The sequence below is a fragment of the Neofelis nebulosa genome, chromosome 10 (assembly GCF_028018385.1).
Source record: "Neofelis nebulosa isolate mNeoNeb1 chromosome 10, mNeoNeb1.pri, whole genome shotgun sequence".
NCBI classification, from domain to species: domain Eukaryota; kingdom Metazoa; phylum Chordata; class Mammalia; order Carnivora; family Felidae; genus Neofelis; species Neofelis nebulosa.
The window spans coordinates 71,181,688-71,325,866 of record NC_080791.1 but is presented as its reverse complement, the minus strand read 5'-3'; the positions used below and the strand labels follow the sequence as shown (position 1 = coordinate 71,325,866).

Below are 144,179 nucleotides of genomic sequence, written 5' to 3'. Positions count from 1 at the left end.
AGAATCAACAGAATTATGTTTTTGCCATCTGTTCTTTTGATATAGTAAATAAAGCTGAGTATTGCAAGTAACACAAAGCAGTGATTACCAATCTTTCCAAAATATTTTTTGTTCTGTTTTTTTTTCTCCTAGTTTTTACATTAGTCCCTGAAACCTAGTGGGTTATCAATACATATTGAATGGATGAATGAATAAAAATTTCAATGGCTACTACGTGATAGTAGTGACAATATTACTTATTTAATTTAAATATTGAAGCACATATGGATTGCTGAGTTCTCTGAAACAGTACCTTGGATCCCTTGGGGTCTGAAGCTCAAAGATTAGAAATCACTGGTAGTGGGGCTCCTGGGTGACTCAGTCGGTTAAGCATCCAACTCTTTATTCCAGCTCAGGTCATGATCTCATGGTTCTTGAGATTGAGACCTGAGTTGGGCTCTTTACTGACAGCACAGAGCCTGCTTGGGATTCTCTCTCACTTCTCTCTCCCTTTCTTTCCCTCCTCCATGAGCTCTCTCTCTGTCTCTCTCTCTGTCTCTCTGGCTCTCTCTTTCTCAAAATAAATAAATAAAACTTAAAAGAAAAAAGTAAATCGCTGGTATCAAGGGTATTCTTATTCTCATATAACCTCAGGACTGGAAAGTTACCAAATGTATCTAACTATCTACTCCCATTCAGATCTAACCATTTTCAAACAACTCAAATAAATCCCATATTTTCACAATGTCTTTCCACTGGCCCCAGAAAGAATTTTCTGGATTGTCTGAAGATGGAATGTTCTAAGTGGTTGTTAAATTCTTAGTGAGACCCTAGTTGTCACGAAAGCAGAGACATCTCTCCTCATTGCTAAAACACGAGTATCTTGAGTGACATGTAGTGGGTACTCAGTGGCTATTTGTCGAATAATTGTTAAATCTCTGGATGTGTCAAGCAAATGTCACATATCTATTAGGTAGACACCTACTCTATAGAGATTTAGTCACCGAAAGCATGTTGAACTTTCAATAAAGTTTAAGGCCTTTGGAACAGTACAAAACAAATCTAACCACCCTATATCAGGCTATCATTGTCCCAGTGATCTCTTCCTCTCTAAATTAAATTCCTGGGGTGCCTGGATGGCTCAGTCGGTTAAGTGTCGGACTCCTGGTTTCAGCTGAGGTCATGATTTCATGGTTATGGGATTAAGCCCCATGCCAGGCTCTGTGTTGACAGCATGGAGCCTGCTTGGGATTCTTTCTCCTTCTCTTTCTGCTGCCCTCCATTCTCTCTTGCTCTCTCTTTTTCAAAATACATAAAGTTTAAAAATTAATTAATTAATCAAGTAAATTCCCAATTCCTTCAACATCCTTTTTTTTTAAAGTTTCTTTTTAATGTTTATGTATTTTTAAGAGAGAGAAAGACAGAGTGTGAGTGGGAGAGAAGTAGAGAGACAGAGACAGAATCTGAAGTAGGCTCCAGGCTCTGAGCTGTCAGCACAGACCCCAACTTGGGGCTCAAACTCACAACCAGTGAGATCATGACCAGAGCCAAAGTCAGTCAAAACTTACTGGACTGAGTCAGCCAGGCACCCCTCCTTCAACTTCCTCTTATATGATGTGATTTTGAATCTCTTTACCATCCAGAATTAATATAATGCTACAGTTTAGAATAAAATGTGAGTATCATTTAGCTTTTCCTATATGATGACAATATTATAAACTAAGATTGCAATTGTTCCTTTTTAAAATTTTATTTTAATGTTTATTTATTTTTGAGGGAGAGAGAGATAGAATATGAGGAGGGGAGGGGCAGAGAGAGAGGGAGACACAGAATCCAAAGCAAAGCAGGCTTCAGGCTCGGAGCTGTCAGCACAAAGCTCGATGTGGGGCATGAACTCACAAACTGGTAGATCATGACCTGCGTGGAAGTCAGAGGCTGACTGACTGAACTACCCGGGCGTCTGGCACTAGTTTCTTTGACAACAACATATAGTCTCAACTTGGGTTGCAAGTGATAGAAACTGAAATGAAATGAACTTAAGCAAAAAGAAGTTTATCGAGCAGTGTCTGGGTGGCTCAGTTGAGCATCTGACTTTGGCTCAGGCCATGACCTCATGGTTCCTGAGTTTGAGCCCCTGCAGGGGCTCCATGGTGCTTCGGATCCTCTGTCCCCCTCTCTTTCTGCCCCTCTCCACTTGCTCTCTCTTTCTCTCTCAAAATAAATAAAACATTAAAAACAATCTTTAAAAAAAAGAAATTTACTGAAAAGATGAGGGATTTTAATGAATGAAGGGGAAAGGAAAGGATTTTAAAAGAAGTCTGAACAGAGGACAAATAACTGGGATTAAAAATCTTATTTACTGGCATAGAAAGAGAAAAAAAAAGGTGAAAAACAGCTAGTACAAACACTAGCTCCTTGCAAGACTGAATCTTTCCAGGGCTCTCATCCCAGGAAAGATAGGGACTTCACAGGTACCATGTCTCATATCAATAACAGAAACCACTAAGTCTCTTCCCATAGTTCTAGGTGACAAATCCTGAAAGTGAACTGTGGCTGGCCAGTCTTTATCAGATGCCCTCGGGGCCATTGGCCTGAGGGTAATTTATTTCAGACATGACCGACATTGGTCTAACCCTATTCATTAATGTTGTTCTCAGAGGGAAGGAGGGACAGTCAGACACTCATCCTAGCTGGTATCTACTACACGGTCACATTGCCAATATATCTTAAAATCAAGAGTAATTACAACTACTAAATATTTTTCACAAATGCATCGGTAGAGCCATGTCACCCCAAACTTTTCTGCGTATATGTACAGGTAGCTTTCAGAGACCAGATTACAGTGTTATATTTTTTTGTCTTACATTAGATTTATTAGAGATAACTTCTCTTCTCTTCATGTTCATTTTCCCGAAGGCCTGATCAAGAAATGCCAGTTCTCAAAGTGCTGGTCCAGAGGAAATATATTATACTAAAATAGGAGGAAATTGTTAGGCTAGTGAAGACATGAAGGAAAGGCATTTTGTAAAAGATTTAGTATGAATATAATTATGTGGGTATACATTGTTGTGAACATTTTGCATGCTGTGTTTTATGGTAGAAATAGCATGAATTGACTCAGTGGAAAGAAACAACTTAGTAAGCATGAAAAATACATTTTGGCCAACAAGACGCCTAAAAGCAAAAGCATGAAAAACAGAAATTACACATTTACTATTTTCCTATTACAAGAGAGAGGGCATATTTGAGGGGGATTTTAAAAGACGTGTGTGCAAAGGACAGCGACTGGGATTTTAAAAAGAATTGTTATAATAGTATGTAAAATTTTAATTGATGAGAATTTCTGAGTCATGGTGCTACTTGTTGTTTCTTCCTGTGCTATGGCTATGACCAGCATGAAAAGGACGAATATTTGTGAATCCTTATTGGTTTTTTTGTGCTACCACTTAGCTTTTGTGCAGGGGAAATGCCACGAATTGTATATGATAAAACAAGCTTCCTAAATGGCTTTATGAATAACTCAGATTCCCAGAAATAAAGGACTGAAATCTCAGTAACTCATCCTACTCCTTGCTGTCATGAACAAAGGTAGAGCTCACCCAGAATGGGCTAGGAGGGGGAATACACAGAGAATAAAAATATAATACTACTTCAAGAAAATTCTTTTTTAAAAACTTCAGTATTATTAACGGGGATAGAATTTCTATTCTTGTAATAGAAATGCCTGCTATGTATATTTATGCTAAAAACTATACTTGTAATATTTTTGTTTATTTACAGTTTAAGTGTTCAGAATTGTGATTTTCTGAAACTGATTACTTGTTGAGAGAGATATTAACGATTAAAAAATTGGACAACAAAGTAAATCACTTATTCCTGGTAAAAAATCACAACGGCATGTATTTTATTTTATTTTATTTTATTTTAAAGCAAACTCATGAATGTTTAATGTTTAATAACAATTTAAAAAATTACGAACCATAACAACAATGAGGGATTGTGGTATTTGAATTAAATCTCTTGGTACTAATCATGCAGGTCAAATAATGACACTAGAAAACATATTGAAACAAGATTTTGCAAGTGACTATATTCTTTTTTTTTTTTTTTTTTGAATGGGATTTGTGCTTTATTTTTCTTTCTCCCTGGGAAACGGGCATGATGGTAGAAAGAAGAGCCATTTTGTACCACAAGATGGAAACCTAATTTTGAATGAGACACCAATAAGATAGAAGAAATATTCTTTAACATCATTAAATCGCCAACAAAGGCTTCATCTACAAACCAGCTCTTAATTAAGTATACTTGTATTTATTTTTTTTAGTTTCTTTTTTATCTTTTTTTATTTTTTATTTATTTTTTAATATATGAAATTTACTGTCAAATTGGTTTCCATACAACACCCAGTGCTCATCCCAAAAGGTGCCCTCCTCAATACCCATCACCCACCCTGCCCTCCCTCCCACCCCCCATCAACCCTCAGTTTGTTCTCAGTTTTTAACAGTCTCTTATGCTTTGGCTCTCTCCCACTCTAACCTCTTTTTTTTTTTTTTTCCTTCCCCTCCCCCATGGGTTTCTGTTACGTTTCTCAGGATCCACATAAGAGTGAAACCATATGGTATCTGTCTTTCTCTGTATGGCTTATTTCACTTAGCATCACACTCTCCAGTTCCATCCATGTTGCTACAAAGGGCCATATTTCATTCTTTCTCATTGCCACGTAGTACTCCATTGTGTATATAAACCACAATTTCTTTATCCATTCATCAGTTGATGGACATTTAGGCTCTTTCCATAATTTGGCTATTGTTGAGAGTACTGCTATAAACACTGGGGTACAAGTGCCCCTATGCATCAGTACTCCTATATCCCTTGGGTAAATTCCTAGCAGTGCTATTGCTGGGTCATAGGGTAGGTCTATTTTTAATTTTCTGAGGAACCTCCACACTGCTTTCCAGAGCGGCTGCACCAATTTGCATTCCCACCAACAGTGCAAGAGGGTTCCCATTTCTCCACATCCTCTCCAGCATCTATAGTCTCCTGATTTGTTCATTTTGGCCACTCTGACTGGCGTGAGGTGATATCTGAGTGTGGTTTTGATTTGTATTTCCCTGATAAGGAGCGACGTTGAACATCTTTTCATGTGCCTGTTGGCCATCCGGATGTCTTCTTTAGAGAAGTGTCTATTCATGTTTTCTGCCCATTTCTTCACTGGGTTATTTGTTTTTCGGGTGTGGAGTTTGATGAGCTCTTTATAGATTTTGGATACTAGCTCTTTGTCCGATATGTCATTTGTAAATATCTTTTCCCATTCCGTTGGTTGCCTTTTAGTTTTGTTGGTTGTTTCCTTTGCTGTGCAGAAGCTTTTTATCTTCATAAGGTCCCAGTAATTCACTTTTGCTTTTAATTCCCTTGCCTTTGGGGATGTGCCGAGTAAGAGATTGCTACGGCTGAGGTCAGAGAGGTCTTTTCCTGCTTTCTCCTCTAAGGTTTTGATGGTTTCCTGTCTCACATTCAGGTCCTTTATCCATTTTGAGTTTATTTTTGTGAATGGTGTGAGAAAGTGGTCTAGTTTCAACCTTCTGCATGTTGCTGTCCAATTCTCCCAGCACCATTTGTTAAAGAGACTGTCTTTTTTCCATTGGATGTTCTTTCCTGCTTTGTCAAAGATTAGTTGGCCATACGTTTGTGGGTCTAGTTCTGGGGTTTCTATTCTATTCCATTGGTCTATGTGTCTGTTTTTATGCCAATACCATGCTGTCTTGATGATTACAGCTTTGTAGTAGAGGCTAAAGTCTGGGATTGTGATGCCTCCTACAACGGCATGTATTTTAGTTGTATGGAAACTTCAGTTGACTATGTAAGGCATGTCATCCAGTTGGCTCAGAGTTAGTGGCATAGCTTACAATACATGACATTCAATGATGGAAACGTTCTGTATCTGCACTATCCAGTACAGTCGCCATTCAGCCTCATGTATCTATAGAGCACTTCAAATGTGGCTGTTGGAACTGAGAAATAGAATTTTTAATTTTACTTAATTTTTAGGAAATTAAAACTAAATAGCCACAGTGGTTGGTGGAAGATGCACACATAGTGTGTTGACATGAAGAAGGGTATTTTTGTTTTAATTTCCACTAGAGGGCACTATCTGCTTCAGGAGAAGTGGGAACAATGTGCCTTTCACCATTTTCCATCTGGTACTAGAAAGCAGAATGAACAGGCACCATATTTCCAACTATCTAGAGATGTTTTAGCCTCCTTATAAATTGGTGCTCCAAGCAACCATCCAGATGATCTAGCCCTTCACTTATGACTTCTTCTGCAACCTCATTTCATATACTAATGTAATTAGTAATGCTTTTATTTCTTCCATCTTTACTGAAGTATGATTGACAAATAAACTTGTATTTATATATAATACTTAAGTATTATATATAAATTATAATGCATTTATGTATTATATAAATTATATATTTGTAAATTATAAATTATATTATATACTGTATCTATTTATACAATATTTATATTATATAAACACTACATTTTTTAAAGTTTTATTTATTTACTTAGAGAGAGTACAAGCAGGGGAGGAGCAGAGAGAGAGGGAGAGTGAAAGAATCCCAAGCAGGATCCACACTATCAGCGCAGAGCCTGAAGCAGGACTTGAACCCACAAACTGTGAGATCATGATCCGAGCCAAAGTCAAACACTTAACTAACTGACTGAACCACCCAGGCGCCCCTAAAACTGTATTTTTATATGTAATATATTGAAAATGTACAACCTGGTAATTTGATGTATATGTACATAGTAAAATGATTAGCACAACCAAGTTAATTAAGACATCTGCCAGTTTACATAGTTACCCTTTTTTTTGGTGAGAACTGTTAAGCTCTACTCTTAACCAATTCAAGTATACAATACAGTATTATTAACTATAGTCACCATGTATACATTAGATCTTCAGAACTTATTCATCTTATAACTGAAAACGTGTACCCTTTGACCAACATCTCTCATTTCCCTCAACCCCCAGGCCCTAACAACCACCAGTCTACTTTGTTTCAACAGGTTTGGATTTTTTATATTCCACATATAAGTGAGGTCATACATTATTTTTCTTTCTCTTTCTGACTTTTTCACTTAGCATAATGGCCTTCAGATTCATCCATGTTGTCACAAATTGCAGGATTTCCTTCTTAATAGCCCATTGTGTGTGTGTGTGTGTGTGTGTGTGTACACAGGTGTATATATGAGATATTTATATCTCACATATTTTTTGTCCATTCATTCATTGATGGACACTTAGGTTGTTTCCATGTCTTGGCTATTACGAATAACGCTGCAATGAACATGACAGTGCAGATGTCTCTGAGAGAGTGATTTCATTTCCTTTGGATAGGTATGAAGGATCAGGATTGCTGGATCATATGGTAGTTCTATTTTTAATTTTTTGAGGAACGTCCATACTGTTTTCCATAATGGCTATACCAATTTGCGTTCCCACCAACAGTGTACAAAGGTTCCGTTTTCTCTGCATCCTTGCCAACATTTATCTCTTGTCTTTTTTATAATAAACATCCTAGAAGTGTAAAATGATATTTCATTGTATGCATTTCCCTGATAATAGTGATGTTGAGGATATTTTCATACACCTGTTGGTCATTTGCGTGTCTTTTTTTGAAAAATGTCCATTCAGGTCCTTTGCCTGTTTTTTAATCAGGGTATTTGTTTTTTTGCTACTGAGTTGTAAGGGTACTTTATTTATTTCGGAGATTAATCTCTTCTCAGAATTATGGTTTGCAAATATTTTCTCCCATTCCATAACTTGTTTTTCCATTTTGTTGATTGTTTCCTTTGCTGAGCAAAAACTTTTTAGTTTGATGTGTTCTCACTTGTTTAGTTTCGCTTTTGTTCCTTGTGCATTGGGTGTCAGATCCAAAAATTCATTGCCAGGATGGATGTCAGGAAGTTTTTCCCTTATGTTTTCTTCTAGGAGTTTTATGGTCATTAAAATCTTCAACCCATTTGAGTTGACATTTTGTGTATAGGGTAAAATAGAGATTCAATTTCATTATTTTGCATGTTAATATCCTGTTTTCCTGACATCATTTATTGAAGAGACTATATTTTTCTCATTCTGCATTCTTGCACCTTTGTCAAAAATTAGTTGACCATATACGGATTTATTCACGCACTCTCTATTTTGTTCCACTGATCTTTGTGTCTGTTTTTATACCAAAGCATAATATTTTGATTAGTGTAGTTTTGTAATACAGTTTGAAATCAAAAAGTGATGCCTCCATCTTTGTTCTTCTTGCTCAAGATTGCTTTAGCTATTCAGGGTCTCTTGTGTTTTCACATGAATTTTAGATTTTTTCTATTTCTGTGAAAAACATCATTGGAATTTTGAAAAGAATTGCATTGAATCTGTAAATAACTTTGGGTAATGTGGACATTTTAGCAATATTAATTTTTCTGATCCACAGACCTAAGACATCTTTCAGATTATTTGTGACTTCTTCAATTTCTTTCACCGATATTTTATTTTATAAATTCTTTCCCCTTCTATGTTAAACTTATTCCTAAGTATTTTGGGGTTTTTTGATGCTATTTTAAATTGGATTATTTTCCCAATTTCTCTAATAATTCATTGTTAGTGTGTAGAAACACAATTGACTTTTGAATATTGATTCTGTACCTTACAGCTTTACTGAATTCATTTATAAGTCTAACAGTTTTTTGGTAGAGTCTTTATGGTTTTCTACACATAGGATCATGTCATTTGAAAACAGGCAATTCTATTTCTTCCTTTGCATTTTGATACCTCTTATTTCTTTTTCTTCCCTAATTGCAATGGCTACACTTTCTAGTAATCTATTGAATAGAAGTGATAAGAGTGGGTATCCTTGTCTTGTTCCTGATTTTAGATGAAAAGCTTTTAGCTTTCACCAATGGGTATGATATCAACTGTGGGCTTGTCAATATATGGCCTTTATTATGTTGAGGTACATTCCTTCTATACCTGGTTTGTTGACAGTTTTAATCATGAAAGGATGTTTAATTTTGTCAAATACTTTTTCTGCATCTATTGAAATGACCATATGATTTTTATTTTTCATTTTTTTAATGTAGTATATACATTTATTGACTTGCAAATGTTTAACCATCTTTGCATCCAGGGTTAAATTCCATTTGAGCATGGTGTATGATTCTTTTAATGTGCTGTTAAATATGACTTATTAGTGTTTTGTTGAGGATTTTTACATCTATGTTCATCAGAAATATTGGCCTATAATTTTCCTCTCTTGTAGTGTATTTGTTTGGCCTTGGTATTGGGGTAGTGCTGGCCCTATAAAGTGTGTTAGGAAATGTCCCCCATCTCTTTAACTTTTTGGAAGAATTTGATAAGAATTGGTATTAATTCTTCATTAAATGTTTGGTATCATTTACCAGAGAAGCCATCTGGCTCTGGAAATTTCTTTCTTGGGATATTTTTGATTACTGATTAACTCTCCTTACTCATTATTGTTCTGTTCAGATCTTTTGTTTATTCATGATTCAATCTTGGTAGGCTGTATGTTTGTAGGAATTTATCCATTTCTTCTAGGTGACACTTGTTGGCATTTAACTATTTACAGTAGTCTCTTATCATCCTTTGTATTTCTATGCTTTAAGTTGTAGTGTCTCCTCTTCCATGTGTGATTGTATTTATTTGAGTCACCTTTCTTTTTTCGTAGTCTAGCTAAATGTTTGTCCTTGTTGCCTATTTTACAAAACTTTGTAGTTTAATTGATATTTTCTATTGTCTTTCTAGTCTCTATTTCATTTCTTTCTTCTATGATCTGTGTTATTCCCCTCCATCTATAAACACTGGACTTGGTTTGTTCTTTTTTTAGTTGCTTGAGGTATAAAGTTAGATTCTTTATTTGATCTTTCCTTTTTCTACTGTAGGCATTTATTGCTATGAACTGTTTTTGCTCATCCCAGAAGTTTGGTATGTTTTGTTTCCATTTTCATTTGTCCTAGGATTTTTTTTTAAGATTTTATTTTCAAGCAATCTCCATAGCCCAGGTTATGTGGGGCTTGAACCCATAACCCAGCAATCAAGAGTTGCATGCTCCACCAACTAAGCCACCCAGGCTCCTCTCAGGATATATTTTTTTAATTTCCTTTTTGATTTCTTCTTTCAGCCATTGGTTGTTCAGGAGCATGCTGCTTAATCTCCATACATTTACAAGTTTTCCAGTTTTCTTCCAAAGAAATCTTTCTTTGATTTCTAGTTTCATACGATTGTGTTTGGAAAAGATGCCGGATATTATTTCAATTTATTAAGACTAGTTTAGTGGCCTAACATATGTTGTATACTGGAGAATGCTTCTTGTGTACTTCAGAAAAATGTGTATTCTGCTGCTGGATAGAATATTCTGTATATGGCTGTTAGGTCTTTTTGGTCTAACTCATAGTTCAAGTCCAGTGTTTCTTTATTGATTTTCTGTCTAGATGATCTAACCATTGATGAAAGTGAAATACTGAAGTCCTCTATTATTATTTTATTACTGTCTATTTTCTCCTTCATATCTGTTAATATTTGCTTCATATATTTAAATGTTCTGATGTTGAGTGTATATTTATAATTGTTATATCGCCCTGATCAATTAACCTCTTGATTAATTAACCTTCTTGATTAATTGATCCCTTTATCATTATACAGTGAGTTTTGTCTCTTATTACATTTTTTACTTGAAGTTTAGTTTTTCTGATATAAGTATGTGTAACCATGCTCTTTTTTTAATTTCTATTTGAATGGAATATCTTTTTCCATACCATCCTGTTCTATATGTGTCTTTAAAGCTGAAATGTTTTGTATGTAGCATATTGATGGTTCTTGCTTTTTTATCTATTCAGCCATTCTATGTCTTTTGATTGGAGAATTTAGTCCATTTACATTTAAAATGATAAGTGAGAGATAAGGGCTTAATATTGCCATTTTGTTAATTATTTTTCTGGGTGTTTTGTAGATACTCTGTTTCTTTCTTTCTCCCTTACTGTCTTCCTTTGTGGTTTGCTATTTTCTGCTTTGATTCCCTTCTCTTTATCTTTTGTGTATGTACTATAAGTTTTTGGTTTGTAGTTACCAAAAGCCTTACAGAAAGCATCTTATAGCAGTCTATTCTAAGCTAATAACAATTCAATTGCATACAAAACCTCTGCACTTTTACTCCAACTTTGTTTTTGATGTCACAATTTACATTTTTCTATTGTGTATCAATTAACAAATTATCATAGCTATGTTTATTTTTTTTTTAATTTTTTTTTTTAACGTTTATTTATTTTTGAGACAGAGAGAGACAGAGCATGAACAGGGTAGGGGCAGAGAGAGAGGGAGACACAGAATCTGAAACAGGCTCCAGGCTCTGAGCGGTCAGCACAGAGCCCGACACGGGGCTCGAACCCACGAACCGTGAGATCATGACCTGAGCCGAAGTCGGACGCTTAACCGACCAAGCCACCCAGGCGCCCCAGCTATGTTTATTTTTAATATTTTTGTCTTTTAACATTTTTCATAGAGTTATAAGTGACTTACACACTACCATTACAGTATTAAAGCATTCTGAATTTAACTATATAGTTACCTGTACCAGTGAGTTTTATATTTTCATATGTTCACATTTCCAACTTTTATTTCAGATGGGACAACTCCCTTTAGCATTTCTTGTAAGAAGTCTTATAGTGATGAACTCCTTCAATTTTTTTGTCTGGGAATATCTTCATCTCTCCCTCAATTCTAAAGGACAACTTTGTCAAGCAGAGTATTCTTGGTTGGCAAGTTTTCTCTATCAGTATTTTAATATGTGATCCCACTGATTTCTGGCCTCCAATGGTTTTGCTGAAAATCTCACTGATAGTCTTATGAGTGTTCTCTTATATCTAACATTTTGCTTTCTCTTGCTGCTTTCAATATTCTCTCTTTGTTTTTAACTTTTGACAATTTGATTATAATATGTCTCAGTATGACAGGGGAAGTACCCACAGCTCTTCCATGATCCAGGGAGGATCTCAAACAGTTCTCACATGCAAGCAGACTAGGAGCCTAATCATTGGGCAGCAGTTCAGAAAGTATGAAGTCTAACCCCTTCCAGGGGGAAACTGAGACCTTTGCATTTTTGCCCATTGCCTCTGTACTGAACCTGGGGAGATAGCCTTGGAAAGTGGTCACATGACCTTTTAAAATCACCTCTGTTGAATGTGGTCCTCAGAAACTTGTGAATGCTGAGCCCCACTGGGTCTTAGAGCTAAAAGTTGAGGCAGTAGATGTATGATCCAAACCCTCACTCATCAGGAAGAAACTAAGATTTAGGGGTTCCCTACCTACTATAAAGATATCCTTACAAGTAAATAAAAAAGTAAAACATGGAATGTTAGATGCTATTGAATATTATGGGAAAAAATAAAGTCAGGAATGGAAATGTACTTGCAATTTAAATAGAGTGGATCAGGGAAGGTCTCACTGAAAAAGTTTCATTTCAGTGGAGACTGAAGAAGGTGATGGAGGAAGTCATGCATATATTTGGTAAAAGAACCTTCCAGGCAGAGATAAAAGTAGAAACAACTGAAATGAGAGTACATCTTTGCATGCTTGAGAAGCCTCAAGATGGCTAAACAGAGTGAGCAAGAGAGTGGGTCATGAGAGAAGTTAAAGAGATATCAGCAGTCAAACATGTAGGGCCTTCAAGATGCCCTTTTAAAGATTTTGACTTTTATTCTGAAGTATATGGAAAATCATTCAAAGATTTAAATAGAACAACATGATCTTATTTATACTTTTATAGAATCACTCTGTGTTGCAAATAGCCTATGGGATGAGGTGGGGGATATGAGTGAAATCAGGAAAGCCAATTAGAAAGCTATTGTCATTATCTCATCATGAGACAGAGGTGATTCAGACCAGGATGGTACCAGAAGATGTGAAGAGAAGTAATCCTGGATTTATTTTCTTATAGCTGTCAGAATTCCTGATTAATTACATGTAATATCTTTTGATCCCCTTCACTAGATTTCTTTCTGTTTTAGAAATTATGGATATATTTCTCTAACATAATAGAGAACAAGAAAAGAATTTATTATCTTTTTACCACTACTCAACCTTAAAAAAAAAAAAGATTAAATCTACATTTTAATATTTTCCCTTCTCCTCTCCAGTGTAAAGTTAGGTTTCCTAGAATCGGAGCCTGTGGCAGGACATGTGCGGAAATGGTTCACTGAGGGAATGCTTTCAGGAGAACAGATGTGAGGAAAGCAGGATAGGGCAAGGGAGAAAGCTAAGCTAGCATGCTGTCTCAGCTGGACACTAGCTTCAGCCTGGTCCCATAGGAGCTCTAGAGCAAGAAATATACCACAGAGTTTCTACTTTAAGTAAAGGGGGTTGGCCTCTTATACCCACTGAAAGTTGGAGAGGACACAAGGAATAACCTCCACCAAAAATACCCATCCCCCATTTTCCCCCTAGAACAACTTGTTTATATCTAGATCACTCATTTCTTACTTAACAATTATATAATAGAATAATTTCCCTTTCTCTGAACTATATACTTCTGGTGCTTTATCCAGATTCCCCTCACCAGTGGCTCTGAGTGTTGACTCTAATATCTTACAGCCACAGCCCTCTCCAGAGGATTTCTCAGCTGATGGCTGCTACCTTCCTAGGAGATGCCTTATTTACCCCTTGCCCAGAAGTGGCAGTCTTCAGCCAATGACTGATACAAAAGCCCAGGCCCTTTACCTCAAGGTAAGGAAACTGTGTGGAGCCATTTATATCGACAATGCTCCTCATGTGATCAGACTTAGACTAGACTTTAGCTAAATTCACATCTTTGACTTCCTCCCCTGTCCTATCTTGCTAGTCTAATTTTCTTACAGGCTTTTCTTGAAAGCACTTTCTCAATAAATCATATGTAGAAAAATCCCCATCTCAGGCTCTGCTTCTGAGGACCCTTACCTAAGGAATGGTCCCCTTTTATATAATTAGGTGGGAAGACACCATAGCAATGTATAATGACATCATCTATATAAAAAGTAAAACAACAGGCTCTTCTCCAAATGATCAGAAATTTTACTTGTTCTACTTCCTTTGAATTTTAACATAATGCATTACATTTTATGCCTAAAAGTCTTTTACTTGTCTATCATATTCTTCTCTGAAAAAAAAAACAGATTAATATATTTACAAGAGATAAAGAAAGGCACTATATCATAATAAAGGGGACTATCAAACAAGAGGATCTAACAATAAATATTTATGCCCCAAACATGGAGCACCCAAATATATAAAACAACTAATAAGAAAGATAAAGGAACTCATTGTTAATAATACAATAATAGTAGGGGACTTTAACACCCATTTACATCAATGGACAGACCATCTAAGCAGAAAATCAACAAGGAAACAATGGCTTTGGATGACACACTGGAACAGATGGACTTAACAGATATATTCAGAACATTTCATCCTAAAGTTGCAGAATACACATTCTTTTCAAGTGCACATGGCACACTCTCCAGAAAAAAATCACATACTAGGTCCCAAATCAGGCCTCAACAAGTAGAAAAAGATTTAGATCAGACCATGCATATTTTCTGACCACAACACTATGAAACTTGAAGTCAATCATAAGAAAAAATTGGAAAGACCACAAATACATGGAAGTTAAACAACATGCTGCTAAAGAAGAATGGGGCAACCAGGAAATCAAAGAAGAAATTTAAAAGCACATATAAAAAAATGAAAATATGATGGTCCAAAACCTTTGGGATGCAGAAAAATTGGTCCTATGAGAGAAGTATATAGCAATACAGGCTTGTATCAAGAAGCAAGAAAAATCTCAAATAAACAACCTAATTTTACACCTAAAGGAGCTAGAAAAAGAACTGCTGGCCTAAAGCCAGCAAAAGAAAAGAAATAAAAAATTAGAACAGAAGTAAATAATATAGAAACAAACAAAAAAAGGCAACAAAACAAAACAAAACAAACAAACAGTAGAACAGATCAGTGAAACCAGGAGCTGGTTGTTTGAGAAAATTAATAACATTGATAAACCCCTAGCCAGACTTACCAAAAAGAGAACAGAGTGGCACTAGGGTGGCTCAGTCATTTGAGCTTCCAACTTTGGCTCAGGTCATGATCTTGGGTTTGAGCCCCACATCAGGCTAGCTTCTGTCAGCCTGTCAGCACAGAGCTCACTTCAGATCCTTTGTCTCCCTCTCTCTGCCTCTCCCCTGCTTGCACTCTCCCAAAAATAAATAAATACTTTAAAAAAAGAAAAGAGAAAGGACCCAAATAAATAAAATCACAAATGACAGAGGAGAAATAACAACCAACTCCACAGAAAGACAATTATAAGAGAATATTATAAAAAGTTATATGCCAACAAATTGGATAACCTGGAAGAAATGAACAAATCCCTAAGAATATATAAACTACAAAAATTGAAACAGGAAGAAATAGAAAAGTTGAATAGACAGATAAGCAAATAAATTGAAACAGTAATCAAAAATCTCCCAACAAAGTTCACGGCCACGTGGCTTCACGGGTAAATTCTACTAAATATTTAAAGAACAGTTAATACCTATTCTTCTCAAACTGTTCCAAAAATTAGAAATGGAAGGAAACTTCCAAACTCACTCTACAAGGTCAGCATTACCTTGATTCCAAAACCAGACAAAGACTCTACTAAAAAAAGAGAATTACAATCCAATATCCCTGATGAACATTGATACAAAAACTCTCAACAAAATACTAGCAAACCAAGTCCAACAGTACATTAAAAGAATCACTCACCATGATCAAGTGGGATTTATTACTGGGCTGGAAATGTGGTTCAATATTCACAAATCAATCAATGTGATACACCACATTAATAAAAGAAAGGATAAAACCATATGATCCTCTCAATAAATGCAGAAAAAGCATTTGACAACATATAGCATGCATTCTTGATAAAAACCCTCAACAAAGTAGGGATGGAGGGAATATAGCTCAAAATAATAAAGGCCATCTATGAAAGACCCACAGCTAATATCATCCTCAATGGGGAAAAACTGAGAGCTTTCCCCAATGGTCAGGAACAAAACAGGGATGTCTACTCTCACCATTGTTATTTAACATAGTTCTGGAAGTCTTAGCCTCAGCAATCAGACAACAACAACAACAACAAAAGAAATAAAAGGCATCCAAATCAGCAAGGAAGAAGTCAAACTTTGGCTACCCACAGATGACATGATACTCCATGTAGAAAACCCAAGAGATTCTGCAAAAAAATTTCCTAGAACTGATACACAAATTCAGTGAGATTACAGGATACAAAATCAATGTACAGAAATGTGTTGCAATTCTACACACTAAAAATGAAGCAGCAGAAAGAGAAATCAAGGAATTGATCCCATTTACAGCTGCACCAAAAACCATAAGACACCTAGAATAAACCTAACCAAGGAGGGAAAAGATCTGTACTCTGAAAACTATAGAACACTTATGAAAGAAATTGAAGAAGACACAAAGAAATGGAAAACATTCCATGCTCATGGATCAGAAGAACAAATATCATTAAATGTCTATACTACCCAAAGCAATCTATACATTTTGTGCAATCCCTATCAAAATACCACGAACATTTTCACAGAGCTAAAACAAACAATCCTAAAATGTGTGTGGAATCACAAAATACCATGAATAGTCAAAGAAATCCTGAAAAAGAAGAGTAAAGCTGGGGACATCACAATTCTGGACTTCAAGCTATATTACAAAGCTGTAGCTATTAAGACAATATGGTACTGGCACAAAAATAGACACATAGATCAATAGAATAGAATAGAAAATTGAGAAATGGAAAAACAAACAAACAAACAAGAAACCCAACAATGAACCCACAACTATATGGTCAACTCATCTCCGACAAAGGAGGAAAGAATATCCGATGGAAAAAAGACAGTCAACAAATGGTGTTGGGAAAACTGGACAGCAACATGTAAAAGAATGAAACTGGACCACTTTGTTACACCATACACAAAAATAATTTCAAACTGGATGAAAGGCCTAAGTGTGAGACCTGAAACCATAAAATCCTAGAACACAGGCAGTAACCTCTTTGACATTGGCCATTGTAACTTCTTACTAGATATGTCTCCTGAGGCAAAGGAAACAAAAGCACAAATAAACTATTGGGATTTCATCAAGGTAATAAGCTTCTGCACAGTGAAGGAAATAACCAACAAAACTAAAAGGCAACCGACAGCATGCGAGAAGATATTTGCAAATGGCATATCTGATAAAGGGTTAGTATCCAAAATCTATAATGAACTTAAAAAACTCAACACCCAAAAAACAAATAATCCAGTTAAAAAATGAATAGACATTTTCCCAAAGAAGACATACAGAAGGCTAATAGACAAATGAAATGATATTTATCATCAGGGAACTACAAATCAAAACTACAATGAGATATCACCTCACACCTGTCAGAATGGCTAAAATTAACAACGGGTGTTGGCAAGGATGTGGAGAAAGGAGAACCCTGTTACCCTGTTGCTGGGAATAGAAACTGGTGCAGCCATTCTAGAAAACATTATGGAGGTTCCTCAAAAAGTTAAAAATATGCTTCCGATTCTGTGTCTCCCTCTTTCTCTGCCCCTCCCCCATTCATGCTCTGTCTCTCTCTGTCTCAAAAATAAATAAACATTAAAAAAAATATTAAAAAAAAAAAAAGGGGGCGCCTGGGTGGCTCAGTTGGTTGAGCGTCCGACTTCAGCTCAGGTCACGATCTCATGGTTCGTGAGTTCGAGCCCCGCGTCAGGCTCTGGGCTAATGGCTCAGAGCCTGGAGCCTGCTTCCGATTCTGTCTCCCTCTCTCTCTGCCCCTCCCCCATTCATGCTCTGTCTCTCTCTGTCTCAAAAATAAACATTAAAAAAAAATTAAAAAAAAAAAAGTTAAAAATAGAACTACCCTATGATCCAGCAATTGCACTACTAGGTATTTACCCAAACAATACAAAAATACTGATTCAAAGGAATACATTCACCCCACTGTTTATAGCAGCATTATCTACAATAGCCAAATTACAGAGAGAACGCAAATGCTCATCGACTAATGGATGGATAAGGAAGATGTGGTATTATATATACAATGGAATATTACTCAACCTTAAGAAGAATGAATTCTTGCCATTTGCAATAACACAGATGGAGTTAGAGAGTATTATGCTAAGCAAAATACTTAAATAAATAATTTTAAAAATACTTAAAAAATAAGAGAAAGACAAATACCATATGATTTCAATCACATGTGGAATTTAAGGAACAAAACAAATGAATGTAGGGGAACAAAAATGAAGCAAACTCAGAAGCAGACTCTTATTTTTTTCTAAGAAACAGACTCTTAACTATAGAGAACAAACCGACAGTTACAGAGGAGAGGTGAGTCGGGGGATGGGTTAAATAGCTGATGGGGACTAAGGAGGGCACTTGTAATGAGCATTGGGTATTGTAATGTAAGTGATGAATCACTAAATTCTGCACCTGAAACTAATATTACATTGTATGTTAACTAACTGGAATTTAAATAAAAACTTGGAGGAATAAAAGATTGATATTAGATATGAAAAAATATTTTTTTTGCATTGTTCTACTTCCTTTGAACTTTAGCATAATGCATTATGCTAATAGTCTCCTACTTGTCCATTACATCCTTTTCTGAAAAAAAAAGATGAATATCTTTTTATTTCCTGTGTCTATAATACTCTGAGTATAAAATTTTCTTCTGAAAGAAATTATAATTACAAATAATATTAATAATAGAATTGATTAAGCATTATAAATTTGTTACAGATTTTTAAAAATCAATATTAAATATAAAAAGTGAATTTTTACTGGAAATGCATTTTAACAAGATGAATAAGATATTTTTTAATCAGTTCCAGTATCTGTGGATAATTCTCACTACTAAAATGAAAAAAAATGCTCAGCAGCAATTCTATTCTTATTTTCATAGTTGTTGTTAATAAGATGTTGTGATAAGATGTAATTTTATTTTTGTGTATGGTGTTATGAAGTGATCCAGTTTCATTCTTTTACACGTTGCCGTCCAGTTTTCCCAATACCATTTGTTGAAGAGACTGTCTTTTTTCCATTAGTAAGAGCTAAGACACCTCATTCAGATAAAACAAAATGAGAATAAGACTGGAACAATCTTTTTTTACTGAAGTATAATTTACATTTGGTGTTATATTAGTTTCAGGTGTACAATATGATTTAACAATTCTATACATTTCTCAGTGTTCATCAAGGTTAAGTATACTCTTGATCCTCTTTATCAGTATCCCTCTCTGGCAACCACCCACTTGTTCTCTGTATTCAAAACTGTTCTTTTGTTTGTCTCTTTTTGTCTTTGTTTGTTCATTTGTTTTATTTCTTAAATCCACATAAATGAAACATACGTTATTTGTCTCTGACTTACTTCACTTAGCATTATACCCTCTAGGTCCATCCATGTTGTTGCAAATGGCAAGACTTCATTCTTTTTTATGGCTGAGTCATTATTCCATTGTCTATATATACTACATCTTCTTTATCCATTCATCTATCAGTGGACACTGGGTTGCTTCCATAAATTGGCTACTGTAAATAATATTTCAATAAATACAGAAGTGCATATCTTTTTTGAATTAGTGTTTTTGGTTTCTTTGGGTAGATAGCCAGTAGTGGAATTACTGGACCATAGGGTAATTCTATTTCTTAATTTTTTGAAAAAACTCCATACTGTTTTCCATAGCAGCTGTTCTAATTTACATTCCTACCAACAGTGCATCAGCAACACTTCTTATGTCTCGTCTTTTGATTCTAGCCATTCTGATAGGTGTAAGGTGATATCTCATTGTGGTTTTACTTTGCAGTTCACTGATAATGAGTGATGTTGAGCTTCTTTTCACGTGTCTGTTGGTCAGCTGTATGTCTTCTTTGGAAAAAAAAAAAGTCTATCCAGGGCCTCTGCCCATTTTTTAATTGATTATTATTTTGGTGTTGAGTTGCATAAGTTCTTTATATATTTTGGATCTTAACCCATTATCAGATATATCATTTGCAAATATCCTTTCCCATTCAGTAGGTTACTTTTTGTTTTGTTGATGCTTTCTTTTGCTATACAAAAGCTTTTTATTTTAGTGTAGCCTCAGTAGTTTAAATTTGCTTTTTTTTTTCTTTTGCCTGAGGAGACATATCTAGAAAAATGTTTCTATGGCTGATATCAAGAAATTACTGTGTATGTTTTCTTCTAGTTTTGTGGTTTCAGGTCTCAGGTCAGTTAGGTCTTTAATCCATTTTGACTTTCTTTTTGTGTATGGTGTATGAATGTGGTCCAGTTTCATTTTTCTGTATGGATCTGTCCAGTTTCCCAACACCATTTGTTGAAGAGTGAATGGAAAAAAATTTATCATAGCAATATCACAATTCTTTGAACTGCCTCTGAGTTAAATGCCAGAAAGCACCTAGAGACTTAGCTTCAATAACAAATTTTAATAATTTGTAAGATAGCATCTTGATAAGGTCCTTTTTCAATTTTGTTGAAAACAAATCATTAGAAACAACTTGACTTGCCACAGATTTTTTAATACAGTATCTAGAGATTTACTTTCTCAACACCAGCAACAAAAATTCCAAATAACTCTTTTGGCATCCCAAAGCCTTTTAGACTCTAAAAGGAATGAACCATAGTAAATAAAAGATATTCTTTGCTTCCAAAATGACTCTATCTTTCCTCAGATATGCTGGGCTTTTTTTTTACCATGAGTCAATTTGGGTAGATGGTTTTTTGAAACACTTTATCCAGGTTGGAGTCAACTTTTCCACCTAACTGAATCTTGTGTTTATATTTCAAATTCTTTTCAGTTGGCTCTAAATATAACTCTAAAGATATTTTAATGTCTTTTCCTCAACCATGTAAATTCCTCTCATGCTTTGTCTCACCATAACTCTTAAGTTGTGTTAATGACAGAGAGCACAACACAAAAAAGTAATTATATAACTACATATAGATATGTGAAAAAGATGAAGTCAGCAAGTGCAGAATTTAGAGGATTTGTATGGAACAGATTTAAAAGATAAAGTAAAATAAGTATCTATTTTTAGAGAGGACCACAAAAGGGCTTTCAATTTTTGTTTCATCCGTCATTCTTTGTCCTTTTGATCATCTTTTTTGTTTTATCAAGGTATTGAGGTGATCATGTAGTGCTTGGTAAGAGCTTTAAGAAAAGGAATCACACAAAGTAACCATGAAAATCAATAGCCTTCCAGTGACCGTTAGACATTTAATCCCAATTAGCCCCAACAAAACTATATCATCTGTGTGGTTTATAAAGCAGTTCTTTTTCTTTAAGATTATTTGAAAGTTTCCAGTAATTATTTTTTATTCACCAGGTAACCATCTAGTAGCATGACCGAAACTTCTAATGTTTTAAAAACAAAAAACTCTGATGGCAATAATAGACCTTTTGAGGAGGAATAGAAATTGTTTCAAAGCATAAGGAGATTTCTTGTTCAAATTATGGTCAAATCACACATTCCAATAAATGCTGTAAGGAAAAAGACCAGAATTCTGGGAGAAAGAATAACAGTGGAATCCTAGTTTAGCCTGGGAAATAAGAGAAGTCCTCTCTAAGTAACTAACATTTAAGTCAAGACCCAAGGGAGAAATAGGCTTCATTAAAGTGATGGAAAAAAATATGTAAATATCAAACCAAATAGAAACAATTCTCAGATAAAGTGAAAGAGACACCAAGGAGAGTTCATTCAAAGAAAACAAACAATCCAGAAAGTAAGCTGGAACTGACAAAAGAACTCAGTTTGAAAATTAACATGTGATGAGATAAAGCAAGTGCTGGGCTTTACAGAACTGTATAGAACATATTTTAGTAAACATGAATGCAATAAAAAAAGAGTTTAAAGACTAAATGAAAAATAACTTCACAGAAGTAAGAATAGAAAGAAAAGTAGAAATTTTAATGCTAAGGAAATAAAAGAAGATCCAAATATATCCTATAAATTATAAACTGCTTGGACAAGACAGATACAGCTAAAATTCAAATGAAGGCAGAAGAAAAGTTTAATGTAATAACGGTGAATGAATAGAGAAAAATATAGAGAATAAAACAAATGGTGTAATAATATAGGCATAGAAGTCACAGAAACAATCTCATATTAGAATAGTAAGATATTTAGGGGCACCAGGTGATTCAGTCTGTTAAGTCTGCCTGGGCTTCCCTCTCTCTTCCTCTCTCTCTCTCTCTCTCAAAAGAAATAAATAAACTTAAAAAAAGAGAACATCAGGATATTTAGATATCCCTGAAATAGTGAACCCTACAAGGAAAACCAAATTGATACGAATATATATATTTCTTTTTACATATTTTATATACTATGTTTATACATTATAAATATAAAATCATATTTTATATATTACCTTATTATGTATATTTATAGGTTATGTATATTTATTACATATTTAAATATATTTAAAAATAGAATACAGGAAAAATTTCTTAAAATAAATCTGAAAATAAAAATATGCACATAAAAATGGTACACCACACATCAAATAATAATTATTATATACTGGGTATAAAGGACAGATTCTGCTTATTGTTGAACTTTAAGAATAAAAACAAAATTCCTCATATATGTCAGCAAAAAATAAAAATAAAATCACTTAAAAGTTGAGCTGAGAATCAGACTGGCTTCTCACAGTAACATTCAATGCCAGAAGACAATGGAGAAAGGTCTATAAATTATAAGGGGAAAATGGGTATGACTTACAAATATTAAACCCAAGTTGTCAATCAAATAAAAAGGTTAGGAGATGTTTTCAAATGTGAAATCTCTTGACTCATAGCACCCACGAGCTCCTCAATGAAAAGCACTTCACGCTGATAAAATCAGTTACCCAAAAGCTGATTCAAAATTAAGAACCCTAACACATTCAATGGTAAGTGATGATCATCATATAAACAAAGAACTAAGACCGAACAACTAGGAAAAAATTATCCCAGAAGACAACCAAAATACTATAGTTTGTGCTCACAACCATGAGGGAGTAAATGGGTTGGAACTTACTCTTCAACCATGAACAGATATAACACTGGCCAAATATATATGAAATAAATGTTTTTGGACATTGAGGAACATCCAGTAAAGGGCTGTGAGCCTGAAAGGAAATAAATACCTAGGTCATACAATAGCCCCAGTTTTCAGACAGTAGACAAGTTCTGGGCCTTGGGTGCAGGTAGGGGAAATCTGAACAAAGTTCGAGTAGTTCTCTCTTAGTTGAAGAAACAGATATTAGAATTTAGAGCGGCCCAGGAAACTACAATTTTCAGAGTAGAAATACTACAGAGAAGGAACTCTTCAGAAAAAGGCTCCAGATATCTAAATAAGGATCCCTGTGAGTCTTTGACTGAATATTAATCTTTCTCTGCACAGCATGAAATTCATTAAGACTGCACAAAGACACGTGAAGAAAGAAAAACTGCTACAGAATGGAAGCCACATAATGTCATAGTTTATACAGGGCCAGGGCTATTCAAATTTCTCCAGCCAGAGCAGAAAGACATTGTTAAATGTACATGACATTTACAAGTGAGCCTAAAAATAGGCTCACATCTGGGGCTAAACTGGTACTACAGGAAAATCTACCCTAGACATATCCTTAAAAACCTTTCAAAAAGAAAAAAAAAGCCTAGAAAATATCAAACTGAATCAAGAGTCATTTAATTGTTTGTCAGAACAAAATCCACACCATTTAAAGAAACAATAAAATATGGCAGTTAACAATGAAATATGTACAATGTCTGGCATTCAGTTGAAAACTGCCAGGCATATAAAGAGAGGGAAAAGTGACCAAAATCGAAAACAATTTCATAGAAAGAGATGCAAAAATGATAAAGTTCATGGAATTATAACAAGAATGATAAAATAACTCTTATAAATATGTTCAATGTGCTTAAGAACTTAAAGAAAAACATGAACATAATATGGAGAGAAATGGAAGATTTTTTTTAAAAAGAATCAAATGGAAGTGTTAGAAAAGAAAAATAAAATATCTAAAGTAGAAATTACATTGCATTGTATTAATCACAGATTAGACATAAAAGGTCAGTGAACTTGGAAACAAAGCAATACAAAACATCCAAAATGAAGCACAAAGAGGAAAGATAAAAATGAATGAAACCCTAAGTAATGTGTGAAACAATAGCAAGCAGTCTAGCACACATGTAATTGGGATCTCAGAAAGAGAGAAAAAGGAGGAGAGAAAAAATGTACTTGAAGGAATAATAGTAGAGCCTTAAAATGCACAATGCTAAAACATGGTAATATTGAAAGAAAAAAAAATAGGTAAATCTAACATTATAGGGGTGCCTGGGTGGCTCAATCGGTTAAGCTTCCAACATCAGCTCAGGTCATTCCAACTCCAGCGCCCAGGTCATGATCTCACAGTTCATGAGTTCGAGCCCTGTGGCAGGCTCTATGCTGACAGCTCAGAGCCTAGAGCCTGCTTGGAATTCTGTGTTCCCCTCTCTCTCTGCCCCTCCCCTGCTCACACTCTCTTTCTCTCTCTCTCTCTCAAAAATAAAAACATTTTTATTTTTTTTTTAAAAATTCGGGGCACCTGGGTGGCTTAGTTGGTTAAGCTTCTGACTTTGGCACAGGTCATGATTTCGCGGTCAGTGAGTTGGAGCCCCGAGTTGGGCTCTGTGCTGACAGCTCAGCACAGATTCTGATTCTGTTTCTGATTCTGATTCTGATTCTGAATCTGTTTCAGATTCTGTGACTCCCTCTCTCTCTGACCGTCCCCCGTTCATGCTCTGTCTCTGTCTCAAAAATAAATAAACGTTAAAAAACATTTTTTTAATCTAACATTATAGTGGTAGATCGAAAACTCTTCTCTCAATAACTGATATAAAAAGTACAGAAATTAGTAAAGATATAGGAGACCTGAAAGAATTTGAATTGTCAGACATTTCTGGACAACTCCACCCATCAACAGCAGAATATGCATCCTTTTCAAGTACACACGGAGCATTTATCAAGACAGAATAGATGCTAGGCTATTAGCCAAGTCTCAATAAATTTCAAAAGATCAAAATCATAAGAAAATTTAATTAGAAATTCCTAACTAAAAAACATCTGGAAATACCCAAAATATTTGGGAATTAAATTACATAATTTCATAAGAACTCATATCTCAAAAAAAAATAGAGAAAATAAGAAAAAAATCTAAACTAAATCATAATTAAAATACGGTATATAAAAACTAGAGGATGCATGTAAATCATGCCTTTGGAAATTATGGCTTAAAATGCTTATACTAGGATATACTAAAAAAGAAAAAAAGTTAAAGTCAATAAAATAGAAAACTGAAATGCAACAGAGTAAAATAAATAGTACAAAAAAGCTGGTTCTTTGAAATTTTTTTAATGTTTATATTTATTTTTGAGACAGAGACAGAGCATGAGCGGGGGAGGGACAGAGAGAGAGGGAGACAGAATCCAAAGCAGATTCCAGGCTCCCAGCTGTCAGCACAGAGCCTGATGCTGGGTTTGAACTCGTCAACTGCAAGATTATGACCTGAGCCGAAGTCGGATGCTCAACTGACTGAGCCACCCAGGCGCCCCAAAAAAGCTGGTTCTTTGCAAGAAAAAAGAAATCAATGAATTTGACAAAACTTTAGGTAGAATGATCAAGAAAACAAAACACAAATTATGGATATCAAGAATAAAATAAAGAACCTCACTATAGATCCCGTGAATATTACAAGAACAGTAAGTGAATATTATAATCTGACTTAACAAGAAATAAAAAACCTGAATAACCCTAAAAATAGGATACTAAAATTTGAAGCTGAAATTTTTCCCTAAAAAAATTCAAAATCAAAATGATTTCATTAATGACTTTTCTCAAAAAATTTTAAAGGTATTATACTAATCCTACACAAGTTCTTTCAGAACATTAAAAAGAAAATCCATATCCTTACTCATTTTCTGAGGCCAACATTACCTTGATACCAAAACCAGATGAAGACATTGTAAGAAAAGGAGGCTACAGACCAATGTCATTATCTACATAGATAAAACAATTCCTTAATAATCGCAACAAATTAGATCAAGTAATATGTATAAAGAATAATATATCTTGACAAAGTGGAATTTACCCCCAGTTTGCTAAATTGGTTTTGGAATATTTGGAAATTTAATTTAACATGCTGACAAAGTTTTTAAAAATACAGAATCATCTTAATAGATGTAGAAAATGCACTTAACAGATGTTCATGATAAAAAAAAAAAAAAAACCTCTCACTTCTTATAGAACAGAAGGAATTTGATCAAAACCATTCATCAATATCCTAAAAGCTAACATCACACTTGTGAAAAAATAAATGCTTTCACCCAGATTGTGAACAAAGGAAGGGTGTCCACACCCACCACTTCAAATTTGTTCTAGGAGTCACAGCAATCCAATAAGGTAAGAAACATAAATGAAAATGATACACATTGGAAAAAGTGTGATATTGTGATTTTTAAAAGAAAGAATTTCTTATTCTTGCTCCTGTCCCTAGAACAGGGCTCTAAAAACACCTTGCAATTTCCTGTAATAAAAGCAATAAAGTTGTCTTTTGTTATGTTAAGGAGGTGACTTTAAAAGACCCTAGAGATAGTCATCAGAGGAGCCAATCATCTGATTAGAGGGATGTAAGTTTCAGTCCCACCCCCTGACCTCTGAAGAGAGGATAGTTGCTGGAGATGGGGCTGGAGTCCATCATCAATGGCAATTAGGCCTATGTATTAAAGCATCCATCAAAACCCAAAAGGAAGGGGTTTGGAGAGCTTCCTATACACATTCATGTATGGGGAGGGTGATGCATCCCAACTCTACAGGGATAGAAACTCCTGCATTCAGGATCCTCCCAGACCTCACCCTATCTATCTCTTCATTTGGATGCTCATCTGTATCCTTTATCATACCCTTTAATCAACTGGTAAACATAAGTGTTTCCCTGAGTTCTGTGAACCTCTCTAGCAAATAATCAAATCCAAGGAGAGAAGGTCATGGGAACTTCCAATTCCTAGCCAAATCGGACAAAAGTCATGGGTAACCTGGGGACCTCCTACTTGCAACTGGCATCCACATTGCTGGGAGGGGCAGTCTTGTGGGACTGAGTCCTTAACCTATAGGATCTGATGTTATTTCTAGGTAGATGGTGTCAGAATTGAGTAAAATGACAGGACACCCAGCTGGTATCATAGAGAATGTTTTGGTATGGAAAAAATCCCAAACATTTGGAGACCAGAAGTGCCAGAAGTGTTGTGAGTGTGGCAGCAGTGTAAGAGTAAAGGAGATACACAAGAGGAGAATTGGGTTTTTCCCTAACACAAAAAGTAAAATTGCTGTTTTTTATAGATTGCAGGGCAATGTATGTTGTAGAAAATCCTGAGGGATCTAAAAAAAAAAAAACAACAAAAAACCTGCGAGAACTAGTAAATGAGTTAAGCAAGGTCACAGGACACAAGGTCAGTATATAAAACATATTGTTTTGGTGGTGCCTGGGTGGCTCAGTCAGTTAAGTGTCAGACTCTTGATTTTGGTTCAGGTCATGATCTCATGGTTCCTGAGTTCGAGCCCCGCATCAGGCTCTGTGCTCACAGTGTGAAGCTTGCTTAGGAGTCTCTCTCTTCCTCTTCTCTGCCCTCCCACACTTGTGCTCATTCTCGAGTACACGCTCTCTCTCTCTCTCAAAATAAATAAATAAACTTTAAAAAATTAAAAAAAAAAAACAAATTGTTTCTATATTCAAATAATGAACAACTGAGAATTGAAATTTATAATTACATCAACAAACATAAAACACTTAGGGACAAACTTACAGTGAAAGCTACAAAGCACTTCTAAAAGGACTAAAGACCCAAATAAATGGAGAGAGATATCAAGTTCATGGATTAGAATGGTCAATATCATTAAGATTTCACTTCTCCCCAAATTGATCTATAAATTCAATGCCATGCCTATCAAACTACCAGCAGGATTCTGTTTGTCTGTAATTAACAAGTTCGTTCTATGAATTTAAATGGAGCTATGTGAGACCTAAAATAGCCAGAACCATTTTGAAGAAGACAAAATTGAGAAGACTTACACTACCTGGTTTTAAGACTTAATAGAAAGCTATAATAATCAAAATAGTATGATTATGGAGTGAGGATAAACACAAATGAATACAACCAAATAGATATTCCACAAATAAACACGTATGTGTAGTCAACTGAGAGTTTTGACAAAGTTCCGAGGCAATTCAATGGGAAAAGGATACTTTTTTCAACAAATGGTGCTAGAACACCTAGGCATCTATATGGTAAAAAACAAATATTAATCTCATACCATACCCAAATAGTAACTTGAAGTAGATCATAGTCCTACATATAAATACTAAAAATATAAAACATAGAGGAAAAAAAATCTAGAAGAAAATCTTGTAAGCTTAGTGTTGGAGTTGGTGAAGATTTCCTTAGATAAGGTAAAAAAAAAAAAAGCATGAAACATTGGACTTTAAAAAATCTCCTGCCTTTTGAAAAAAATATTCATAATACACAAATCTGACAAAGGACTAGTATCACACACACACACACACACACATACACACTATATGTATACACACTTTTGCAATTCAATGTTAGAGGACAAACAACTCAATTTAAAAATGGGCAAAAGATTTGAACAAACACTTCACAAAACAACATATACGGCCAATAAGCACATCGAAAGATGCTAATATCACTAGTCATAAAAAAAATGAAAATTAAACCACGGTCAGATATGAATACACAGCACAATGGCAAAATTTTTAAAAGCTGACAATGCCAAGTGTTTGTGAGCATGTGAAGCAAGTAGAATTCTTATACACGGTTGGTAGGAATGTGAACTGTCATAGTCACTATAGAAAATGGTTTAGCGGTGTCTTACAAAATTAAACATATGCTTACTAAATGACCTAGCAAGTACACTCTTATTTATTTATTTAATTATTTTTTTAAGTAGGCTCCATACCCCACACAGAGCCCAGCGCGGGACTTGAACTGACGAGCCTGAGATCAAGACCCAAGCTGAGCCTGATACTTAACTGACTGAGCCAACCAGGTGCTCTCCACTTTCTTTTTTCACTTCCCCCAAATTAAAACACATTTCTACACACAAAAAGAATATGTACAAGAATGTTCACAGGTTTGTTTGTTTAATGACAGACAAAAAACACAAACAGCTAAAATGTCCATCAAGTGAATGACCAAACACACAACATGGCTTATTCATACAATGAACTACTACTCAACAATTAAAAGGAACAAACTATTGTTGCACACAACATGGATAAGTCCCCAAAAGAAGCCAGAAAAAGAAGTATGTACTGTATAAGGCTACATTTATTGAACACTCTGGAAAACCAATCTATGTCACATAGCAGATCAGTGGCTATATGGGACAGGAGAGAATGATTGGCTGGGAAGGAGAGGTAGGAGGTGATGTAAATGTTTCATGCCTTGAATACGGTGGTAGTAACATGTCAAAACTCATCAAATTATATATTTAAAGTGAGTGCATTTGATTGTATGTAAGTTGGACCTCAGTAAAATTGGAAGAAAATAACAAAAAGATATATAACATCTTATTCTCAATATAATTTCTCCTAAAATAATGTGTATATTTCCTGCAAGCTTTTGTTTTGTTTCAGGAGCACCTGGGTGGCTCAGTGGGTTAAGCGTCCAACTTCTGTGTAGGTCATGCTCTTGCAGTTCGTGGGTTTGTCAATTGTGCTGACAACTCAGAGCCTGGAACCTGCTTTGGATTCCCTCTCTCCGTCTCCCTCTCTCTGTCTGCCCCTCCCCTCCCCTCAAAAATAAATAAACATAAAAAATTAAAAAAAAATAAAATATGTGTATTTCAAACTTTTTATTAACTAAATCCTGTCTTCCAATTGAAAAACATACCATACATTATATAAATAGAAAAATAATGTAACAAAAATAAGAAGGTATGAAGTATTTTTATAGTAGAGAGAAAACCCATGTTATCTAAGAAGGAAACATACACACACAAAAAGAATGAAAAGTATAGCTTTACATTTTTAGGGCAGTGAAAATACTCTGCATGATATTAAGGTCACAGATATGAAGCATTATACTTTTGTCCAAACCCATAGAATGCACAACACCAATAGTAAACCCTAAGGTAAACCATTGACTTTGGGTGATTATGATGTGTCAATGTAGGTTCAACCTTGGTGAAATAATGTACCATTCAGGAGAGTGATGTTGACAATAAGAGAAGCCAGGCATGCAGGACAGCAGGAGGTATATGTGAAACCTCTGTAACTTCCTCTCAATTTCCTATAAACCTAAAACTGTTCTAACAATTAAAGCCTTTAAAAAATTAATAGAACTCTTCATCTAAAAAGAATTAATTTTACTTTATGCAAATTATACATCAATAAAAGAAATTAATGGGGAGAAAAGCATAGCTTCAATTCATAGTAATTTTTATGATCATGTTGTTGAATAAATATCTGCAAATCCAGCAATTCCTTCAGCATATTTTTTCTAGTAAATTCAAGTATGGTAAATGTAATACATTTAAAAGGCTTGTATAGTATGATCCTAGTTTATGAGACTATTTTTATTTATCTACTTGGCCTACCACCTATGTATCCATAGTTTTGTGGATGTTCATAAAGGTACATTTGGAATTATTCTTATCAAGTGCTTGTTATCTCTGGCCAATTTGAGTAAATTGTTGTTCTCTTTGTATCTGTCTGTAGCACTTAAAGTTTCAGGTTATTGCTCAAAAGTCACTTTCTCCTTGAGGCCTTCCCTGGTCAACTTAAAACTGAATCCTCACCGCACCCACCATTCTCAGTCTCTCTTCCCTGATTTATTTTTCTCCAGTGAACTCTATCACCATCTCACATACTATTTTTTTTTATTTTAATCAACTTTATTGCAATGTAATTTACATGCAATTAAATGCACTCATTTAAGTATATGCTTGGTCTTTTTCCTGTAATGACTTTGATTTTGGTGTCAGAGTACTTCTGCCCTGAAAATGACTTAGACTCATAAAATCAGTTTGTATAAGACTGGTATTATTTTTTCCTTAAATATTGGTAGAATTCGCCAAAGAAGCCATCCAAATCTTGAGTTCTCTTTGTTAGGAAAATTTTAGTTATTTATTTAATTTTCTTGGTTGTCAGTTTGGTAACTTGTAACTCTCAAGGCATGTGTGTATTTAATTTAAATGTTTTATTTACTGACATGAATTTGGTCATGACAATATTCCTTAATATTTTTTGTAATGTTTATTTATTTTGAGAGAGAGAGAGAGCAGTAGAGCGTGAGCAGGGGAGGGGCAGAGAGAGAGAGGGAGAGAGAGAATCCCAAGCAGGCTCTCTGCTGTCAGCACAGAGCTTGTCACAGGACATTGAGATCATGAAATTAAGAGTCAGGCACTTAACTGACTGAGCCACCCAGGTGCCCTTCCTTAATATCCCTTTAATATTGAGTATCTGTAGTAATGACACACTAACATTCCTGATATTGGTAATTTGTGATTTCCCTTTTTATTGATCAGTTTCACTAGAGCTTTATCAACTTTATATATCTTTAAAAAGAACCAGTTTGCGGTTCACTGACTTTTTCTATCACTTGTTCATTTGCTATTATACTGATCTCTGCTCTTATCTCTTTAATTTCCTTCCTTTTATTTACTTTGGGCTCAATTTGCCCTCTTATTCTATCTTCTTAAGATGGAAGCTTAGCTCATTGATTTTAGAACTGCTTTGTTTTCTTTCCTTTTTCTTTCTTTCTTTCTTTCTTTCTTTCTTTCTTTCTTTCTTTCTTTTTTTTTGGAACTGCTTTCTTTTCTAACGCAAGCATGTAAGCCTATGAATTTCTCAGGAAGTAGTTCTTCAGCTCTTTTTTACAAATTGTGGTACATTTTCTTTTCATTTTAATTCAGTTCAAAATATTTTCTAATTCCCTTATGATTCTCTCTTTGACCCACAGGTTATTTAAAAATGCATTATTACCTTCAAGTATTTGGCAATCTGTCAAAATCTTTCTCGTATGGATTTGTGATTTAACTCCATTGTAGTCATAAAACTCCTTCTTTATTGTTTTCTCTTTTTTTTCCTTCTAAGTTTATTTATTTATTTTGAGAGAGACAGAGGCAGCACAAGTGGGGGAAGGGCAGACAGAGGGAGAGAGAGAGAGAATCCCAAGCGGGATCTGCACTGCCAGCACAGAGCACGATGTGGGGCTCAAACCCACAAAGCCACGAAATCATGACCTGGGCAGAAAACAAGAGTCGGACACTTACCCGACTGAGCCACTCAGGTGCCCCGTTCCAGTATTTTTTAGCCCTGCTTATTTTCTGTATACTTCTTCCATCAACTACTGAAAAGGGAGTCCTGAAACTTTGTACTATGATTATAGATTTGTCTAGTTTTCTTTCCAGTACTGTCAGGAATGGCTTCATAGATTTTCAAACTCTCATTGGGAATAAACAAATGGGATGGTTATGTTGCCTTTACTGATTAAATCTTGTTGTTATGGTAGGAATGCTTCTTTTCATCCCTGTTAATAGTTTCTGTTCTGAAATCTTTGTCTGACCTTCCAACTTTAGGGTGTTTAGAATTTGCATGGAATATCTTTCAGTCCTTTACTTTTAAGGTAACTAATTTATATACAGCCTGGCAATCTCTTGTCTTTTAATTAGAGTTCTTAGATGACTTATAGTTTATGCTATTGCTGATTCTGTTGGGTCTTAACCTACTACCTTGCTATTTGTACTATCGAACTTTGTTCTTCTTTTCCTGTTTTTTTTTTTTGAGTGTTATTATTCCATTTTATCTCTACCATTTGTTGTATTTTATTGGTTCTTCTAAGCTGTGCAATATACATGTTTAATGTATCACAGTCTGTCTTCAAATAACATACCTTTCCCCATATAACATCAAACCTTCACAACAGTATACTTCCATCGCCCAACTCCAGTTTTCCTTTCCGTGCCAGGGTGTCATGTTTTAATTCTACATATGTTATAAGCCCCATAACACACTGCTATTATTTTCGCTTTAAATGTTTAATTATCTTTTTAAGGGTTAAAAATATTATAAACATCCTTACCACCCACCCATGTTTCCCCAGCTGTCCACTGAGGGGCCCTAGGACACTATAGCAAACTCACAGGGTAACCATAAGGTATTTAAATTTTTCTAGGAAAACCTAATATTTGACATCTGCTAGACAAGGCAAGAACTACTACTAGCTTGAGATAGTTGATAGCTTCGATATTCAATTATGCTTCCTTCCTTTTGCGGATGTCATATTTTAAGAAGCTAGCAGCTTCTGTGATATACAGCAAGTATCACACAAAAAAAATCAATGTGAAAATGAAGAGAGTGGTCTCTGATCTGATTCTAAAGTTTGAAAACTGCAATACTTAACAGGTGCATACATGCAATTAGTAAGTAATTGTGGTTGTTTGATTTAAATTAAAATGCTAGATTTTCTTCCAAATTACATGTATTATTATTTCAAATGGCTACTAGGTTGTTCAGACATAAATACTTTAAGTTGTATGGCCCTAACTATTTAATAAACAAAAAGACTAAGCATTTCTTTTGGCCTATGGATGCTGTGGAGGAAAAAAATAACTGAGCCAGGAAGGATACCATGAATGGAGAAACTCTGAGAACCTTTGCCATTGAATATTATCCAGACACTAAAAATAATTAACTAGATGATTTTACAGATGACTTGGAAGAACTTCTATTAAGTATTGTCAAGGGAGAAGAGCAAGATTCAAAAAAAATTATATATATATATATTATATATATAAATTTATATATATATAAGTATATATATATAAATTATATAAAAATTATATATATATATATATATATAAGATAAGCTCATTTTTACAAAAATTAACAAAATTCTCCAATTTGGGTGGATTTGTATTTGATATGCTTGCCTCTTTCCTCTTTTCTCGTTATTTTAAGGAAATTAAGGATGGTTCACAAAAAAATGAAATAACTTAAGTTTGACTAAAGATGTGTGTTGAAACTAGAACTTGTTCTTGTATAGAATGAGAGCTTAAGTCATTTTTATTTAAATATTAAATAAAAGAATGACCCTTAGAGGCTGGAAGACTTTTAAATACCTTGGTTACATTAAAAAGAAAGAAAGAAAGAAAGAAAGAAAGAAAGAAAGAAAGAAAGAAAGAAAGAAAGAAAGAAAGAAAGAAAGAAAGAAAGAAAGAAAGAAAGAAAGAAAGAAAGAAAGAAGGGAAAGACAACAAAAACCCTCTTTATTTAAAAGAATAACCAGAATTGTGACTGACCAAAAAGGTGAAGATATGTAAGTAATCCTATCTAATCATATCTACAATGTTTGATGGCTCCAGAGGGCAAATTGTTGGACCAGGAATATTGCTCCATCTCCTTCCAAAGTATGGATATTAGAAAATAAAAAGATGAAGCCTTGTCATATTATTGAATTTTTTTTTTACTTATTTCTGTAAATTATACCTCACCAGTGAGTTCATCCCCATGAGAAATATCTCTTACTCTCTCCAATGTGGGTTTCTCAATACTTTTTTTTAATGGACAAGATATTAAACACTCTACATTCTCAGTCACATCAGGACATTGGAGTCTCCTTTTTACAATCCAAAGATATTGCCTGACCTCTGTTTATTTTAAGACATAAGCAGCCAGAAGCTTCTGATACATCAGATTTGGTGTCTGGGAAAGGGAAGAAAGAATAGAAAAAGATATTCCAATACAGGCACTAAATGATACCCATTACAAGTACTGATGAATTAATTATCCTAAAACCCCATGATCCCTCAGGGGTAAGTCCAATATACCACATCCTATCACTGTGCCTGGTACACAGTAATGTTCAATAAATCTCTTGATTGAGTGAATAAATATATTTCTCCCATAGATGGACATTATGGAATTGTCATTCCCTGTGATTTACTCCCTTTCTTTTAGGACATATGGTATATTCCCATAGTGCCTAAACATGCAAACAAAAAGAACAAAAAATCGCCCCAAACCTTGACTATTTTGGTTGAGCAACAAAAAAGTTCTAGAATCTGTAGTGTCCAAAACAGTACTGACCAGCCATGTGGCAATCTATATTTAAATTAAATAACATATAAAATTCGTTTCTTGGAGCACCTGAATGGCTCAGTTGGTTAAGCATCTGACTCTTGACTTCAGCTCATATCATGATCTCACAGTTCGTGAGTTCAAGTCCCACGTGGGGCTTTGCACTGACAGTGGGGAGCCTGCTTGGGATCCTCTGTCTCCTTCTCTCTCTGCCCCTCCCCGCCCTCTCTCAAAATAAATAAATAAATAAACTTTTAATAAAGTAAGGTTCTCAGTTGCCCTGGCTAATGTCAAATGTTCAAGAACTACATGTGGCTATTGGCTATAGCATCAGCCAAGTCAAGTACAAAACATTTACATCAACAAAAAAAATTCAAAGTTCTGTGGCATGAAAAGTTCTAGATGATTGCCTGAAATTTTTCCATTTCACCTGGATGTTCTTTTACTTTTATAAACATATCAGAGGTGCAAGACCTTTCCTAAATATATGGTAGAGTCCCTTAAGGAAAATGATTTGGGGAGTCAGGTTTTCCTGTGATTGGGGCTTGTGAGAACTACAAGATTGAGAAGGGCCTGTTAATACATGCTGAAGTAGACCTAGTATTCTCTGAGAACAGAATCCTTTTTTTGTTGTTGTTCATATCTCTGTTCCCAAAGGCCAAGAAATTGCACTTAGTAAAGGCTGCATAATGTTAAATATGTATGTATCCTAACAAATTACACACTCACATTCAAACATTTCACATATATGACACATTTAGTTCAGATGTCAGAAACGTAGTAGACACTGCTGCACAGGGCTAAAGAAAGGGCTTGCCTATCAGCAGCTTTATCGTCTTAAGGGGTCTGCCTTCCTCCTTCCAGCTCTAGCGCAGCCTATCTTTCCTTTCCTCTATAGTACTAGATCTCATCTAATGATGGCACCTCCAGAGTTCATGATGATTGACCGCATGTCCTAGACTGATGATGAAGGTACTAGTCAACAACAACATTTATTATCAGCTATGGTCTGAAATGTTTGTCCCCCACGCCATTCATATGTTGAAATCCTAATCCAATATGATGATATTAGTAGGTGGGGTCTGTGGAAGATACTTAAGTCATGAAGGTGGAGCCCTCAGGAATGGGATTAGTGCCATATAATAGAGGCTCCAAAAAGATCCCTAGTCCTTTCCACCATTTGAGGACACAGCAAGAAGACAGTCATCTGTTAACCAGGAAACAAGTCCCCACTTGGCCATGTGTAACACCTTGATCTTGGGCTTCCAGACTCCAGAAATGTGAGAAATAAATTTCTGTTGATTAAAAGCTACCTAGCCTGTGTATTTTGTTATTGCAGCCCAAATGGACTAAGACATTTTCCATACTGGTAACTTTCTGAGAGTAAAAGGGGTAGTACTAATAGTTTCACAGGGACAGTAACTTTAGTTACTTTAGGTTTTGTCACTCAAAACCTAAAGTCACTCAGCTGGCCTTATTCTTACCTTTCAGTAGATTTATGCTGCTGTAGACAGAATGTTGTGTACTCCAAAAATTCTTATGTTGAAACCTAATCCCTAATGTGTGTGTTTGTATTTGAAGGTAAAGCTTAAGGGAGGTGATTAGATTATGAGGGTTGAGCTCTCATGAATAGGATTAAGGACCATGAGAACTCCCTCACAGCCATCTACGAACCAGCAAGTGGGCTTTCACCAGATACCAAATCTGCCAGTGCCTTGATCTTAGATTTCCTAGCCTTCAGAATAGTGAGAAATATATTTCTGTTGTTTATAAGTCACCCAGTCTATGGTATTCTGTTGTAGCAGCCTGAACCAGACTAAGATACATGCCTACCTTCATCTCTAATCGCTAATAAAAAATGTCAACTTTTCTTGGGTTTGCGCATTATGGTTTCAATGAGATTCAGACATCTTGAGCAACACATTTCTACACATATAGCCAGATTTGTGAACATTCGTCATGCTCATTGAGCTCATATTATTTATGTTTATTGATTAATATAGTCCATGTTTTACTATTGTTTTGGCAGCAATTAATTACAGAGGCTTATATGATAGAGGTCTATACAATAGTGCCAAATGAGGATTTCTCACTGTCTGTCAAACTGACTGATATCCTAAGATAAAGCCTTTGGTGAGGATTTTGTTAAAAGGCCAAATAACAGCCTAGAGCAAGACCATTAGGAAGTTCCCATGAGAACATAATTCAGATTGGACCTTAGGTAAAAAGGAGGCAGCAGGAGGAGGAAGTTGGTCCAAAAAGGATGATCCTGAGGTCATCCTTGCCTGAAATCCATGTCACAAGACTCGAGTCCAGCCAGTCATCGATCAGGAGAAGATCCTCGGTCAGATCATTTTTTAATTTCACAAAAGATTGATTTCCACCCTGTAAATATCTTCCCGTTCATTTAAATTAAAGAGCATTCCTTCTTTGGCATTCTTCCCCTGGCTACATTAGCAAAGGAGAGAGCTCAGTCCATGACTCAGCCAGCCTGACTAAGAGCACTGATGTGATGCCTCCTCGCCCACCTGTACCTTCCCTTAGGGGACAGTGAGGAGGGGGTGGTTCTCACAAATCACTAAAAGTCTGTCAGAACACAGAGCCTTCCCTGTAACCATTTATCATGCTGTCTCAGTGTTCAGCAAAGAGAAATATCTCCCTGAATTTGCTCTTAGAGTGATAAAAATTGGTCAGTAATGTTTGTCTATGGATTTGAGCATAAAAAGGATGTTCAGTACAACAGGAAGCGAAGGGTTTGTTTCATGGAAGGGATCCCAGTATGCAGTGTGGAATGGGTGCCTGGAGAAATGTGAAAACCCAGTTCAGAACTTTGACATTTCTGTATGCAGAATGTCAGTACTTTCAGTAGGGAACAGTGCTGCAGTGCTCAGGTTAGAGCTTCTTTCTTGACCTTTGGGAATCGTTCCTCCAAGATTCAGCCTTAAGGGAAGCACCAGGTGAGAGTGTCTGGTGGGCTCTCTTCTAGTTCTTGGATGGCAGCAGTCCTGGCTTGGATCAAGGGTGCTCACCCCACAGAGCTTCTCCAGCACAGAGTGATGCAACCAGCACAAATCTACCTCCGTTGCTCATTCCACGATGTACACTTACAGTTGTGTTTCATCACAGTAGAGAAAAATAGGAGCCTAAGATGGAAAAACCTAGTTGATAATCTCAATAATAAAATTACACATGAGAATATATCACATTCCTGAGCAGTAATAAACTAAAAGGTAAGTAAGGGCTTTGTCCTCTATTGGAAATTCAAAACCACAAAGCTAAAAAAAAAATTGGTAGAAGATCATTTATGTGTTGAGATCTGAAGAGCCTTCCTATCACTAAGAGAAAAAATACTTTCTTTCAGTGAAGGATGAAATTCCATTATTAGAGATCCATTCCTTTCCTCTAAGCCTTACCCATGGCATGTTGGGAATATCTAGAGCACTTGGCTGTTATGATGGGAATGGTGTCAGCTACCATGGATCATTTCAACTCTCCCAGTCAGCTAGAAAACAAACAAAAAATTACTGTTTGTGCACTTTCTTTGTTTTTCCTTTGCTCCTTTGTCAAAGATGAGTTGAGTATATCTATAGGGGCTCTGTTTCTGGGCTACCTATTCTGTTCCGTTGATCTGTTTATGCTTTCACCAATGCCACAGTTTTTTGTTTACTGTAGCTTTGTAATAAGTCTTGAAGTCAGATAGCACCAATCCTCCAACTTTGTTCTTCTCCTTCAAGATTATGTTGACTATTCTGGGTCTTCTGCCTCTCCATTAAAACATCAAAGTAAGTTTGTCAATATTGATGAAATAACTTGCTGAGATTTTGATTGGGATTACTCTGAATCAACAGATCAATTTGGGAAGAATGGACATCTTGACAATATTGAGTTTTCCTATTCTTGAATATGAAATATCTGTCCATTTACTTAGTTTTTTATTTCATTCATCTGAATTTTATAGTTTTGCTCATATAGATCTTGTACATATTTTGTTAGATTTATACCTAAGTATTCATTTTTTTGGGGGGGGCTTCTAATGTAAATAGTATTATGGTTTTAATTTCAAATTCTGCTTGTTCATTGTTGGCTTATAGGAAAATAATTGACTTTTTATATTAACCTTATATCTTACAAGTTTGCTATAATCATGTATCAGTTTCAGTGGTGTTTTTTTCTTCCTTCCACTCTCTATACCTTTATTTCATTTTCTTACCTTATTGCATGATCAAAGATTTCCAGTTTGGTTTTGAAAAGGAGTGATGAAAGAAAACATCCTTGCCTTGTACTTGATCTCAGTGGGAAAGCTTCAGGTTTCTCACCTTTAACTATGATGTTACTACAGGGTTTTGCACACAGTCTTTATCAAGTTAAGGAAATTACCCTCTATTCCTACTTTACTAAGAATTTTCATTGTAAATGAGTGTTAGATTTTTTCAAATGCTTTTTCTGTATCTATTGATATGATCATGTGAATTTTTTTTTTTTTAATTTTTTTTTTCAACGTTTATTTTATTTTTGGGGACAGAGAGAGACAGAGCATGAACGGGGGAGGGACAGAGAGAGAGGGAGACACAGAATCGGAAACAGGCTCCAGGCTCTGAGCCATCAGCCCAGAGCCTGATGTGGGGCTCGAACTCACAGACCGTGAGATCGTGACCTGGCTGAAGTCGGACGCTTAACCGACTGCGCCACCCAGGCGCCCCTGAATTTTGTTCTTAAGTCTGTTGATGTGATTGACTACATTGATTTTCCCTATACTTCCTTAAAGGTAGGTCTAAATATAAATTTTTTCCAATTAAATTCCTTAAATGGAATTGAAGGCAGAGTAAAACAGTTCTATCTTTGTGCTCTGCTGTTTCCTGCTGGTGAGCAAAATAAAAAACCAGGGGTTCTACAGCAACATTCCAGGTCCCAGAATTTTGTGGGTGACAGGTAGTTGTGGCAGCTCCAGGGGTAATTTCCCAACCCCTGGATCGCAGCATCCATGGAGTTTTTTTTATGTCTATAATTCTAGCATGTTGCCTTCTCAGTCTCTACCTTTGTGACTGTGGTAAATCTAGCATCTTTCAGAACTTCAAGAATTATTTTTTTAGCATCTAATTCCTGTATGAAATTCCTTTCTGCTTAAAACACCTACAGTAGCTTCTATTTCTTTTAAAAAAAATTTTTTTTAACGTTTATTTATTTTTGAGACAGAGAGAGACAGAGCATGAACAGGGGAGGGTCAGAGAGAGAGGGAGACGCAGAATCCGAAACAGGCTTCAGGCTCTAAGCTGTCAGCACAGAGCCCGACGCGGGGCTCGAACTCACGGACCGCGAGATCATGACCTGAGCCGAAGTCAGCGGCTCAACCGACTGAGCCACCCAGGCGCCCCAGTAGCTTCTATTTCTAAAATTGAAAATTGAACACGGACTGGCATGGATGTGTATAGGCATGCCTATGGGGAAAGGGAATGAAGCAAGGTGAGGGAATAAAATTCCTCGTGAAAGCATGAGCTCTAAAATATGGGGAGACATCAAGGATCACAAGAAATCGAGTCCCGTTTCATATTTGACTGAAAGATTGCTTCCCTGAAAATGCTTCTTTGAAAAAAGTATATCAGCAGGACTTTCTTACAAAAATACAATACAGTCATCATCAGTGTCTTCCAACTAATCTCCAAGTAAATCTCATTGCTACCACAAATGTCCTTCACTTATTCTTTGTTCTTCTATATCATCTTCAACACTCACCATTTTAATAAAATAAAAGAATAAGATTAGGGGCACCTGGGTGGCTCAGTCGGTTGAGCGCCCAACTCTTAACTTCAGCTCAGGTCATGGTCTCGGAGTTTGAGACATTGAACCCCGTGTAGGGCTCTGTGCTGACAGCACAGAGACTACTTGGGATTCTCTCTCTCCCCTTCTTTCTGCCCCTCCCCTGCTTGTGTGCTCTGTCTCTGTCTTGCTCAAAATAAATAAATAAACACTTTTTTAAAAAGAATACGATTAGATTCCAGCTATTTAAGTTACATGTTGCTTTTTCTACATACAAAGAAGCGAAATCAATACAATGATTTTCTAAATATGCTCTATCTCTGATCTAATGACTACTTAATATACTCTATCTCTAATCTAATGTAACTTTTAGTCCCTAGTAGGACTGCGGAGGAAAAAAAATTAATTCCACAAGGCAATTCTAGACACTTAATGGTCAACATACAGGGCAATATAGGAATAAAGTTTCTCAATAAAGTTTCTCAATCACCTCCCCTCATCCTGCCTCATCACCTGAAAAGAACCAGAATGTCTATCTTCCCACAGAGAAAGCAGAAAGGATTTCTTAGTAGCATTTTGGCCAGTGAAAACTCCTGACCTTCCGAGGCAAAAGGAACAAGCTCTTCCCAGCTTTATCACAAGGCAAAGCAATGACAAGGAGAAACCAACCATTATCTAACCAGTGGTCCTTGCTTAACACTAGGGCTCCTTGAGGAGCTATCCTACATTATCATTTTAACTGTAGGTTTTCTGTGGATGGCACTTCTTGGGGTTGAAGAGAAGTTAGGCACTGGTTGCTTAAGTGTGTTTGACTACTGCTTAAACATGTGCTGAAGACAACTGGCCCAGGGCTGAAGGGTTTCCAAGGGCCTTTAATGTCTTCGGGGATCTTTGGCTTTGAGGCCAAAGACTGACTTTGATCAGAACATTTGAAAGCTGATCCAACTCTCACCAGCCTCAAAAACCGATTACATACTTGCCTGGAAATAACAACGATTTCTACTTGTGTCCTCGGAGCCCAATTATCCAGGGACACACCCCTCAGAGGATTACAGCCTGGATGGCTGGGCTCATCCCACATGGTGGACTTGGGTCTTCGCCATGATTGTGCCTCATGAAAGAAACTGCAAAAACACCCACTCATCAGGTGTCCCTTGCCTGCAGACCTCCCTTAAATCAGACAAAGCTGAGAAGAGACCGACAAAAGTCATCTCTGGATAACTGAAATAGCTGTCACAACAGTTCATGACTGCCACCTTGACCACAACTAAGTTCTCACTCAATGTCCAGGCTCTTAATTCACACACGCACCTCTAACCTGTTTGGCTACTTTCTGTTGTCTTCCTGAGCACAGGTTAGTTGGCTGAAGCTGTTGTTACAGCAGGACATAAAGTTTCTGACCATTATTTGTAAATTCTTACTCAGCACCTTTTTGCTCTGTGTTTATACATAATTCTGGCAAGCTCTGTTTCTGTTCTCTTCAGTACAGATTAACTGTGTCGATGTCTAAAACCCCTTTTTTTATGTTTATTTTGAGAGAAAGAGAGAAAGAGCAAATGGGGGAGGGCCAGAGTAGACAGAGAGACAGAGAGAATCCCAAGCAAGCTCCATGCTGTTACCACAGAGTCCAATGTGGGGCTTAAACCCAGGAACTGTGAGATATGACCTGAGCCAAAGTCAAGAGTTGGACACTTAACTGACTGAGCCACCCAAGCACCCCAAAAAACCCTTTTTATAGTTATTGAGTGGTATTTACAAGTTCTTATTTAATGCCTATAGGCTCTCTTTGTTCCTATAGGATTCAGCAAAGTTCATTTTTGTTATTTTGCTGTTTATTTCACTGCATACCAAGGAACATAGGAGTGAGTGGGTTTTTTAAAAGACAGTTACATTGCCATGAGCAAGAAGTGACTGTTGACAACTTAATGTGAAAAGATCAAATATAACAACCATAAAATGATGCAGATATTAAACCTCAAAAAAGAAAGACAGCATGATATCATCTAGTTTGAGGTAACTGACCCTACACATCTAATAGTCCCCGAGAGCAGACAGTTTAGTGCCCAATATATTAAGTGAAATTTTTATGATGGTGTCAATAAATCCTCAGAAAGGCTTTATATTATATTCGGCTTATTTTATTAAAGGTACAGGGGCATACAATGCATTTTATCCAATTTTCCACGGAAGTTGATATAATTTGGCACTTGAACGGGTAAGTTTTTCTTATAATGATACTAACAGCCACTGCTCTTGAGTGCCTCTCCCATGCCAGGCAATGTGCCAGGTGTTTAAGATAAATGGTCATTAATCCTGCTGGACAGTGAGCCTGCAACATTGTCAGACATGGATCTTAATGGTTTAGGAAGGTAGATTCGTTCTGTTACTGTCCTGGCAATTGATTTTCCTTTGAGTATTAAAGACTTATAGATTTTCTTTCTTTCTTTCTTTCTTTCTTTCTTTCTTTCTTTCTTTCTTTCTTTCTTTCTTTCTTTCTTTCTTTCTAACGAAAGGAGAGGAATGTGTAATGATTTTGTTCAATTTACCGTATTAAACTCACATAATTTGGAACTTGAAGGGATACACTTCTGTAATACTGCTACTCCTCCTCCTCCTATTACTAGCCACCATTCTTATGTACATACCTGCTCCATGTCAGGCAATGTGTCTGGTCATTAACATAAAATATCTTTATTCTTGCCAGGTAGTTATTACTATCCCCATTTTACATGGAGAGAAACACTGGCTCTGGGGGAGAATCATCTGCTCAAGGACAATAGGTGAGTGATAGAACCAGGACTCCAGTTGCATAAGACCCCAAAGCCAGACTCTTCCCAATCCCAGACAACTCCAGTTAGAGATGAAATCCCCTTAAATGCACTTTATAGTTCCTGAACAGTGCCCTAAGGGAATCATCTCTACAAGGAGCTTTCTGGTACAGTGGAAAGGTTCCTATTTCTATCCCTCTTCTCCATGGAACAGTGTTTTCAGCCAGGGAGAAGAGAGCCATTCTGTATCGTGTGAGTCTGAGCCAAGGGAGATTTTTAATGATCGAAGAAGAACCCGGCCAGAATAATTTCTTGACGTCACCAGCTGAGTCCATCCACCTCTCAGAGTGACCTGGTCCTCCTCCACCACACTCAGTTCTTTCCCTGGCAGCTGAGGACACCCTAAACGTGGTCTCTGGAACCTGGAAGGAACCTCCCCTGGTGCCCAGAGCAAAGAAGGTGCCTTAGGGTTGGGAGAGCAGCCCTTGGTGCAAGTTGACTCCACTCTGCAGCAAAGTCAGCTGGGTTTTCTTATTTTCCCACTGTGAGAGTCCAGGAAGGTCGCATGAACACAACATCCCATTCCTTCATTCTGCCATAAATGTCTCTCTCATTCCCTGTGTATTCTAAAATCCACTGATGTCATCTCCTTGATTTGAGGCTCTTAATGGCAGTTGATATGTCCCACTGAGGGGACAGGGAATCATACATCGAACCTCCGCAGGCCCTGATACCAGAGTGTGAATAATTATCACATTCTCTCCTGGGAGCAGGAACACATTAGAGAGCTTTGTCAACCTTGGATGGTAGAAAATCTTGAGGTTCCAGTGCACCCCACATATTTTAATACTTCCCTACTGCCTGCCCGACTTCAGTGAGGTCTCTAAATACTGAATACAGGTTTAAAAATGCATTTTTTTTTTTCTGGTGGGTTTTAATCCAGTGCTCAATTAACAGTCTTGCTGTTTGGTTATTGTCAAAACAAAAAGTCTAGCAGAGGTAAGGAAAGCATGAGGCTCAAAGTCCACGTCACAATTTATTTAATAGCATCATAATGACCTATCAAGGCCTGGAGTTGTATAATGGCAAAGCTTTCCATTTCCCACCTCTACTGGAGTTGCACCAAACTGGCACCAATTTCCTCCACAGCTCCCTTTTCTCAGCACATATGGAAGTTGCTAAGGGAAGAACATCTTATACTTGAGATTTCATGATTTCTAGACACAACCTCGCTGGGGAATGAATGCAGACAGCCATACAGGTCATATCCAGGAGGGCTCCCTTTGTAACAGAGGAGGCACAGAGGACAGCTGTGATATAAAGAGGAGTTATCTTGTCTCCTCACTCCTTGCCCCACACCCTAATAAACACACACCCTTATCAGGGACTCTGTAACTTATTTAGACACTTTCTGGCTCCAGCCCACAGCAGCTTCCTTCTCTATGCATCTAAGACTTCTAGTCCTTGCCCATCAGCCCAGTCTTCTCTTATTGTGGTAGGCAGAATAATGACCCACCCACCCTTCACACACAGATGTCCTCATCCTAATCCCTGGAAACTGAGAATATGTTACTTTATATAGCAGAAGGGACTTTGACAATGTGATTTCATTAAGGACCTTGAGATGGAGAGGTTGTCCTAGATAATATGTGGAGAAGCCAAATATTGAGTGACCTAGTATTATAAAAAGTCTTTTGAAGATGGCATAAAATTTAAAGCATATTTGTAGAATATCAGAGTTAGAAATTCCTGAATCTCTTGATCCAATATACTTGTTTCACAAATGTGGGAATAAGGGCCTCAGTGATTTTCTCAAAGTCACAGCCTTTGTATTAGGGTAGTAATTAGAACTCTATCTCCTTACTCCCAGCTTTCTTTCCATACCAGCTCCCTGATTGCACTCACTGGCAAAATGAAACACTTTACAAAGTCAACCACAATTTCAGAATAGGAGAAACAGTGAATAATGCAAAATACAAAAAGTTCAGTCATTTAAGTTTGTGTTTAAACACTGAAGCATCTTAAATTTTTATTTTATGAATGTTGTTATGAATTGATTTTGGTCTTCTTCTTTAGCCACTTACCTATCTTAAATGGCAGCACCAACATTTATTTTCCTGCTGCAAAATTGTCAACCTCCCAAATGTTCTTCCAGGAATTGTAAATGATTTATGCCTTGTCATTGAGCCAGTCGCTACAAATCACATCAGCCCTGAAGCAGACAGACATGCCCATCTGAGTCAGTGCTAGGAACTAGACCTCTTACAGGATATGGCCAGAGAGATATGCCATGTTCAGGTATCTCGGAGCCTCAGTGGCAATTGGAAAATATAATTAAGTCAAGCCAAATACTCTTACTATCACCTTGCCCATAAACAGAGATAATATCCATTCTATTAAACTTTTGAGACTATGAGAGATATTGAGTACATAGTGGCTGGTACATAGCTAGAACTCAAATGATGACAGTTGTAATGTTTATTTTTTTTTTGCTTTGTTTTATATATAGCCTTTCATACTAATTGCACAGGTACCTCTTACAGATAACTTCATATCTAGATTATTTTTTTTAATGTTTTTTAATTAATTTTGAAACAGAGAGAGTCAGAGCATGAGCAGGGCAGGGGCAGAGAGAGAGGGAGACACAGAATCCGAAGCAGGCTCCAGGCTCTGCGCTGTCAGCACAGAGCCCGACGCGGGGCTCGAACTCACAGAGCGTGAGATCATGACCTGAGCCGAAGCTGGATGCGTAACCGACTGAGCCACCCAGGCGCCCCCATATCTAGATTATTAACAAAACATTTTTGTCCCCATCCTCCAATGTTTACAGAGATCCATTTGTTTAAAGATCTAGGAAAATCCCCACCAGGGTTCACTTCCACCTCTTTGGCAACCAATTCTGCCCTCCTTTCCCTAGTAGGGGTATCAGTGACCTCTACACATGTTTTAGAAAACTGATTCATAAGCTTTGTATCTCTTCCCATATTTAGCAGTAAAATCACTCTGGTTTCTACCCTTCTTAACATAATACAATAAATTTTTAATTTTTTGGAGAAGTTTTAAATCCACAGCAAAATTGAGAGAAAGGTACAGTTTTTTTTTCCCATATTCTGTTTGTACTTACACGTTCATTAAAGGACACACCCCAGAATGGTAAGTTTGTTACAACTGATGAACCTAGGTTGACATTCACCCAAAGTTTGTATTTCACATTAGGGGTCACTTTTGCTATTGTATATGCTACAGGTTCAGACAAATATGTAATGACACGTATCCATCACTAGAGTATCATACAGTGTCTGATATTAATTTGGAGAAATTCTTAATCATCATCGTTTCAAACATTTCTTCTGTTCTTTTCTTCTCTTTGATATTCCCATTATCAGAAAGATATATTTCCCATTATATATAAACTTTTTTTGTTGTCCCACAGTGCTTGGCTATTTTGTTTTTTTAATCTGTGTTCTCTTTGCTTTTTGGTTCTGGAGGATTCCATTGAGAAACACTCAGGCCCATAGATTCTTTCCTCAGCTATGTCCATCCTACTAATATGCCCATCAAAAACATTCTTCATTTCTGTTATGGTGGTTTTGATATTTAGCATTTCTTTTTGGTTCTTTCTTAGGATTTCCATCTCTCTGTACACATTGACCATCTGTTCCTGTATGTAGTCTACTTTATCCATCAGAACCCTCAGCATATTAATCATGGTTGTTTGAAATTTCCTGTCTGATAATTCCAACATCTCTGCCATGACTGCTTCTTATGCTTGTTCTATATATGTTTTTTACTGTTTAGTATGCCTTGTAATTGTTTCTCGATAGCCAGACATGATGTACCAGGTAAAAGGATCTGCTCTAAACAAGACATTAGTAATGTGGTGGTGAGGTGGGGGGGGGGGGGGTGGAAAGGAAGCATTCTATAGTCTCTGTCTTTCAGTGAGTCTATACCTCCAGACTGTGAACTTCACCAGTGTTTCTATTTTTTCCCCCCTTAGGTGGTAGAGGTGGCTAGAGTGGGTTGAAATTGGGTATTTCCCTATGCCAGTGTGGGAGGCTAAAACTGAATATAGTCGGGGATTTCTCTTCTCCCAGGTAAGCGAGGTTCTGAATATGCCCCAGCAAATTAAGTTCTGCTTAACTAGTTTCTCCTGAGGCAGGTCTTACTAAGAAAAACAGAAGGCTCTGATGTATTTCAAAATGGTGCCTCTTCTCCTCCCACTGCTGGAAGCACCAGGGGATTTTTCTCCCATATTTTACTGTGAGAGTCTGGTCCAGCTCCTGGAGTTAAAACTCACAACCTGAAGAGAGGCGTTTATAACTGAATGCCTTGGGGTTTTTTTAATATTCAGAGTTGTTCACACTCAGCCTCCAACAATTGCTCAGTGACAGTTCAGGTTTTCCTCCCCAGCAGTGCTTCCTGGTTGAGGTCTACCCTTGTGAGTGTCTTCTCCGGTAAGTCATTTTTCCCTGTAATCACCTATATGTCTCTCCAGTCTTAGTGGCAGTCATTTGCCCTTAAGTACTCACCTCTCCTAGGGATTGTGGAAGAGTTGTTCATTTTTTTAGTTCATTCGGCCTTTTACTTGTTATTGTCTTCTGAACAACTTACATGCAGAACAGAGTACAATTAATTTTCAATTGAGATTCTCCAGGTAATTTGACAGCTCTGAATTTCTCCCCGAGAATGAATTTGTGGTGTTGTTGCTACCACTGCTACAGTTGTTACTGTGGTTTGCTTTTGTTGTTGGGTCTCTGCCATACAAACAAATTGTATAGATTAAAGGAGCACCTGTATCGGTATGGCCCTTTTAAATGCACAGAAATTCATATAACAGTTTTCAACTGGATGCAAGACTTTGCACACCCTAATAAATCATAATTTAAAAGCATTTTTAACTTTATTTAGTTTTTGAGAAAGACAGGGACAGCACAAGGATTGGGGGACACAGAGAGAGAGAGGGACACAGAGAATCCCAAGCAGGCTCCTCACTGGAGCACCGAGTCCGATGTTGGGCTCAAACCCACAAACTGTGAGATCGTGACCTGAGCCGAAACCAAGAGTCAGACACTTTAACCAACTGAGCCACACAGGCACCCCCCACCCCCCGCTAAAAATATTAAATCAAGGGGTGCCTGGAAAATTTTAAATCAAGGGGTACTTTCACTGTTCTAAAACTCCTTTGATATTTTGGCTATCTCCATAGTCTTACTGTTTCCAGAATGTCCCATCAATGGAACCACATAGTATGTGGCCTTTTCAGATTGGCTTCTTTCAATTAGGAATATGCATTTAAGTTTCTCTCATCTCTTTTCATGGCTTCATAGCTCATTTCTTTTTACCACTGAATACTATTCCGTTGTCTGGATGTACCACAGTTTATTTATCCATTCACCTTCCAAAGGACATCTTGGTTTCTTCCAAATGGTGGCAATTAGGAACAGAGGGGGAGAAGAAGCATTCTACAGTCCTACAGTGAGGGCTCAGACTTTTAGTGGGCCTGTGCTTCTCATTATAAACTTCACATGTTCTCAGTGTTTTGGTTTCGGTTGTTAGAATCAGCTAAAGTTGGAGATTTCCCTTCTACCATGTAGAAGGCTTGAGCCGACTAGACTTGCATATTTCTCTTCCTCTGGTCAGTTAGGCTCTGATAATACCCCAGCAGTTTAGGGTCTATTAATTAGTCTCTGCTGAGGACAGATCTTATTAAGAAATAAGTATATTTCAAAAGGGTTCCTTTCTCCTCCTCTACAGAATCACAAGGGGATTTTCTTTGATACTTACTGTGAGAACCTAGTGGAGCTCTTAGAGGTCAATCTCACAGAATTGTGGAACACCCCTCCACCCCACCAGGACCAGGTCCCCCTGGAATTTTTAGCTCTCACAATTGTCCAGCCATTTGTCACAACATGTTATCCCACCCCATCTCTAGTTCCTGGCACTGGTTCTTGCTAACTTGACCCCTGTGACTCTCCACTCGGGTAAGCCATTACTCCTGGTATTTGCCTCTCTGTCTCTCCAGTCTTGGGGGGCAGGGTTCTCACCTTTGTCCTCACCTCTTTTTAGGATCCTACAACAGCTGATGATTTTTCAATCTGTTCACCTTTTTATTTGTCACTATGACTTTCCAAGCTCCTTACATGTGGAACCCAGTACAATCAATTTTCAGTGGAAACAAGACAGCTAATTGGACAGCTCTGAATCTCCCCCAGGCTAAAAAGAATGGATTTATGATGTTGCTGCTCCTACAGTTGTTGTCATGGTGCTGCTGCTGTGGTTGCTGTTGAGTCTATATCATACATGAATTATATAGAAGCAACAAGGTTAACTGCTTTTTAAATTTTTTTTAAATGTTTATTTACTTTTGAGAGAGAGAGAGAGAGACAGAGACAGAGAGAGAGAGACAGCATGAGCAGAGAAGGGGCACAGAGAGAGAGGGACACAGACAATCTGATGAAGGCTCCAGGCTCCAAGCTGTCAGCACAGAGCCCGATGAGGGGCTGAAACCCACAGACTGAACCACAAGATCATGACCTGAGCTGAAGTCTGATGCTTAACCAACTGAGCCACCCAGATGCCCCTGTTTTTTGCTTTTTTTTTAACTTTTAAGATCTATTCTCTTATTAAAGAGAATCTCCAGGATAACCACAGAGAAAATAGCTATAGATAAAAAAAAGAAAATGAGAAAGGTATTTAAATATATATTACAAAAATCAACTAAAATAAACTAAAGGAAGACAGTAATCCAGGAAATAAAAGAAAAGCTATAAAGCATATAGGAAAAAACAGCAAAATGATAGATGTAAGTCTGTTCTTATTAGACTTATATATTAAATGTAAATGGACTGACTTCTCCAATCAAAACCTAAGATTAGCAGAATGGATAAAAACACATGATTGACCTATATGTTTGCTACAGGAGACTCACGTTAGATCCAAAGACACAAATGTGTTAAAAGTAAAAGGATGGAAAAAGATATTCCATGCAAATAGTAAGCAAGAGGGAGTAAGGATGGCTACACTAATAAGATAAAGTAGACTTTAAATTTAAAAAGTTATAAGACAAAGAAAAACATTATACAGTAATAAAAATCTCAATGCATTAAGAAGATATAATAATTATTTATATACATAGTAATAGATTAGCAAAATATAGAAGCAAAAACTGACAGAATTAATGGTAGAAATAGACAGTTCCATGATAATAGTTGGAAACTTCAATTCCAAACTGAAAAGAATGGATAGAAAACCAGACAAAAGACTAGAAAGGAAATAGAGGATTTAAACAGCATAAGAAGCCAGCCAGATCTAACAGACATGTACAGAATGTTCTATGCAAGAACATTCCATGCGAAAGCAGAAGCAATGGAATACACATTCTTCTCAAGTGCACATAGAATATTCCCAGGATGAGTCGTATGTTAGGCAACAGTGTAAGTCTTAACAAATGTAAGAAGATTCAAATCATATCAGCATTTTTCTTTTTATTTATTTACTTACTTATTTCCCCAATTTACAGCCAAGTTAGCCGGCATAAAGTGTGACAATGATTTCAGGAGTAGACCCCCAAATGCCCTCCACCCATTCTGCCCATCCCCCCTCCCATAACCCCTCTAGTAACCCTCTGTTTTTTCTTCATATTTAAGAGTCTCTTATGTTTTGTCCCCCTCCCTGTTTTTATATTATTTTTGCTTCCCTTCCCTTGTGTTCATCTGTTTTCTATTTTAAAGTCCTCATATGAGTGAAGTCATATGATATTTGTCTTTCTCTGACTAATTTCGCTTAGCATAATACCCTCTAGTTCAATACGCGTAGTTGCAAATGGCAAAATTTCATTCTTCTTGATTGCCGAGTAATACTCTATTATATATATATATATATATATATATATATATATATATATATATATATACACACACCACATCTTCTTTGTCTGTTCATCCATCGATGAACATTTGGGCTCTTTCCATACTTTGGCTATTGTTGATAGTGCTGCTATAAACATTGGGGTGCATGTGCCCCTTCGAAACAGCATACCTGTATCCCCTGGATAAATACCTAGTAATGTAATTCCAGGGTTGTAGGGTAGTTCTATTTTTAATTTTTTGAGGAACCTCCATCCTATTTTCCAGAGTGGCTGCACCAGTTTTCATTCCCACCAGCAGTGCAAAAGAGATCCTCTTTCTCCACATCCTTACCAACATCTGTTGATGCCTGTGTTGTTCATTTTAGCCATTCTGACAGGTGTGAGGTGGTATCTCATTGTGGTTTTGTTTTGTATTTCCCTGATGATGAGTGTTGTAGAGCATTTTTTCATGTGTCAGTTGGCCAGCTGGATGTCTTCTTTAGAGAAGTGTCTATTCATGTCTTTTGTTCATTTCTTCACTGGATTATTAGTCTTGTGGGTGTTGAGTTTGGTAAGTTTTTATTGATTTTGAATACTAACCCTTTATCTACATCAGCATCTTTTCTGAACACAATGCTATAAAATGAGAAATAAATTACCGGAGAAAAATGAAATATTCACCAACATATGGAGATTAAACAACATGCTACTGAACAACCAATGGGTCAAAGGCAAAAATCAAAAGAGAAATCATAAAATACATTAATACAAATGAATATCACACTACAACATATCAAAATGTATGGGATGCAGCAAAAACAGTTCTAAGAAGGAAGGTCATATAAAGGAAGGTCATATAGAGTCATATAAAGCAGAAGGTCATATAAAGGTCATATAAAGCAGTTCTAAGAAGGAAGGTCAAGTAAACTGTCATTATACCTAATGAAACTAGAAAAAGAACAAACAAAGCCCAAAGTTACTAGAAGGATGGACATAGCAGAGATCAGAGTAGAAATAAATGAAAGAAGGCTTAAAAAAAAAACAAGTAAAAAGATCAATAAAACTAAGAGCTGATTTTTTGAAAAGACAAGGAAAATCAACAAACTTTTAGCTAGACCCACCAAGTAAAAAAGAGACAGAACTCAAATAAAATCAGAAATGAAATTGATGATACTACACTGATAAATACAAAGGACTGTAAGAGACTACCATGAACAACTTTATACCAAAATAGGACAAACAAAATAAATGGATAAATTCCTAGAAACATACAACCTACCAAGACTGAGTCAGGAAGAAACAGAAAATCTGAACAGACTGACTTCTGAAAAGGAGATGGGATCAATAATCAAAAACCTCCCCACAAACATAAGTCCAGGACTAGACAACAACACTGGCAAATTCTACCAAACATTCCAAAGAAGAATTAATACCAATCCACCTCAAACTCTTCCAAAGAAATGAAGCTGAGGGAAGACTTCCAAACTCACTTTATAAAGGCCAGTTTTACCCAGACACCAAAACCACACAAGGGCATTACAAAAAAATAAAATGACAGGCCAATACCCTGATGAACATAGATATAAAAATCTTCAATAAAATATTAGCAAACCAAAGTCAATGATACATTAAAAGGATCATATCATGATCAAGTAGGCTTTATCGCAGATATGCAAGGATGGGTCAGCCAATCAGTCATTTTGATATACCACATTAACAAAATGAAAGATAAAGATAATATGATCAACTCAATACATGCAGAAAAAGCATTTGACAAAATTCAACATCCATTTATGATAAAAACTCTCAACAAAGTGTGTATAGAGGGAATATTTCTCAAAATGATAAAAGTCATATATGACAAGCCCATTAATTAATACTCAATGGTAGGAAGCTAAAAGCGTTTCCTTTAAAAGTAGGAACAAGCCAAGATGCCCACTATCATCACTCTTTTTCAACATAGTATTGGAAGTTCTATCTAGAGCACTCAGACAACAAAAAAGCAATAAAAAGCATCTAAATTGGAAAGAAAACCTAAAAGTGACCATCTGCAGGTGACTGGATATTATTAAATGAAGAAAATACTAACGACTCGAACAAATTATCTTTTAGAATTAATAAATAAATTCAGTAAAGTTCAAAAAGAGAAATCAAGAAAGCAACGGTTACAATTGCATCCAAAAGGATAAAACACCTAGGAACAAATTTAACCAAGGTTAAAGATCTGTTCTCTCAAAACTATAGGACACTAATGAAATAAATTAAAGAAGATACAAATAAATAGAAACATATTTCATGTCTATGGCTTGGAAGAATTAATATTGTTAAAAAATCCATATTACCCAAAGCAAGCTGCAGATTCTGTGCAACACCTATCAAAATTCTCTGCTCTGTTCCACTGATGTGTGTGCAGAGACCGACCTTTATTATTTTATTAAATTTTTATTTAATTTACTTTATAATTTACATCCAAGTTAGTTAGCATATAGTGCAACAATGATTTCAGGAGTAGATCATCCTTAATGCCCGTTACCCATTTAGCCCATACCCCATCCCACAACCCCTCTAATAACCCCTGTTTGTTCTCCATATTTAAGAGTCTCTTATGTTTTTGTCCCCCTCCTTATTTTTATACTATATTTGCTTCCCTTCCCTTATGTTCATGTTTTCTATTTTAAAGTCCTCATATAAGTGAAGTCATATGATATTTGTCTTTCTCTGACTAATTTTGCTCAGCATAATACCCTCTAGTTCCATCCACATTGTTGCAAATGACAAGATTTCATTCTTCTTGATTGCCAAATAATACTCCATTGTACATATATACCACATTTTCTTTATCCATTCATCCATCGATGCACATTTGGGCTCTTTCCATACTTTGGCTACTGTTGACAGTGCTTCTATAAACATTGGGATGCATGTGCCCCTTCAAAACAGCACACCCGTATCCTGTGGATAAACACCTAGTAGTGCAATTGCTGGGTCATAGGGTAGTTCTTTTTTTTTTTTTTTTTTTTTTTTTTTTTTTAATTTTTATTTATTTTTGGGACAGAGAGAGACAGAGCATGAACGGGGGAGGGGCAGAGAGAGAGGGAGACACAGAATCGGAAACAGGCTCCAGGCTCCGAGCCATCAGCCCAGAGCCTGACGCGGGGCTCGAACTCACGGACCGCGAGATCGTGACCTGGCTGAAGTCGGACGCTTAACCGACTGCGCCACCCAGGCGCGGTCATAGGGTAGTTCTATTTTTAGTTTCTTGAAGAACCTCCATCCTGTTTTCCAGATTGGCTGTACCACCTTGTATTTCCAACAAACATGACTTTCCACTGAACAGAACAGATTCTGTTTCAGTATTACAAATGTATTCATTCTTTTTAAATTTCATGATATGTGCCTTAATATAAAAGACCTATGCTTATGAAATTTATTTTTACTAAACATGAGTTACCTAATATCATATACAAAAACTAACTTAAAAATGGATCAAACTCATAAATGTAAGACATAGAGCAATTTATCTCCATAAGACAACAAATTCTTATAAGAAAACAAAAACTTCATGACATTGGATTTGGCCCCTATTTTTTTAATATGACACAATGGCTAGGTAAAAATTCAAAATGGCCAAGTTTAACGTGATGAAAAATTTTTTAATTTGTCCATCAATAGAAACTACCAACAGAGCAAAATGGCAAATTATAGAATGGAATAAAATATTTATAAATCATATATCTGATAAAGAATTAAATGCAGAAATTATAGAGAATTCTAAAAGAAAAAACAAAACACAAATATCCTGATTCCAATATGGTCAAAGAACTTGAAAAGACATTTCTCCAAAGAAGACAGGGTGGGTGATGGGTATTGAGGAGGGCACCTTTTGGGATGAGCACTGGGTGTTGTATGGAAACCAATTTGACAGTAAATTTCATATATTAAAAAATAAATAAATTAATTAATTAAATAAAAAAAATAAATAAACATTAGAAAACTTTTTAAATAAAAAATTTAAAAATTTAAAAAAATAAAATGTTCAAATGGCAGCCCCCCCAAAAAAAAAAAAAAAAAAAAAAAAAAAAGAAGATACACAAACAGCCAGTAAGCAAATGAAAAGATGCTCAACATAGTTAACCTCTGGGGAAATACAAATCAAAACCACAATGAGATACCACCTGTCTCTTATTAGAATGGATACTAAAAAAAAAAAAAATACATAAATAAATAATAAATGTTGGCAAGAATGTGGAGCAATTGGAACTCTTGTGGACTTTTTGTGCATGACATGGACTGTAAATGACTGCATAGCCATTATATATCCAGAATGTAAAAAGGTATAGCCATTGTGGAAAATAATGTGATAGTTCCTCAAGAAATTTAGAAATAGAATTACCACATGATCCAGCAATTCTGCTTCTGGGTATATACCCCAAAAAACTAAACACAGGGTCTAAAAGAGATATTTACATTCATACATATAGTAGTAGTATTCATAATAGATTAAAAAAAATGGATACAACTCAAGTGTCCACTGATTAATGAAAGAAGCAAAATGTTGTATATCCATATAGTGAAACATTATTCGGCCTTAAAAAGGAAGGAAACTGACACGTGCTACAACATGGATGAAACTTGAAGACATTATGCTAAGTGAAAGGAGCCAGTAAAAAAAACCACAAATACTGTATGATTCTATTTAGATGAGGTGCTAAAAATACTACCAGAAATAGAGACAGAAAGTAGAATGGTAGTTGCTAGGACTGGGGGGAAGGGCTCACGGAGAGTTATTCTTTCATAGGTACAGAGTTTCAATTATACAGGATGAAAAGGAGTTATGGAGATGGATGGGGGTGATGGTAGCACAATATCATGAATGTATTCACCACCAACCTGTACACTTCAAAATGGTTAATGTGGTAAATTTTATTTTATGTGTGTTTTACCACACCCACACACACCCACACACCCACACACACACACACACACACAGAATTGTGGGAAGAAAACACCTGCCAAAATGTGAGAAAAAAAAACCAAAACATGACTTTCTGACCATGATTTCTTAAGTGCTTACTCAGCATCTCTTTGCTCTGTATTTACACATAATTCCAACAAGTTTTGTTTCTGTTCTCTTGAGTACAGATTGAGTAGTTGACCACAAAGACCCCTTTTATAGTTCTTGACCGGGATTTCCAGGGTTTCAGTTAATGCCTATTGGCTGTTTGTTTCTATACCATTATACCAAGCTTGGCTTTTATAGTTTCAGTTTTGTTGTTTGTTTCACCACATACCCAATGAAAAGACAAGTGGAGAGAATGTTGTTAAAGACAGTTACAATGACATCAGCTAGGAGAGATCCTTGACAACCCGATGGGAAGAAATAAAATAAAATAAACATAAAAGTATATAGTTGTTAGACATCAAAAAGAACCAACAGCATGATATCTAGTTGGGGTTATCAGCCCTACATGTGTTACTCCCTTGAGGACAGCACTGTATTCAGGTCAACACATTAAGTGACGTTTTTTATGATGGTATCGATGAATCCTCAAGAAAGGATTTCAATTACGTTCCCTTTACTGTATTTAAGAAGGGAGAGGAGTGTGCAATGCATTTTACCTAGTTTTCGATTCAAGTTGGTACAATTTGTCACTTCCAACGGTAAGTTTTTATTATAATGATAATAACAGCCCCTACTCTTGACTGCCTCTCCCATGCCAGGCAATGTGCCAGGTGTTTAAGGTAAATGGTCATTAATCCTGCTGGACAGTGAGCCTGCAACATGGCCAGGCATGCATCTGACAGGTTTCCGGAAAGCAGATTCCTTCTACTGTGGCTTTGGCAGTTGGTTTTATTTTGAGAATTAAAGATACAGTGACTTCCTCTTAAGAAGGCAGAGTATGTACTGATTTCCTTTAATTTAACATATTGAGCTGATGCAGTTAGATAAGCTTTAGCAACAACAACAACAACAAAACAGCAATGGCCACCACTTTTAAGTATCTGCTCTGTGCCAAGCAACGTGCCTGGTCTTTAACATTTATCTTTATCTTTATCTTTACTCCTGCTAGGTACTTATTACATATTCCCATTTTATGTGGTGAGAAACACTGGTTCCAGGGGAGTATCATCTGCTCAAGGACAACAGGGAGTGACAGAGCCAAGACCCAACCCCAGTTGCAATAAGATTCCAAAGCCATGCTCTTACCAACCCCAGACAACTCTGGTTAGAAAGGAAATTCACTTAACTGCACCTTATGGTTCCTGAACAGTGCCCTAAAGGAGTCACCTCTGCAAGGAGCTTTCTGGTACAGTGGAAAGGTTCCTATTTCTATCCCTCTTCTCCATGGAACAGTGTTTTCAGCCAGGGAGAGGAGAGCCATTCTGTATCGTGTGAGTCTGAGCCAAGGGAGAATTTTAATGATCGAAGAAGAACCCGGCCAGCTGACGTCACCAGCTGGGTCCATCCACCTCTCAGAGTGACCTGGTCCTCCTCCACCACACTCAGTTCTTTCCCTGGCAGCTGAGGACACCCTAAACGTGGTCTCTGGAACCTGGAAGGAACCTCCCCTGGTGCCCAGAGCAAAGAAGGTGCCTTAGGGTTGGGAGAGCAGCCCTTGGTGCAAGTTGACTCCACTCTGCAGCAAAGTCAGCTGGGTTTTCTTATTTTCCCACTGTGAGAGTCCAGGAAGGTCGCATGAACACAACATCCCATTCCTTCATTCTGCCATAAATGTCTCTCTCATTCCCTGTGTATTCTAAAATCCACTGATGTCATCCCTTTGGTTCTAGGCTCTTCTGGCTGTTGGAAGGCTAGCGCTGATTAGAGCTGGGTATTTCCCTTCCCCCTGGTCAGTTAGGGATGATAACATTTCAGCACATTAGTCTCTGGTTAACTGGTTTCTCCTGAGGGCAGGCCTTCTGAAGAAGCAGCTCTGGTATATTAAAAAAGTGGTTGGTTCCTTTCCCCTCCCTCTCTAGGAACAACACTAGGTGATTTTTCTGTTATTCATTTTGAGAACTGGGTACAGCTCCAGGAGGTAAATCCCACCAGTGGATTTTTCTCTCACATGTACTGTTGAGAACCTGGTCAAGTTCCTAGGGGTAAAATGCACATTTGTGGGAGTTTCCTATGAGTGAGTGTCTGTCCCTGGAGTTTTTAACTCTCAGAGTTGCCCACACTGAGCCTCCAGCAGCTTGCTGGTGACCTACCCCAGCACTAGCTCCAAGCACTGAGATTTGCCCTTGTTGAGCATATGCTCTGGTAAGACACTACTCCCTGCATTCATCTGCTTCTCCAATCTTGAGGGCAAAGGTTTGCTATGTGTTCAGCTCTCTTAAGGACCCTGCAGGGGTTGTTCTTTTCCCCTCAGTCTCTTCAGCTTTTCACTTATTTTTAGGACAGAGTGGCAACTTCCATGCTCCCTCCTTGGAGAACCCAGTGCAATCCATTTTCAGTGGAGATTCTCCAGGAAATTTGACAGCTCTGACTTTTCCCCAGGTCAAAGAGAATGAATTTGCGGTGTTGTTGCTACTGCTCCTGCAGTTGTTGTTGTGGTTTTGGTGTCATTGCTGAGTCTGTATCATACCCAAGCTGTGTAGAATTAAAGGAGCAACCCATTAGGTATAATCCTTTTAAATGCATAAAAACTCACATAAGAATTTTCAACCAGGTACAAGACTCTGGCACACCCTGATAAATCATCTTTTAAAACACTTTAAATAAGAAAGTGCAGGAATCTGATTCAGAAGAATGGAAATAAATGTTACAGGTAGAGTTTATCAGCTTGCTGTAAAATTGTTTTTCCTAACTAGATTGTTTCTAATGTACCCTGATTTCCAGGTATAAAGCTATGAGATAAGATCATGATATCAAAGGTCAAATGGACAAATGGCTATTTTATTTTATTTTATTTTATTTTATTTTATTTTAAACCAACTGTATTATTTTTTAAATTCTAGTATAATTAACATACAGTTTACATATTACATATTAGTTTCAGGGATATACATATACATATCTATATCTATCTATATATATAGTGATTCAACAACTCTATTCATTACTCATCACAGTAAGAACCTATTCACTCATCTCTCCACCCACCTCCCCTCTGGCAAGCACCAGTTTGTTCTCTATATTTTAGAGTCTATGTTTTGGTTTGTCCCTTTTTCTTTGTTTGCTTTGATTCTTAAATTACACACATGAGTGAAAGTGTATGGTATTTATCTTTCTCTGAAGGATTTTTTCCACTTAGCATTATACCATCTAGATCCATTCATGTTGTAAATGGCAAGATTTCATTCTTTTTTATGGCTGAGTCATATTCCATTGTATCTATATACCACATCTTCTTTTTTTTTAAACATTTTTAACATTTATTTATTTTTGAGAGACTGAGAAAGAAAAAACATGAGCAGGGGAGGGGCAGAGAGAGAGGGAGACACAGAATCTGAGGCAGGCTCCAGGCTCTGAGCTGTCAGCACACAGCCCAATGCGGGGCTCGAACCCATGAACTGCGAGATCATGACCTGAGCCAAAGTCAGACGTTCAACCAACTGAGCCACCCAGGTGCCCCTATGCCACATCTTCTTTATCCATTCATCTATCAGTGGACACTGGGTTGCCTCTATATTTGGCTATTTGCCTCTATATATTGGGTAATAATGCTGCAATAAACAGGGGTGAACTTGTCTTTTCAAATTAATGCTTCACATTCCTTGGATAAATACTGAGTAGGGGAATTAATCATAAGGTAATTATATTTTTGGATGTTTTGAGGACCCTCCATACTGTTTTCCACAGTGACATTTTGCATTCCCACCAACAGTGCATGAGGGTTCCTTTTTTGCAGCAATATCACTAACAAATCTCTTGTTTCTTGGGTTTGTGATTTTAGCCATAATGACAGGTGTGAGGTGGTATCTCAGTGTGGTTTTGATTTGTATTTCACTGGCGATTAGCAATGTTGGGCATCTTTTCATGTGTCTGTTTGCCATGTGTATGTCTTCTTTGGAGAACTCTCTTTTCATGTCTTTTGCTCATTTTTTAATTGCATTCTTTGCTTTTTGGTGGTGAGCTGTATAAGTTCTTTCTATATTTTGGACACTAATCCTTTAATGGATGTATCATCTGCAAATATCTTCTTCCATTTAGTAGGTTGTCTTAGTTTTGTGGATTGTTTCCTTCACTGTGCAGAGCTTTTTCCTTTGATGTAGTCCTAATAGTTTGTTTTTGTTTTTGTTTCCCTTGCCTGAGGAGTCATATCTAGAAAACTGTTTCTATGGCTGATGTCAGAGAAACTACTGCCTGTGCTCCCTTGAAGAATTTTTATGGTTTCAGGTCTCACATGTAGGTCTTTATTCCATTTTGAGTTTATTTTTGTGTATCACCAGTGTAAGAAAGTGCTCCAGGATCATTCTCCTGCATGCAGCTGTCCAGTTTTCCCAAAACCTTTTGTTGAAGAGACGATTTTTGTCCATTGCATATACTTGCCTCCTTTGTCATACATAGATTAATTAACCCTACAATTGTGGGTTTATTTCTGGGCTCTCTACTCTGTTAAATTGCTCTATTTGCAGACAGACTGACCTTTAAAGTAAAACTTGAAATGGCTGGAAGCCACTCTAGCACCTTCTGGGTACAGACCCTGATTCTTGTCACACACCACCAGCCTGTGGTTTGTAACCACGAAAGATTTCCGAGTGAGGAATGAACGTTGGCTTTGAGGGCTCAGGGCACACATGGAAGCCAGAGGGAAAGTCCTGAGCCTGCAAAGTGAGGTAGCCATGAAGTTGGCCACTACAGTAGTCATCTCTTAGCCGTTCGTCACCACTGCCCTGGAGGAAGTTATGGCTGGTTCTCTCATCAGCAAAACACAGTCCACGGACGTACATATTTACAAATGATTTCATAGGGTTCTTATTTAGAAACTTCAAGACTTGGAGTGGAAATCATTTCTGTCAACGTATGTGGCACCTGAGAGAAGTCCCCTGTGACTGCCTCAAGTGGCAGAGTCCAACCCTCCTGCCATCCAGTATCTGCTTGCCGCCTTCACCAGTTTGGCCCCGTACCTCCAGGTGGAAAGCTCAGGACCTCAACTGCTGAGTCAAGGTCCTAGACTGAGTCAGCAGTGGTTGTCTGTGTAGCCTCTGGCATGCACTCACTGAGCCTGGGATCCACCATCCTGAGCCCTGTCCCTTGCTCCGCTCACCAATCTTTACTCTGTGCCTAAGCACACTTGCATCCTATTGACCATTCCCGGGTTCCCCTGCAGCCTTGCCAGCATAACCTGCACGGAGTTCTCCAGCCCCAAGCTTTTGTTCCCTGACGGCAGTGCCGCGCCAAGAGTTAAAAAGGAGGCACTCTGAATTAAAGACATCTTGGAAGCACGCTGTCCCTGAGCACAGAGGCCACCAACCTGGGAGAGGAAGAGATGCGGCACAAGGCAGATGTGTCCTAAAACATCCTTGGGGACCGAGGATGGGGGTGCACTGTGGTTCTGGTCACTCACGGCACACTCGGAGCGGTTTCTGCCTGGCTGGGGTCTCTGCCTGCAAGCACAGCCCCGTGATGCAGGCCCACCAACCACGTTCACAGCCCGCCTTATGGGCGGGGTATTTGCAGCCCGCGGCTGCCGACGCACCTGCAGCGGTGCTGGGAGAGTGTGTAGAGCCTGAGAATCACACACTCTGCTCTTAGACTGGGAGATTCTGGCAACAATGCACAGCTTCTTTCTAGGCAATCCACCCGCTGAGGGCACCAAGTCTGAACCTCCAGCCTTCCCGGCGAGCTTGCAGAAGAAAGATCAGGTGGAGGGGTCCTAAAGGCCTCCAGGTAGGTTGGGTCCTGGAGAGGGTTGAGGTGCTGCATAACTGTGTTTCGGGAGTGCGCTTAAATTTGAGAGTTAGTGCAGGTATGATGAGAGCAGATCGTTGTCAGGCTGTGTGTGCAGGCGATCCCACGAGAAGCCCAGAGAAGTTCCAAGGATTGCCTGTCTCAGTTTAAGCCATCTGCACACAGAAAAGTCTGAACTTGTTCCTTGCTTTCACTTGATAATCAGGCATGTAGCTCAGTAGAAAATGGTTTTGGATTTATTTTCTCTCTTTAAATTATTTCGTGCAAGGAGAATGAGAGGATAGTCAGCGGGACTGAGGTTATCCCTGACTCGCTGAAAATTCCCAGCTCAGCTAACAAGGCGGGACAGGACGAAAGTTAGTGGGGATTCCGGCCCCATCCAAAACTGGTGACACACAGGACCCAGAAATACCAACTGACTGTCCTCAGTCTGTCGTCCACGAGGGCATCGGTCGGATCGCTTGGGGCACAACATGCAGACTACCTACAATGCGGGTACTAGGGGTGCCATGGTCCTTCTTGAGAGGGGTGTGTAGGGGGTCTTACTGTGTCCTGTGTCGGAGGTGCCCCTATGGTGAAGGCATACGCTATGCTCATGGATAAGGTCTTGTCAGGGATCTGAGTGAGGAACCTGTGAGGCACCTGTAGTCTTAGTTGTACTGGCAGATACCTTCCACCATGGCGGTGATGGCTGTAGGGGTCCCCTGATTGTGTGAAGGGGGCTGGAACTGGCTCAGAAGATGATCAGGAAGTTGTTGGCTGTTGATCTTCTAGACTTCTTGGAGAATGCACTTCCGTGGTTTGTTCACCCAGCCCGCCAGCAGCAGTGTTCAGGGCTTTGTGGGAGATGATCTTGTGGGACCTGGTGCTGGGCTCAGTGTCCAGCCAAGAGCCTGTGTACTCAGGAACTGACAGCAGGGAGGAGACATTGCTACCGTTCCCCCAGCTGATGTCGTGGCTATGAGGCCAAAGACGGGGACTCAGGAACCGCAAGATCCTGAGCTGATCGAAACCAAGAGTCCCTGCACATAACCAACTAGGCCACTTAGGTGCCCCTTACTTGGCGATTTATATATTAGCCTTAAGTTGGGAGAGGATTTAGGGATAGCTGGACATAAGCTAGCAATCTGCACACACGATGGTCTAAATTTCCTTGAATTTACTTGGTAAATCAGGGATGGACTCAGAAGAGAACAGTTTTGTAGCTCACATGAGGAGGAAGAACCTGCTGCCCTGCCAGTCTGCCCTGAGGAGAGTGATTGTTAGCCACCCAATTCCCCAGTCGCGAACTTACTCCTTCACGTTGGGGGCAGCACCAGGAGTTAAGAGCAAGGGATGCTGAATAGAGCATCTTGGAAGTTAGGTGTCCCCAACACAGAGGCACAAAACTGGAAGGGAAAGAGACGTGGCATAAGGCAGGTGTGTTCTATGAAACGCAAGGCTTCTGGGGACTAGGATAGAGATGCACCGTTGCCCGGGTACGTTGCCCGGATCACATAGGACGTACCCGGGCAGGATTTCTGCTCTGCCTGGGAAAACCACCTAACTCGGGTCTCTGCCTGCCCGCCACAGCCCGTGATGCAGTCCCCACCCACTGTGGCTGGAATACCAGACTTGCCGCCACGGTTATGCTTGCCGCGCTGGGAAAGTGTGTAGAGGCTGAGGCTTGGACGCGCTGCTCGCTCACACCCGGAGATCCTCGGGAACAGTAAGAAGCCGCTTTCTCGGCACTCTCCGTGCCGAGGGCAGGAAGTCAGGACCTTGGACCTCCGGGCAGGAGAGGAGTGAAAGATCAGGTGGGCGGGTCCTAAAACCCTCCAGTTGGGATAGGTCCCGGAGAGGATCTGGTGCTGAATAATTGCATGTTAGAGAGCACGCTTAAAATTGACAGTTAGTGCGGTGGCACAGGGCGGCTCAGTCTGTTGAGCATCCGACTCTTGCTCAGGTCACGATCTCCCGATTTGTGAGTTCGAGCGCCGCATCGGGTTCAATGCTGTCTTCCTGTTAGCGCATAGCCCGCCTCGAATCCTCTGTCCCCATCTCTCTGTCCCTTCCCTGCCTGCGCTCTCCCCAAGATAAATATTTTTTGAAAATTGAGAGTGAGTGCAATTTGATGAGAGCAGATCAGCATCATGCCATGTGTGCACGCGATCCTATGGGGGAGAGACTCGGAGGCAGGCTGGGCTGCGATTCAGAGAGAACCCACAGGGTGTCCCGTGTGTCAGACCCCTGTGCCTGCCTGAGCTCTGGGGAGTGGGCACATGATTTGGAGACAGAAGTGAGTTTGTGTGTGTGAAAGCTTTGAATGTGAGTGTTAGTGTCTGCAGGGACTCTTCAGTACCTGCAAGCATTCTCTGCTCTCTAGAGGAGGACTGAAGTGCGGGGGATGTGGGCGCAGGGCTGGGACTGCACGCCATTGGGACAACTTGGCAAACAGCAGGTGAGAATCCCCACTCCACTTGGCTCAGGGCATCCCCTCCCTCCTGTCCTGCCAAGGAAGGCATATCCTAAGAGGTAAGACGGAACACGGCTGGACAGGAGGCCAGCACACTGCCATGGCTCTCCTCGGCCTGGGGCCCAGCTATTCTCACGCACCACTGAAAACAGAGGTCCCACACAGAGACTATGGTTAGACCACATGTAAAAAGATCCATTTCTGAAAGCAACTGGGGAAGGTATGAAATCCCTCCCTCCGGAAACTGGTCTGAAAGCAATGAGGAGACTTCCCAGCATTGGAGGAGTTAGGACTGGTAAGTGTGAGGCCAGCAGATGGACCCCACAGATCCCAGGAGATTTTAGAAATTGGTTTCTCCTTGTAAACCTGCACTTGACGTTCTCTCACATCCACATGGAGCCTTCATTGCACATTTGCAAGGTGAAGCCAAAGGCTTTGCAGAGGGTGGGGTCAGGTAGAGCAGTACCTGAGGTAGGTCTGGGGGCTTGAGATGTGTAGGATCTGTGGAGACGTGCATGTTGTCATGGGGCCAGACGCCCTTCCCCAGCCCCACCTCCCCATGTCCCATGAGCCTGGAGCTCACGCCAGCCCCTGGCCTGGCCCTGGCACTGCCTGGCATGTGCTGCACCTGCATCTACCCTAAGGACCTCTCTGCAGAGCAAGAAGGACTGAGCGGCATGCGGAAGGCTAGGAAAGGGCACCCCTTCCCCACTGCAACCCTGCCCCACGCTGCCCTGGCTCAGCAAACCTCGGAGTTCTCCTAATGGAGGATGTGTGAGCTGCCCTCCTGCCTGCCCCTCCTGCCCCCACTCAGAGTGCCCCCTCCCTGGTCTAACCTTCTGGGCGATCGCCACAGGGGCAGACCCTGGTGCATGGTACCACCTGGCATGTCTTTTCCCTGCAGCCTGGACAGCTTCCGAGCTAAGCGGTGCAGTAATCTGAGCACCTGTGTGCTGGGCACATACACACAGGACCTCAACAAGTTTCACACGTTCCCTCAGACTGCAATTGGGGTCGGAGCACCCGGCAAGAAAAGGGTCATGGCCAGCAGCTTGGAGAGAGACCACGGCCCTCACGATGGCATGACCCAGGATGCCTATTAAACCCCTCCCTCTCTTTTCTAATGTCCTTTCTTCCTTCCTTCCTATATCGTGATACGTGTGGTCCTCTCGGGTTGCTGGTATCGGTGGCTTTCTTTATGGCAGTGGATGTCTGGAACCTCAGATGGGAGGAGAGCAAGAGGAACAGGCCAGAAGAGAATCACGCAGGAAGAGATGGGGGGCAGCCCTGTGCTTCCCCTGAGGAATCACAGCACGGCTTCTCAGTCCTGCTTGTGAATGTGTTTGCCGATGGGGAATAAAAGTATATTTCTCAAAAGACCTGAGCGGTGGTGGTTATTGCTCTGGCCCACACCACAGGCTTCCCAGATTCAGGGACCTGTGCTTAGAAGTAGCCTCAGCCCTGTGGTAGCTGGGTGCAGGGTGGAGTAGCTAGTCCTTGGACCAACCTCAAGTAGGAAGAACAGGAGCAGTAAAGAACAGGTAAGCACCTCGGGGACCCAACGCTGTAAAATCGCCTTTTCTTCCAGGTAAGTCGGGGAAATTTTGTATTTCTAACAAGGGATATTTGATGCCTTTGAGTGGGATGTGACTTCCAGACAATCCTCGTGTTAGGATCAGTTTGGGGCCATAATTCTCTGTGTCTCATAAGCCTTTCTTGATTTGTAGTTTATTTATACAGGAAAGACAGGCTGTTACAGCTCTGTGTTCCATGGCCACTCACCCGGAGCCACCTTGGGTTTTCTGACACCCCTGGGAATGTCTGTGGGAGTGATCATGGCATTTTCCCCAAGAGCCTGTGTATTTCTGCAGTGATAATTGTGATTGAGGAAAGACGCAACGTTAACTGGTGCCTCTCAGAGCAGCAATTTTACCATGAGTAACCCATGGGGCAGATGGGATCTCTCTTAGATAGCCTCACTGAGGGGCCTCTTTCCCTCAATCCTGCAAATCATCATCACTGCCCGGAAAAGCTCCTGAAACTCTGCCTCCTGTGTGATCCATCAGTTGGCAGGCTTGGTAGCCAGAGCTGAGCACGTGGTGAAAAACACCTTCAGTCCCACCAGTATGGGCTCCGAAGCCTTTGGCCATCACCACAGCGAACTTGAGCTTGAGCAGTGTAACGACTTCAGAAAGGTGGCTGCCCTTGTACAATCATATGGGAGAAGGAAAACTGGGTATGGCACGGGTGCAGTCCTCACTTTAACTCTCTGTGGGCCTATTGTGGAGATATATATATATATATATATATATATATCTGCTCTAGAGAATGTGCCCCCTCCAGTGTCTGGAGAAAGAACAGACTCCCAGTAGCTGAAACCCCTAGATCTGGGTTCATTTCTCTGCATTTCCAGTACTCCCTGTGACACTGAGATACCTGGGTGGCTCAGTTAAGCATCTGACTCTAGTTTTTGGCTCAGGTCATGTTCTCACAGTTGGTGAGATTGAGCCACACATCTGGCTCTGCCCTGACAGCACAGAGTCTGCTTGGGATTCTTCTCTCCTCTCTCTGCCCCTCCCCCCACTCCCATGCCCTCCCTCCCTCCCTCCCTCTCTCTCAAGAAATAAGCAAACTTAAAAAAAAAGTAACTTTTCAGGGTGGGAAGGAAATGTCAATAAGAGGGGTATAGCCAGCACCTAGAAGGTTTTATTTCATTGTATAAGCTACACTGTTAGTATATATTAATGAATGAATAGTATATATGAATGAATAGGTCATTATATTTGTGTTTAGTAGGAAAAAATGCCTTAAATATGGGTCTTTTGTTTTAAGGCAACTACCGTAAATTATTTCAAACGCATAAATTTTAAATACAAAAAGAGGATCTGTTCTGTTCAATGGATAGTAGGAAAAAGACCCCCAAAATATATAACAAATGCACAATTGAGAAAAAGATGTAAGTAATAAATACTCATATAGCTTTAGAATAGTGGTATATTAAAGTCATCAATTAAGAGCCAAGACTATCAGGCTGCATCATTTTAAAGGATCCAAAATGTTTTTTCCACAAGAGAAACATTCAGAACAAAAGGACTCAGAATTAATTAAAACAAATGGGTAGTAGAAGATAAGTTGAAGTAAGTTCATAATATATGATTAGAATAGAATTCAAGGCAAAAAAACAACTTATTAGAAATGGAAAGGTGTTATATAATGGGAAAAAGAACCAAATGGCAAGAAGATATATTGATAATAGACACATGTATTCAACAACATGGCCTCAAATTATGTGGAACAAAAACTGACCGAACTGCAGGTGAAATATGTATATCAAGAATTTTTACTATGGAATTAATAATGTACACCACTCAATTAGCCATTAGCTTTCGGAATCCCCTCCAAAATGCATGGTTCAAAGTTGGCTCTGCAAATACCCCCTGACGATATGATAGATTTAAGAAAACATACAGTGTTTACAACCACAAAGGGGTGATAGAGTTTATTAATAATAAGATTATGACTACTTTTCACAAAACCATTTATTAAATAAGCCAATATGTCTCATATTGATTTGTAACTCTACTCTTACATGCTAATATTCTTCTGCCCTTTTCTCCTGTATTGATAATCACCTATGTTAGTAATACACTTTTATTACTAGTAGAACAAAGGTACTTTATACTTCTCTTTTTCAAAATGCTCTTGGCAATTTTTACACATTTATTCTTCCAGAAGAAAGTTAGAATTTGCAGTTTGGATTTTTTATGGCATTGGGTTTTCTAGGTAGACAATTGTGTCATCTGTAAATAATAGTAAATCTTAGTTCACATTTTTGTTCTTTTTGTATCATGTAGAACTTCCTGACAATGTTGAGATAAAAATGATAATAGGTACCCTTGATGATGAAGGCTATTGATTTCAAATGGAACTTCATCATCTTTTTTTTTTTAATTAATTAATTTATTTATTTATTTTTTAATATATGAAATTTACTGTCAAATTGGTTTCCATACAACACCCAGTGCTCATCCCAAAAGGTGCCCTCCTCAATACCCATCACCCACCCTGCCCTCCCTCCCACCCCCCATCAACCCTCAGTTTGTTCTCAGTTTTTAACAGTCTCTTATGCTTTGGCTCTCTCCCACTCTAACCTCTTTTTTTTTTTTTTTTTCCCTTCCCCTCCCCCATGGGTTTCTGTTACGTTTCTCAGGATCCACATAAGAGTGAAACCATATGGTATCTGTCTTTCTCTGTATGGCTTATTTCACTTAGCATCACACTCTCCAGTTCCATCCACGTTGCTACAAAAGGCCATATTTCATTTTTTCTCATTGCCACGTAGTATTCCATTGTGTATATAAACCACAATTTCTTTATCCATTCATCAGTTGATGGACATTTAGGCTCTTTCCATAATTTGGCTATTGTTGAGAGTGCTGCTATAAACATTGGGGTACAAGTGCTCCTATGCATCAGTACTCCTGTATCCCTTGGATAAATTCCTAGCAGTGCTATTGCTGGGTCATAGGGTAGGTCTATTTTTAATTTTCTGAGGAACCTCCACACTGCTTTCCAGAGCGGCTGCACCAATTTGCATTCCCACCAACAGTGCAAGAGGTGGAACTTCATCATCTTAAGAAAGTATCTTTCTTTGGGGCACCTGGGTGGCTCAGTCGGTTAACAGCTTCGGCTCAGGTCATGATCTCCCAGTTCATGGTTTGAGCCCCGCATGGGGCTCTGTGCTGACAGCTCAGATCCTGGAACCTGCTTCAGATTCTGTGTCTCCCCCTCTCTCTGTCCCTCCCTCACTCGCGCTCTGTCTCCATCTCTCTCTCAAAAAATGAATAAACATTAAAAAAAATTTTTAAAAAGAAAGTATCTTTCTTCTTATTGTATACTACCAAGAGTTTTTAAAGATCATAAATGAATATAAAATATTATCAAAATATCTTTTGGTACTAACCACATAATCTTATGGCTTTTCTCCTCTTAATGATAATACATTTCCAGGCATAAAAACTAATAATAACATTTAATATATTTGAGTGCTTACTACATGCTAGGCTGTAATAAATGATTCACAGAATTGACTCCTTTAATCTTTACAGCTGCATAAAGTAAATAGTGTCAGAGTTCCATTTTATGAAGAAACTGAGATATAGGACATGAAACAGGTTGACCAAAGCCACACAGATAGCAGATCCATATCAAGATGCAAACCTGTTCCTAGGCTATCTGGCTCCATAGTCAGGTGTCTTAAATCATTACATTGCTTCTTCATGAACTCTACTAGGTGAGAGGATATGTATTAAAATACACTTGCAAATTCAATGCGCTTATGATTTATTAAGGATTTTGTACCACCATTGTTAAGTTTAATATTGGGGCTATGCTAATGTCATCAAATGAGTTTGCAAGCTTTTGAACTTTTAATGCTTTAGGTTAATGTAAGGAGTATGAAAACTATCTGAGCTTTAAGTTTTATATAATTCACCTGTAAAACTTTCTTACAGAGTTCCTTTAGGTTTTAAGTTTTCTCAGAGTTCTTAAGGTTTTTAAATTCTGCTGTAGTTATTCTATTCTATTGTTATTCTATCTATCCTTGATTTACATGTATCTTCATGAAATTTGTTATTTAAATTTCTTTGCATATATTAGCAAATTGTACTTTTTTATTATAATTTAAAATCTTCACATTTGACATTGTATTTTTCTTCTCATTCTGGATGCGGTGTATCTGTATTTTCCCTTTTCCTTTCCCTCACTTACTTTACCAGAAATTTCTATTTAATTGAAATTTTCAAGACTGAGCTTTAATATTTTCCAATTCTACCATTTCCTTGTTTTTAATTCACTAATTTCTTTGCTGACCACTCAATTCCCTTCTCCCAGATAATTGTTGAAAAGTTTGTTGAGCAGGTCTCTTCCTTGATTTCTGAGTTGAATTATTAAGTTAAACTGCATATATTTTGTCTTGATTACTTGTATTTAATCACTTCTTCAACCCCCCCCCCCCCCCCCGACTCCTTCCTGATCCAAGTCTCCATTATGTTTTACATGAACTGTAACAACAATCTCCCAACTGATCTCCCTGTTTCTATCCTCTTTATATAGACAATTCTGGAGTGATCTTTTTAACATGTAAGTCACATTGTGTCTATCCCCTGGTCAAAACTTTCCAGTCTCCCCATCTCACTCAGAATAAAAGTCAGAATCCTACAGTAGCCCAAGAGGTACTGCGTGATCTGACCCCATATCATTTCTCTGATCTCCCTACCTGCCAACTAACCCACTGACTGAGGGCCTTTGAACTTACTATTTGCTCTGCCTGCAATGCTCTTCCCCCAAAGTCTGCATGACTGACTCTCTCCCTTCCTGCAGAACTCTGCTGAAACATCACCTTCTCAGAGATGGCTTCCCTGACCACTGTACAAAATAGCATTCCTTCCTGAACACTCTCCATCCTCTTTATTCAGCCTTATTTTACCCAAAGAACTTATCATTATATGAGATATTATACATATTTGGGGGGCGGGTAGAGTTGTTCACTGTCTTCCACTAGCATGTAACTCTATGAAGGAAGTTAAAATTTTTTTAAATCTATATCCCTGGAGCATAAAAAAAATTCTAGAACAGTATAGTGTTATGCCCAGAATTCGTGATCCCCAAATACCACCAGGGAGCCGAGTCCGATGTAAAGGACTCGGCTCCCTGGCGGTATTTGGGGATCACGAATTCTGGGCATAACATTTGGGGGCTCAGCCCGGGATCCCCAAGACCCCCAAGGGACCCCCGACCCGGAGAGCCTGACTGGCTACGGTTAGTGTCTGTCTGTTTGTTCTGTCTTTTCTGTGTGAGCTCATTTAATTCTGGTAGTGCCCGACGTGGTCTAAGTGGACGTACTGGAGGACCACGGGCCGGGAGTTTCGGAAGACATTCTGATCCTCCCTTCTGGAGGGATGTGGAATCCCCTCAAAGGTCTGAGACGAGGCGGGTCGCTCCCGCTGGTCGGCGTGAGGCCGTCGTCTTTGGAGGGACGTGGAATCCCCTCATCGGTTTTGGAGGGACCTGGAATCCCCTCAAAGGTCTAAGCTAGCTTTCAGTTTTGCTTCCATGGAGTTGGAAGACTTTCTAGGGGCCCTCTGTTTGTCTGTTTTTGTGTTTCTCTGTTTTGTTCTGTGGAATTACTGGATGGACGTTGTGGGACAGACTCAGACTACTCCTGTAAGTATTATGATTGATCACTTTAAGGATGTGAGGGGAAGAGCTTACAACCTCAGTGTGGAAGTCTGAAAGGGTTGGTGGCAGTTTTTTTGTTCTAGCGAGTGGCCAACTTTCAATGTCGGATGGCCACCAGAGGGGACCTTCGACCTCCCTACCATCCACCGAGTCAGGAGTATCATCTCTTGGCCTAAGATGGGCCATCTTGATCAGCTCCCTTACATTATCATTTGGCAGGACCTTGTAGAAGACCCACCCTCTTGGCTTAAGCCCTTCCTAGCCCCGCTCCCTCCGGAGCCAAAACCCATTCTTGCTTCGCAGGGGACAAAGAAGAAGAAAAGTCTTATCCAGCCTTCAGCACTCCTCTACCCTGTCTTACAGGGGGGTACTGAAGAAGAATTAATTTTTTCCTCCCCGTATAACCCCTCTAGGATGCCGGAAGAACACCATCCTCCCCCTCCAGGGGAGGCAGACGCTGTTCCGAGAGCAGGAGGCGGAAACGCTCCAGTGGGAAGCCCGCCCTTTACCAGACAAAGGGCTCAGAGGGAGCAATCCGCCGACTCCACTATTCTGCCCCTGCGAGCCACCGGACCCCCAGACGCGGAGGGGAATCAGCCCCATCACTATTGGCCTTTCACCACTAGTGACCTCTACAATTGGAAAGCTCAGAATCCTAAGTTTTCCGAGAAACCGGCAGGGCTTATTGATTTATTAGACTCTGTTCTTTTTACCCATCAGCCCACGTGGGACGATTGCCAGCAGCTTTTGCAGGTCCTGTTCACGACTGAAGAAAGAGAAAGAATCCTCAATGGGGCCCGAAAACTAGTTCCGGGCGCAGACGGGAATCCCACCACCCACCAGGCTCAGATAGATGCCTCCTTCCCCTTAACTCGGCCCCAGTGGGATTTCAACATGGCAGAAGGTAAGGAGAGGCTCCGGGTCTACCACCAGACTCTAATGGGGGGTCTCCGAATGGCTGCTAGAAAGCCAACCAATTTGGCCAAGGTAGGAAATGTACAACAGGGAAAAGATGAATCTCCAGCTGCCTTTTTAGAACGGATCATGGAGGCATTCCGTACCTATACCCCCATGGATCCAGAGGCTCCGGAAAGCAAGGCAGCTGTTATCATGGCCTTTGTAAACCAATCGGCCATAGACATTAGGACAAAATTACAGAAAATAGATAGACTAGGAGAAAAAAGTCTGCATGACTTACTGGTGGTAGCTGAAAAGGTATATAATAACCGGGAGCCTCCTGAGGACAAGCAGGCTCGTGCCATGGCGGATGCCAGCAGTAAGCAGACTCGAGACCTGGCCAGAATACTACTAGCTACCACTGCTGACTCCCCCGAGGAATGAGACCGCAGTCTCCGGCAGCTGGCAGACGACGCAAGAAAAGGTAAAGGAACCACCAAGCGGGGGAAGCAGAGGCTGCAGAAGGATCAGTGCGCATACTGCAAGGAGATAGGGCATTGGGCCCAAGATTGTCCAAAAAGGGCCGGCGGGAAGGGAAGCAAGACTGATCGAGTAAAAGTCCTAGAGCTACATGAACTAAGTGATTAGGGGAGTTGGGGTTCGGACCCTCTCCCCGAACCCAGGGTAACTCTTGAAGTGGAGGGGACCCCTGTTGACTTCTTTGTCAACACCGGAGCACAACATTTGGTCCTCCGCACCCCACAAGGAAAACTAGCCAGCAAGAAGTCCTGGGTACAAGGGGCAACTGGTATGAGCCAGTATTCATGGACTACCCGAAGAACAGTAGATTTGGGAACGGGCCACGTATCCCACTCCTTTATGGTAATACCAGAATGCCCCTACCCGCTGTTAGGACGGGACTTACTGACCAAGATTGGAGCTCAGATAACTTTCAGACAAGGGGGGCCTCAGGTCACCGATGGCAAGGGCCACCCATCCAGGTCCTGACCATGAAACTGGAGGATGAATACCGCCTCCACCAGGAGGCGCTCCCGAGAGAGGATAATATAGACAGATGGCTACAAGAATTCCCCTCCGTTTGGGCAGAGACGGAGGGAGGCGGGGGGGGGGGGGGGAATGGGACTAGCCGCTCACAGGACCCCAGTCCTGGTAGAGCTCAAGCCAGGAGAGAGTCCGGTAAGGATCAAACAATACCCCATGTCTCAGGAGGCCCGGAAGGGGATCCAGCCACACATCCGGAGACTACGAAGCCTAGGGGTACTAGTTCCTTGCCAGTCTGCCTGGAACCCCCCCCTACTGCCGGTCAAAAAGCCTCACACAAATGACTACCGACCAGTACAAGACCTCCGGGAAGTAAATAAGAGGGTCGCAGACATACACCCAACTGTTCCCAACCCATATACTCTTTTGAGCTCCTTGGCGCCCTCCAGGGTCTGGTGTACCGTACTAGATTTAAAGGGCGCCTTCTTCAGTCTGCCGCTGGCACCCCAGAGCCAACCCTTGTTCGCCTTCGAGTGGCATGTTCTGGAGGAGGGCTACAGTGGGCAACTCACCTGGACACGGCTACCTCAGGGATTCAAAAATTCACCCACCATCTTCGACGAGGCACTACACGAGGACCTGGGTGAGTACAGAAGGGAGCACCCTGGCCTCACCCTTCTACAGTATGTAGATGACATCCTGATTGCTGCCGACATGGCCAAAGACTGTGAGCAAGGGACCCAGGACCTGCTGGCTACCCTGGGGGCCTTAGGGTACCGGGCATCCTCGAAGAAGGCTCAGATATGCAAGGAGAGGGTAAGTTACCTGGGATATAACCTGGAGGGCGGACAGCTGCGGTTATCAGATGCCAGAAAAGAAACTGTCCTAAAGATCCCTACTCCCACCTCCCTAAGAGAAGTGAGGGAATTCCTAGGATCAGCCAGCTACTGCTGCCTCTGGGTTCCAGGTTTAGCTGAGATTGCCAGGCCCCTTTATGAAGCTACCAAAGAGGGGAAAACATTTAAATGGACTGAAAAAGAAGAAATTGCCTTTAATCAGTTAAAAAAGGCCCTCCTAAGTGCCCCAGCCCTGGGCCTACCAGACATTACGAAACCCTTCCACCTCTTTGTAGACGAACATAAGGGAATAGCAAAAGGGGTTCTAACTCAAGCCTTAGGCCCCTGGAACCGCCCAGTGGCTTACCTGTCTAAGAAACTAGACCCAGTGGCTGCCGGCTGGCCACCATGCCTAAGAATTATTGCAGCGACAGCACTCCTAGTCAAGGATGCAGACAAACTGACCCTAGGACAGGAGATCTGGATCACAACCCCACACGCCATTGAAGGGGTCCTGAAACAGCCTCCTGACAGATGGATGAGCAACACATGTGTGACTCATTACCAGAGCCTCCTACTCAACCCTCCACAAGTGCGGTTCCACCCCAGTGCAGCCCTCAATCCTGCAACCCTGCTGCCCGACCCTGACCTAGGTGCTCCATTACATGACTGTGCGGGAATCCTGGAACAAGTACATGGATTCCGGACGGACCTGACCGACCGGCCCCTCCCCGATGCCGAGGCTACTTGGTTCACTGATGGCAGCAGCTTTGTGCGAGACAGACACAGGTATGCGGGTGCAGTGGTGGTCACCGAAACGGACACCGTATGGGTGGAGGCTCTACCCTCCAGAACGTCAGCCCAGCGAGCAGAGCTCATAGCCTTCACCAAGGCGCTGATGCTGGGAGCTGGAAAACGGCTTAACATCTACACAGACAGCTGTTATTCGTTTGCCACAGCTCATATTCATGGAGCAATTTATCAGGAGAGGGGGTTACTGACGGCAGAAGGACGGACTATAAAAAATAAGCAGGAGATACTTAACCTGCTTACGGCCTTATGGCTTCCTGCCAAGCTAGCCATTATCCACTGCCAAGGGCACCAAAAAGCTGATAACCCAGTAGCTAGAGGTAATCGAAAGGCTGACCAGGCAGCCAAGGCAGTCACCTTTACTTCAGTCCCCACCATGACCATACAACTACCAGACCCGGGAGACCCAGCTTTACCAGACCAGCCCAAATACTCCCAGGAGGAGTTATAGCGGATCAAGAAACTCCCCATGGCCCAGGAGATAAAGGGATGGTGGTATACACCTAACAAGGAGCACGTGCTGCCAGACCGGCTCGGAGTCTGAATATTAGAGCACAGGCATCGGTCTACTCACATGGGGGTCCGAAAATTAAAAGACTTAATCCAAAATGCCGGAATCAAGATTCACCAACAGGACACCAAAATAAAGCAAGTTGTATCTGCCTGCAAGACCTGCCAACTCACCAACACGAGAGCCACATTAAATAAAAAAGGAACCAGGCTCAGAGGCACCAGACCGGGAGCCCAATGGGAAGTCGACTTCACTGAAGTCAAACCAGGAAAGTATGGTTATAAATATCTTTTAGTATTTACAGACACCTTCTCTGGCTTGGTGGAGGCATACCCAACCAAGCATGAAACGGCTCAGACGGTGGCTAAGAAGCTACTAGAAGACATCTTACCCAGGTATGGTTGTCCTGCCACGATAGGATCAGACAATGGACCAGCTTTTATCTCGCAGGTAACACAGGCAGTAGCCGAGGCGGTGGGGGCAAACTGGAAATTACATTGTGCTTATAGGCCCCAGAGCTCAGGACAGGTAGAAAGAATGAATAGAACCCTAAAAGAGACCCTTACCAAATTAACCATGGAGACTGGTGGGGACTGGGTGACTCTCTTACCGTACACCCTTTACCGGGTTAGAACCACTCCTTACACTCTGGGTTTTACTCCCTACGAGATCATGTTTGGCAGTCCACCCCCTGTTATTCCCAGCCTTCGAGCTGAACTTATTGCTGAGTTTAAAGATCAAGAACTTTTTCTTTCCTTGAGAGGGCTCCAGAGGGCGCACGAGGACATTTGGACGCGCCTCCGTGCCATCTACGAGGCTGGCCCGACCCCGACACCTCATCAGTACGGGTCGGGAGACTGGGTCTACGTCAAGAGGCACCACCAAGAGACCCTCGAGCCACGCTGGAAGGGACCCTACATCGTGGTGCTGACAACCCCCATCGCTCTCAAAGTAGACGGCATCGCGACCTGGGTCCATCACACCTACGTTCGGCCAGCGGACCCCTCCTCGATCCGGAAGGACTTGGTCACGTGATGGGCCATCAATCGGGACCAACACAACCCACTCAAGCTCAAGCTACAGCGCATTCAACCCACCTAATATTGGTAACTCTGTTAACTCTGCTTGTCATTGCTCATGCTGCTGGGAGTCCCCACGCCCCCCAAAACATCACCTGGCAGATCACAGACACCAGCTCAGGGACAATACTTAATCAGACCTCCCAGAGCCAACCCAGGGACACTTGGTTCCCAGAACCTTGTGTAAACCTGCAAACTCTGTTCCCCTTGTCACCATAAATGCAGCCGGTCCCATGATTGGGTCCATAAGCTACATGACAAGGGGGGAATGAAAGGGCGGGCCTAAGCCAGCTGACTCCATCTTGTTCTGTGTCCTTCACCTTGACCACACCTCCTCCCCTTGAGCAACCCCCTCCCCCACCTGCCTAACAGAACTCCGACCCTTTCCCAGCCAATCGGCTGAGGCCATAGCCATTACCTCACCAACTGCCCCTAGGCCCTAATAAAACCTTTGTGCTTTTGAAACTTGCTCTCTCTCCCTGGTATCTCACCGATGCTTCGGTGCAGGTAGGGGATTGAGCTCGAGCTAGCTCGAATAAAGGCTCTTTTGCTTTCACATCGGACTCGGCTCCCTGGCGGTATTTGGGGATCACGAATTCTGGGCATAACATATAGCCTTTCAATAAATATTATTTAGTGAAGAAATAAATAATGAAACTCTGTAAGGTTTTTGTCTGACTTCATCTTTAACCATTCATCATGTTCTGAGATGTGAAGTTGCCATTCTTAAAATTGTCTTTAATTTTCCTTTTGATATCTACCTTTAGCTCAAAAGTAATTTAGTAGGGAAATTTAAAATTTTAAATAGCTTTTAAAATTATTGTTCACTTATGTAGTTCCAGGTTTTGTGCATTGAGGTTTGATACAGAGTGATCTATTTTTGCCTGGGAAATTTTAAGATTTTCTATCAGGTCTAGGATGTGATCCTTTCCTACAAATGTTTTAAATAACAGAAAATAGAGTACATTTCCTGAGGTAACAACTTTTATATCAGTATCTAGTTAGCTAGCTATGGATATGTAATTAAAGCAAATAATTATAATATTCTTATATATTATTTTTGCCTGGGTAGTTGATCTTGCAAAGACAAAGAGAGGGCAATAAAGTTTCCAAGTATTATTTAATTTTTGTGAATTATCCCTTGTATTCCTAAAAATATTTAGTTTATGTATTATAAGCTTTTTCTTACTTTTAAAATCAACTTTCATAAGGTGAAATTATAGAATATAAAATTATATACATGATTTATATTTCCATGAGTTTTACCTAAAGTATTCCATAAAACCTATGTAATTATCACAACAAAAGGTATAAATGTTTCCATCATCCCAGAATGTTTTTCCTGTCATTTTGCAGCCAATACTCACCAAATCCCTATGCCTCACACAGTCACTGATGTGATTTCTATCTCTCTGGATTCATTTCTCTACAGATAGGTATGTATGTACTCTCTTGTATCTAGGTTCTTTCACTCAGCATAATGTTTGGGAGATTTATTTATATTGCCGCATATATCAGATATAACTATTTGGGGTGTTAATTGGATATTAATTGGCTCAAGGATTGGGGTGGGGAGTTAAACAGTATTCCATTATATACCAGAATTTGTTGGGTGGACACATGTATTATTTCCAGTTTCAGCTGTTATGCATGACACTTATGAATATTCATGTACAAGTATTTCATGAACAGTTGAAGTCATTTCTCTTGGACAATTAGCTAGAAATTATACGGTAAATGCCTGTTTTAACTAAATAGACTATGCCAGCTTACAAATGACCATGCCATTTTACTCTCCCAGCAGAAACTTATGATCATTTGCCTTGCTCCCCACACCCTTGACAAGGCTTGATGTTTTCAGCCTTTTTAAATTTTAGCCATTCTCATTATAGCAGTGCCTCATTATAGATTTTAATTTTCCCCCCTAATGACTGGTGATAATTCAAGGATCTTTTCATGTATGTATTAGCCGTTTGTTTACCTTCTTTTGTGAAGTTCCAGTTCCACTATTTTGCCCATTTTTAATTGAGTACATTATCTTCTTGAGCTGTAAGAGATCTTAATGTGTTCTAGATAGAAGTCCTGCTTCCTTTTGGAGCACCATTTCACTCACCTGCTCACACTTCTCTCCCTCTTGAGTCTCTCCTTCGTGGGAAGCCAGATGCCATGAAATGAGGCCACTCAATTCAACAGCAGGCTGTGGAGGGGTCCATGTGTCAAGGAATGGAGGCCTGTTAACAACCAAGTGAGAGAGCTCAGACATGGCTTCTTCAGCCCCATGGGAGCCTAGAGATGATTCTAGATCCAGCTGAGAGATGGACTGCAACCTCGAGAGAGACCCTGAGCCAGAACCACCCAGCTGAGCCTCTTCCAGATAGCATACCTTCAGAATCTGTGAGATAATACATATTTGTTCTTCTGAGATGCTACGTTTTTAGGTAATTTGTTACACAGCTGTGGATAAGTAATATCCATTCAAACCACAATAACTGTACTTCAAACCCCAAATCCGGATATCATATTCAGGGCATGTGGCTAGATACAGAGACCTGAGTTCAAGTTGGAAACCACAGTTTTCAGAAAGGAGGCAATACCAGAATTCTTTCCCCTGGTTCCCAAGCCCAGGTAAGATTATGTGCAATGCCATAGGCTACTTCTACTCCAAACAAAACTAAGTCCTTCTGTTCTTTCTCATGATTGAATGATTTTTACCAACACCTCTTATCTCTCTCTGAGTTCTCAATCCTCTCCATCCTATAGCTACTTGTTTACATTATTCTTTCTGCCTCTAAGATTCTCAAGGTGGGAAGAAGCTCATGTAGACCAACCCACATGTGTGAATCTCCTCTATAACACTCCAAATGGTCTTCTAGCTTATTTTTGAAATTTGGATATCACTATCTTCAGAGGTAGTTCATTCTATCTTTAGATCACTCTCTTAGAAAATTCCTCCAGAGAATTCACTTGCTCAGCTCTCCTGCTTCACTTGGTTCTCAAGAAATTCATCATTGGGCCAACTCTCCAGGAAGAATTTGCTATGACTGAGACCACATCTCTGAAGGAAGGAATGGTTAGTAATTGTGGGGATGTAAAGCAAATCATATTTTCTTTACTCTGAAGTTCCTAGGTTGACTTGACTTGACTTTCTAAGAGCCATCTCATTACCTGGATCCATCCTAGATGATTAACTATTCATTCTCAAGAATATCTCTGGGGTTGGGAGTAAGGCTCTTCAATTATTTGGCTCCTCAGAGATCTTTTTTAAGTTTATTTGTTTTGAGAGAGACAGCAAGAGAGAGGGAGAAAGAACCCCAAGCAGACTCTATACCACCAGCACTGAGGCTCACACGGGGCTCAAACTCATGAACTGTGAGATCATGACCTGAGCTGGAATCAAGAGTCGGATGTTTAACCAACTGAGCCACCCAGGTGCCCCAGATCCTCAGATATTTGTTCTTGGTAAAACTTTTCTGGATATTCCTGTAGCAGCTGCTGCATGTAAGTGATGTATAGAGGTAACAAAGGTCCTGTGCTTATCTCTGGCAGGGCCTGGAGCCAAGAACTATAAATCTGGGTTTCATCTCTCCTACTCAGGCTTGCCAGGACAATAAGATTGTTTACATAAAGAGGTACTTTTAGACTTCCTGGAGAGCTTGGCTGATCCGTAGATCTAGGAAGGTATAATTTTGTGCCTTCATAAAGATAGTCAACAAAACCCTTAATATAGTCTACCAAGTTACTATTATTCCATTCTCATTTCTCACTATGCTCTCCCTCTCACTCTAAGTTCTAGTTACATTGGCATTCTTCTAATTTGTCAGAATGTGCACCTTCTTCCTACCACAGAGCTTTTCCACCTGCTGTTTCCATGTTCCAGAGTCCCCATATCTTCCCTCTTTTCAATTAACTCCAACTCTTCTCTCAGTTTGGCTAAGCATTGCTTCCTCAAGGAAGCTTTCACAGACGACCACCCCTTGAGTCTAGGTTATATTAATTCGAAGAATACATACACCTTTCTCTCCGATCACTCTTTCAGTTGTAGTTTACACATTTATTAGCATAATTATTTTATTAATGTCTATACCCCCTTAGACTAAAAGTTCCATTCACACAGTAACTGCATCCATTTTGTTCTCCACTGTAACACTTAACATAGTGTCCAGTAGATTAAGTGTTTGTGGCATGTAGGAAAAAAGCAATTAGAACCCATTGTGACAAATGCTATCCTTAGAGTAGGCACAGGAGGGCTATGGTCTAACCTAATCCAGATTTTTAAAAAACTTTCCTTATAATATATTATATCACATCTCTAAAAATAAACAAGACTCTGTGAGATGAACAAAGGAACTGGGAAGTAAGAGGTAACATGAACCTGAATGAGCTGATCACATTGGATCCAGGTCAAGTCAACTATTTCCATTCTGCAAATGAGACTATTGGTCTTCTATCCAGATATAGGAAGTTACTGAAAGACCCATTAATGTTGGCAGGAGATTTAAAACTGGAAGAAAAATGAGCTTGTCAGGTGGCAGCTGGATGCCAAACAGATCCTGTCGAATAGCCAGATGCGATCTCAGAACCTCGCAAGTAAGACCAGCTCTGCTAGAGACTATGTCCCTGATCACTGATGACTGGATTTCTGGAGATGGTAGACTATTTAGGGGCCAGAACTAAGGACTCAAAAAGAAGAACAGCTGATTCCAGATCAGGGAGCATCACCAAGACTATTCATCGTTCAGTTTCTTGAAGATTGGGCTCAGGACGTGACTCAGGAATGCAAAGGAAAACCCACACAACCCTAGGGAAACCAGAAATAGTGTCACATACACCAGACCTGGGGAGCTGCCAAAGAATGCCAGGCCTGTCCACAGGGCATATGCAATCTAGGAGGTGGTGCTGAGCTCCCAAGAGTAATAAATAATTCAGCCTGCTGCAAATTCATCTGTTAAAGCCCTAATCCCAAGGTGATGGTATTTATGGATAAGGCCTTTGAGCAGTAATTAGATTTAGATAAGAATATGAGAGTAGGACCATCATAGTGCCATTATAAGAGTCACTACAGAGTTTGCTCCTTCTCTTTCTTTCTCTACCATGTGAGCACACAAGGACAAGGGATGGCCATCTGCAAGCCAGCATAAGAGACCTCAAAAACCTGGCCATGCTAGCGCCTTGAGCTCAGATTTCCAGCCTACAGAACGGTAAGAAAACAAACATCTATTATTTAAGCAACCCAGTCCATGTGTTGTGCCATGGCAGGCTCCAACTAATACAGCAATGATACAGAGATGAACAGGAAAGACATGGCCTCTGCACTCATTGGTGGATTAACAGGGAAGATTGATATCAACATTAACATAAAATATGATTATTAACAGTAAAATACAGTGCAGCATAGGTATACGTAGGGAAGATAAAGCTTAGCCAAAAACTATGGAAAGAGTTCCCTTATGAGAGAAATTTTAATTAGAGATCTGAAGATTGAAAGGTTGTAGTGGGAGGTGGGGAAATTAAGGGGTATTCAGACATAGAGACCAGGAGCACAAGCATAGTTATCAGTGACAAGATAGAGCCTGCTCATCTCAGCTCATGCAAGCCATTGTTAGCATCTCTTCCCAACAGTGATAGCTTATTGGCAGCTGGAAACCAGACATGTTGGGAGTATTTACACAGTGTAAATTTTGCAAAATTTGCAAATTGGGATTCTTCTTCCTAGAGAGTTACCATTTGCAAAATATTTACCACACCCAGCTACAAAACATGTTCAAGAAATGGAGAGAATATTAAAGTTAGCGCACAGAGAGTAAAAGATAAAATGGAAAGATATGAGGCTAGAATTTGACTCTTAGAGATGGTGCCTGATCCTCAGTATGTATGTATACACACACACACACACACACACACACACACACACACACACACACATTTATTTGGTTCTTGCAATCAATAGTGAGAATTACTGGGTTAGGTTTAGAGGGCTTTGTAACCTGTGGTAAGAGGTTGGTATCTATATTAAGTCAAAGAGGAAGAGGGGATTATGGGAAGATGGCAGAGTAGGAACCATGTCCAGTAATAGGGAATTAGCTAAATAACTTATAATACATAAATAAAATTGAATATAATAATGAAAATAATAAGGAAGATTTATACAGAAAATGACATGGAAAATATGCCAAAAGAATGTATAAGAAAGGAATTAAAAAAGATAAAAAGTTAATGATCCGATGAATTGATTTCATGGATTTCATAAATAAGAATCTGATGGCTCTTACTTATGATGACTTCTTCCATGTGTATTTTGTGATTTTTAAAATTTTTAGTTTGTGTTCAGTGGTAGTTAACCAACAGGAATTTTTATTGGCCTGGGTTTAAATCTCCAAGAGATAGTTTACATTTATTTCTATTTGATGTCTGGGACCATGACCAATTCATGGTAAGTTTAGACTGAATTTCCTATTTCATTGAGGGAAATTTTCTGTGTTTAGTCAGCCCGACCACTCTTTTTAAATTTGCTGAGCTCCCGCAAATACTGGATGATTTTGTTGTTGATACACATCTACTAAACAACAGTAACTAGTGTTGGAAAATAATGTGCTATCCCCCAGTAAATATATGTCATTATTTGATTTATTTGAATTGGGATGGCTTCTCTGAGTAAATAAAGGTAATTGTGTACCTCTAGGTGTGAAGACTAGGCAGGCATAGACCTACTGGGAGATTTTCCAACAAGGTGCTCCAATTTGCCTCATAACATTAAAGTTTAAGTAAAACATTGTCCTTGAAATTTTGAAAGTCTGAAGTTTCAGATCATGTATCTTTCATCTTTTTCTTGGAAGCACAGAAATCTTCCTAGCCTAGGTCCTTTTCATGATTCATAAAGGGAAACAGCTTTCCAAGTGTAACCTCTGTATTTGATTTATTAAATATGGTATACAACCAAAGTCTCTCTACACTAAAGTTATTCAATTTACTCTAATGGCTCTTATATTAGAGTTATGTCTATTCATGCAGAAAACAGCTGTAAGTCATTAGCTTGAATTATAGTGCTTATTAATTTTCCGTCATTAAAGACTTAGACTTAGGAGGCCTCCAAATTTTGCAAATCTATCCTAAAATTGCTGTCTTTCATATTAGAAAACTATAAACGTAGAAAATTATAAGGATATATAAAATAAGAGAAAAAGGAGAGAAGTTAATTGATCATGAGTGATGACCCAAAATAGCTCCATACTGGCCAGCCTTCACCCCTGATCTCTTTTCCCTGTTACTATCACTATTTATTGGTCTCAAGGATAACTGCCTAAAAAAAAAATTTGGTGTTGTTTAAACTCACTCATAAGTAATATGATACTGAGGGCTACCATACCCACTTTAGAATGCCAGATTAGGAGAAGGAAGGTTCGCCCAAAGGTTAGTCTCAGTACCTCTGCCCAAGAGCATTTCTGTTCCCCTAATCTGAAAAATAAATTTGCACTTGTCCTACAGTGCTGGTTTACAACCTTCTTCTGAAACTATGTTGACTCACAGGAGTTTGTGTCTCAGACTCACTGAACACCCCTAGTTGGGAGTTCACCCTAACAGACTGCAGGTTCTTCTTTATCCTATTTCCTGCCTCTCTCTTGATTCCTTTTGAACCCTCTCTGTAACATGAACATGGTATCCTGATCCTGCAAGAGAATATCAAATTGTTGTACCTTTATAAAGATGTCACATCTCTTTGCAATAACTTACAAACACAGTGCAACTTCAACAGGGTTTTCTGTTGTATAATAAACAGAAGGGTTCTAAAGTTCATTTTGGAAATAAGTGGTTAAGAGACCTAAAAAGAACTCTGGGTTACAAATCAACTCAAACAGATATTTGAACATATTTTTTAAAAAAGTAATTGTTAAAATACTGTTATTCTGATACAGACAGAAATGTAAATCTGAAGAACTGAATGCAAAGGCAAGAAGTAGACTCAATTATTTAGATAGATAGATAGATAGATAGATAGATAAAGTTAAATAGTGCTAAAGGAAGAATTTGGGACAGGATTGATTCATCCATTAGACACAATAAGCCAGATTTGTGGCACAGAAAAAATGTTTTAATTAAGGTATTCTAAAGAAAAAGGATCATGTAATAATCCAGCCAAAATTATATTCACCCTTATAAAAAAATAGATATAAAATACAATTTCTAATATTTTTATGAGGGAGAAGCCCATGAATGCAAAAGTGCCTTGAGCCCAAAATAATCACAACTGCGTCCTGGTCTGGAAAGCATTAGCCTTTCTCTAGTCATAATCTCCATTATAATCACCCCCATCAGAAAGCTACTAAACAAGGAGCACTGTCAAAAAGAACTGTGTGATTGAGGCAGAAATGCAGTTTCAAGATAAGCAGCCTGCCCTCCCTTTGAACAAGACTGTTCCCTAAGTCTCTCATATATAGACTCTAAACTTCCATGGGATTACAGTTTAGGAAAACATCAAATTATATCTAAAGTGTATACTTAAAATCACAAATTTATTAAATAACTTAATGATCATAAATTGCACATAATAGAATTGAGAGTTTTTATAGGCTTACTTAGATAATAGTTTCTGATTTTTGAAAGAATTCTGCAAGGAAAAGATCAATATATGACTTCAGTACAAGAACCAACTGATCACAGTGAAAAAGCAAACAGCAAGAAGTGTATCTTGCTCAAATGTTAGAGAAATGGATTAGTCACAATATATAAAAATTTTAATTCTAATATATGTAAATATCACAAATGCCCCTTGATGGTAAATAACATAAATAGTACAAGGTATACATAGTAAGCAAACACCGGAGAGGGTTCAGCCTGTAACCAAATTCAAATTAAACAACAAAGTATACTTTTATATCCTTAACTTGTCAAGAAAGGTATAATAATAACACTAGCACCATTGTTTACAGTGAAATGGATGAGACTTTATGACTGTGGATAAAAAACAGGAACACAGTAGTAGGTACTGAAACCATAGAAGGTTCCTGCCCTTTGACCCAGTAATTTCACTCACTGTAATTTAGATGAGGAGCTAATTCAGGAGAAGGGCAATCCCTCTGTATGCTGCTCCTCCCTGTAGCATTCTCTGTAATAGCAGAAATTGAAAACAACCTGAATGTCCAACAACAGGGACAGTGAAGACAGTGACGTAAATTGCAGTACATTAACTGGATAAAATATTGTGCAGTTCTCACAATAATTATGAAGAATATGAGCCAGTGTAAGGTGTTGTTCAAAATACTGTTTGGTAAAACTAAATGTCCAATTATGCAGATGTTTGATTATAGCTCTGTAAAATATGCTAGAATGTAGACAAGGACTATGAGAGAGCAGAGAAAAATAGTGTTTGCTCCTGCTCCTTCCCTCCCAATCATGAAGCTCTCATGAAGTTTCTTTCAGCATCCACACACTCCATGTTCCCGCCTTGTTCCCTCTTTTCCATTGCTCCTTCTTCCATTCATTGAGTGGATTTCTGCTGCTCCAGGGCACCCATGTCACTTACCATTTTTTGTATTCAGCACTAGGATCCAATGAGGAAGACCTATCCCCCTCTGCTCACTGAGCTCACCGTTCACACACACATGCATAAGGAAGTATTTGTAATACAGTATAGAAATCCATAAAGTGATAGGAAAAAAAGGAAGCTAAGTGAGAACCAGATTCCTTAGGAATCAATCACATGTTTTATCTCTTCAAAGGGATTTTGCATGGAGAAAGTGCTGGGGGAATTTGATCCCTTGATTACCAGACTTTCCCCACATGACAAGTTTCCCTCCTGCTGGCTCCTCCCTCTGAAGAAAAAATACTCAAGTCTCTCCTCCAACACAAAAATCAAGTTTTCACCTCCACGTTCCCCACTCAACATCTTTTCTATAAACTCCTTCCTTTTCAGTCACAATCCATACTTCTAATTCCATACTGAGCAGTCACTGCCTACCCTGCTGCTAGTTGAGTGCATTGCGATAATAAAAACCCCAAGAAAAGATGAGGTTACACTGGAATATGTAGGGCTCTTGCAATCCAGGTGGAGGAGACAGAAATTGCAGAAAGAAGGAAGAACTCGGTATTCCAGAGCAGAGACAAGCCGGCGTGTCTAGAACATGTGAACACAGATGGGAATGGCAAGTGTTGAACCTGGAGGTGTAGGCAAGAGCCCCACCATGTGGGGTCTGTGGGTCTGAGTAGAGTTTGAAGTTCATTCTAAGCTCAGTGGAAGCCATGGAGTGGAGACGCAGCTCTGCCGTTTCTTCTCTCCCATCCTAGACTGTTTGCACAGCATCCTCATCAACCCTGATTTTTATGGCAATAATAGGAAATACGTAGATTAGGTGATGATACCCATCTTACAGGTGAGGAAAATAACACTTGACCAAGGCCACATGACTGGTAAGGGAAAGAAGAGTGGTAAATGGGACTATTAATTGTCCTGGGAACTCAAGAGATAAAATGTATGGCCCTTTCTTTGTCACTAGTCCATGTAGGTATCTTTCCCTCTTGGGCTGTGCTTCACCTGAGAAGCTGTGCTCTGTAGGGGTCCCTCCCGCTCTCTACTATGAAATGATAAAATCTCTCCATTCTCTTCAGCCTCCTCATCTGGAGCATCCTAACTCTGATGTCCAGGCCACAAGCTAGACCAATTTAATCAGAACCTGGGTAAAACCCAGGTTCCAACATTTTGTAGAATCCCAGGAGATTCCAATGGGCATTCAAGTTTGATGGCCTGGAGAGGCACATATGAGGGCCATCCTGATCTACCTTGCCCTGCAATTCCCTCCTTATCTTCTATTAACTGTCCCCCAGGTGCCTCCTCCCTGTCCTAGGGTTGCTGCTGAAGCTGCAGTCAGGCCACACCCCTTAAACACTTTCCACAATATTTACTGTCACCTGCCTCCCCCCACTTCCCCCTCCCCTCCCTGGCCCCAGTCCCCACATTGACAGGCTAATGGATTCTTCAGATTATATATTCCCAGTCATCTGGAGCTGTCCTGAGATTAGCCTGCCAGACAATGGCAGAAGCAGCCCTTGGTCCTGGTTCTAATGAAATAATTCACTTAAATAGCCTCGGTTTCCTCCAGAGCCCAGGTCCTTTAGCCAAATGGAGGAGAGCAAGGGCTGTCTCCAATGGAATGCAGGAGAAGTGAGCTGCTCATATGAAACAGTGGTTGCAGGAGCCACAGCATTAAGGAAGAGACATGTGAAGTTCATTTATTTATTTGGAGAAAGAGTGGGGGGCAGGGACAGGAGTAGAGAAGAAAATCCCAAACAGGCTCTAGACTGTCAGCGCACAGCCTGATGCAGGGCTCAGATCCACAAACCATGAGATCGTGACCCGAGCCAAAGTTGGAAGCTTAACCAACTGAGCCACCTATGGAGCCCCTTCAAGTCCTCCTTGTAGACTAGCCACTCCTGGTCAGGGAGGCACAGCCAAGAACCCTGCAGAAAATGTTGCAGGCACCAGGGTGGGATTTTCAATTTGGAGAGGCCCAAGGGGAAGTAATGGAGGGCTTCCCACTTCCCTGTTCACTTCCTCCATCCCCTCTCCCCGACCCCTCATCCCTCACTCTGTCCAAGTCTCCCAAAGGACTCCTCATAATCTTAATCCTACTCAGCTTAAGAGAGAAGTTCTCACTCTTTAAAACTCCTCTTCTGGGCTCAGGTATCTTCCTGCAGTGTAGGGGAGGAGGATACAAGTTTAAGGTACCTGTTACCAGCTCTCACTGGTGTCTTCCTGGGATCTAGGACTCTTGAGTGAAGAAAGCTTATTCACCAGGGAACATTATCCATGTCCCTAAACTTTTCCATCCTCAGGTATGCTGCACAGGGTTATCCTATTTATTTATACATTATTAATTCACTTATTCAATAGATATTTATTTTCACCATAAAAAGGTGAATCCCATGTTTCTTGGACAAATTGCATACACCCCAGGGGTGGGGGGGGGTGCAGAGATTTTCATGATAGCTGCAGCTCAGATACCACAGATACATTGTCCTTCCCTTTCAATATGTTCGTGTTTGTTTTCATTTAGTCATTAGAGATCGTATGTGTTCCAATATGCATGGAAGGGAATTCAGAAGGAAAGACAATTGAGTTGTGGCCGTTCCCCTGGTTGATGTATAAATATATTGGATGGAATGGGCTGTCCTGTTCCAGGCCAGAAAGCAAGAAAAAGCCATGGCAATGAGAATACTGTGTGAGCACCCAGGGGTGGTCTGGGCCCCATGGATGAGGCCAATAGGAAGAAAAAATGCCTCTGGGCACAGTGTGCTGCTGGAAATTGGAAAATCACAAACTAGCAGCCTATGTGTACACGGGGGAAATGAAAGAGGGTGTGACTATATTTCAGAACTGTTACAGGGGCACTTTAAGGCTGAATCTCAGAACAGAAAATCTGCCCTGCAGATGGAATCAAGACATTAGTCGCTCCCCATTGCCTGGAACCGTGACTTACAACCACGGCAGGCCCACTGCCCAAGAGAAAGGACCATTAGCTGCCCTCCTGCCCCAGGAAAACATTACTCATGCTTGCTTAATCTTCAGGTTGAGAAAAACAATCATGATGACTCACTTCTAAATCATGTTTACTAATTGGAATGCATCAGAATCATTAATTATGTTGTCAGAAAACATGGCAAAATGCACGAGCCAAAAGATAAACTCCACCTGTTAGAAGGTGGAGGAAGGACAGTATCCTACAAACTGAGAAGAAGGCACTTTGAAACTGAAAAATGACGCAAGCCACTCCATACCTTTTACAAACATATTTATTCTAAATGTGTGACTGGACCCAGCCAACACCACATGGAAGATAGTGAGCCATCCCACCTCAGTCCTGCCCAAGTTCCTGGCCCACAGAATCACGAACGCTTATGCTGTTCTGGTTTTGAGCCACTACATTTTGGGGTGCTTTGTTAGGTAGCAAGGTTCATGGAAACAGTGGGCTAAGCCAATCAGGGCAAATCCTTCCCTCCCGGCACAGTTGGGTCAGAACACAGGCCTAAGTCATCAGTGCAGGCTCAAGGAATCAGTGAGAACCTCAAAACCATGCCTGGGACACCGGGGCAGAGCTGTTCTCCCTCCTCTGCCTACCGTGCTGTGGAGTAGAGCCAAACTATGGCACTGTTTTGCAACCTTAAAAGGAGGAGCCAGCCCAAGGAGGAAACCCTTACGTGGAAACTTCACAGGACACTGCACAGAAGCAGAGTCGAGAGCCTTGATCAACGTCTCTGTCAAACTGCACCGAACCTCACACCCCCTCCAGACTTTTATAATCATACAGGTCCTAAATCCTCTCGGTTACTCAAGGCATGTGACTGAGGCTTTGGGGATTTGCAACAGAAAATGTCCAACTGACACACTCCCAAGCTGTAGAACTGTGGTTTTCGTGTCTACCCTATGAAAGAACCCCACTTTTCACACAGAACCCGGAGCAGAAGCATAAAACGAAAGCCAGTGTGTTTGAGACAGGGGTGGGCAGTCCAGAACCCTAACTGACAGCAACTTAACTCCCTGTGTTAGTTTCCTAGGGCTGCCCTAAGGAAGTACCACAAACTGGGCATCTTAAAACAACAGCAGCTTGTCATCTCCCAGTTCTGGGGACTAGACCCCAAAATCAGTGTGTCAGCAGTGCCATGCCCCCTCTGAAAGCCGTAGGGGAACCTCCCTTACCTCTAACTTCTGGTTTGCCGGCTTCTTCGCTGTTCCTTCCTTGTGTTACAGATGCGTCACTCATCAATCCTCCTTGTTCCCATGGGTTCTCCCTGAGCCCCTTCCCACCGTCTTCCCTCTGAGCATGTCTGTCTGTGTCCAAACCCCCCTTTCTATAAGGACCCCACACTAATGACTTCAGTTAAACCCGATTACTTCCGCTAAGACCGTATTTCCAAATAAATCCTGGTTAAGACTTCAACACATCCTTTTGGGGAGACACAATTTATCTATTATGCTCCTCAGCCACAACAGTACCCGAGGCAGTCATGCAGGACACTACCCAGGGCTCCAAGGGAGACAAGGCGCCTACTCTTGCTGCTCCTCCCTCCGAAAGAAATAATTTCTCTCTGTTGTGTCTCTTATTACTTATTCATAACCCAAAGTACACTGTCAACACCTCAAAGATTAAATCTGTTTATATAGATATGCTATTCCACACTAGACTGCGTATGATGCTAGTGGCAATGTCACTTGGATCTAGTGTAGTGCTTGGTATATAGTAGATATTCACTAGTGTTGGAGAAGACAAAATTATATGGCCTGACATCTTGTACTAACTGTTAGAGGGCATTAGGTATTAAATAAAAAAGTAGGTTTTCTTACCAATCCTTTAAAGGATAATGACTGGGGAAAAACACTCAGGATTTGAGGCCCCAAATTATGTCATCGAAATGGTCTTAGGAGTGTGTGGGAGGAGGGATTTGCATTGACTGGAAACCACCCTTGTCCCAAATTTTCCCCCTTTTACTTTTTCCCTGATGCTAGCAATCCCATTATTAGAACTCAACTGTTACCAAGTGTATCTTGGTATCAAATGTACCATCTTATAATTTTTAGTATAGGATTTTGTGGTTGCTAATTTTTGTTCATTAATGCTTCTCTAATATCCACATAAGGGTTGGCATAAAAATGACGGAAGAGCAAAACTCCAACTAGCCAACCTTCAGTGTGTTAACCTATGAGGTTGCTACTATGCTTGGGCCTGCGTTGGAGGGAGAGGAAGGGACAAGGTTTAATACTGACATACAGGAAGTAATCCTGATGGGTGACGCCCACAGTTTTATGAGGGAGTTCTCTTCTAACTTAAAACAAGGCTCTCCTGCTCATTGGCTGCTTTGGGATCAGATGTGCATCTTGCTTATATGAGTTTAAGAAAAATACAGTCAGTAGTGTTTGAGGTGCCAGGGTGACTCAGGTCATGATCTCACAGTTCATGAGTTCAAGCCCTGCATTGAGCCGCACATGGAGCCCTGCATTGGGCTCCATGCTGACAGTGCAGAGCCTGCTTGGGATTCTCTCTCCCTCTCTCTCTGCCCCTCCCTTGCTCATGCTTGCTCTCTCTCTCCCTCTCTCTCTCTCTCAAAATAGATAAACATTAAAAATAATTTTTTTAAAGAAAGAACTCCAGCTCCCTTTTCATGCTTACAGAGTCCTCCAGCTACTCTGCTGGCTCTCCAAGCAACTGAATATCCTAACTGTTTTACATGGTACCCAACATACATAATGCAATGGGAATAAATTAGGCAAACACTGATCCATTGAGCAAATATTAATAAGGTCATGATCTCATAGTTTGTAGGTTTGAGACCCACATCAGGCTTTGTGCTAACAGCATGGAGCCCACTTGGAATCCTCTCTCTCTGCTCTCTGCCTCTCCCCCTGCTCACACATGCTCTTTTTCTCTCTCTCTCTCTGAAAATAAACTTTAAAAAAATGAATAAATTAGAAGAAAAAAAAAAGGAATCTAACACCTAAAGAGTATCCAATGCAGGGTGGATTTTACATTGGATTATTGTTGCAAAATATTCACTTCTACCTTGTACTATATGTATATATGTAAGCCCTTTACCATATGACTTCAATGCCTCCTTGAAGTGGATTGTATTGGCCACCCCTGCTAACATTGAGTTTGACCATCTGACTTGCTTTGGCCCTTGGAATGTGAGTGGATATAACATGTCAGACCTAAGGCTTTAAATGTGTTTGAATGTTTTTCTCAGGCCTCTTGGAACTTTTACCCACTTCCATAGGAAAAGCATGTTTCAAGAAGTCACTAATCCTTCAGCCTGGGTACAAGCAAGCTCAAGCGAGATCAGCAAACCAAAACTTCTCTGCAGAGTCATCCTCAGAAAAGTTTACTGTTAATGGAAATCACTGAGATTTCTGTGATCGTTAGTTATGCGGCATTACTGCAGCAATAGCCAACTGATAAACTGGCTATTATTTTTAACATTATTATTATTCTCTCTGATGGAAGGAACATTTCATCCTTGAGAATCCCACTCCAGCACTCAGCTCAGAATATTACAGATTGGAGACAAAACGACCTACACTCACGGAATGTTGTATTTCATTTCGCATATTGAAAAATTGATATCCAGATATCTAGAATCAATTGCCCAAAGTCTCACAGCTTATTTCCAGACATAACTGCAAGCAGCATATGCCTCAGGGATAGAGGGACCACACATCTCAGTTTGTCTGCGATGGTCCCAGTTCACACCTATTACTCCTTCTCTTAACAGTTCCCATAGTCTCTGAAAAAAGTTCTGACTTTACAATAAATTATATGGTTACCCTACTTACTGGCTAATGATCATGTATGTTAGTTTGGAAGTTGTCAGTGAAGATGATTTTGGTTGTAAGGATTAAAAAAATAAGAGGCGCCTGGGTGGCTCAGTTGGTTGGGCATCTGACTCTTGGTTTCAGTTCAGGTTGTGATCTATTGGGTCATGGGATCCAGTCCTCCCTGGGGCTCTGAGCATGGAACCTGCTTGGGATTCTCTTTCTTTCTCCCTCTCCCGCCCCCCAAATAAATGAATAGATGGATAGATAAATAAATAAGTGTAAAAACTCAAACTGGATTAAGTCGTAAAAGAGATTGATTAGCTCATTAGGAATGTGGGAACAACAATGTTTGGTTTATTCCAACTTGTCTGATCCACACACAACTTTCCCCAAGGGCTGACTCCCCTTCACTATGGCAAAGTGATCTGCTGCGATGCTTCCACATCCATACCCTGTGCTACATGTTTCTTCTTTCCTGTCACAGAAGAAAGGAAAGAATTTCTCTAAAATCCTCTCAGAAGAGCTAAGACGCGTATTTCCCAGAGGCTCCCAGCAAATGAATCCTCATGCTCTTTGACCCAATTTTGCCAGCATGCCCATCCCTCCACCAAACTCTGGGGCCAGACAGCAGGGTCACATTAATTTGAATCACATGTCCTGCCTTCAAGGCCAGGGGTGGGGTCAGCTTTAGCCAAGAGGGCTTGGGCTGGGTAGGGTTGGCATTAATGTCGAATATCAGGGGAATTAACAAGAGAAGGGGAAATGGATATTGGGGAGGCCACTCAACAGAGCTTGTCCATTCAATACACAGCTTGTTGTCTTCAAAAAGTAAATGGGGTTTCTGCCTTTAAACAATGAGTGCTCCATAATGCAATCCCAGAGCGGTCATCCAGTTTTTGCCAGGAGTTCCCAACATCCTACCATCAGGTTGGATGGTTAAAGAGCACAGTGGGGCTGAGAGGCATCTCCCTGTGTACTTACCAAGTGGGGCTGGAATGAAATGGGCCAGAGCATGAGACACACCTGGATTTGAATCCCAGTTCTGCTATTTACTGTGTATCCTGTTTTTTTGCTTAATCTCTATACAGGTCTCTGGTTCCCCCATGCAACCTGGGGGCAATAATGCCTACTTCATAATGTTTTGAGAGAATTAAAAAACATAAAGTTTTAAAAATTTCTAGCACAATGCTAAAATACAAGGGTAATCAGTGTCCTTATTTTGAGCTTTAATTACTTGTTTAGACAGAACAGAATGAGAAGAAAGAACTACAACAGCCTAAAGCATTGATCTTTGCCAAGTAGAAGATTCCATCATCTGAGTTTATCAGACACAGTTTAGGCCTACATCCCCTGGTCCCTCCTGCAAACATTGCTGACAAATTCTTGTTTTGATAGCCATTTTCTGGACTTGGTTGCCAGATTCTTTTCTTGGTGTGTATTTATTAATGATATCACAGGATGCCTGGGTGGCTCAGTCAGTTGAATGTCTGATTCTTGATTTTGGCTCTGCTCATGATCTCATGTTTTGGTCATGATCTCCGTTTTGGGCTTCATGAGATCAAGCACCTGAGATTGATTTGGGTGTGGAGCCTGCTTGGGATTCTTTCTTTCTCTCTTTGTCCCCACCCCCCACAAGTGTGTGCACCCATGCACTCGTGCTCAAGTGCTCTCTCTCTCTCTCAAAATAAATTAAAAAAATAAACTTAAAGATGTCACAGTCTTCTTCCAGATCAGTTTCTTTCAGAGTCCACATCTTGGTCTCTACAGATGCCGAATCCCAAGCACTAAATGTGAGATTACTAATTTTAACATGAGGTCCTTACAAGAAGCTCACTTTAGTCCTCTATGAACTTAAGCATCTTCCTGGACTATCCTTCCTCTTCATGGAGAGGGTCAAGTGAGTCTAAAGGTGTGAAATCCTTCCATAAAATTCAAACACTATGCAGATAAGGGTAACATTATATAGGCACTGCTGGAAGGGCAAGATTTTGTGGACTCCAAATCAGACCAGCTTCCTTTCTCCCCTCCTGGTCTCCCCCACTAAATGGACACTGCAGCCAAGCCTTATGTGGAATCTTTTTTTTTTTTTTAATAAATTTAGATTTTCAGATGAGGTGTAAAGATAGTACAGACTTCCCATATACCGTTCACCAGCTTCTCATGGTGTTACCATCTGACATAAACATGGTCCACTTGTCAAACTAAATAATTAACATTGGTACAGTAATAATAACTAAACTATAGATTTTATTTAGACTTCACCAGCCTTTCAGGTAGTATCTTTTATGTTCCAGGACACCACACTGCATTTCCTTATCATGTCTCCTTAGTCTTCTCTGATTCTTTAACAACTTCCCAGTATTTCCTTGTTTTCATGACCTTGATACTTTTGAATACACTGGTCAGGCATTTCTTACACTCCCCGCCCCCCGCCCCAAATTTAAGTTACCTGATTTTCTGTGTGTGTGATTTGACAAGAGGTTAGGAATCGTGGGGGAAGAATATCCCAGAAGAGAGGTGTCTTTCTCTTTTATTTTATCAAAGTGTCCATGATGTCAATATGTATTCCTAGTAATATTAACCTTGATCTCTTGGTTCAGCTAATGTCAGTTTTGCTGGTTAGTAAATTCACTTAAGTCCTCTCTGTCTGTTAGAAGAGACTCCTTGAGTTCTGCCCACACTTATGGCCATATGAGTACTTACTTACTTTCTGGCACTATATGATGCTAGAGACTCATCTGTACTTTCCCTGCCCCAGTCCTAGAATCAGCCATTTCTCCAAGGATTCCTCCTTCATTTTAGTGAAGAATGGTATTTAGAAATCAGTTTCTGAGTTCTAGGGGTGCTGCCTCTTTTGATCAGCTTAAATGTCAAAGAACACAAGTATTATCATAGGTGATTGATTCTCTCATCTCTTTACTCTTGATCTTCCCACTAAATAACATCCATATTGAATCTCAACATGCTTTTATTTATTTACTCACTCATTCATTCAATATTGAGATCCTACTATGTGTCAAGTACTCTTGTACTTGATATTCCTAATGCTGTCCTCTAGATAATTCATGTGCAGTGTCTGAAGTGATAGCCCTGATGAGATAGAAAGCTAGGAATTAGTCAGGCAAAGGGAAAGGGGTGGAGGATGAGTTAAAAGAATGGAAAATAGGGGCACCTAGGTGGCATAGTTGGTTAAGCATCCGACTTTGGCTCAGGTCATGATCTCACAGTCTGTGAGTTGGAGCCCCACATTGTGAGTTGGAGTCTGTGAGTAGGCCTGGAGCCTACTTCAGATTCTGTCTCCCTCCCTCTCTGCCCCTCCCCAGCTAACACTCTGTCTGTCTCTCTCTCTCAAAAATAAACATTAAAAAAATTATTTAAAAAAAGAATGGAAAATAAACACATGTGCACTCTAACCATGTGCCTTCAAGGAAACTTAGAGAGTCAGGATGATTGTTTTTAATTCCATTATTTAATAGGATAATATTTATTATTTGAGAATAACCTCGCTATCCCCCAGTTATACTCACTCTGGAGGAACAGATAGGGAATTTATAAAATCTCTATCCAATAATGCTAAATGAAAGAAACTAATGGCCAAAAAACCAAAACACCAAAACCAACAAAAGCACAAACCAACTACTGTCCCAGAGCATTAGCCTGAATTCAGGTCAATGAATATTTAGAGAGCAACCACTGTGTGTTGGTTACAATGCTATGTGCTGGTGATGGAGAAGCAACCAAGAAAGGGATGGGGCTTTGCTATCAATGTGCTTCAGTCAGGTGTGACTGAGAATTATAGAAGGGAAGTCCATGGAGCTATAGGGCAGATAACAAGAGAATTTAACCACCTCTGGGGTTAAAAAGCTTCCTAGAGAAAGTGGCACTAATGTTGAGACTTCACCACTCCTAATCTTTTCCCTGAACAGGATCCTACAATGACTCTAATATCCCTTCATTCATTCATCCATTCAACATTTTTTTTTTTTATTTTTTATTTTTGAGACAGAGAGAGACAGAGCATGAACGGGGGAGGGGCAGAGAGAGAGGGAGACACAGAATCAGAAACAGGCTCCAGGCTCTGAGCCATCAGCCCAGAGCCTGACGCGGGGCTCGAACTCACGGACCGGACCGCGAGATCGTGACCTGGCTGAAGTCGGACGCTTAACCGACTGCGCCACCCAGGCGCCCCTCATTCAACATTTTTTTTTTTCCAACGTTTTTTTTTTTTTTTTTTTTTTTTTTTGGGACAGAGAGAGACAGAGCATGAACGGGGGAGGGGCAGAGAGAGAGGGAGACACAGAATCGGAAACAGGCTCCAGGCTCCGAGCCATCAGCCCAGAGCCTGACGCGGGGCTCGAACTCACGGACCGCGAGATCGTGACCTGGCTGAAGTCGGACGCTTAACCGACTGCGCCACCCAGGCGCCCCTCATTCAACATTTTTTGAGAGTAGAAGAAGAAAAGCATTCTAGGTGGAGAAAACAGCCTGTGGGAAGCCCAGGATATGAAAAAGAGCATGGTGTGTGTTCAAGGAACTGAAGGAAATGCATTATTACAAAAATGAGAGAAAGCAAGAGAAAGAGTGACAAAAAATGAGACTGGAGGTCCTGTAAGTCCTTAAAGTCAGTTGAGGGTTTTGGACATTATTCCAAGGGCAACAGAGAGCAATGGAAGGCTGTTGAGCTAATAAGTGACCAGACTGGTCACTTAGCTGCAGTGGGGAGGATGGTTTGGAAGGGAAAAGGGATTAATCTCCATAAGGCTTAGTAAGGTTAGATTCCTTCCAGCCTTAGGGTGCCTGGTGGCTCAGTTGGTTAAGCATCTGACTCTTGATCTTGGCTCAAGTCAGGATCTCACAGTTCATGAGATTGAGCCCTGAGTCAGGCTCTGCACTGACAGCATAGAGCCTGTTTGGGATTCTCTCTACCCCTGCTTGCACTCTCTCTCCCTAAATAAATAAACTTAAGGAAAAAAAAAAAAAAGATTTCTTCCTGCATCACTGATCCTTTAATCATAGGGTTAAATATGTGAACACAGGGGCACCTGGGTGCCTTAGTAGGTTGAACATCCCACTCTTGATTTCAGCTCAGGTCACAGATCATGAGATTGAGTCTTTACTCCTGACTACATTTTGGTTAAAAATTTTCCTTTTAAATGTTTTATTACAATTAAAACTGAATATTGTGCTAGACACAGTGAACAAATGTGAATAAGGCCTGGGTCCTTAATACATATTTACAATGAGCCATAACATGATGTAGCATAAACCACAGTAGTGACATGAGCCAATGTGACACTTAAGCACGGACTTCTTAACTAAACAATGCATGCTCTAGAAACTCAGAGAATGGAGCTGGAGGACTGAATGCACTGCATGTTTAATCTCTCCAGATTTCATACAGGCTCATCAAGGACTAGGACTGCTTTCTGTATATTTTGTTGATTATTATTTGGGATTATTATTAGTATGCTTTGTTTTATTTATTTATTTTTTTTTTAACGTTTATTTATTTTTGAGACAGAGAGAGACAGAGCATGAACGGGGGAGGGGCAGAGAGAGAGGGAGACACAGAATCAGAAACAGGCTCCAGGCTCTGAGCCATCAGCCCAGAGCCCGACGCGGGGCTCGAACTCACGGACCGCGAGATCGTGACCTGAGCCGAAGTCGGACGCTCAACCGACTGAGCCACCCAGGCGCCCCTTATTTTTTATTTTTCATGAATTTCTTGTGAGTGATCAACCACATTTTCAAATAAAAATTTTCCAATCATGGGGCACCTGTGTGGATCAGTCAATTGTCTGACTCTTGATTTCAGCTCAGGTCATGATCTCAGGGTCTGTGAGCTCGAGCCCCACATCGGGCTCTGCACGCATGTTCTCTCCTTGCTCTCTCTCAAAAATTAATAAATAAATAAATAAATAATTTTTGAAAAGCCTGTAGCTTGCTTCAGATTCTGTCTCCCTGTCTCTCTGCCCCTGCCCCACTCATTCTCTCTCTCTCTCTCTCTCTCTCTGTCTCAAAAATAAATAAATGTTAAAAAAATTTTAAAAATTAAGAAAACTTGAAAAGTAATTCTAATACTCTATAGCAAAACTGTACTATTTTTATGCATTTGAAAGTATTTTTATTCTAAAACCCAAACCTCAAGGTAAGAATTTAAAAGTACAAAGAATGGTGGGGTGCCTGGGTGGCTCAGTCGGTTAAGCATCCAACTTTAGATCAGGTTATGATCTCACGGTTCATGAGTTCGAGCCCCGTGTCGGGTTCTGTGCTGACAGCTCAGAGCCTGCAGCCTGCTTCGGATTCTGTGTCTCTCTTTCTCTCTCTGCCCCTCCCCCACTCTCTCTCTCTCCTTCAAAAGTAAATAAACATTAAAAAAATAAATAAAAACAAATAAATAAAAGTACAGAGAATGTAGAAAAGGAAATAGAAGTTCTTATTTCCCAATTCAATTCCACAGTCCCATACCTCAGAGGTATCTTTGGTCTCCTCGCAGAAATGTTTCTCTTTGGGGCACCTGGGTGGCTTAGTGGGTTGAGCGTCCGACTTCACCTCAGGTCATGATTTCGCGGTTTGTGAGTCTGAGCCCCGCATCAGGCTCACTGCTGTCAGTGTGGAGCCCACTTCGGATCCTCTGTCCCCCTCTCTCTCTCTGCCCCTTCCCCACTTGTGCTGCTCTCTCTCAAAAATAAATAACCATTTTTTTTCAAGAAGAGATGTTTCTCTTTGAACAACTAGATAAATGAAATATTTGTTACACATTTTAACACAAATATGATTACTTCTGTATGCAGTTTTGTATTTTTCATTTTTCACTTGTAATTTAGATCTTTATCTTGTTTTTAGTTCCTGTATAGCATTACATGTGTTGATGTATCATATTTTACCTATTAACAATTATTTACATTTTCCTTTTTTCTTGCTATTAGAAATAGCTTGGTAATGTACATCTTCCAACAGACCTTCTTTTTAAACTTAAGCAAATATACTTAGTATATAAATTCCAAGTGAAAACCCCACATTTCTTCAGCTGAATTAAATGCTCAAATACTCCATCCTAACACCCCATAGGGTAATTTAAGAAATGATGACACATGGTATTCATATAACATGTTCTATAGAATCGGGTATTGTTCTAGTAATCTTTTGCTACAGAACAAAATACTCCCAAACTTACATAGTTTAAAACAAAAACTGTCATTAGTTTAGCTCAGAAATCTGAAACTAGTTCAGGGTTGGGCAGAGAAAGCTTGTGTCTGATCCACACAGCATCATAAGGGCATGGCTTGACTGAGGGCTATAGAGGACCCACTTCCAAGATGGATCACTCAACTGGTTGGAGTTGGCTTTCAGTTCGGAAGCTCAGCTTGGCCTGATAGTTGGGAATCCTTGATTTTGCCTGCATGGATCACTCTTTGTGGCCTGGGCTTCCCTGCATTACAATATTGCATTCGAAGGGCAAGGATCCTGAGGGAAGCTGCTCTGCTTATTATGACCTAATCTCAGAAGTCTCATCGTGTGCTATCTGCTATAGTGTATTCATTGAGCTAGTCACAAAGTTCCTTCCAGATTCAAAAGGAGGGGACATAAACCCATCTAAAAAAAAAAAAAAAAAGTAGGTGGGATAGGAAATATAATTGCAGCCACTGCTGGAAAATATAATCTGCCACAGTTAAAATATACCTTCTATGACTCTAAACAGATAAATAGTTCAAAATATTATGGTATGTTGATTTTTGAATCAGGACATCAAAGTTGTATCGTATTTCCTTGATCTGATTCTGAAAAAAATATTTTATTAGAACCACCAGTTTGTTTTCTTTCGGAGATGTAATACTCATGCTCATACTCAGCTATGACTAAAAGCTGTGGTAGTTGCATGATCACCAATTTTTCTTTAATTGGTGAGAAATAATAAAACACTTAAAAAATAAAAATAAAAAATTTAGGGGTGACTGGGTGACTCAGTCCATTGAGCATCGGACTTCAGCTCAGGTCATGATCTTGTGGTTTGTGGGTTTGGGCCCTACATCGGGCTCCGTGCTGACAGCTCCTGACAGCTCAGAGCCTGGAGCCTGCTTCAGATTCTGTGTCTCCCTCTCTCTCTGTGCCCCTCTCCCCCCCACACTCTGTCTCTCTCTTTCTCTCAAACATTAAAAAAATTATTTTGTTTTTCCATTCACTGCCATTTAGCATAACACCTAATGATCATAGTAATAACAACTATAATAATTACAATTATTATTATTCCATACAAGATATTATATCTTCACTTATTGATGATAAAATCTAGTTATGGAAAGGTAAAGCAACTTTTCTAAAATCAACTTAAGTGTTGTAGCTGGGATTAGAACCTAGGTCTTTGTTCTAAGCCTAAATTCTTATCATTAATTCAACTCTCTAAAGCTTTGGGTCAAGAATTTTGTTACGTAAAGCTGATCAGTAAGAAAATCTTTGGTTATGGTTCATTCCAGTTTGAACTGTGATACCCTCCCAGTAACTGTATCCCAGTATCTTTCTTGCCAGGTATATAGGTTACATACAGATTTGCATTAGAATATTACTATGTCTGTTGTTCTGTGAGAGAATACTTGAACTAAGATAACAAAGCAGGAGCTAAAGATCCAATGTGGAGAGAACTAAAACATTGTACTGCTTCTTCTCCCTTCTTCTACCAATTCAATTTCATGGTTGTATAAAATAACACATTCTGATTGATATCATATTAGATAATGAGTCAGCAGATAAAAGGACACAGAAATTTTGTTTATAGGTAAAAGAACTCACAGACAGCTTCCAGAAGGAAGCTGACCTTGACCAGTGAGATGAAGGAAAACAAAGATAAGTTGTGAAGACTTTGACAGATAGTTACTTCCCCAAACTGGCTGTGCATCAGGATCAAACAAGGAGCATACTAACTATTCAATGCTCAGACCTGATGCCTGGAGATTCAGATGCAATTGGGATAGGGTGGGGCCTGGGATTATGTGTTTTTATCAATACCCAATTGATTCTGATGTAATAAGACTTCAAAATTTTGGAGAAAAAGCATAGGTTTAGGATACAGTCAAGAGGTTTTGTTTGTTTCTAATTTCAATCTTCAGCACTTTTTTAAAGTAATTGAGAGGCTAAGAGAAAAATTACCAGGTGTACTCACAACTGCAAAGAAAAGATCTTTCCCCTCCCCCGCCGTTCCGGAAACCAGCCAGGGCGCGCCCGGTTGTAGTCTGACATAAAGGCGGGAACCAATCAAGTTCTGCTGAATGGTTTGAAATAAAGGTGGGAACCAATCAAGTTCTGCTGAGCGTTCAAATTTAAATGTCAACCTATAACAGCTCTGTAACCTCAAAAAAAATCCCTAACTTGTTTGTGCCTGTCTATAAAAGAAACTGTAAGATCCTTGCTCGGGGCCTCTTAGCGTCACCGGCAACGAGTGTGCGGAGGACCGGGTTTCGAACCTGCAATAAACGACCCTTGCCGCTTGGCTTTGACTCTGGACTCTGGTGGTTTGTTTTCGGGGGGTCTCTCGAATCAGGGCATATCATAATGATGGTTTTGTCATGATATTTTCCTGCCTTCTTTTCTTTATTTTGAAATGCTTAGAAGGTAAATGTCTGTTCTGCATTAGAAGCCAAGATTCTTGTTCATTCTTATGTAACTATCGTACTAGGTTATTGAAATATCTTTTGTGCTGAATCAGATGAAGCTCTATTTTCACTGGAATGAAAATGGGTAAGATTCCTAGAGTATGTTATTATGGGCTACTTGATATATTGACATTTACATTTTTAAATTTTTTTTTTCAACGTTTTTTATTTATTTTTGGGACAGAGAGAGACAGAGCATGAACGGGGGAGGGGCAGAGAGAGAGAGGGAGACACAGAATCAGAAACAGGCTCCAGGCTCCGAGCCATCAGCCCAGAGCCTGACGCGGGGCTCGAACTCACGGACCGCGAGATCGTGACCTGGCTGAAGTCGGATGCTCAACCGACTGCGCCACCCAGGCGCCCCTACATTTTTAAAAAATCAAAGTTTTTCCACTGAACTAGATCAGTAGTATTTGGTTAAATCTTCCCTTTTAGTACAGAAATGACTGCCTCCTAGATCAACTTTCTTTCATTAAGTGTTTGCTAACAACTCTGAAAACTGGATATGAGTCCATAGCATTTTCCAAACATTACTGTGATGGTCAGTGTTATGTATCACCTAGGCTAGGCTTTAGTACTGAGTTACTAAGTCAAACACTAATACAGGTATTAGGAGGTATCTTGTAGATGTGATCAACATCTCCAATCTAAGCCAACTCCTTGTAATAAATTTTATATATGTGTGTGTGTATACAGGTAAACATGTATATCCTACTGGTTTTGTTTCTCTGGTGACATTCTGCCTAATAAAATCACTATGCCAAGTTGTATAATTATCTATATTCTTTTATATTGAAGCAGGAATGGTGTGTGTCTTTTGTTCATCTTTGTATTTTCTAGTGCCTGTAATATAGTATATGCTGAAAAGGCTGTTGAAGAAACTAATGAATTTCTTATCAAGATTGAAGACTATAAGAGACCCAATATGAAAATCTTCAGTACAGCTGCAGGGAACCCAGGTTAGTGTACTATAGGGTTGGGGAAGGATGGGGCTAAAAGCCTTGTAGATGCTTATAAGAAGTTCTGATAAATATCAAATAGTAACCTTTCACTCCTTGAAGAATTGTCCTTTTGGTAAGTCACTGGAGTATCCCTCCAGTTTTCAAAGTTGTTAGCCAACACTGAAAGAAAGCAAGCTGTGGAAATAGTGGGTCAGCAAAGACCAGGGAGACAGAGCACTAGGATCTCCTATCAGATTTTTTTCTGTCCTCTCTCCCCGCCCCAGAATACCTATGAGGTGATGGTTGTTCTTTGATTCCTTTTTTTTTTTCTTGGTAATCATTATAGTAGCTCATTGTAGGGGCACCTGGGTGGCTCAGTCAGTTAAGCAACCGATTCTTGATCTCGGTTCAGGTCATGATCCCGTGGTTTGTGAGTTTGAGACCTGCATCAGGCTCTGTGCTGACAGCCTGGAGGCTGCTTAGGATTCTGTCTCTCCCTCTCTCTCTGCCCCTCTCTTGCTCATGATCACTCTTTCTCTCTCTCAAAAATAAAGAAATGAATTTAAAAGAAATAGTAGCATATTGTAATGTCCTTAGTACTGGCTCAGATCAAACTCTGTTTGCACGTTTTAGTTAGCATTTCCAGTTACTGGATCAACTCAAGTGTGAACAAGACAGCATTTTTCTAAGCCTGGCCATTCCTCTATCTTGGCACTATTTGAAGATCTCTAATTAACTGGAGTGTTCCAAACTGCACAGAGATTATAGTTCTCAAAGAAGAAAGCCAAAAGCCTTGTATTAAAGAGTCTATTGTGAGGTAAAGCAGAAAGAAAATGAAATGGTTGCTAGTCTGCTGTATTTTAGGATATTATCAAAAAGAACTATGGCACTTATCCTTGGGGAGCTTACAAATTCAGGTAGCAGGGTACCCAAATGGGAATTTTGGTTAGTGATCTGGCAGTAATGTAACGTGATAGTTAATTTCATGTGTCAGCTGAGCTAAGGGATTCCCAGATAGCTGGTAAAACATTATTTCTGGGTGTGTCCTTAAAAGGTGTCTCTGGAAAAGATTAGTATTTGAATCCATAGAATGAGTAAAGACGACCCTCACTGATGGTGGTGAGCTGAGGGCCTGAACACAACAAAAAGGCAGAGGAAGGACAAATTTGAACTCTGCTTGGGTGGAGACATCTATTTTCTGTCCACAGACACTGGTGCTGCTGGGTCTCTTGAGCTCTTGCACTCATACTTACTCCACTGGCTTTCCTGGCTCTCCAGTTAGCAGGAAGCAGATCATAGTGATAAGAGAGCCTGAGGCAAGCTGAGGGACAAAGCACAAGCTAGCACACCCCCTCCCCCGAGGTGGGATATTATGATATTCCTTGGACACTCCCAGCTACCCAAAAGCAGGAAAGGACAAATGGTCAAACTGATAAGAGGCTCCACCAGTTTACCAAAGGCAATCCTATCTTAGTCTGAAGTCCAGGAACTCCTTACTGTCTTAATGTTATTGCTTTGCTAGAGGGGAAAAAACCTTAGCTGACAATAGCTAGGCCTCCAGTAAGTCTTTAGCATGTCAAATTCTCTTTGGAAACTCCCTCTTGACTTTATCTCCCCTGATTTCCATAAAATGGTCACCCCTCACACAGCACAGCTCTTCCTGGCTATGGGTCCTGTCCCCAGCTTTAATAAAATCACTTTGCACCAAAGACATCTTCAAGAACTCTTTCTTGGCCATCAGCTCTGGACCTCATGAACCCTCATCATCCCAAAACTTCATCAATAGGATCTCTCAGCCTCCATAATGGCATGAGCCAATTCTTATAATAAATCTCCTCTTTATCAATCTGTTTGTCTCTCTGTCTCCTATGGGTTGTGTTTCTCTCAAGAACCTTAATATATGTTAATGTGCTACATTTGGAAATTTACACCAAAGAGATTATCTCAAACACAGAAAATCCTGTATGAAGAAAGATATTCATTTTAATACCAATTATGTAGCTTTACCATGAGCGAAAATGGGGGTAATTTTGAAAATGTGACTGTAAACCTAACTGTAAGATTATGTTCTAAAGATATTGACACATAAATATGAAAAGTACCCAAACTAAAACTTGAGACAAAAAATAAGATACTTACATTCTACTAATTTGTTAAACTAGCATTAGTAACAATATTCCCAATTTATATCAATCTAAAAATCAACATTTATGCAATTCCACCATAGGCTTTTTATTAAAATATATTAGTCCACAGACTTCTTTTTTTCTACCATGTTTGTTAAGATACCTGTTTGGTTTTTTTTTTTAGGCTAATGTATGTGCTTTTGAAAACGTAGTTAAGTTGGGGCACCTGGGTAGCACAGTAGGTTAAGCATCTGACTTATGATCTTGGTTCAGGTCTTGATCTCACAATTTGTGAGTTCGAGCCCTGCATCAGGCTCTGCTGATGGCAAGGAGTCTGCTTGAGATTCTGTCTCTCATTCTCTCTGCCCCTCCCCAGCTTGTGCTATCTCTCTCTCTCTCCCACTCTCTCTCTCTGAATAAATAAATAAACTTAAAAAAAAATTTAATGTAGTTAAGTCTTTTAAGACCAAACTGGTTGTAAGAAAAATGAAATGTCAATATATAAATAACCCAAAGATATGAAGTGTGGGAAACTTCCAGTTTCCCAGAAAATTCCAGTTTTGCAACAGAAAATTATGTATTTACCCATTTATTTCAGAGTAAATCCTAAAATTTCCTAACATATAGATTGAAAGTTTCTCAACTCGGGGCGCCTGGGTGGCGCAGTCGGTTGAGCGTCCGACTTCGGCCAGGTCACCATCTCGCGGTCTGTGAGTTCGAGCCCCGCGTCAGGCTCTGGGCTGATGGCTCGGAGCCTGGAGCCTGTTTCCGATTCTGTGTCTCCCTCTCTCTCTGCCCCTCCCCCGTTCATGCTCTGTCTCTCTCTGTCCCAAAAAATAAAAAAAAAATAAAAAAAAAAAGTTTCTCAACTCAATTGATTCTGTGTTAATAAATCTGGGGGTTTTTTTCAAGTTTTTATTTAAATTCCAGTTAGTTAACATACTGTGTAATATTAGTTTCAGGTGTAGAAGTTAGTGATTTGTCACTTACATACAATACCCAGTTCTCATCATACATACCCTCCTTAATACCCATCACCTATTTAACACCCCCCCCCCTTCACCTCCCATCTAGTAACCTTCAGTTTGTTCTCTATAGTTAAGAGTCTGTCTCCTGGTTTGCCTCTCTTTCCCACCCCTCCCCCCAACAAGTATCTCTTTTTTTGCTTCTGAAGTTCCACATATGTGTGAACTCAAATGGTATTGGTCTTTCTCTGACTGACTTATTTCACTTAGCATAATACTCTCCAGGATTATCCATGACATTGCAAATGACAAGATTTCATTATTTATGTCTGAGTATTATTCCATTGTATTTCGATACCATATATTCTTTATCCATATATCAGTTGATAGACATTTGGGCTCTTTCCATAATTTGGTTGTTGTTGATAATGCTGCGACAAACATCACAGCATATCCCTTCAAATCAATATTGTTGTATCCTTTGTGTATATACCTAGTAGTGAAATTGCTAGACTGTAGGGTAGTACTATTTTTAACTTTTTGAGGAACCTCCAATCTGTTTTCCAGAGTGGTTGCACCAGTTTGCATTCCCACCAACAGTGTAAGAAGGTTCCCCTTTCTCTGCATCCTCTCCCAACATCTGTTGTTTCCTGTGTTGTTAATTTTAGCCATTCTGACAGGTGTGAGGTGATATCTCATTGAAGTTTTGATGTGTATTTCCCTGACGATGAGTGACATTGAGCACTTTTTCATGTGTCTGTTAGCCCTCTGGATGTCTTTGGGAAAATGTGTATTCATGTCTTCTGCCAATTTTTTAACTGGATTATTCGTTTTTTGGGTATTGAATTTTATAAGTTCTTTACTGATTTTGGATACTAACCCTCTGTCAGATATGTCATTTGCAAATATCTTCTCTAATTCTGAAGGTGCCTTTTAGTTTTGTTGATTGTTTCCTTCACTTTGCAGAAGAATTTTATTTTGATGAAGTCCCAATAGTTTATTTTTGGTTTTGCTTCCTTTGCCTCAAGAGACATATCTAGTAAGACGTTGCTATGGCTGATGTCAAAAAGATTACTGCCTGTGTTCTCCTCAAGGATTTTGATGGTTTCCTGTCTCACATTTAGGTCTTACATACATCTTGAGTTTATTTTTGTATGTGGTGTAAGAAAGTGGTCCAGGTTCATTCTTTTGCATGTTGCTGCCCAGTTTTCTCAACACCATTTGTTGAAGAGCCTATCTTTTTTCCATTGGATATTCTTTCCTGCTTTGTTGAAGATTAGTTAGCCATACATTTGTGGTTCATTTCTAGGTTTTCTATTCTGTTCCATTGATCTATGTGTCTGTTTTTGTGCCAGTACCATGCTGTCTTGATGATGACTGCTTTGTAATATACCTTGAAGTCCAAAATTATGCTGCCTCCAGCTTTGCTTTTCTTTTTCAACATTGTTTTGGCTATTCATGGTCTTTTGCGGTTCCATACAAATTTTAGGATTGTTTGTTCTAGTTATGTGAAAAATGCTGGTGGTATTTTGATAGGGATTGCACTAAACGTGTAGATTGCTTTGGGTAGTATAGACATTTTAACAATATCTGTTCTTCCAATCCATGAGCGTAGAATGTCTTTCCATGTCTTTGTGCCATCTTCAGTTTCTTTCATCAGTGTTTTATAGTTTTCAGAGTAAAGATCTTTTCCTTCTTTGGTTAGGTTTATTCCTAGGTACCTTATGGGTTTTGCTGTAGTTTCAAATGGGATCGATTCCTTGATTTTCTGCTCCTTCATTATTAGTGTACAGAAAAGCAACAGATTTCTGTAACTTGGTTTTGTATCCTGCATCTTTACTAAATTCATGTTATCAGTTCTAGGAATTTTTTTTTTGGTGGAGTATCATGTCATCTACAAACAGTGAACATTTGACTTCTTTCTTGCCAATCTGGATGCCTTTTATTTGTTTGTTGTCTGATTGCTGAGGCTAGGACTTCCAATACTATGTTAAATAACAGTGGTGAGAGTCAACATCCCTCTCTTGCTCCTGACCACAGAGGAAAACTCTTCTCTTGTTCCTGATCATAGAGAAAAGCTCTCCATTTTTCCCCATTGAGGATATCAGCTGTGGGGTTTTTGTATACGGCCTTTATTATGCTGAGGTACATTACTTCTATCCCTAGTTTGTTGAGGGTTTTTATCAAAACTGGATGCAACACTTTGTCAAATGCCTTTTCTTTATTGAGAGGACCACATAGTTATTATCCTCTTTTATTAATGTGGTGTATCATGTTGATTGATTTGTGAATACTGAACCACCCTCACAGCCCAGGAATAAATCCCACCTGATTGTGATGAATGATTCTTTTAACGTACTGTTGGATTTGATCTGCTAGTATTTTGTTGAGAATTTTTGCATCAATGTTCATTGGGGATATTGGCCTGTCATTCTCTTTTAGTGGGGTTTTTGGTTTTGGAATCAAGGTAATGCTAGCCTCATAGGATGAGTTTGGACATTTTCCTTCCATTCCTACTTTTTGGAACCCTTTGAGAAGAAGAGGTATTAACCGTTCTTCAAATATTTGGTAGAATTCCCCTGTGGAGTCATGTGGCCCTGGACTTTGTTTGTTGGGAGATTCCGGATTACTGATTCAATTTCTTTGCTGGTTTTCAGTCTGTTCAACTTCTCCATTTCTTCCTGTTTCAGTTTTGGTAGTTTATATGTTTCTAGGAATTTATTCATTTCTTCCAGGATATCCAATTTATTGGCATATAACTTTTCATAATATTCTCTTTTAATTGTTTGTATATCTATGCTGTTGGCTGTTATTTCTCCTCTGTCATTTCTGATTTTATTTATTTGGATCCTTTCTATTTTCTTTTTTATCAGTCTGGCAGGGGGTTATCAGTTTTATTAATTTTCTCAAAGAACCAGCCCCTGGTTTCATTGATCTGGTCTGTTTGTTCATTTTTAGTTTCTGTATCATTTATTTCTGTTCTAATCTTTATTATTTCCCTTCTTCTGCTGGCTTTAGGCTCCATTTGTTGTTCTTTTTTAAAAAAAAAAATTATTTTGGAGAGAGCGCAAGTAGGGGAAGGGCAGACAGAGGGAGACAGAGGATCCAAAGCAGGCTCTGTGCTGACAGCAGTGAGACCGATGTGGGGCTCAAACTCACAAACTGTGAGATCATGACCTGAGCTGAAGTTGGATGCTCAACTGACTGACCAACCAAGTGCCCCTGTTGTTCTTTTTCTAGATGCTTTGGGAGTAAGATTAAGTTGTTTGAGATATTTTTGCTTCTTGAGGTAGGCTTGTATTGCTATATACTTCCCTCTTATGACTGCTTCTGCTGCATCCCAAAGGTTTTCAACCATCATGTTTTCATTTTCATGTGTTTCCATGTATTTGTTTTATTTCTTCTTTGATTTCCTGGTTGACCCATTCATTCTTTAGTAGCATGTTGTTACCTTACATGTATCTGTGCTCTTTCTAAATTTTTTCTTGTGGCTGGCTTCAAGTTTCATAGTCTTGTAGTCAGAAAATATGCATGGTATGATCTAAATTTGTTTGTACTTTTTGAGGCCTGATTTCAGACCTAGTATGTGATCTACTCTGGAGAATGTCCCATGTGCACTAGAAAAGGATGTGTATTCTGGTGCTTCAGCATGAAATAGTCTGAATATATCTGTTAAGTCCATCTGGTACAGTGTGTCATTCAAAGCCATTGTTGCCTTGTTGATTTTCTGCTTAGATGATCTGTCTAAAAACAATTATTACCAATGAGGCCCTTTCTATTTGTTTTTTATTAGTTTTATATATTTGGATTCTTTCATGTTTGGGGCATAAATATTTACAATTGTTAGATATTCTTGTTGGATAGCTCCCTTTACTATGATATAGAGTCCTTCTTCATCTCCTTTACAGCCTTTGGTTTAAAATCTAGTTTGTCTGATATAAGAATTGCTACTCTGTCTGGACTTCTTTTGACTTCCATTTGCATGATAAATGTTTCTCCATCCCTCACTTTCAATATTCAGGTGTCTTTAGATCTAAAATGAGTCTCCTGTAGGCAGCATATAGATGGAGCTTGGGTTTTTATCCGTTCAGACACCCTATGCCTTTCCATTGGAGCATTTTGACCATTTACATTCAGAGTAATTATTGATATGGATTTAGTGCCATTTTATTACTTGCTTTGCCATTTTTTTCTCAAAAATTTCTGTTCCTCTCCTTGTTACTTTTGTTTTTCCCCCAAAGAGTCCCCTTTAATATATCTTGCAGGGCTGGTTTAGTGGTCATGAACTCCTTTAGTTTTTGTTTGTCTGCGAAACTCTCTCTCCTTCTATTCTGAATGATAGCCTTGCTGGATAGAGTATTCTTGGCTGCAGATTTTCCCCACTGATACATTAACTGTATCATGCCACTCCCTTCTGGCTTGCCAAGTTTTTGTGTAGAGAAATTCAGCTAGCCTTATGGGTCTTTCCTTGTAAGTTAGGGACTTCTTTCGTCTTGTTGCTTTTAGGATTTTTTATAAGCAAATTAAAAAAATTTTTTTTAACGTTTATTTATTTTTGAGACAGAGAGAGACAGAACATGAATGGGGGAGAGTCAGAGAGAGAGGGAGACACAGAATCTGAAACAGGCTCCAGGCTCTGAGCGGTCAGCACAGAGCCAGACGCGGGGCTCGAACTCATGGACCGCGAGATCATGACCTGAGCCGAAGTCGGACGCCCAACTGACTGAGCCACCCAGGCACCCCCAAATTTTCTAAATTTAACTACAATATGCCTTGATGTTGACCTGCTTTTGTTGCTTTTGATGTGAGTTCTCTGTGCCTCCTGGAATTGGATATCGGTTTCCTTCTCCAGGTTAGGGACATTTTCAGCTATAATTTCCTCAAATAAACTTTCTGCCCTCCCTTCTCTCTCTTCTTCTTCTGGGACTCCTATGATACAAATGTTACTATGTTGGACCAAGTCAAGAGTTCCCTAAGTCTATTCTCATGATTCATAGTTCTTCATTCTCTTTTGTTCAGCTTCATTATTTTCCATTATTCTATCTTCCACACCACTTATTCGTTCCTCTGTTTCCTCCATCCTTGTGGTCATTACATTCAGATGGTTTCAAATCTCACTGTATTTTTCATTTCTGTTTTTTTAACTCTTTTATCTCTGTGATAAAGGATACCCTGATGTCTTCCATGATTTTCTCAAGTCCAGTGAGTATCCTTATGATTTTTCTTTAAACTCTCCACCAGACATATTACTTATATCTGTTTCGATTAAATCTCTGGCTGGTGAAGATCTCTTGGCACAGTTACAACCAGCATGTTATTGCTGCACCTTCCTAATAAGCTAAACCCTACACGGGGTGGGGGGTGGAGTGGGGGCTGGAATTTGATTGTGTGCTGCCACAGGTCCTGAGCTGTCCTGTGACTCTTATCATGACTTTTGAGTGGTTTGCAAACACAAATCTGTGTTCTGTGACCAGTGAATGCTTCTTGATGTTTCTTCTAATTCTAAAATCCTCTAAGTTGCTATAAGCTTTGTGCCATGTTGACCCTACACTACTATAATATCAGGTCACCCTCTGCCTTCTAGAAGTATGGCCAACAGATGCAAGGATGTATCATTGTGGCATGAAGCATAATCAAGAAAATTACTGCTCCATCTCCCAGATAGGAGTGAGATATACTCAAAAGAAGACATTAAAGGAGGAAAGACTGCTCTTCAGACCAGTGTCAGTAGGGCTTATTCCTGCTTCTCTGAAACAGACCTGCCTTTGTATCTGGGCTTTTGCTTCTCTGAGAACAAGTTCAATACAGATGGTATGATGCCTTGCTGTGGATAAATGCTTCCCAAGTGTTTGCCTGATGAACCAACTTAGAGACAAAACATGCCTTCTGTTTGAGCCTGAAAAATGGCTTGCATCACTCTCCCTAGAGGGCCCTCTAGGGAGGAGTCTTAACAGAGGAGACTTTCCCAGCTGCCAATCATCCATTTTAGATAGGGACCATAGTGCCTGCCTACCCATGTGGAAGGATGTTGGGATTCAAGAAAATAAGACAGAAATCTTACATCCTTCCCTCCAGAAATTCAGCATCATTCTCATCAAAATGAAACTGCTTAATAGCATAAAGTTGAACAAAAATTAAAATGGCTGCACTAATGTTTCAGTGAAGCTCAATTTTAAAGTAACATTTTTCCCCTCTCTTCCACAGACCTCCCCTCCTACTTTCTGAACCTTTTGTTTTAGGAATCCAGTACAACCCTGAAAACATGACAGACAAGGCTGACAGCACATACACAATTCCTGTCAAAGCTGGCTAGCTCCTGTACCTCCCAATAACGCCACTCCCCACCTCTCTCTCTGAGCAGGCTTGCAGTTTTTGAAGGCCATAGTCTACTGAAGTCTCCTTTGCCTGGCTAAGCAATAAAGCCATTGTTCCTCTTTATCCCAAAGTCTGTTTTCTCATTATATTTTGGCTCTGAAACATGGAGGTTGGTTTTCTACAAGAAATTGATTAAAAAGAGAAGGCACTGAGAAGTGAAAGCTAATCAGAGTGATAAGGGTTGTGAAGGCTGGAGTGTCTCAGATGTGTAGGTTACTATGGTCCAGAGCATTTTAAGACTTCCCAGTGAAGGTACTGTGGAGCAGGCCTGGGGTGGGATGATTTAGGATAGTCAGAAAGTAGGAATCCAGGTATACCAGTGGGAAGTCTTACTGGCCCTCCATCTCCTGCAGGCCCCCAAAATTTCCCATTCCTTCTCTCATGTTCAAAATGCTGGTCTTCAAACCCCACACAAATAAAACTTCTGTCCCACCAGTCACCTACAAATGTCTCTTCTGAAGAACAGGAGGTATTCCAAAGTTATTGGAAGAAAATGAGCTGAATAGGATGGCCCAAGATGCAGTGTGATGAACCAGGTTGGTCACTCTGAGAAGTGAACAAGTTCCACACATGACATCAAAGAATTGCCCAGGTCATGTTCCACAATGATTAAAATTATTTTTTGGCTTAGAGGCAAACACCAGACGAATCTCTTCTTTTTTAAAAATTTTAACATTTATTTATTATTGAGAGACAGAAAGAGACAGAGCCAGACACAGCATGGGTATGGGAGGGGCAGAGAGAAGGGAGAGAGACAGAATCTGAAGCAAGCTCCATGCTCTGAGCTGTCAGTGCAGAGCCCGACATGGGGCTAGAACCCACAAACCGTGAGATCATGACGTGAGCCAATGTCCGACCCTCAACCAACTGAGCCACCCAGGCGCTCCCAGATGAATCTCTTATGCCCCCTGAGAGTACGAATCTACAAAACCAGCGAAAAGGAGCCAGGGCATACCCACTGCATCAGCAAGTCCCTGCTATGAGGCTTCAGGTCATCATTGTACTTCATTATCACTGTCAGGAACTCAGTGGTCCTGAAGGATGTTTTCTAGGTAACTGACGTCAACCCTTCAAGTGTTAGTTTTTTCTTGGTGTTTTGGAAACTTAGTCAAACTTTCTAAAAATTTACTACATACTTCTCCTGCACTCTTATGAAAGGATGTTCTTAAATAACTTTAATCTTCTTTGATGAGCATGTTTAAACTAACAAGACCATGAATTTTTGTCTTTGGTCGTCCTAAGATGATGTCCTCAGGTTTTGAGAAGTGTGAGATTGATATTCCCCACCCTAAATAATCCAAGAGAGTTGCTTTTTGTTTTCTTACATCTGTATTTTATAATTATCCTTTCCTTTTTCATATTCAGATTGTCAGCTGTCATTTCTGACACTGGCCTGGTTATATTTAATAATAATTCAACCTACCATTTCCTTCTTCAAAGTTACTGTTTTCATGGGAATGCAAGCTGGTGCAGCCACTCTGGAAAACAGTATGGAGGTTCCTCAAAAAATTAAAAATAGAACTACCCTACAACCCAGACATTGCACTACTAGGTATTTATCCAAGGGATACAGGTATGCTGTTTCAAAGGGACATATACACCCCAATGTTTATGGCAGCACTATCAACAACAGCCAAAGTATGGAAAGAGCCCAAATGTCCATCAATGGGTGAATGGATAAAGAAGATGTAATAGATTTATACAATGGAGTATTACTCGGCAATCAAAAAGGATGAAATCTTGCCATTTGCAACTACATGGATGGAACTGGAGGGTATTATGCTAAGTGATATTAGTCAGAGAAAGACAAATATCATATGACTTCACTCATATGGGGACTTTAAGACACAAAACAGATGAATATAAGGGAAGGGAAACAAAAATAATATAAAAACAGGGAGGGGGACGAAACATAAGAGACTCTTAAATATGGAGAACAAACTGGAGGGGTTGTGGGAGGGGAGATGGGCTAAATGGGTAAGGGGCATTAAGGAATCTACTCCTGAAATCATTGTTCACTATATGCTAACTAATTTGGTTGTAAATTAAAAAAAATAAAATTAAAAATTAAAATTAAAAATTAAAAAAAGTTACTATTTTCAGGAGAACAATATAAGAATGTTTATGAAAATAATTTGCAAAGCAAGAATAAGATACCTTAAAATTAGGACTTAAGTGCCTCTGAGTGATATCTATAAACTTTAAGGGATAGATTTTGTTACATCACTTTCCTTTTCCTTCTTACTTGGCACTCAGTATTCCATATAAGACCAGTTACTTGAGAAGAATTTCAGTAAAACTTGCAGTGAACAATATTCTGGGGAAGTGAAGTCCCTAGGTGTAAGCTAGTTCTATGGCTCAAGTACTATTTCTGGCACCCAACACAGATATTTCCTATAGTATACATGTTACAGAACTGTTCTTTACTTCAGAAAACTGTAACACTGTTACTGTAAAACTGAAAACTGTAACTGTATATCTATTTGTGATTATTTGATGTTTGCATCGGCTAAGACTATAAATCCCAGGAAGGCAGGGGCCATGACTGGTTTTGTTCACCATTACATCCCTAGTAACTAATCTAGTAGGTGCCGAATAATTTTGTGATGAATGACAGAAGGAACATGTGGCAAGTCCTGAGCCCAAATTTCTGGTTGTGTTGGTGCTGTCTCGTGTGACCTCGGAGAGAACATTACACATCCTGACTCTCAGATACAACATTTGGAAGAAGGTTTTTAACAAGATGGTTATACAGGGTTCATCCATTCTAGACTTCTAATCTATTTGAATACAAGAAAGGATAGAAAATGTCAAGATTAAAGGATGCTCCCGTAGGGAGCTGGAGGAGAGGCAGTGGCAGGGGGGTGGTCATCTGAGCATCCCCAGGACATGGCAGGAATGACTCCTGGGAGAAAGGTTATCTCTGTACAGCTGTCTAGACTTTGGAAAATTGTGAAGAAAATAAGTTTCTCACTGAAACCCTCCTTTTCCTCTCTGCACCCCTTTGTTGAAACTCCACACCCACCTCCATCATCACCACCATGCCACCACCTCCAACAAATCAGTGTCATCATGCCTCCCATTCTGTCTTGCTTCTAATAAAATGGAATAAACTCATGCATGGATAAGCACAGTTTTAGGAACTTCCTCTTGCTGTGCTCTGTTTGCATTTTCCAACGTAGCTTATTTTAGGGAATGTTTAACTCATAAATTATTTGGTAAAGATTGAACTCAAGGCAAAGGGGAGTACTTTTTTTTTCTAGTGGTCAAAGAGAGACTTTCATAAGGCTCCCCAAATCCCACCCAGAGGCTCAACTGCTTTGCCAGCCGTAGCTCAGTGCCTGACTCCTAGGAGTGCCAGGTAAATCCAAGTGGGCAAACCTGTTTCCATATACCACTTTGTCATCAAAATCATCATTTGGGTACTACCTCCCAGGGTTGGGACTAGTAGGAAAGCAAGGCATTTACCTTGGGAACAAAACTTAAGGGAGGCCCTAAATCTTGGTAATATTTTAATATAACTCTGTAAAATCAAAATTAATGCAAAAATCCACGATGGACAAAATATCAGAATTTTAATATGCTAACACCAGATATGTTGTTTTTCTCTTTTGTCTCAGGCTCCAATGTGACTTGGCTTGGCACTTCTTTGTCTCTTACTTCCTTCAATTCTGATGAAATGCAACCGGGAATGCACATAATGAAATGTGCAAAGGAGGCACATTGGTGCTGGCTGCATTGCTGTGCACCGGGGGAGGACTGTCAGCTAAGCACCCGGGGTTCAGGCCAGCATCTTAGCTATTCGTGAACTGACAGGGAGCCTCTGAGACACTCTCACCTGATGCTTCCCCTCAGGATGAGTCATGGAGGGGCAATTCCCAAAGGGTAAGAAAAAGGATCTTGCTGGAGCACAGTAGCACTGCTCTCTGTTGAAACCATTACTGCCGTGCACACAGAAATGTCAGTCATGTACAAGGTTTTCACATTTGTTCACATACCCATTCCACCCTACATCCTGAAGTTGGGATCCCTGCCATGAAATAGTGAAATCCTTCATTTACTGTTCCACCAAACATCCCTGTCATATTAAAATCCAAGGACAAACTTTATTTATGTATTTATCGTTTTCTATAACTCTAGGAGCAGACGTGGGGATGAGGAACAAAGGGAGCTATTTCTCTTTGCTGAGCACTAACAGAATATAATAAATGGTGACAAGGGAGGATCTTTATTCCGAAAGATGTTTAGTGATTTTTGAGATTTCTCCCTGCTAGCTCTCAAGGGATGGTATGAGTGGGGGAGGAGGCATCTCATCAGTGCCGTTTGTCTATCAGACGGTCTCCAGTTCTCTGAAAATACAGCTGGGGGAGCATGCCAAAGAAAGGATGGTCCTTACTTAACGTGAATGGGAGGATATTTTTGGAATGGAAATTAATCCTTTTTAAAAATGAACGATGGGAGGGAGGTACTTCTGAACGGAGTACCAATACTACGTAACAGTTGTGGTTAGCCCAGGCATTACCTGATGATGTTGGGGAAAGGAGGCACGACTAACCTCAGGCATCCTTCAGGTGATATTCCTCTGCTCCTGGTGCCTCAGCTTCAAAGTGTTTCACCTGCAGTCCCAATAGCCATCCTGAGTCATCTCCACTAGCCTCTGGTAAAAAATTGAGGACTGAATTTAGCATGATCTTCACAGTTACTTTTCCATTTTTCTAGAAGACCACAGAATGGAAACATAGGTAACCTGAGTTGATCAGGTAAATGTTGTTTAATTATCACAGTCCTTAAGGAATCACTTATAAAAATGCTTCATACCATAATGTGTGCTGGGGTGGGGGGCTATTTCCCCCCTACCCTCCTAGATTCTTGTGGCTCTTCCACTAGTTAAACTGACATAAGACAGATTAACTGGAGAAAAACATTTAATTTCATATGTGTAGGAGCACCATAAAAATATGAGACTCAAGGGCAAGTCTGGCAGTTGAGGCTCATAAACCAAACTGAGCTAAGGAATGGGATAAGGACCTGGGGCTTTCAAAGGGGAGGAGAGTAATTTACAGGGCTTTAAGAAGAGCAGACAGTTTGGAATTAGATATCTGTCTAATGGGACACGGAGGAATTTGAACAAACAAGTCTTGCCAACTTCCCCACAGCTTACCACACTTAGCTTGTACTCTTTTGCAGTCATGTCTTGGTGACAGGGCCCTTCTTAGACCAAGTCCTCTAAGTTATTTTAGGCATTTAAGTGAGAGGTAAAAAGCTCTTCCTGAATCTTACCAGCCTTGATTGTCTTTAGCTCAAAATAACCCACAGGCCAAACTGGCACATTTTGGTGAGGCTCATTCTGAATCCATTCAACAAGAAGGGAAGAAAATCAGATGAATAATAAAACATGCAAAATAGTAAAATTATTTTCTCTTTAGACTGATGGTCAATTCTCTGATGGGAGATTTTGAAAATTACCAGGTTCAGCTAAAGACTGCAGTGCTGATAACCTCGCCAGTTTAGGACCTTGTTCCTGAAAAGGCACCCTAATAAAGGGCTGGCTACAAGGGAGGTAGGATCCACTAGCCCAGCGAGGGAGGCTATGCTAACATGTCCTCAATGCTTTTGGCGTCAACCCTCTGTAAGCGGCAATCTGGCTCGGTGCCTCACCAGGCCTAGAGCAGAGCCTAGACCCAAAAGGTCACACCTACCTCCTTACAGCCGGTTCAGAGCCAGGCAAAACCAGGAGTTACTATCCTGGGGAGCGCGAGGGCCCTTCAATCAGCCAGCCAATGGCTATGGAACCATATCAGGACAGTGGGAGTGCGGGGAGGCTGAAGGGCGAGCTGGTCCCAGGATGGCGGGGATTTGCAGCCCCAGTTTCAGGCCTTGGGGGACCCTTGAGGGAGCTAAGGAGGACGCAGCGGTGCTTGGAGGCACACTCTTTCTGCTGCTCTTTGTGCTGGGGCCCCGGCCACGTATCTGCAACATCTACTCGCTGGCCGCCTCAGGCGAGCTGCCCTACGTCTGCATGAGAAAGCAGAATCAGGTGTACTGCCGCAAAAAGCTCGATGGACTACTGGCAGGGAGGGCCCCTGCCTTCCGGGGTGGACTTGACGCCTGCTTCTGGCTTCGGACAGGAGCTGCCAGGATCTTCTCCCCTTGCCCTCTCCCACAAATGCTAGCGTGGCGCGGAGAAATCCACTTCCTGCGTTGGGGAGGGAAGTCTTTGAGGCCTCGCCCCCAACAGGAAAACCCCCGCCTACTTGTGGTCGCCACGCTCCCAACTCCCACGTGAATCTGGATTTAAACTTCCTGCCCCAGTGGGCACAGCGGTCTTGCTTCCGCGCCTGCGCATTGGTGCTCAGGCCACCCCAGTCGCCGTGTGTAGGCGACCGCCGCTAGCCTCAGGGAACCGGTCCTGGATCCAGCTTCTTGGCCCTGCGGGGCTGCATGCTGTCATAGTCAGGTTTCACCCACAGCTTCTTGGGAAAAATGAGGCGTCCGAATTCTAGGAACAAATTTATGGTTACTAGGACGTTCTTGGATGTTTGCATTTGAGGTTTAGGTGTTTCCCGTGGGGATTAGAACGCAGGTGAAGGCCCTTGGCCAGGATGGGCTCTGGAAAATAATGGTGAAAGTGAATGAATTTATCACTAAAAATCAGTGCGGAGTCTTACAGCGCAGAGTGAGCAGTGTTGCCATGACGGGCCGGGAGCATCCGCAGCAAACACGGAGACTGCGCAGCTGCGGGCCACCCTCCCTTCCAAGGTGCCCTCAGGTAAACTCCAGACCACTGGGCCGAGCTACTTCCGGCCTCTCCTACTAAGCACTTGTGTCTCCCACTGTCTAGAGAAGGAAAGTTCGGCACAGAAATGCTGAGTGACTTGCAGACAGCAGCTAGGCCCCTCCATGCAGGGGACAAGGCCAGGACTCAAGCTTGTGATTGGAAGGGTGTCCTGACCTCGGAGACAGAAGTTTCCAGAGCATTGGCCCTGGCTGAGCTCACCTATTTTGTTTCGAATCCATCCATTCCTATGCAGCAGGCTGTGCCAGGCGCTGGCGATGAGGTGAGGAAGGCAGACACGGCCCGATTTCAGGGAGTTCAAGCCAAGTGAGAGCAAACCTGAATATCGACCCCAATTATGAATGATTAGAAGGAAAAGTAGAGCATTGCTGTTTGGCAATTGTGGTATTTCAAGTTGGGGCTTAAATCCTTACCCGAACCAGTGTTTCCAAGAATTACCCTAGGTTTCTGCAGAAGGTTCCTAAGGGTTTATATTGCTAGGGGAAGCTGGACTTGTGTAAAGCACATAATTCTTAGATTTTGTTGTTTGTTCTCCAGTTCTCCAAGAATTGAGTATTTCTATTATTTCCATTTAATATATTTGACCTCTGGTGTGTTGGTACAAAGCATCATAATATTCTAGAGGAATCCCATGATGTTAAAGCATGAGACTAGAGGTTGGTAAAACCTGACCTTCTCTGAATTTTAATTTTTCCTCATGTGCATAATGAGAACAATAACTGAAAACAATAAAGTGCTATTCAGATGTTCTTGGTTGTTAATTATAGAACAGATTTATTAGGCCAAACAAATTTTTAAGGTATTTTTAAACCAGTTATTTGAAATAGATGGTTTCTTACAGGAAAGGCAACTAAGTTTTTCGTATATAAATCTTTGAACTGGAAGGAACTCAGTATTTACCATGAATGGTCTTTTTGGATGTGGGTGTAAATTTCCTATCATAAGAGATTACAAATTAAATTATAAATGTGCTGGAAGAATGCTATCTTGGCATGAGTAGATCTAGTACAATAGACAAGAATTTGGCAGGAATCATCAGTTTTATTGCTGATACAATTATCTGAGGTGACCATGGTTCTTTACAAACTGGGCTTTTTATTGGACTAGTAAAGTTGAATAGGGCCTAAACTGTGTCATTAGGTATAAGAAACACAGAGGAAAAGGAGGAGATATTGTTTGCCTGGGTCTGCCTTAGACTTAAATTGAAAACCCCAAACATAATAACTCTTCAGGCTATGGCAGCATTTGATCTTTATCCTAGTAGTGAAACACCACTAAAGGTCTCCCATTATCTTAGAGGTGGTTCCCAATTCTGACAAAGTCTCAGAATTAGTATTTGTTGTTAAAATACTATACCTTTTTTTGGAAGTGGGAGGAAACACTTATCTCCTGTACTCTGCTGTTTTCTGTTTTCCTCTGTTCTCTCCTGTACTTCTGGAAGGTTGTAGAAATTTGCTTATAGGACTGACTTATAAATAGAATCTTATTTTTCCACTATTTTATTTCATAATTTGGAGATGTATGCTCACAGGAAAAAAAAAAAAAAGAAAAACTTGGACTTTAAAATTGCTTATGAGAAATGACAATCACTTCAAATAACATCTACTTTTTTGCAGTCTGTGACTTCAATTATCCTTTATAATGCTTGAAAGGAAGACAGCCAGTTTCCAGGCAGTTGCCAGGGGCTGGGAGAAGAAGGGAATAGAGAGTTAGCATTTGATTGGTACAGAGTTGCAGTTTGGAAAATGAAAAGAGTTATGGAGATGGATAGTGGTGATTGCACAACATTATGAATGTATATAATACCACTAACTGTACACTGAAAAATAGTTAAGATGGTAAATTTTATGTTCTGTGTATTTTATCATAATAAAAATTGGAGAAAAGAAAGGGATAATTACCAGTGCTAGGTCTTAAAGATGAGTTATCATGGATCTTAGTCTCTCTCTTTTTTTTTAAATGTTTATTTATTTATTTATTTATTTTTTTTTTTTTAATTTTTTTTTTTTTTCAACGTTTTTAATTTTTTTTATTTTTGGGACAGAGAGAGACAGAGCATGAACGGGGGAGGGGCAGAGAGAGAGGGAGACACAGAATCGGAAACAGGCTCCAGGCTCCGAGCCATCAGCCCAGAGCCTGACGCGGGGCTCGAACTCAGGGACCTCGAGATTGTGACCTGGCTGAAGTCAGACACTTAACCGACTGCGCCACCCAGGCGCCCCAGTTTATTTATTTATTTTGAGAGAGAGAGCACAGATGAGCAGGGAAGGTACCGAGAGAGAGGGAGAAAGAGAGAATACCAACCAGGTTGTGTGCTGCTGTTGGCACAGAGCCTGATGCAGGGCTCAGAGCCATGAACCATGAGGTCATGACCTCAAAACCAAGAGTCAGACACTTAACTGACTGAGCACCCAAGTGCTGATTTAAAGAGCACACTCTAAGCACACCCAAGTGCCCCTGACTGATCTTAGACTTTGTCTTTGGTGTAAAAAGAAGGATTAAGACTTGGATACAAAAACAAAGAACAACAAAGAAAGATTCTTCTTGATCTAGACTCTATTCTGAATCTTCATCTAAAGGATAGGCCTTGGGCCCCCTTTCCTGTCCCTGACCATCTCTCCTTCCAGGCTTAGTGCATAGTTCCCTAAGTTCTCACTGCACAATCTCAAACAGGTACATTTAATGCTAACAGCTTGTGTGAGGGATCCGTATTCACTCTTTTCTGTAAAACACAGGTATTAAGTTATTAGCATTCTCCAACTGCTGAGTGCTGTATAAGGCACTCTGAAGACTGGCAAAGAAAAAGAGATAAACAACCCCTGACTTTAAGATACTTAGAATATAAGAAAGGAGAGAAAGGTGTTAACCAATTCCTATCATGTGTTCAGAGCTATGATAAAAATGCTGTTAACCTTGCTGCTTGGAGTGTGCTCTTTAAGTCAGCAGCATTGGCATCATTGGGGTGTTTGTTCCCAGCTCAGATCTACTGAATTAGAATCTATATTTTAACATAATGATATGACTCATAATGCATATGAGTCACCTGGGGATGCCAATGCTGCCAGTGCATAGATCACACTTTGAGACACGAATTTATAGAGTACAAAGGAAAGGATAATTCTGCCCAGCTGAGTGAAGAGTGAGGGTGTCATTGCAAGCATCACAGAAGGGGCACCGTATGCATTGGGCAAAGAAGGATGGAAAAGACTTTGCTGAGCAGATGAAGGAAGAGGGCTAATGGATGGGCAGTCCAGGCAAAGGAGATAATATACATAAAGACTTAGGGCCATGAACAATATATTTGGGGAATAGTAAGTAGTAGCAGCAGTAGTAGTAATAGTGGTGGGAAAATGGATGAAGAGAAGTTGAAAATCTAGGCTGGGCCCATATTGCGAAAAATCTTTTATGCTCTGTCAAACACTATAAACAATAGGAATTTCAGAAGTTCTTTGAGTAGAGGAGCAACAAGGTCGTATTTTCTCATTTAAGTGAAGAGGGTCGACTGAACGGGAGAGGGCCAGACCACAACAAGAAGCCAGGAGGAAGTTACTGCAACAATCCAGGCATGAAGTGAATGAGGGCTGGAACTAAGGCAATAGTTATGGGAATGTATTTTGTTTTAAACTGCTAAGTTTGTGCTAATTTGTTATGCAGCAATAGATAAACACAGATTTTAGTGCCTAGAAGTGGGATCGTGCTGTAACAAATACATAGGAATGTGAGAGTAGTTGTGAAACCAGAGATTAGGCGATGACTGGAAGAGTTTTGAGAAGCATGCATGAGAAAGTTCAAATCCCATTGAGCAAACTGTAGTAGAAATCTGGACTTTAAGGACACTGCTGGTGAGGACTCAGAAGGAAGGAAGAACATGTTATTGGAAACTGGGGAAGGGGAGGTCTTACTATATAATGACAGAACCTTAGCATAATTACCTCCTGCAGTTATGTTAAAAGAAGAAATTGTGAGTGATGAACTTTGATATACAACTAAGAAGATTTCCAAGCAAAGTGTTGAAAGTGCCACCTGGTTTTTTTTATTGTTTATACCAGAATTTGAGAGACAAGAGATAAATTGAGGGAAGAATTCTTAAAACACTTGAGCAAAAAGGAACCCAAATCTACTGATTTTGAAAAAAGCTTAGTGTTTCCAGATAGCAGGAGATGCTAAATTTAAGAGATTCACTCTTAGGAAAACATGCTCTAGAGAAAAGGCTGAGGTCATTACAGCATTTTGCTAAGACCTAAGAAAGATCAAAAAGGTCAGAATATTCAGTTACACTAAGTGTTCGTTTGAGATATTCAGAGTCTGCCTCACAGATCCTTTCACTCAAATCAGCGGTCTCCAGAAGACTTAAAAACATTGTCCCTGAACTATTTCAGTGGGAGCCAAGGATAGAGAAAGGATTTTCTTGAAAAGATTTGTGGGTGTGTCCTGTCTAATGGAGCAAATCCCTGTGAAACCGTGGAAGACCTGCAAGGCTCTTGGGGAAAAAAAAAAAGTTTTAGCAGAAATACTGCCAGTTTGGATTAAAAGGTACGAGAAAAGTACAAAATTAAATGAGGCTGTTGGACTCACAGATTCTACTCTTTAGAAGCAGGCTTATAAAACAACAGAGCTGCAAAATGTGTTATTTTTCACGAAAAAGGAAGGATGATTCAGAGGGCAGAGCTGAGAGCCAGGGAAGATTGTTCTCAGGCCTTGAAACCTAATCAAGAGACATTTGCCCAGTGGATTTTTAGAATTACCATGTACCAATTATTCCTTTTTACCTTCCATTTCCTGCCCCTTTGAAACCGGAAAGTCTATAGCTGTTACCCTACGTCTGTCTCATCATTGTATGTTGGGTATGTAAAGGACTGTCTCTTTAGTTTTACATATCCATAGATGCAAAGTAATTGCCCCAGGAGTTGTACTTAATGGATTACATCCAGGAACCTTATCTACATCTGGAATTGACTTGGATGAAATTTTGGGCATTGAGCTGATGGAATGATATTTTGGGAAACATGGAAAGACAGTGAGTATATTTTGCCTGTAAGCAGGGCATGAATCGCTGGGAGTCAAAGGGTGGATTCTGCTAGGTGGAATTCTGACATAGTCCCCAGGATTCCTACTCTTTAGGTGCACCACTGCACTGTCCCTTCCACTTGACTCGGAAAGGACCTATCACTTCTACCATTAGGTTATCTTAGATGGCAAAGTAGAAGGATTTTTCATATGTGTATAAAATCCATATCCATTGATTTTGTGTTACTCAAAAGTGAGACTGTCATGGGTGAGTTTGACTTAATTAGGTGAAAACGCTAAAGGAAAAACTGTGTCTTTTCTGAAGAGAGATTTTCTGCTGCTGGCCTTGAAGAAGCAAGCCACCATGAGTTCTGTGGACTTGGGGAAATATATTCTAACAACCAACATGAGCTTAGAAGAGAACAATGAGCCTCAAATGAGACTGCAGCCTGGTCAATACCTTGAATTCAGCCTTGTGAGACCCTGAGCAGAGGGTCCAGCAAATTACAATTTACGTATATAAATGTAAATAATTTAACGATATATATATATGTGTGTGTGTATGTATATATATATATATATATATATATATATATATATTTGTATATTATAAATAACATCTCCTGCAGCTTCTGTTTTTCTGTTTCTCTGGAGAACCCCAACTGATACACCTGTTGTCGCGCATATCTGTACTTTTCTACCTTATATTCATTAGTGTTTTGGCCATTGGCCATGGCTTACTACAGACGGCCCCCCTTTTATTCTATTTTTTCAATTAAAAAATATATTCAACTCTTAAATCAAGCAAAAAATAAAATTGGTGTTATAATTCATTGTTAAAATTATACTAGCTTTTATCATTATGCATGTGTATACCTTTATTGAGATCTTTATTTCTTCATATGGTAGCGAGTTACTATCTAGTGTCTTCTTATTTCCCTCTGCAGAACACCCTTGAGCATTTCTTGCAAGGCAGGGCTAGTGGTAATGAGCTCCCTCAGCTTTCGTTTATCTGAGTATGTCTTAATTTCTCTCTCACTTTTGAAGGACAGTTTTGCCAGATACCAGATTCTTTGTTGACGGTTATTTTGAAAGTGATTTTTGTACATTGTCCCATTGTCTTCTGGCCTCCAAAATTTGCTTTTTCTTTCTTTCTTTCTTGTTTTTATTTGCATATAGTTGACACACAGTGTTACATTAGTTACAATTGTACAACGTAGTGATTGGACAGTTTATACATTATGCTATGTTTGCCACAAGCATAGCCACCACCTGTCACCATACATCGCTATTACAATATCATTGACGGTATTCCTCATGCTGTGCCTTTTAGTACCATGACTTATTCATTCCATAACTGGAAGCTGGTATCTCCCACTCCCCTTCACCCATTTTTCCCAGTCCCCAACCCTCTCCCCTCTGGCAACCATCCGTTAGTTCTCTGTATTTGTAGGTCTGGTTCTGCTTTTTGTATATTCATTCTTTTTTAGATTCCACACATGAATGAAATCATATATTTGCCTTTTTCTGATTGACTTATTTTACTTAGCATAATGCCCTCTGGATCTATCCACATTGTCACAAATGGCGTGGTCTCATCCTTTATAATGGCTGTGTAATATTCCATTGTGGATGTATACTACCTCTTCCTCATCCATTCATCTCATTAGACAGTTAGGTTGCTTCCATATTTTGCCTATTGTAAATACTGCAAAAAACAGGGGTGCAAAGGGCCTCCAAAGTTTCTGATGAGAAATATGATGTTCTGTTTGAAGGTCCCTTGTACGTGACAAGTTGGTTTTCTCTTACTGCTTTAAAAATACTCTGTCTTTGGTGTTCAAAAGTTTGATTATCATATGTCTTGGTGTGGGTCTATTGAATTCATCTCAGTTGAAGTTCGTTGAGCTTCTTGGTGTGTTAATGAATGTTTCGTCAAATTTAGAAAATTTTCAGGCATTATTCCTTCAGATATTCTCTCTGCTCCCTTTTCTCTCTGTTCTCCTTCTGGGACTCCCACAATGTGCAGTTTGGCCTATTTGAGGGTTTGCCACCGTCCCATAGGCTCCACTTGCTTTTCTTCAATCTTTTTCTTTCTGTTCCTCAGTTTCATATCTTCAGGTCTACTTATTCTTCCTTTTTTACTCTTCAGGTCAACTTATTCCTCCCTTTGCCTGCTCAAATATCTTTGAACCCCTGTAGTGAATTTTTCCTTTCAATTATTGTGCTTTTCAGCTCCTGAATTTTTTTTTGTTTTTGTTATTTAAATTTCTCTCTCTTTACTGATATTTCCATTTTGTTCATACATTGTTTTTTGATTTCTTTAGTTCTTTGAACATCTTTGAGACAGTTTTTAAAAAGTCTTTGTCTAATAAATCAACCATCAGTTCTTTTTCAGAGACAGTTCCTGTTGTTTTGTTTTTTTCCTTTGAGTGGGCAAAAGCTTCCTGTTTCTTTATATGCCTCATGATTTTTGGTTGAAACTAGACATTTGAATCCAATAATGTGAAAAGTTTGGAAATTAGATCCCCCCCTGCCCCGCCCCGCTTCTACAACAGGATTGGCTGGTTTTGTTTTCTTCTTATTTATTGTTTCTTTTTAAAAGATTTTTTTTTAACATTTATTTATTTTTGAGAGACCGAGAGTGAGCAGGGGAGGGGCAGAGAGAAAGGGAGACAGAATCTGAACCAGGCTCCAGGCTCTGAGCTTTCAGCACAGAGCCCGATGCAGGGCTTGAACTCACAAGTTATGAGATCATGACCTGAGTCGAAGTTGGACACTCAACTGACTGAGCCACCCAGGCACCCCTATTGTTTCTTTTTTAAGTTTACTTATTTTGAGAGAGAGAGCACACTCAGGTGAGCAGGGGATGGGCATAGAGAGAGGAAGAGAGAGAATCCCAAGCAGTCTCTGCACTGCCAGTGCAAAGCCCAATGCAGCACTTGATCTCACAAACCAAATCGGGAGATCATGACCTGAGCCAAAATCAAGAGTCGGACGCTTAACCAATTGAGCCACACAGGCATCCCTGTTTTTGTTATTTTGATTATGGTAGGCTGTCTCTGTGCCAAGGGCCAGCTATAGGTTTAATTTAAGGTCTTCTCAGGTCTTATCTCCCTGGGGATTCAGTCTCTTATTTTCTCTTATACTTAGCTTGCTTCCCCTCCCCCCCCACCCCCCAGTATCCTGGCATTTATGTTTGGCTCCCAAAAGGGGAAGGAAAGAAAGAAAGGTGAATTGGTGGGGAAAAGGCAGTTGGCCCATTAAATCCTTTTGAAGTAACGTTAGCTGGAGATGCATGTGGCTTGAACCAGTGAGGGGAAGTATAACAATAATGGCTGCCTGCCTGTGTGTGTGCCCTCAGTGATCAGAAGCAGCAGAGGACATATTCCCAATATTTGGAGAACAGGATCCTTTTAACCTACCCTAGCTCCACAAGCTGTGTGTGAGCTGTTCCAGGAACATCTGCACAATTGCTTGCCATGAGGCTGATGAAGGGAGGAGATGGGTAGCTGCTACTGTGATAAGAGCTAAAATTGACCAAAATTAACTGCAACTTATGGACCAAGCTTTCTCTTGGATATTGGAAACCTTTAAGAGACTCCAGAATTTCAAGATAGACAGATTCTGCAAGTGCAATTTTGCCTAGGTGGTTGGGTGATTCCTTGTGGTTCCTACTATGCCAGCCTCCCAGAATCCTCTCCTTGACTTTAATCTTAATATAAATAACAACCCCTTACTATTGCTTACAAAACACTAAGTATTACCTAGTTGCTCTCATTCTTGGTTGAAAAAACTGAGTATGTTTTTTAAAAAGCTGATGATCAGGCACCATCCATAAAAGTCTATTTTTAGCCTCATCTCTTTCCACATTATCTTTTACTCTCTGTCTCAACTTTGCTATACTTTCTGTTTCTTAAAAATGCTTTAGGGGCGCCTGGGTGGCTCAGTCGGTTGAACATCCGACTTCGGCTCAGGTCATGATCTCGCGGTCTGTGAGTTCGAGCCCCGCGTCGGGCTCTGTGCTGACAGCTCTGAGCCTGGAGCCTGTTTCGGATTCTGTGTCTCCCTCTCTCTCTGACCTTCCCCCGTTCGTGCTGTGTCTCTCTCTGTCTCAAAAATGAATAAATGTTAAAAAAAAAATTTTAAAAAAAATGCTTTATAGTTGTGTGGAGTAAATATTTATCAACTGATGGCTATCAGGAAAGAAAAGGCCTGGGTTGTAATGTTTGCAAAATTCCACTGTGTAACTACTCCCACTGTGTCTGGTTTCCAGCTACCAATGAGCTATGACTGAACACAAAGTTGGGAAGAGATGCTAACAATGGCTTATGTAAGCTGACATGAGCAGGCCCCATCATGCTATGGATACTATGACTGTGCCCCTGCGCTCTATGCCTGAATGCCCCTTAATTCTCCCATGATAGCTTTTCAGTCTTCAGATCTCTAATAAAAGTTTCTTTCTTTCTTTTTAAAATTTCTTTTTTTTTTAAGTTTATTTATTTATTTAGAGAGAGAGAGCAAGCAGGGAGAGTCAGAGAGAGAAGGAGAGAGATGGAATCCCAAGCAGACTCTGTGCTGTTAGCGTGACATGGGCTTGAACCCACAAACCGTGAGATCATGACCTGAACCAAAACCAAGAGCTGGATACTCAACCCACTGAGCCACCCAAGCTTTTTAAATTTAAATTTCTTTCTTAAGGAAGCTTTTCCCTCGTTCTGGCTAGGCTACATCTTTGTTAAATATACCTATGCTGCAGTGTATGTTCCTGTTAGTTATATTTTATATTAATATTTGATATTTTTCCTATTTATCCACGCGTGAGAGTATTGACCACATGTTTCCTATTCATCTCTGTATCACCACTATATTAGTTGTAGCCTGCATGGCACAATACATAGATTAGGTGGCTTAAACAACAGACATTTATTTTCTTAGTTACATAGGCTGGAAATTGGAGATCAGGATGCCAACACAGTCAGTTCTTGTGAGGTCTCTCATTGCAGAGCTGCCTTCTCATTGTGTATCCACATGGTACAGAGAGGGGGTGGGGAACACATGCAACTCTATGGTATGTCTTTGTAACAGGGTCCTAATCCCATTATGAGGGCCCCACACTCATAACTTCAACTAAACCTAATTATTTCCCTAAGACCCCATCTAAAACTACCATAACATTATGGATTAGAGCTTAAACATTTGAGTCTGGATGAGGCTGAATTATTTGATCAGTCTTGGGAATCAGCCGAGCTTAGCACCATCTCCTAGATTTCATACCTGCCTTACAGACAGGCCCAGCATTCTTTGGCAGCTCCCCAGTTCTGGTGTATGTGACACAGCTTTCTGGTTTCTCTAGGGTTCTCTGGAGTTGCGTTGCATTTCTAGGACATACCCTGGGCCCAGTCTTCAAGAGGCTTCAAATCCTCACCTCTGGCACCTAGATATTTTGCCACTTCCAGACATCCAGTCTTAAGTGACTGGGGAGGCACTCTCCAACAAAGGTAGTGTTTCTCAGTGATGCTCTGAAAAAGATCTGGTTATTTCACAAGAGATGTGTGGCATCCAACTGCTACTTTATAGGTTAATTTCCTATACAGTTTTAAAGCTCCTACCATGCTTCATGGGATCATCAGTAAATCCCCATATTTGGACAGAAGGACCAAATGTTCTCATTTGCAGAGAAGAAATAATTGACTAGACCTGATCCAATGACTGATGGGCTCATTCAAGCTCTTGTTATTTCTTACTTCCCCAGGTGCTTTTTTCTTCTGACATAATACTGTTCATTTTTAGATATGTCATAGGATATGTTATTCCCAGGAAAGCTTTTCTCTCTGGATTAGGTTAGGATATAGCCTCTTGTACTACTCAAAGGGTACTTTAAATCAAAATGAGTTCTAATTGCCCCCTTCCTTCATATAATATACACTTATTGCACACATACTATACTTGATTCCAAGTTAAGTGTTACAAGGAGAGCAAAATGCAGTCCCTGTGTGAAAGGGGAGGAATATTGGTTAGTTAACAATCAAATATTCACACTAATAAATGTATAAATTAAAACTGAAATGGTGAACTGAAGGAAAGGTATGTCTGCTTTTTGATATCAAATAAGAAAGAACTATAACCTAGACTCAGAGGGTGGTTATCTGGGAAAGCTTCTCTGAGGAAGCAACACTTAGCTGAGATCTAAGAGATGAATATGAGTCAACCGAGAATAAAGAAAATAAGGCAATAGCATGTGAAAAGGCTCCGTGATAGGAAGAACATGCAGATTCTTAACTGAAAGAATGCCAGAGTTCAGGGTGGGAAGGAGACCATGGTGAGAATTGTGGTTGGAACAATAGTCAGGTGCCACATTATACATAGCTTTGTGGACTCTTTTAAGGGTTTTGTACAAGATTTGGCTACACTTAGTGGGCAAGAAAATACAACTTTCCTAGATCTACAGGAGAACTAAACTCTCCAGGAAGTCTCTAGAGTACCCACCCTGCCCCCTTTATGGAAAAAATTAATCCCCTCATTGTTCTGGCAAGCCTGAGTAGAAGAGATGACCCCAGATTGATAGCGCTTGGCTCAGGGCCATACCAGAGACAAGGACAGAATATTTGTTAGTCTGTCCATAACTTATATGCAGCAGCTGCTACAAGAATATCTAGAAAAATTTCAAAAACAGAGCAGAAATATCTAAAGATCCAAACAATTAAAGAGCCTTTTCGCCTATACCAGATACATTCTTGAGAACGAATAGATAATTTTTTCTTAATTTTTTTTTAATGTTTATTTATTTTTGAGACAGGGAGAGACAGCATGAATGGGGGAGGGTCAGAGAGAGAGGGAGACACAGAATCAGAAACAGGCTCCAGGCTCTGAGCCGTCAGCACAGAGCCTGATGCGGGGCTCAAACTCACGGACCGCGAGATCATGACCTGAGCCGAAGTCGGATGCTTAACTGACTGAGCCACCCAGGCGCCCCACGAATAGATAATTTTGTAGACTAGATCCAGCTAATAAGATGGCTCATAGAAAACCAAGCCAAGGGGCGCCTGGGTGGCGCAGTCGGTTAAGCGTCCGACTTCAGCCAGGTCACGATCTCGCGGTCCGTGAGTTCTAGCCCCGCGTCAGGCTCTGGGCTGATGGCTCGGAGCCTGGAGCCTGTTTCCGATTCTGTGTCTCCCTCTCTCTCTGCCCCTCTCCCGTTCATGCTCTGTCTCTCTCTGTCCCAAAAATAAATTAAAAACGTTGAAAAAAAAAAAAGAAAGAAAACCAAGCCAAGCTAGGGCTCTCATGCAAAGAAAGTATGATTTGCTTTAAATCTCCAAAGTAACCAGTCTTTGCTTTAGAGGTGTGTTCTCAGTCACAGCCAATTCTCCCTGGAGAGTTGGCCCAAGGATAAATCTCTTGAGAACCAAGTGAAGCAGGAGAACAGAGCTAGTGATTCTTCTATCAGAGGAATTTTCTAAGGAAATAATGCAAAGATAGAATGAGCTATCCTAGGAGATAGTGACCTCATAATTTAAAAGTATATTAGAAGATGACTTTGGGGGATGTTGTACAGAAGATTCAAGTATGTGGGTTGGTCTATATGGCCTTAATGGTTTTGTCCCATTATGAGAATCTTAGAGGCAGAGAATGATGTTAAAACAGTAGCTATAGGATAAAGATCATTGAGAACTCAAAGGGAAAGAGGCTGGCTGTAAAAAGCACTCAATAATGAGAAAGAATAGAAGGACTTAATTTAGTCTGAAGTGGAAACAGCTTATGGCACTGTACCTAATCTTACCCAGGCTTTGGAATGGGGGAAAGAATTCTGGTATTGCATCCTTTCTGGAAACTGTGCTTCCAACTTGTACATCTAACTGCATGCCCTGATTATGATATCCAGATTTGGGGTTTGAAGTACAGTTATTGTGGTTTGAATGGATATTACTTATCCACAGCTGTGTAACAAATTACCTAAAAACGTAGCATCTCAGAAGAACAAATATGTATTATCTCACACAGATTCTGAAGGTACGGTATCTGGGAGAGGCTCAGCTGGGTGGTTCTGGCTCAGGGTCTCTCTCGAGGTTGCAGTCCATCTCTCAGCTGGATCTAGAATCATCTCTAGGCTCCCATGGGGCTGAAGAAGCCATGTCTGAGCTCTCTCACTTGGTTGTTGACAGGCCTCCATTCCTTGACACATGGACCCCTCCACAGCCTGCTGTTGAATTGAGTGGCCTCATTTCATGGCATCTGGCTTCCCACGAAGGAGAGACTCAAGAGGGAGAGAAGTGTGAGCAGGTGAGTGAAATGGTGCTCCAAAAGGAAGCAGGACTTCTATCTAGAACACATTAAGATCTCTTACAGCTCAAGAAGATAATGTACTCAATTAAAAATGGGCAAAATAGTGGAACTGGAACTGGAAAGGGAAATACTATTTTTGAGACACAGGGAGAGACAGAGTGCGAGCGGGGGAGGGGCAGAGAGTGAGAGACATACACACAGAATCATAAGCAGGCTCTAGGATCCAAGCTGTCAGCACAGAGCCCCACCCGGGCTCGAACTCACAAACCTAGCGAACACGACCAGAGCTGAAGTCGGAGGCTTAACCGACTGAGCCAACCAGGTGCCCCTCAATGTACTCATCTTTGAAATGGGGACCATATTCCATCTTGACAAAATGTCGTTAGTAGACCTGTGCCAGTCCCCGAGATAGGCACGGATTTCCAAGAGCCTTCAGGTCCAAACGGGGCATTCCGTGAGAGTGCAATCTGTTTTCCACATTCCCATCTTGTATGGGTTCCTAGAATGTGGTTCCTGGCTGGTCTGTCATGTGGACAAGGAGCTAGAAACCCCGCCCAGCCTCAGCCTGAGGGTGTAAGACACCAATGCTTCCCAAGCCACCAAATAAACCTCCGGCCTTTCCCTCGTCCTATCTGCCATCCATCACCTCTAGGTCCTCAGCCTGCCAGAGCTGTTTGCCCAACTGCCCCTTGCTTCCGGCTGCTGTTGGCCAAGTTGTCCCAATGGTGTGCAGTCCCAGCCCTGCACCCCCCCGCATCTCCCGCTGGAGAGCAGAGCTCACATGAAGGTACTGGAGAGTCCCTGCGGACACTAACGCTCACATTCAAAGCTTTCACACACACACTCATTTCTGTCTCCAAATCATGTACCCACTCCCCAGAGCACAGGCAGGCACGGGGGTCTGACCCACGAGACCTCCATGTGGGTTTTCTCCTAATCGCAGCCCAGCCTGCCTCCGAGTCTCTCATAGGGTCGTGTGCACACAAGCATGATGCAAGTCCGCTCTTATCATACCTGCCTTCTCATTTAAGTCTGCTATCTAACATGCAATTATACTCAATCCCAACCCTCTCCAGGACCCATCCCACCTGGAGGGTTTTAGGACCCGCCCACCTGATCTTTCTGCACCCCTCTCTCCTAGAGGTCCTGGGTGCCTCAGCGCAGAGAGTATGGAGCTTCTCATGGTGCCCGGGATCTCCGGGTCTGACCGTCCTCAGCATCTACACACCATCCCAGTGCCGCACGCGTGGCCACGGTGGCAGTCAAGGTGTTGGAGCCACAGTGGGTGGGGACTACATCACTGGCTGTGGCCCACAGAGACCCCACTTAGATTCTCGCAGACATAGCAGAAACATTAGCCTGGGTACATTGTATGTGATCCGGGCAAGGGTATCCTCAGTCCCCAAAAGCCTTTGCGTTGCATGGAACTCACCTGGCTTCTGACATGTCTCCTTCCCTTCCAACTTTGTGCCTCTGTGTTGAGGACAACTAGCTTCCAAGATGCGTCCATATCGGATTTCCTCCCGCTTAACTCCTGGTGCTGCCCCCACCGTGAGGGAGTAAGTTCATGACTGGGGAATTGGGGGTCTAACACTCCCTTTTCTTGGGATACCTGGGTGGCTCACTCAGTTAACCCTCTGACTTCGACTCAGGTCATGTTGTCCAGGCTCACAAGTTCGAGCCCAGGTGGGGCTCTGTGCTGACAGCTTGGTTACTAGAGCCTGCTTCCCATTCTGTGTGTGTCTCTTACACTCTGCCCCTCCCCCACTCATCCTCCCTCCCCTTCTCTCAAAAATAAACAAACATTAAAGAATTATAAACAAACAAACAAACCTCACTCTCCTCACAGCAGACTGGCAGGTTCTCCCTTCTAGTGTGAACTACAAAACTATTCTTTTCTGAGTCCATCCTGATTTACCAAGTAAAGTCAAGGAAGTTTGGACCTTTGTGTGTGTGCAGGTTGCTTAATTTATGTCCAGCTATCTCTGAAACCTCTCCCAACTTAAGGCTAGTGTGTAAGTTGCCAAGGAAAATACTGATTTTAAAATACTATTTTGCCCTTGATTTTGGAATCTTATTTCATAACTTGCTGTGAGGAGGACGTGTTGGGCTCCGTCCGCATCGGGACTCGAGTCCCCCAGTCTTGGCCTCATAGCCACGACCTCAGCTGGGGGAACGAACGGTAGCAATGTCTCCTCCCTGCTGTCAGTTCCTGAGTACACAGGCTCTTGGCTGGACACAGAGCCCAGCACCAGGTCCCACAAGATCATCTCCCACAAAGCCCTGAACACTGCTGCTGGAGGGCTGGGTGAACAAACCACAGAAGTGCACTCCCAAGGATGTTTAGAAGATCAACGGCCAACAACTTCCTGATCATCTTCTGAGCCAGTTCCAGCCCTCTGCACACAATCAGGGGGTACCCCTAGCAAAGAATGGTGAGCAGAGCAAAGGACAGGGCTCTGGATGGTGGATCCCAGGCGCAGTGAGTGCATGCCAGAGGCTACACACAGACAACCACTGCTGACCCAGTCTAGGACCTTGGGTCAGCAGCTGAGGTCCTGAGCTTTCCACCTGGAGGTGCAGGGCCAAACTGGTGAGGGTGGAATAGCAGATACTGTGTGGCAGGAGGGTTGGGCTCTGCCACTTGAGGCAGTCATAGGGGACTTCTCTCAGGTGCCACATACTTTGACAGAAATGATTTCCACTCCAAGACTCAAAGTTTATAACATAAGAACCCTATGAAATCATTTGTAAATACATGTATTCGTGGACCACATTTTGCTGATGAGAGAACCAGCCATACCTTCATCCAGTGCAGTGGTGACGAATGGATAAGAAATGACTAAGTAGCTGGTACATGGCCACCTCACTTTGTAGGCTCAGGACTTTGCCTCTGGCTGCCGTGTGTGCCATGAGCCTTCAAAGCCAACATTCATTTCTCACTTTGAAATCGTTTGTGGCTACAAACCAGAGGCTGGTGGTATGTGACAGGAATCAGGGTCTGTAGCCAGAAGATGCTAGGGTGGCTTCCAGCAATTTCCAGCTTTACTTTAAAGGCCGGTCTCTCCACATGAAAAAATGCTCCACATCACTCATCATCAGGGAAATACAAATCAAATACAAATCAAAACAATGAGATACCACCTCACACCTGTCAGAATGGCTAATATTAACAACTCAGCAAACAACAGATGTTGGCGAGGATGTGGAGAAAGGGGAACCCTTTTGCACTGTTGGTAGGAATGCAAACTGGTGCAGCCACTCTGGAAAACAGTATGGAGGTTCCTCAAAAAGTTAAAAATGGAACTACCTTATGACCCAGCAATTGCACTACTAGGTATTTATCCCAGGGATACAGGTGTGCTGTTTCGAAGGGGCACGTGCACCCCAATGTTTATAGCAGCACTATCAACAATAGCCAAAGTATGGAAAGAGCCCAAATGTTCATCAATGGATGAACAGATAAAGAAGATGTGGTATATATATATACAATGGAGTATTACTCGGCAATCAAGAAGAATGAAATTTTGCCATTTGCAACTGTGTGGATTGAACTAGAGGGTATTATGCTAAGCGAAATTAGTCAGAGAAAGACAAATATCATATGACTTCACTCATATGAGGACTTTAAAATAGAAAACAGATGAACACAAGGGAAGGGAAGCAAAAATAATATAAAAGAAGGGAGGGGGACAAAACATAAGAGACTCTTAAATATGAAGAAAAACCAGGGTTACTGGAGGGGTTATGGGAGGGGGAATGGGCAGAATGGGTGGGGGGGCATTTGGGGGTCTACTCCTGAAATCATTGTCGCACTGTATGCTGGCTAACTTGGATGTAAATTGGGTGGGTAAGTAAGTAAGTAAGTAAGTAAGTAAGTAAATAAATAAGAAAGAAAGAAAGAAAGAAAGAAAGAAAGAAAGAAAGAAAGAAAGAAAGAAAGAAAGAAAGAAAAAGAAAGAAAAGAAAAGAAATATGCTGATATGATTTGAATCTTCTTACATTTGTTAAGACTTACACTGTTGGCCTAACATAGGAATCATCCTGGGAATATTCTATGTGCACTTGAGAAGAATGTGTATTCCGTTGCTTCTTCTGCTTTCACAGGGAATGTTCTTGCATAGAACATTCTGTAGATGTCTGTTAGATCTGGCTGGCTTCTTGAGTTGTTTAAATCCTCTATTTCTAGTCTTTTGTCTGGTTTTCTAGCCATTGTTTTCAGTTTGGAATTGAAGTTTCCAACTATTATCATGGAACTGTCTATTTCTACCATTAATTCTGTCGGTTTTTGCCTCTATATTTTGCTAATCTATTACTACGTATATAAATAATTATTATATCTTCTTCCTGCGTTGAGGTTTTATTATCATATAATGTCTTTCTTTGTCTTATAACTTTTTAAGTTTAAAGTCTACTTTATCTGATATTAGTGTAGCCATCCCTATGCCCTCTTGCTTACTATTTGCATGGAATGTCTTTCCACCCTTTTACTTGTAACACATTTGTGTCTTTGGATCTAAAGTGAGTACTTTTAACACATTTGTGTCTTTGGATCTAAAGTGAGTACTTTTAACACATTTGTGTCTTTGGATCTAAAGTGAGTCTCCTGTAGCTAGCATATAGGTCAATCTGTGTTTTTATCCATTCTGTTAATCTCAGCTTTTGATTGGAAAATTCAGTCCATTTACATTTAATATATTAAGTCTGATAAGAACAGACTTACATCTGTCATTTTGCTATTTTTCCTATATGCCTTATAGCTTTTCTTTCATTTCCTGCATTACTGTCTTCTTTTAGTTTTAGTTGATTTTGTAGTATATATTTAAATACCTTTCTCATTTTCTTTCTTTTTTTTTTTTTATCTATAGTTATTTTCTCTGTGGTTATCCTGGAGATTCTATTTAACAGCCCCTGGGTGGCTCAGTTGGTTAAGCGTCAGACTTCAGCTCAGGTCATGATCTCGTGGTTCAGTCTGTGGGTTCGAGCCCCGCATCGGGCTCCCTGCTAACAGTTCAGAGCCTGGAGCCTGCTTCAGATTCTCTGTCTCCCTCTCTCTCTCTGCCCCTTCCTTGCTCATGCTCACTCGCTCTCGCGCACTCTCTCTCTCTCTCTCTTAAAAATAAATAAACGTTTAAAAAATTTTTGAAAAGCAGTTAACTTTGTTGCTCCTATATAATTCATTTATGATATAGACTCAACAACAACCACAGCAGCAGCACCATGACAACAACTGTAGGAGCAGCAACATCATAAATCCATTCTTTTCAGCCTGGGGGAGATTTAGAGCTGTCCAATTAGCTGTATTGTTTCCACTGAAAATTGATTGTACTGGGTTCCACATGTAAGGAGCTTGGAAAGTCATAGTAACAAATAAAAAGGTGAACAGATTGAAAAATCATCAGCTATTGTAGGATCCTAAAGAGAGGTGAGGACAAAGGTGAGAACCCTGCCCAGGAGTAATGGCTTACCCGAGTGGAGAGTCACAGGGGTCAAGTTAGCAAGAACCAGTGCCAGGAACTAGAGATGGGGTGGGATAACATGTTGTGACAAATGGCTGGACAATTGTGAGAGCTAAAAATTCCAGGGGGACCTGGTCCTGGTGGGGTGGAGGGGTGTTCCACAATTCTGTGAGATTGACCTCTAAGAGCTCCACTAGGTTCTCACAGTAAGTATCAAAGAAAATCCCCTTGTGATTCTGTAGAGGAGGAGAAAGGAACCCTTTTGAAATATACTTATTTCTTAATAAGATCTGTCCTCAGCAGAGACTAATTAATAGACCCTAAACTGCTGGGGTATTATCAGAGCCTAACTGACCAGAGGAAGAGAAATATGCAAGTCTAGTCGGCTCAAGCCTTCTACATGGTAGAAGGGAAATCTCCAACTTTAGCTGATTCTAACAACCAAAACCAAAACACTGAGAACATGTGAAGTTTATAATGAGAAGCACAGGCCCACTAAAAGTCTGAGCCCTCACTGTAGGACTGTAGAATGCTTCTTCTCCCCCTCTGTTCCTAATTGCCACCATTTGGAAGAAACCAAGATGTCCTTTGGAAGGTGAATGGATAAATAAACTGTGGTACATCCAGACAACGGAATAGTATTCAGTGGTAAAAAGAAATGAGCTATGAAGCCATGAAAAGAGATGAGAGAAACTTAAATGCATATTCCTAATTGAAAGAAGCCAATCTGAAAAGGCCACATACAATATGGTTCCATTGATGGGACATTCTGGAAACAGTAAGACTATGGAGATAGCCAAAATATCAAAGGAGTTTTATTAGAGCAGTGAAAGTACCCTTTATGGTGCTATAATGATGGATATATATTGTGATACCTTTGTCCAAATCCATACAACGTACAAAAGCAAGAGTGAACCCTGTTAACCTTAAAGATAAAACTGTCAGTTATTTTGGCAAGAAAAATGGGTTTATTTGGGAATAACAGAGAATTACAATTCTGGACATGCAACGTATGGCAACATAAACAGCAAGTCCAACAGAGGAGAGGAAAGTTATTTTATGGAAAAGGAAAAATTTGAGAGGGCTTGTTTTGAAGGAAAGTCCATTAGAGAAAAGCAAGAGTTCAGGTTTTTCATTGGCTGAGTTGCAGGGGTAGTTGATTTCTTATAGGAGAGGCAATGTACATCTTTTTATTGGATCTGTAATTGATGATTCTTTCCTCTTGAGGATTTTTCTGTTGGAGTCTATAATTGACAGGCCTTCCTATAATTGACCTTGAGTGGTATGGCTCCCCCTTCTGGTCTCCGAACTCTACTTTACTGACGTTTCCCTTTATTAATTTTCACAACCCTAAAACAAACTATGGACTTTGGGCATTATGCTCTGTCAATGTTGGTTCATCAGCTGTAACAGCAATATATCACTCTGGTGGGGGCTGTGGATAATGCATGGGTGGGGTCAGGGGTATGTGGGAAGTCTCTGTCCCTTCCACTCAATTTTACTGTGAAATTAAAACTACTCTAAAAAGATAAAGTGCTTAAAGAAAATTGTATTATGTAAAGAAGGAGAGAAACCGAAGCTTTCCATCATCGAGTTTACTGAAGAATACAGGAAGGGAATCAATTGCTTCTGAATCATTTCCTTAAGGCATTTTCAGAGGGCAGTAAAGCCCCTACTGTGGGAGGGATGGCAGCAGTGGCTGCCAAGGAGAGGCAGGAAGTGTACCCTGGGGAGGATGGGGTTTCCTGAGAACTTTAATCAGGTGGATTGCTATGAACATTGGAGGAGGGGGACATCAATGTTTAGTAAGCTTGATATAAAATTATCTTAAAGATGTTGCATGAACAATGAGCATGAAAACTGATATGACAATCATACTGAAATAAAAAGCAAGAAACTGAGTTCCAGCTGTATGTCAGGCACTATGTATATGTTATCTCTCTTATTCTCAAGAGTTTAATAAGATGGGTATTATTGTCTTTTTTTATAGGAGAGGAAATAGTAAGAGAATTTGGCTTGAATTAATTATATTTTCCAGGTGCCACTGAGACTCTGAGATGCCAGGACATGGCTTATCTCTTGCAACATCAGGTAAGAGCTCTGGTCCTCTGGACACAGCCACTGAATCAGAGCAGGATGTGGCATGTCTGCCTGCTGCAGGGTCAGCATATTTGTAGTGAGAGGCTCCATGGCCAGGCAGGAATCACTTACAGTTCCTGGGTCAACATTGGGGATATTGGCAATTTAGCTGCAGGAAAATAAAGGTTAATGCTGCTGCTTAAGCTAAGTCAACTGCTAAAAAATAAAACCCAAATCAGATACATAACAACATTCATGAAATAATTCTAAATGCTTCAAAGTCCAAACAAACAAAAATCCAATAATTTCCTATAGTTTTCATTATTTGTTGTTTAACCTTGCCTGAAATTGGGATTGATTCTGTAGAGTGTTTTGTTTGAACAGTGGATGCAGTGGGTGTGGGCAGGGGGTAGTGGAAAGAATGCTGGGAATCAGGAGGTGGGATGCTAATTCCCACCCCTAACCCAAATGGTGTGACTTTGAGACAGTCATTTGGACCACTATTTACACGTTGGTCAGACTTATCTATTGGATTGGGAGAATTTGAAGTTACCTTCTAATTCTAACATTCTACAAATGTGGTGTAAACTTTATGCTGTCTTTACAGTAATTCTCTGTGACAAGGTACTCACTGCTTGGCTTCCTCCATTTGCCCTGGCAGATGCTGTTGGTTCGTGGCCTCCTTCTTCCATGTTCCAAATCAGCAATGGCTAGTTGAGTCCTTCTGACACTGCATCAGCACTCTTACCTCCTTTTCTCCTTCCCTCTTCCACCTGGAAGGACTCTTGTGATTTTACTGGGCTCATCCGGATAGTCCAGAGTAATCTCTCCATCTCAATGTCCTCAGTGATAATCATGTCTTCAAAGTACCTTCTGCTATGTAAACTAACATATTCTCAGTTTCCAGGGATTAGGATGAGGATATCTACACAGATGTGTGAAGGGTGGGTGGGTCATTATTCTGCCTACCACAATTAGAGAAGACTGGGCTGATGGGCAAGGACTAGAAGTCTTAGATGCATAGAGAAGGAAGCTGCTGTGGGCTGGAGCCAGGAAGTGGCTAAATAAGTTACAGAGTGCCTGATAAGGGTGTGCGTTTATTAGGGTATGGGACAAGGAGTGAGGAGATAAGACAACTCCTCTTTATATCACGGCTCTCTTCTATGCCTCCTCTGTTGCAAAGGAAGCCATCCTAAATATGACCTGTATGGCTGTCTGCATTCATTCGCTAGTGAGGTTGTGTCTGGAAATCACAAAAAGGGAAGTTATGGAGGAAATTGGTGCCAGTTTGGTGCAACTCCAGTAGAGGTGGGAAATGGAAAACTTTGCCATTATACAACTCTAGGCCTTGATAGGTAATTATGATGCTACCAAATAAACCCTAAATTTGGGACATAGACTTAGATAACCTCTGCTAGGCTTTTTTGACAATAAACAAACAGCAAGACTATTGACTGAACACTGGATTAAAACTCACCTGAGGAAAAAAAAAAAACCTCTTTTAAAAAACAAAAACAAAAACCTGTATTCAGTACTTAAATGCTTCACTGAGGTCGGGCAGGCAGTAGGGAGTGTTAAAATGTGTGGGGTTCACAAGAACCCCAAGACATTCTACCATCCAAGCTTGGGGAAGCTCTCTAATGTGTCCCTGCTCCCAGGAGAAAATGTGATAATTATTCACACTCTGGTATCAGGGCTTGCAGAGCTTTGATGTATGACTCTCTGTCCCCTCAGTAGAACATATCAACTGCCATTAAGAGCCTAGAATCAAGGAAATGATGTCCATGAATTTTAAGCTAGACAAGGAATGAGAAAGACATTTACAGCAGAAGGGAGGAATGGGATTTTGTGCTCATGGACCTTCCTGGACTCTCATAGTAGGAAAATAAGAAAATCCAGCTGACTTTCCTGCACAGTGGAATCAACTTGCACCCAGGACTGTTCTCCCATCCCCACAGGCATCTTCTTTGCTGTAGGCCCTAGGAAAGGTTCCTTCCAAGGCCTGGAGATGATGTTTAGGGTGTCCTCAGCTGCCAGGGAAAGAACTGAGTGTGGTAGAGGAGGACCAGGTCACTCTGAGAGGTGGATGGACTCAGCTGGTGACATCAAGGAATTACTCTGGCTGGGTTCCTCTTTGATGGTTAAAATTCTCCGTTGGCTCAAACTCACAGGTACAGAATGGCTCTCCTCTCCTGGCTGAAAACACTGTTCCATGGAAAAGAGGGATAGAAATAGGAACCTTTCCACTGAACCAGAAAACTCCTTGTAGAGATGACTCCCTTAGAGCACTGAATGTTCAGGAACCATAAAGTGCATTTAAGGGGATTTCGTCTCTAAGTGCAATTGTCTGGGATTGGGAAGAGTCTGGCTTTGGGGTCTTAGGCAACTGGAGTTGAATCTTGGCTCTATATTTCACCTACTGTCCTTGAGCAGATGATACTCCCCTGGAGCCATTGTTTCTCACCATGTAAAATGGGGATAGTAATAACTACCTTGGCAAGAGTAAAGGTATTTTATATTGAAGACCAGACACGTTGCTTGGCATAGGGCAGATACTTAAGAGTGGTGACTATTATTATTACTATTATTATTATTATTATTATTATTAAAGCTTGTCTAACTACATCAACTCAATATGATAAATTAAATGACATCAGGAAATTTAAGAGAAGGGCAATGTGTAAGTCTTTAATTCTCAAAATCAACTGGCAAAACCACAACAGAAGGAATCTGCCTTCTCCAAACCTCTCAGATGCATGCCTGGCCATGTTGCAGGCTCACTGTCCAGCAAGATTAATGACCATTTGTCTTAAACACCTGGCACATTGCCTGGCATGAAAGAGGCACTCAAAAGTAGTGGCTATTATGGTCATTATAACAAAAGCTAACCCCTTCAAGTGCGAAATTATATC

General features: G+C 40.1%; 3 long non-coding RNA genes across 3 annotated transcripts; all 3 read left to right on the top strand.

Moving 5' to 3' along the window:
* Nucleotides 1–62,319: 62,319 nt before the first annotated feature.
* LOC131488729 (uncharacterized) lies at nucleotides 62,320–64,563 on the top strand. The gene is made up of 2 exons (XR_009250269.1): nucleotides 62,320–62,445; nucleotides 64,039–64,563. It is a non-coding gene; the product is annotated as an uncharacterized LOC131488729 (long non-coding RNA).
* Nucleotides 64,564–80,453: 15,890 nt separating this feature from the next.
* On the top strand, nucleotides 80,454–117,738 carry LOC131487527 (uncharacterized). The gene is made up of 4 exons (XR_009249802.1): nucleotides 80,454–82,493; nucleotides 104,077–104,195; nucleotides 116,907–117,004; nucleotides 117,264–117,738. It is a non-coding gene; the product is annotated as an uncharacterized LOC131487527 (long non-coding RNA).
* Nucleotides 117,739–119,984: 2,246 nt separating this feature from the next.
* LOC131488728 (uncharacterized) lies at nucleotides 119,985–141,281 on the top strand. Its single transcript, XR_009250268.1, has 3 exons — nucleotides 119,985–120,412; nucleotides 133,609–133,726; nucleotides 141,227–141,281. It is a non-coding gene; the product is annotated as an uncharacterized LOC131488728 (long non-coding RNA).
* Nucleotides 141,282–144,179: the final 2,898 nt, after the last annotated feature.